This window comes from Marmota flaviventris, chromosome X (assembly GCF_047511675.1).
Source record: "Marmota flaviventris isolate mMarFla1 chromosome X, mMarFla1.hap1, whole genome shotgun sequence".
Classification (NCBI taxonomy): Eukaryota; Metazoa; Chordata; class Mammalia; order Rodentia; family Sciuridae; genus Marmota; species Marmota flaviventris.
Genome location: NC_092518.1, coordinates 117,639,128 through 117,783,306, shown reverse-complemented (window position 1 = coordinate 117,783,306; position 144,179 = coordinate 117,639,128). Strand labels below are relative to the sequence as shown.

The 144,179-nt window shown below is 41.1% G+C and overlaps 3 protein-coding genes and 1 long non-coding RNA gene across 9 annotated transcripts; 2 read left to right on the top strand and 2 right to left on the bottom strand.

Moving 5' to 3' along the window:
• The first annotated feature begins 35,998 nt into the window (after nt 1–35,998).
• Nucleotides 35,999–48,627, top strand: LOC139703339 (cancer/testis antigen 55-like). Its single transcript, XM_071606661.1, has 5 exons — nt 35,999–36,077; nt 38,430–38,614; nt 43,966–44,110; nt 47,527–47,639; nt 48,375–48,627. Exons 1-5 carry the CDS (start codon nt 35,999–36,001, stop codon nt 48,567–48,569), a joined length of 717 nt encoding a protein of 238 aa, XP_071462762.1. The 3' UTR covers nt 48,570–48,627.
• A 7,260-nt stretch (nt 48,628–55,887) lies between these two features.
• On the bottom strand, nt 55,888–59,564 carry LOC114096659 (small integral membrane protein 10-like protein 2A). 5 transcript variants are annotated; one of them, XM_027940215.3, is made up of 5 exons: nt 58,857–59,564; nt 58,470–58,581; nt 58,069–58,220; nt 57,795–57,956; nt 55,888–56,074 (listed from the first exon to the last, which is right to left on the bottom strand). In XM_027940215.3, exon 1 carries the CDS (start codon nt 59,419–59,421, stop codon nt 59,185–59,187), a length of 237 nt encoding a protein of 78 aa, XP_027796016.1. In that variant the 5' UTR covers nt 59,422–59,564; the 3' UTR covers nt 55,888–56,074; nt 57,795–57,956; nt 58,069–58,220; nt 58,470–58,581; nt 58,857–59,184. The 5 variants fall into 5 exon arrangements, 3 of the variants coding, with proteins under 3 accessions (XP_027796016.1, XP_027796015.1, XP_027796014.1); XM_027940214.3 differs by having other exon boundaries at nt 55,888–56,062; XM_027940213.3 differs by having other exon boundaries at nt 55,888–57,956.
• A 9,296-nt stretch (nt 59,565–68,860) lies between these two features.
• LOC139703226 (uncharacterized) lies at nt 68,861–70,470 on the top strand. Its single transcript, XR_011705600.1, has 2 exons — nt 68,861–69,381; nt 69,725–70,470. It is a non-coding gene; the product is annotated as an uncharacterized lncRNA (long non-coding RNA).
• A 12,387-nt stretch (nt 70,471–82,857) lies between these two features.
• Nucleotides 82,858–100,764, bottom strand: Znf449 (zinc finger protein 449). Of its 2 annotated transcripts, XM_071606200.1 has the most exons (6): nt 100,733–100,754; nt 99,727–99,770; nt 97,850–98,293; nt 95,991–96,192; nt 86,277–86,390; nt 82,858–85,915 (listed from the first exon to the last, which is right to left on the bottom strand). In XM_071606200.1, the coding sequence occupies exons 3-6, from the start codon at nt 98,201–98,203 to the stop codon at nt 85,032–85,034; spliced, it is 1,554 nt and encodes a 517-aa protein (XP_071462301.1). In that variant the 5' UTR covers nt 98,204–98,293; nt 99,727–99,770; nt 100,733–100,754; the 3' UTR covers nt 82,858–85,031. The 2 variants fall into 2 exon arrangements, with proteins under 2 accessions (XP_071462301.1, XP_027795969.1); XM_027940168.2 differs by lacking the exon at nt 99,727–99,770 and having other exon boundaries at nt 100,733–100,764.
• Nucleotides 100,765–144,179: the final 43,415 nt, after the last annotated feature.

Below are 144,179 nucleotides of genomic sequence, written 5' to 3'. Positions count from 1 at the left end.
GCATGAAATGGGTTTTAGTTGATACTTTCCATTTAGTCTAAAAGTAGGTCACCAAAAGGAGTTACCTGCCACTCTAATATAATGAAACAAAACTAAACACCACTCACAATGAGTGTTTGAACTACATTTATAACCCAATGTGTGGCATGAAGTTTTGATCCTTGTTTTGAAGGGCTCCTACCAAGTTAAAATGATTTTCAGCAAAATAAAAAAATTCTGCCGTGGACATGGTATTGAAAAGGACTTCTAGGTTCACTTCCTAAAGTGTCTTTTTCTAGAGAGCATGTAATTGGCTACAGATGGATCCATCTTGATTTATTGCCTAGTGACAGCCAAAGGAAGTCACTCTATGGTGAACCACAAGTCTGTTTGCCATTATAGGTTCACAAAATTGGCCTTGTAGCAATGTTTAGTGACAGTAATACAGTGCTCATTTAATCTCCAAATGGTTTCCTTGAAGACATCCTATATTCTGAACCTATGGTTTGCTGTGGGGTGCCCTAGGACCAATGGCAAGATTTGGGGAGAAAAGATCCAGTATCTCCAAGGAAACCTCTTAGTTACTTACATCACTCTCTAGAAATGTAGATTCTTCAGAAACTCTGAGGGAAGTGTTTATTCTGTATACCCCTCAAGATTTCCCAACTGTGTTAGGAGTCTGGAGTCAATTAGAGCCTACACTCTCATCAACTCTTATCCTTCAGGCTTTGGGATTCTATTATTCTCCATATAACTTGAATTCGTTTCCTAGGGCTACTGTAACAAAGAACCGCAAGCTGGAGGTCTTAAAACGGCAGAAATTTATTGTCTCACCATTCTGGAGACTAGAAGTCTGAAATTAAAGTGTAGCAGAGTTGTACTCCCTCTAACACCTGTAGGGGAATCCATGTCTCTCTTCTAGCTTTTGGTGTTTAATGCAATCTTGTCTTCACTTGGCATTTTCCCTGTGTGTCTTCACATTGTCTTCCTTTTGTGTGTGTCTGTCCCAGGTTTTTCTTTTTCTTTTCTTTTTTTTTTTTTTTAAGGACATTTAAAGTCATATTGGATTAGAGCTCATACTAATGACCTCGTTTTAATTGGGCTACCTTTGTAAAGACTATTTCCAAGTAATGTCACATTCTGAGATCCTAAGCATTAGGGCTTTAATATATACTTTTTGGGGTATGTGCACAATCCAATCTATAATATACCTGTTTTTGGTTTTGCTTTGACATTTTAGTAAGCTGTAGTTCCCTGACCCTTCCATGTTATCCTAGTCACTTAATCCTGTTCTGTCTTCAATTCCTTCCCAATCTGGACTAGACCTGTGGCACAGCATTCAACAACTCCATCCCCCTTAGATTTATACTTTTATTCCACTTTATAGAATAATCCAATCCCATGTCAATCCAGCTGTACTGTCTTACTCTATAACTGTTGAGTACTGCAAGATGAAATCCTGCCACCATGTGGATAGGTGTTAGACATTACGAATTCATGGTCTCTGACCCCAATCCATTCTATGATGTTGACCAGGGTCCTCCAGAGAAGCAGAATCAATAGGGTGTGTGGAGAGAAAGAATGTTGGGGGGAGGGAAAAATTTAAGGAATTGGCTCAAGAGATTATGGGGGCTGGAAACTTAAAATTCTTCAGGCTGAAGACTCTGGGAAGAACTGAAACAAACTGACACATAAAATTAGCCATCACATTCTCTTTGGCTCCACAAGAACTATTTGAAATTTTTTCCTGTCTTTTTAACCCCCAGTCATAGTAAAAAAAAAAAATTTAAAGTTGCTTCCTAGTCTGTAGGGAAAATAGACATTTTTCGGCAGGAAGTCCCATATCTTTTGACCTTCATGCCATTAAAATACCACCCACATCTGCAGGCATCCATGCCTCCCTCCTTCCTGTCATGGAGGAAGAACATTTGCTTCTTCTGAGCTAGTTTTTTCTAGCTGGACTCATTGAGTTTTGATTGTCACTGCAAGGAATGAATGTGGCATTCTCTTCTTAAATATTTGTTGCCTGACTGAATGAATCCCTTCTTGACCCCTTTCTTTTATTTTCCTCCCTTTCCCTCTGTTTTTGTTTTGTTTTGGTTTTGGTTCTGGGGTTTGAACTTGGGGATTTGTGCATGTGAGGCAAGCACTCTACCAACTGAGCTACATCCCCAGACCCCCTTTCCCTTTGTTTTCAATTGCTCTTCACCCCTTAATGTTGAATGTTTCTTATCAGTGTTTTTTGTTGTTGTTGAGTTTTTTTTTTTGGTACCAGAGATTGGACCCAGGGCTGGTTAACCACTGAGTCACATCCCCAGTCCTTTTTATTTTGAGACAGGGTCTTCGAACCTCCTGCCTCAGCCTCTAGAGTCACTGCAATTACAGGTTTGTGCCCTCGCCCAGCTCATCAGCAATTTTTAAAAGCTCATCTTTCCCATCTAAACAACAGCATAAGACAAGGTTGAGTGGATATCGGTGATATCCAATTGAGTTGGAATATGGCAAAATCTAGTTATGGCTTCAAAATGGCTTGTAAAGTGTTTTTAAATAAACTGTGCCTATTAAGTCTAGGGCCTTACATAATTTTGTAGAGAATTGAGATAGAGGTGTTGCTTTGCTTGTTCCTTGTGGCATTCAGAAAGATTTTATAAGAAAGACACAAGTATTGGTGAAGCTGACACATCTTAAGGAGGGGGAAATAAAAATATAGTCTCTACAAATAGAGGCACTGCAGCCTACACTTCAAGATGGCTGAGTCAGACAACTGTGCAAGGGTGACAAATTCCAAGTATCTGCCCCAAGATGAAAGTAAGACCAGTGAAGTTGGATCTAAGATAAGCCAGAGGCTGAACCTCCCAACATCTCTTGAGCACCAGGGAAAGATACCAATTATCCCTATGGCATCTCTCCATCCCAGGCCATTATTTTGAATTATTCCAAAGCAAAAACCAAGGAAGCCATTAAGCCCAGGGCCAGGAGAATGGCGTTAGCAACAAATACTAATGCTAACAGACAGACCCACTTAATTTTAAATCTAATTTTTGGTAACTCTTTACTGTAATTATCAGTCTATAGATTTGACCAGAAGCAATGCGATCTCCAGTCCTCTAAGCTGATAAAGGAATTGTCCTGGAGGAATTTCTGATCTTAGCAATGAAGACCTGTGAGTTCTTCCCCAACTTTGCACTTTGCATACTACCAAGAAGTGGGCTGCTAGACCCAGAAGGGCTCTGTTTTCTGGTGTTCTCATCAGATGTGGACATGAAGAAAATTGACAAGGCAGATCTTCCCCAAGAGCAGAAACCATGGACCATGGGCAGCAGAAAGGTCACTCCTCTGAAACACACTCCCCAAATGAGAATGTCTGGGTCAGATGGTACAAGCTATTTCATGAGTCATTTTGGGGGGTGCAGGGGGTAACAGGGATTGAACCCAGGAAGATTTTTACCACTAAGCCACATCCCCAACCCTTTTTAAATTTTTTTTTGTTTTGAGACAGGGTCTTGCTAAGTTTCATAGGACCTTGCTAAGTTGTTGAAGCTGGCGTTGAACTTGCAATCCTCCTGCCTCAGCCTCCTGAGTCACTGGGATTACAGGCATGTACCACTGCACCCAGCTTATGAGTCTTAATAAATATTTAAAAACTGCTTCCCAAATGGGCTAGACCTATTGACATTCCTACCACTGATATAGATTATTCCTGTATATTTTATTAAATACTTCTGCAGTTTAAAGCTCCACAATGTATCTTTCAGATTTGAAGGTATAGGTGACCCTCTGTGGTGATCTTCTATATAGATTGACTTAATAATGCAACCTTGGGCCTTGTGTGTGCTGGGCAAGTGCTCTACAACACTATAGCCCTCCTCCCAAAGTTTTTTGATCCATGTTATAAAGCTATACCTCAAAGTAGATCATCTCCCAGTTTTCCGCTAATCAATTCTATTGCTTCCACCAGAGGGATTAATACATTTTGTTCTCATTTTCCTGGCTACAACCCTGAACATCATTCCACTTCATCTCTTTTCGCCCTAGCATTTCATTCAAATATGAACATCCTGAGATGACAACCAAGACATTTAAATGTACTGTACTATAGTGTGAGGCATTTCAGAATCTCGATTAACATTGTGTTTTATACTTAGAAATTGCTGAGAGTAGTCATTAAGTGTCCTGTATACACACACATACACACACACACAAATAAGTTTGTGTGGTAATGCATAAAGTATGTTAGCTCAACTTAGTCATTCCACCATGTATATATTTCATAACATGCACACACCATAAATATATATAATTTTTATTTTAAAATAAATGGCACCTTATGTGTCTAAAATGAGCTCCTAATTCAGGATTTTCTGAGTTTTAGAAACATAAATATAAGCTTGAGACCTGAACTCTAAATGCTACATCCTTATGCTTCTCATTAGTCTGAACCTCACAGTCTACACTGAAGGAAATGAGATCCTAAAAGGTTAAGGATTTTCCACAAGTACACATAGATAGCCAAGAGCTGAGACTAAAACCAAGACTTGGGGATTCATGATACCATTCAGTTCTCCCTATATATTATGAGGCTGCTTTGTTCAAGCCTGTTCTACTTTAGGCTGGGCAGATTATCTCTTGGTCTAACTTGACTGGGCTCCAGTGACAATTTCCCTGAATCTAAATAGAAACCAGATCTATGGTGGCTCCTAACATGACAGTTGCTCATTACCTGGTCCTTACATCCAGAAACATTCATTCAGCTTCCTTCTTTATCCCCCATATCTTAAGACTAAAGTGGATCTTCTTTTCTTTTTTTTTTTTTTTTTTTTGTGGTATTGGGTGTTGAACTCAGGGGCACTTAACCACAGAACCACATCCACAGTCCTTTATATTTTTTTATTATGAAACAGGGTCTCACCGAGTTGCTTAGGGCCCTGCTACATTGCTGAGGCTGGTTTTAAACTTGGAATCTCCTGCCTCAGCTTCCTGAGCCGCTGGAATTACAAGCAGGCACTATGTGCCTGGCCTGACTACAGTTACTCTCAAAACTAGGACAGATCCTTCTCCTCCCTGAATCAGGTCAGGAACTTGGAAACACCCTTTCTGTTTTATCCTGTCTTCCTTCCCCCAGCTGCCCCTTGCTACTTTCATTCTCTGCCTGGGTATAGGAACAAAGAAACTGCAGTTCAAGGGATGAGTCCAGATTCAAGGCCTTGGAGAATCCAGAGATTAAGGTGAAGGAGTGTCTTTTACCAGCCCGTTACTTCCTGGTCTCAATCTGGGCAACCCTTGGCTACCTTAAACTGATGAAAGCAGTGGACACTCCCAAATTCACATTCCCACAAAATTAAACCTACAGTTTTAGGGTCTTCAGAGACTGAGTCCTAGCCATGATCAACTGATGATTTTGGGGGGGGTTGATCAGTGGTTACTTCTTGGCTTTAAAACAAATACTTTCCAATAATTTTTGGGGCAATTTGATGCTGCAGGTTACTTCCTTTTCTCAAACAAACCATGGGTAATTTGTGACATCTGGAGTGGGAGAAGGGGGATTTTTTTTTCCATGGCAGGTTTATTCCTAGGTTCGTTCATAATTTCTGGGCTTCCTGAGTAACTGGGAATGTTATAGTAGGCAGCTGCCTAAAATATTCCTGCTAATATACTCATGGGCACATGGCATATTTTTTTACAGTTAGTTTCAGGCTTCATATTTAGCTATTTGGGAACAAAAAGCTATTTATGATGGCTTATAGTTAGCTTTTAAGTGTATAGCTGAATTAATTTGCAGTTATTTTACCAATGTTAGCAGGGCAAGCTTGCTAAACAAAGCTCTACTCTATAGTCTCTCCACTTAGTATGGTTGAGTCCCAGAAAAGCATCATGGTAAGAGAATTTATGGTTGAAGAATATGAAGTATCGCCCCAAAACTCCTGTTTTATATAAGGGATGTTCAGAGGTAAAATGATTGGACTGTGAGAGTTATAACCTAGTGAGTCAAGCCTAATTTGAATGGATTGACCGGATGGTAATTGCTGGAAGGTGGGGCATGGCTGGAGGAGATGGGTCACTGGAGATACACCCCAAAAGTGTTCATCTTCCCTGTGGACTGTGTCCTTTTCCCTCGCCCTCCCCTTCCTCCATGACTGCCATAAGGGAAGTGACTTTAAGGGAAGTGACTTTCTTCTACTTGGCCCTTGAGCCCAGAGCAATGGAGTTAGCTAACTATGGACAGAGACCTCTGAAACTGGGAGCCCCAAATAAACTTTTCCTCCTCTAAGTTGTTCTTGTTGGGTATTTTGTTCACAGTGACACAAAAGCTGACTAAAACAGAAGGTCTGCCTAAAAGCCCTAGAATATTGTTTGGAATGGGAACATTTATTTGAGAACAGGCATTTAAATTCTAGTCAAGCTGAGCATGATGGCACATGCCTGTAATCCCAGTGACTCAAGAGGCTGAGGCAGGAGGATTACAAATTCAAGGCCAGCTTCAGTATCTTAGTGGGACTCTGTCTCAAAATAAAAAAATAAAAAGGCTAGGGATGTAGCTCAGTGGTAAAATGCCCCTGGGTTCAATCCCCAGTAGCAAAGCAAAATGCCCTAGAAGGGTTATACTTCCCTGTGGCCCCTTTGCCTTTCTTGGGTGAGAAGTTTTCCTCCTCCATGCACTTTAACCTTGACACTGTACCTCACCTTGGGCCCAGACCACTGGACTTAGACATCTATGGACTGAAGCTTCTGAAACTGTGAGCCAAAATAAACCTTCCTTCATTTAAGTCTTCTTAGGTTTATATCACTATGACCAAAATGCTTGACTAAAACAGATTGCTACCAAGAGTGTGCTCATTACCATGATTAACCTGACCATGTAGTTTGGAAGCCTGTAGAAATGATTTGTGAGATGAATTTGGAAAAGTTTGCACATGAAAGCTGCAAAAACTTTAAAAGATGAATAGACCTTAATGGGAAATGCTGGTGGGAGCTCAAAAGATCAGACTCCCTATAAAAATGCACACTATGTTCATGATGTTTCAGAGGGAAATGAGGATTCTTTGGGGGAATTTGACTGGAGGCCATTCATGTTATCTGGCAAAGAATATTTTTATACCTTTATTCATTTTTATATGGTGCTGAGGATCAAACCCAGTGCCTCATATGTGCTAGGCAAGAGCTCTGCCACTGAGCCACAGCCCCAGCCCTGCAAAGAATATTTTGCTCATGTTCTCAGTTTTTGTACAAGACTAAATTTAAAAGTTATTGACTAATTAATCTGGTGAAAGAAATTTTAAGGCAGCACAGCATTTAAGCAGTGATATGGAGATAGCTGGCATCTTTTAGTCTACCATAAGAATTAGGAGCATAAAGCAGAACTGAAGTAGTTTAAAAACTTGTACTTTGGCCAGAGAAGAAGCACATGTAAAATTGGATCCAAGGAAGGTGTGCTTGTTAAAGAGATTATATTCAAACTCAACAAGTCTAGGTTACATATATCCATATTTAATAGCTATATCACATTTTACTGCTTTTTAACTATTTTCTGGTTTTGGAGATTTTTCTGTAAAGTTTCACAAAATTTCCATAGCTTTCGTATATATAGATCCTCACTACTTACCACAATAGTGTGATATTTGTATGTATATAGCATGAATTATTACCTCATTTCTCATTGGCATAAATATTTTCCAATATTTTGGTAGTACATGTAATAATCTTTGTTTAAAACATTTTTCACATTTAAAACTTTGCAATAAAGTGTTTAATGGGTTTTAACAAAAGAGATTATATTCACTAAAAAGATGCAAAGTACTTCCCATGGAAACATAGAAAAGATGGCCTAGAGCTTCTTGGGAATTTGCAAGACCAAACCCACTGCAGGATCAATGGTGTAGAAGAGAATATTTGCTTGAAGAGATCACAGGAGCACTCCACTTGCCCAGGGAGGCCACCCAAACATTCAGAGGCTGCTGCAACTGTGCTCTCAGGGTGCAGCTACTGCATGAACTGGCAGCAGACCTTGGCATCATCCACATTCATCTGGTTCTTCAGGAATGCAGAATTCTGGAGTTAGGAGATCATGGAGGCTTCTATCAATATTTGAAGGAAATGCCTAGAAAGCGTAGGCAGAGTGTAGCAGGTTTGTAGTCCCTCTAAGTAGCCCTGAAAAGGTAAGGAGCGAAGCTGTAAGAAGGACACCAAAGTTACAGTGGAAACCTCTAGGGAAAGATGCGAGTAATAATATGGGCTGGCTGCTGGATGCAGAGAGACCCAGGCTAAAAGAGAGCCCTTGTGCGCTGTAACCGGTAAGGCCAAAGGGGCGGGGCTGTTCAAACCCTTTGGAAATCATATCTCACCACCATTTGCTCAGGTTCTGGAGGTGGAGCTACAGAAAATGTTTGCCCTTCTAGGTTTAGTTCTTCCTTTGGCTTCTTTCTATCCCTCTCTTACTCTGTTTTGGAATGAGCCATTGTTTTTTGAATATATACAACTTGCTTTGATTTTTTTCATGGGGGCTTACAATCAAGAGTTTGACTTGAGACTCACAGGACGACTTGGACTTTTAGGGCAATGCTGAAACTGTTAAAACTATTATGGACTAAAAGAATAATGCATTGTGAGATGGACATGAACTTTTAGGGGCCAGGGGTGCAATTTTTTGATTTTTGACATAAGCTGTCCCCCAAAAGCCCCTGTATTAGTCAGGGATGTTCAGAGGTTAAATGATTGGATTGCGAGAGCTGTAACCTAATCAGTACACCCTGGTTTGAATGGACAAACTAGGTGGTAACTGCAGGCAGGTAGGGTATGGCTGGAGGAGGTAGGTCAGTGGGGATATGCCCTAGAAGGGGAACACTTCCCTGTTTCTCTCTGCTTCCTGACCCCATCATGAGCTGAGTAGCTGCTTCTCTGCTGGGCCTTTCTGTCATGATTCTCTGCCTTGTTCTGAGTCCAGAACAATGAAGAGAGCTGTCTATGGACTGATGCCACTTAAACTTTGAGCCCAAAATAAACTCTCCCATCTCTAAGATCCTCTTGGCACATATTTTGGTCACAGTGATGCAAAGCTGATTTTAGAAATGAACTTAGAATGTTACAGGTAATGTGGAACCAGGAATCAAAGATCAAACTATGAGTCTATAAAAGCTCTTAGAAATTGTTTTTTTTTTTTCATTCACCAAAAAGAAATGTTAAAGATTGCACATCAAATAAGAGAAACATCAATACTTCATACTCTTTATACTTGTAGATGGACAGCATGCCTTTATTTGTTTAGTTTTTTATGCAATGCTAAAGATCAAATCCAGTGCCTCGCACATGCTAGTCAAGCACTCTGCCACTGAGCTACAGCCCCAGCCCAATACTTTATATATTTTTAAGAAATAGTCCTTAACAGTTCTGTACAATCTCCATCTGCCATCCCTTAGTCATTACAGCATTTTCAAGAAGTCTTTCCTTCTGTTTTATCTTTATTGATAAAGATATTATTTATCTTAAAAGAAATATTATTGGATGGGGATATGCTCAGTGGTAGAGTGCTTGCCTAGCATGCATGAGGCCCTGGGTTTGATCCCCAGCACTGCAAATAACCATTAATAACACTCTCATAACTTAATTCCATATAAGTGTTATAAAGTAAAAAGCAAAAGTTTCAAATCTATTAATGGAAGGACACTTGGGCCTTTCACTTTTTAAATGTTTTTTTTTTTTTTTTTTAGTTGGATACCTTCATTTTATTCATTCATTTACATGTGGCTGAGGATTGAACCCAGCACTTCACACTTGCCAGGCAAGTGCTCTACCACTGAGCCACAACCCCAGCCCCTGGGCCTTTCACTTTTTGACTTTTTAATTTTTTTTTAAATATATGACAGTAAAATGCACTACAATTCATATTACAAATATAGAGCACAAATTTTCATATCTCTGATTGTATACAAAGTCAAGGGAGCTTCATTTTCCAGAACAATGGTTTTCACAGTTATTGTGATTTTTGAGGTTGCTGAACGATAAAGCTCCCACGAAGCTGGGGAGAATACTACAACTTAAAAAGCTGTCAACCCTGCTGTCCTTAGTTTCAGCAACTGTTTATAAAAATAAAAGCTTCTCAACTAGCTAAAAGCTTTTGCTTTTAATTTCCATAGTTCTTTAAAAGTTGACTTTAACAATTTGTGCCAGTAGTTTCATTGCTTTTAAGGAGAACCAGGTTTATAAAAAATCTCACCCTGCCATGCCATACTGCCCACCACCATCCAAGCCTCTTATATTTCTTATTTTTTTTGTATGTGGTGCTGGGGATTGAACTCGGGGTGTTGTGCATGTGAGGCAAGCACTCTACAAACTGAGCTATATCCCCAGCCCCCTTTTATATATACATTTAAAATATGTTCTATGTAGACTTCTGCCAATTGATGGTCTGTCTGCCGTGCAAGAGAAGGGAGACATTATGAAACAGACATGAGGGAGCCATAATTTTGGAGTTAGAATGACCCAGATGTGAATCCTTGTCTTCACCATTCACTCAAGTTGTGATCATGGGCAGATAAACAATCTTTTCTCATTTTTAAAATAGTAGTGATAATAATCACCTCATCTTGTCTTTGTGAAGATCAAAGGATATCATGGATGTTAGCATAATTGCAGTCATCTTCCTTCTCCCCCACTCCCACTTTATGAATACTCTTCTTATTCTCAAGAAATAGAAAGTAGCCCAAGATAAAACCTACTGGCCTGGAAACATGCCCATCTCTCCCTGTTCTCTCACTGAGAGATAGGAGAAAACTTACCAGTCCCTGGAATGGGGACATACTGGTTTTCCTGTTCTTTCCTTGATGATAAAGGGACACACTGGTTTTCCTGTTTCCCCTCTGAGAGATAGGAAAACTGCCTGTATCTGTACGTAAGAAACAAACTTTCCTTCCACAAGATCAGGGGATGCTTACTATATCAGTCAAGACTAAACCCACGCCTAGCACATGGCCATGATTCTAGCCTATAAAAGGTAACATTCAAGGGGGAGTTGCTGCTGCTCTCCCTCTCTTTGTGCAGAGTAGCCTTATCAGGCTCCTGACAATAAACCCACTTCTTATCCCAGGTATGTGTGTGTGATTAGTTCTGTGCCATTTTTCTTTCAATTGATAGGAAGCTTCTGGTACAGGGTCTGGCAGATAGCAAATGTTCATTGAATACTTTATCTCTTAGTTGTTTGTGCCCACCATCTTTGGGGACTAAGTTTTAATGCATCAGTACACCTTACATGTCAGTGTCAGCTTTATGACTAAAACTGTAATACTACTTTCATGGGAATTTAGAATATTACATATAACCTTTGCTTCTTAAACTATGTACCCAGAAATTGATGTACTTTTTCTTTTAAAAAAAAAAAATTGGTACCGGGCATTGAACCCAAGGGTGCTTAACCACCGAGCCACATCCCCAGCCCTTTTTATTTATTTATTTTATTTTGAGACGAGATCTCACTAAGTTGCTTAAACCTTCACCAAGTTGTTGAGGCTGGCTTCAAACCTGTGATCCTCCTGCCTTGGCCTCCTGCGTCACTGGGATTACAGGGGTGCACTACTACACCCAGCAGTGTACTTTTTTCTTGACGATTGAGATTCTGCCACATGATTATTTATGCTATCACTAGCACTTAATTATACTAATGCAATATATAATAATTCCTACTAATTATTATTTTTATGTCATTGACTTCAATGTATTATGCTTTTATGGTTATGTATGTGATCATCATGGTTCATTCTTTTGCTATGTGGTTCTAATAACTTTTCTGCTTCTTATTGTAGTTTAATTACTTTAGCACCTGTTAGCAGATTTATAGCAGATGGAAGCGTTTTGTTTGTTTGTTTTGTTTTTCGCAGTTGTTCTGGGAAGTCTGTGGTTTGCAGTTCTCCATATTCTTTTCTTGCCCCGCTGACTTGCATTAATGACTTGCTCACTTTGTGAGATCCTTGGGTGGAAGAGGGGGAGAAGTGGCACAAAGGCAACAAATAGATTTCAAAGGGCTCCAGAATGCAAACTTTATCATAAAAAAGGGATTTTTTGCTGAAGAGTGTTGGAAAAGGGAATGGTGTGGTTATATTTGTTCTCCATAGATCATCTTATCTGGGATGATAATGAATTTAGCATCGGTGGGGGTAAGGGTGAAAACCTGAAAACAGAGACAGTGAAAGAAACCTTGGAGTGACTTAAGGGGAAAATAATTTGTATCTAAACAAAGGCAAGGTCACTGGAGTTACAGATCAGGGATGGATTTCTTCTTTTTGTTCTTTTTAGATGTACATGACAGTAGAATGTATTTTGACATATCATACATACATGGAGTATAACTTCCAATTCTTGTGGTTGTCCATGATGTGGAGTTACACTGGTGGTGTATTCATATATGAACACAGGAAAGTTATGTCCAATTCATTCCACTCTTTCCTATTCCCACCCCCTCCCTTCCCTTCATTCCCCTTTGTCTCATTCAATGAACTTCTATTCCCATATCGCATTGTGTGTTAGTATCCGCACATCAGAAAGAACATTGGGCCTTTGGTTTGGGGGGATTGGCTTATTTCACTTAGCATGATAATTTCAAGTTCCATCCTTTTACCAGCAAATGCCATAATTTCATTCTTCTCTATGACTAGGTAATATTCCATTGTGTATATATACCACATTTTCTTTATCCATTCATCTGTTGAAGGGCACCTAGGTAGTTTAGCTATTGTGAGTTGAGCTGCTATAAATATTGATGTGGCTGCATCACTGTATTCTGATTTTTAAGTCCTTTGGGTATATACCAAGGAGAGGGATAGCTGGGTCAAATGGTGGTTCCATTCCAAGTTTTCTGAGGTATCTCCATGCTGCTTTGCAGGGGTGGGTTTCTGAAACCATAGAAAGTACAGTCTTACTAACTAGATACGTGTTTCAGGAAGACTGATTCAGGCATACCTGCTGACTTTCTAGGAAGATTATAGGGACAACATTCACAATGAGAAAATCAAGGAAGGAGAGGGAGTTGATTATTATTTTTTTAAAGAAAAGACAAGTTCAACCTGCAACATTTTGTTTGTTTTTGGTACTGGAGATTTAACCTAGGGCACTTAGCCAATGAAGTACATCCTTAATTCTTTTATTTATTTTGAGACAGAATCTTGCTAAGTCACCTAGGGCCTCACTAAGTTACTAAGGCTGGCCTTGAACTCTTGATCCTCCTGCCTCAGCCTCCTGAGTCAATGGGATTACAGGCATGCACCACCATGCCTGGCCTCAACTTGCAACATTTTAAGTCCAAAGATTTGGGGATGCCATAGTCAATTAGGTATAGGATCAGGACATGCCTGTTTGCCATGTCTAATGCCTGGCCTTCAGCTTTTCAGAATTGTGAACACATTTTTAAGAACCAAGACATGAGCCAAACCTACCAGAAACTGATCTACAAACAAGACTGCCAATCAACTTTGAATGAGACCTATAAAGGGCAGATGCAGCTTCCAATAAGGAATAGAAAGCAGAAAGTATTCTTAAAGGAAAGAAGCCTCAGGACAAATCAATTCTAACTAGTGGGGATACAAAGTCCTTAGAAGCACTAGGTGAGTCACAGTTGATTAATGTCTTTTTCTAGGAAATAAAATGTTTAGACTTCATTGGGGAAAGTTTCTATTTTTTTTCTGTACATAGACCATACTTTCTTGTTTCTTTGCTGTTGTTGAAAACTGGACATTTAAAATTACAATGTGATAACTCTGGAAATCAGATTCTCCCATTCCCCAGGGTTGTTGCTGCTTTTTGTGGGTTTCAGATTTTTTTGTTGTTAGCTTTTGGAAACTAGTTTTGTAAAGACAATATTCTTGGCTGTGTCCATTTACTGGATCTTTGTACTCTTAGCTTCATGGTGGTGGCTCACTAATAACTGGACAGATTTCCTTACATGCTTGGAGACAAAAATGCTCCCCTCATCTTGCAGATTGCATCTCCAGGCAGGCTATGATGTTTTTTACTCTGTACTGTCTGCTTGTGTAGGGCACAAAGATCAACTAAATGAAAACCTAGTGTTTCCTCGGGTCTTCTCTGAGCATCCATCCATCCCTGGGTACATGGCTTTCTAGAGTCTTTGACATATTGAGGAGCTTTACAAAGCCCTTATTTCCCATGCATCTCCTTCTGCAACATCTGACTTCCCAGGGTTTGGGTCCATCAACTGTTTGCTCTCTGGTACCCCTTACTCCGGGCACCTTTGGCCAGTATATTTGCCTTTAAATTCATTCAGCAATTGCTGCTCGGGAGACTTCTGAAGCCCTGCAGATGTTCCAAGACAGGCAAAACAGAAGCAGGCCTCTGAGTTGATTCCTTAGGGGGCCACATGGGGTTTTATTACCTACAGGTCAATGATACATGTATTTGATTCTGCAACTGGGCATGGCTTTAAATAAGCTATTTAACTCTAGGTTCAAGAATAGCAGCAGTTGGGAATTGGAGCACCAGGGATAGGAAATGAAGAATCCCAAGCCTGGATTGATGCAAACATTTTATGCTCTTCAAAGAATTCCTCTCCCCCATGCCCACATGATGTTGATGGAAGGTCACAAAATAACAGGGATCATCAAGGACAGCCTCATGGAGGGAAGACCCTTGAGTTCACACTTTTTTTTTTGTACCAGGGATTGAACCCAGGGGCTTTTAACCACTGAGCCATATCCACAGCCTAGTTCAGTCTTAAAACATGCTAAAGAGGGCTAAGGATGGAAGGATGTGGCTCAGTTGGTAGAGTGCTTGCCTAACATGCACAAGGCCCCAGGTTCAATCCATATCAATGCATAATCAATTTAAAAAATGCTGAATAGTTTTCTATTTGAGCCTGAGTAAGTTGAAGCCAGATGTGCGAAGTCCGTCCTACTATGTAGAAGGAACACCCAGTGGAACTTGGAAGTCTGAAACATCTTATATGCTCTGTAAAAGGAAAGTAGTTTAGCTGAAGCATTTTTCATGCACTCTCATGTCAAATCATCACAACTTGCCTAGCAAACAGGTAGCATAATCCCCACTTTACTGATGGGGAAAATACACAATGAGTTAATCAGATGGCCAAGGGATACTCACAGGAGATATTAGACATTTATAGTCACTACTACCCACTGTCCAACACCATAAATCACAGACTTTATTCTATCTTGACTTCCATGGTGAGACATACAGTTAGCCCATCCTGTGTGGAGTTCATCATTCTCACAGCCAAACTTCCTCATTTACAGAACCTTCTGTGGCCCTTTTCTGATACCTCTATTCATAGTAGCTTTTTAAGGGCTAAAAGGTGGTTTTCCCAGTGACTACCTATGACCCATTTGTCTACCTTCCTTACCTCAGTAATCAGCAAAAAAGTACCTCCCTTGGCCCCTGAGTTTTCCCTAAATGTTTTACTCATGGGATAAAACTTAGCCATCTCCACTACTGCAAGCCTCTCATACTGTAGCCCTTCCTTCTCCCAACCTAATTCTGATACAGTGATATTCTCTATTACTTCAGAATCCTGATATTGTCTACATTTCTAAAGAACTATTCTGCTTTGGAAGGTTCCTAAGCAAGTCAGATGTGCTTATCTCCATTCCATTTGCCAAAACCTACTCTTGTGACATCTACAACATATTATATAAAGCTTTCTTTTCTTCTACCTTCCAGTGGTTCAACAATTCAAAAAGCATGGGGCACAGTGGCACATGCCTGTAATCCCAGTAACTCAGGAGGCTGAGAGAGGAGGATCGTGAGTTCAAAGCCAGCCTCAATAACGGTAAGGCGCTAAGCAACTCAGTGAGACCCTGTCTCTAATAAAATATAAAATTGGGCTGGGGATGTGGCTCAGTGGTTGAATGCCCTGAGTTCAACCCCTGGTACACCCCTAAAAAAAATTTTAAGAGCTAGTAGATTGCTGCTAGTTTCCATTTTCTCAAACATACATTTGATTTCCTTTAAGTGGTCAACTACAACTAAGGTGATGCTACCACTTGTAGTTTGCCTAGACACAATCCCTAATCCTCCCTTGTACCCCTAGCATATCTCTTCTAGAAAATTCCCTAGTTCAATTGCCTTTCAGAGTATATCAATTAGGACTCACCAGAGAAGCAGAATCAATAAGATATATCTATCTACTCATAAATTATTATATGGAACTGGCAATCGTGAAGCCTGGTTTCCCAATTACCAGTCCCATGTATATATGTTTCAAGTGCATATGGCTGGCAATCAGGATCATAGCATGCTAGAATTAATAGGCATGGACTGAAGCTGAAGTCACAGGTGGAATTACTTCTGTCTCTTACGGAAACATCAGCCCTGCATTTTAAATTTTTAAAAATATTTTTATTAACATGTATTAATTATGCATTTTTTGGCAGTTCTGGGAAATGAACCCAGGACCTCATACAAGAGAGGTAAGTGCTCTCAAAAGTCAACTCAAAATGGATCAAGGAGCTAGGAATCAGACCAGAGACTCTGCGTCTAATAGAAGATAAAGTTGGCCCTAATTTTCATCATGTGGGGGCAGGCCCCAAATTTCTTAATAAGACTCCTATAGCACAAGAGTTAAAACCAAGAATCAACAAATGGGACAAATTCAAACTAAAAAGTTTTTGCTCAGCAAGAGAAATTATATGTGAGGTGAATAGGGAACCTACATCCTGGGAACAAATTTTTACCCCTCAAACATCAGATAGAGCTCTAATCTCTAGAGTATACAAAGAACTCAAAAAGTTACACAACAAAAAAGCAAATAACCCAATCAACAAATGGGCCAAGAACTTGAAACTTCTCAGAAGAAGATATACAATCAATCAACAAATACATGAAAAAATGCTCACCATCTCTAGCAATCAGAGAAATGCAAATTAAAACTACTCTAAGATACCATCTCACTTCAATAAGAATAGCAGCCATTATGAAGTCAAACAACAATAAGTGCTGGTGAGGATGCAGGGGCGGGGGAAGGTACACTCATACATTGCTGGTGGGACTGCAAATTGGTGCAGCCAATATGGAAAGCAGTATGGAGATTCCTTGGAAAGCTGGGAATGGAACCACCATTTGACCCAGCTATTCCCCTTCTCGGACTATACCCAAAAGACCTAAAAGGAACATACTACAGGGACACAGCCACATCAATGTTTATAGCAGCAAAATTCACAATAGCTAGAATGTGGAACCAACCTAGATGCCCTTCAGTAGATAAATGGATAAAAAATGTGGCATATATATACACAATGGAATATTACTCAGCAATAAAAGACAATAAAATCATGGCATCTGCAGGTAAATGGATGGCATTAGAGCAGATTATGCTAAGTGAAGTCAGCCAATCCCTAAAAAACAAATGCTGAATGTCTTCTCTGATATAAGGGGGGTGACTCAAAATGGGATAGGGAGGAAGAACATGAGAAGAAGACTACCACTAAATAGGGAAGAGAGGTGGGAGGGAAAAAGAGGGAGAAGGGGAGTTGCACAGAAGATGGAAGGAAAACCTCATCGTTATACAGAATACATATATGATGTTGTGATGAGAAAAAGAAAAAAAAGTGTGTCACATTAGATTGGATAGAGAGAAAGGATAGGAGAGGAGGGGAGGAGTAGGGAGGATAGGAAGGGCAGCAGAATAGAATAGACAATATGATTGTATGTACATTCCATGTATGTATTATATGTCAAAATACATTCTGCTGTCATGTATGACTAAAAAAAATATATGGTTAAAAAAAAAGAGAGGTAAGTGCTCTGCCAGCAAGCTATATCCCCAGTCCTTTTAAATTTATTTTGAAAAGTCTTGTTAGGTTCCTGAGGTTGGCATCCAACTTGTGGTGTCCTCCTAACTTGGTTTCCTGAGTAGCTGGAAGTACAAATGTATGAAACCATGCCTGGTTAATAATACATATTAATGAGTCTTTGTGTGATATTTTCACACATGCATATAATATGCGCTGATCAAATCCAACCCCCCTTTACCCAGTCTCCCCCTTCCTACCATTCTCAATCTTTATTAATCACTATTCTACATTCAGGTCAACATTTTTTAGTTTACACATATGGGAGAAAACATCTGGCACTTTTAGTTTCTAGCTTATTTCATTTAACACAATGTTCTCCAGTTTCATCTATTGTGTTGCAAGTGACAGGATTTCATTCTTCTTTATGGTTGAAAGACACTCCTTTGTGTATATATACCACATTTCCTTTATATATTCATCTGTTGATGGGCACTTAGGCTGATTCTATGTATCAACTATTGTGAATGGTGTTGTGATAAACATGGGCATGCAGGTATTTCTTTGGTAGCTTATTTCATTCGCTTTGTGTACAGATTCAGAAGTGTCAGCCCTGCTTTTGAGACCTTCAACAGATTGAATCAGATCAACCCAGATTAACCAAGATAATCTCCCTTACCTAGAGTCAATTGATTAATTTATTTACAAATTCCCTTTATAGTAACACCTAAATTAGTGTTTGATTAAATATCTGGAAACTGTAGCCTAGTCAAACTGACACATCAGAAAACCAACTGTAAATAACATGAGTCAAATTCCCAGAGATTTGTCCCAGGTTTGTGGGACCAAGCAGAAGTTCTTAATTGATCCATGTAGTCTTCTATGGACTTCCATTCCAGCTCAAAGAAAGGTCTATTTTTTTTCTTCAGAATTCAGTATTTCTATGTCCTAACTTGCAGACTGGCTCCTGAAAATTCCTTTCCTGATGTTTCTCAAGAGATGATGTAGTCACACCTCAGGCAAATCATTCAAAGCTGGGTAGTGTCCTTTAAGTATCTATACCTATATAGAGATTGGTTTATCTACCTAGATATAAATTTTTGAAAATCAAAAGACTCCATGTACTTATTTAGTGCTATTTGAAATTACAAAATAAGTATTAGGAAAAACAAACCAATTCACTAATCCAAGTCAAGGGAATTGCCCTTTATATTAGTTTTCTATGGGTTTTGTAACAAACTATCATAAACTTGGTGGCTCAAAAAAACACAAATTTATTATCTTTCAGTTCTGTAACAAAGTCTGATGCAAGTCTTACTGGGCTGAAATCAATGTGTTGACTGAGCCTTGTTCCTTTCTGAAGGCTGTTGAGAAGAATTCATGTTCTTTCCTTTCCCAGCTTCTACAGGCTTCTTGCATTCCTTGGTTCATTGCTCACTTCTATCAGCAAAGTTAGCAATGACCAGTGAAATTTTTTCTTACATAACTCTGGCATTGATTTTTCTACTTTTTTCGTCCACTTTTAAGGAAGCTTGTAATTTCATTAGACTTTCCCAGGTTATCAAAAATGATCTCCCTATTCTAAGGTAAGCTTATTAGCATAATTCCATCTCTAATCTTATTTCCTTCTTTCCTCAGAACATGACATTATTCACAGGTTCCAGAGACTAGGACATGGTTATCTTTGAAGGAGGTATTATTTTGCCTGGCATATCATTCTTGGCTGTGTTTTCCCCAAAAAAAGTGCTCCCCCAGAACTTTTGATATGTTCTCCTAGGAGCAACAAGCACATTCCCTGATTTCCTTTTCATATACATTCAGTGCATAAACAAGGCACCAGTCCAAGGGCTAAGTATTAATAGCAAAGTCATCTCAAACTTTCTTCTTCATGATGCCTCAAATGCCTTCAAATTTGTGAGATGTAAATATGTTTCTCAAGGCACCATTCTGGTAATTTAGCAGTTGAGCAAGCATGGAAAGAAACACGATGTTCTTAAAATACTTCAACCCAGTTAGGCTCCTAAAATGTAACCTGCATTCCTCAGGACACCAGCGTAGAGATAAAAATAGGGTCATTGTAATAATAAACTCAATGAAGTAATTTTCTATCTGAACTGCCACCCACTTTGATGCCCTAGATCCCCTCCTCAGTGCCCCCCTAAGTACTCTTTTATTTTTTGCAGTTCTGGGGCTGGAACTCGGGACCTCACACATGCTGGCATGTGCTCTACCACTGAGCCACATTCCTAGCCCCTCTAAGTGCTTTTGGTGTACCTCAAGGACTTCTCACATGTGCTTTCAAGAAGAGTTTTCCTCCTCAGCTTCGGTTCCCACACCCCATGGTCATCCATATCTCCTGGTGTTGACAACTACTGCTGCTACTGACACAGCTCCCCAGCTGCCAAGCTGTCCACCCCACAGTGGAGTGATAGAGCTGGCAAGTGACAGCCCGGGTGGTTTGGAATGCCTGGTGGCAAACACGGATGGCCCAAGATTGAGTGGAGCCCACCATACAGGTGCAGCTGGTCTAAGGCTTGGCAAGTCAGCATTAAGGGGAGCCAAGGCTTGCTGGCCTGTCAGCCTTTGGTGGCTCAGCCTGGGCACAGTATGGGCATCTGCTGCAGAAGCCTGCTCCAAGCAGCCCTGCAGCCCCATCCCATGACCACAGCCTCCCACTTCCTGACCTTCTAAGAGAAAATGGAAATGGGGTAGATCTGAGAGTTGGGACTCAAGAATTGACCTACAGCCGTTAGTACACCCTAATTAGCATAAATGTGGAGCAAAGGAGCTAGTAATTTTTCAAACCCTAATTAGCATAAGTTTGGAACAATAGCATTGAACCAAGTACTAAATAAACCCCTAGGCTAGCACACATAGATGGAGAAAACCTGCCGAGTCCCCTGTTGTGCTGCAAGAGTTCTGTTCCTGTTTTTATTTCTCAATAAATCCTACCCTTTTATTCGCTCATTCTGGTCTGTGGATTTCATTCTTTGAATCCGTGAAAAAAGAACCTAGAAAGAATGCCAAGTGCTATGGCACACACCTATAATCCCAGTGGCTTGGGAAGCTGATGCAGGAGGATCACGAGTTCAAAGTCAGCCTCAACAACTTAGGAAGGCCCTAAGCAACTCAGTGAGACCCTGTCTCTAAATAAAATACAAAAAAGGGCTGGGGATGTGGCTCAGTGGTTGAGTCCCCCTGAGTTCAATCCCAGTACCCCCCCCAAAAAAAAAAAAAAAAAACCTAGAAATTGAAGATGAGCTGCTGGGGTCTGCTGCAACACTGGAGAGCATAGCCTGCCATTTAGAGCTAGAACACTTGTCAGCTGCAGAGGTCTGTGCAAGGTGCAGGCCTTGCACAGACCTCACGTGCAAACAGAAGCAGAGAATCAAGTTTTATCTCAAAACTCCAGTTTCACTACTACCATCACTCAGTATTGAGAATACCAGAGATTGTGTAAAGGACACAGGCTACCACAACTACAGAGGTCACTAACACTGTCCCATTAGCTGAAGAATCAAATACCATTATCTAATTCTATTAATGATCTCACACTTATAAGTCCAAATGTAAAAGTATTTTAGGTTAGAAAGTTTTTGTTGTCTTTTTAAATTTCCTTGGGATTTCCTGTCTGGGACAGAAGGGGAGAGGTAGTGTTGGCAGGCATAGAAAAGTCATGGTGAGGAGTCTCAGTGATTGATTGAGTTACAAGGATACATAAACACTCAAAGATGGTGGAATGACAACCTGAACAATTCTGATATCCAGTTAAGATCAAGAACCTGAGATTTGGGCTTAGGGAAGCACCTGAATGTACAATGGATTCCAAAGTCATTTCAAGAAATGTAGCCATAAAAAGGTGGTAATACAGTATTTACTAGGATGGAAAAGAACACTAAAGTGTTGGGATTCAAAGATTCAGTTCTGCTTTTGCTTAAGTCCTTCCATGCCTAAAATAACAGTGTCCCTTCCTAGATTCCTTAGTACCAGACTTCAATAGCAATGCTCTTCCACAAACTACCTGTGGTAAAAAGTCAGGATTTTAATTTTTCAAACCAGTCTGAACAATAGTTTTTGCAAACAACTTCAAAAATGAATTACTAGACTCATACTAAGATGGACACTAAAAAATGGAAAATAACCAGTGTTGGCAAGGATGTAGAAATATTGGAACATTTATGCACTGTTTCTGGGATTGAAAAATAGGGCAAGCACTATGGAAAACATTATGGAAGTTCCTCAAAAACTTAAAAATAGAATTATCATATGATCCAGCAATCCCACTTCTGGATATATATCCAAAATAATTGAAAGCAGGATGTCTCAGTTCATTTGGCTGCTGTATCAAATACTCGAAATGGAGTAATTTTATAAGAAATAGAAATTTATTTCTCACAGTTGTTGAGGTTGGGAACTCCAAGATCAACAATGTGCCAATATTTGGTGTCTGATTGAAGCCTGAGGTCAACAAATGCTGAGTCATTGGGTGACAGAAGGTATGGAAGGGGGGAACCCACTCTCTTGAATCCTTTGTATAAAGTCTGTATGCCCATGTGGGTTCCACCTTAATCATTTAATCACATCTTACAGGTCCCATCTCTTAAACTCTCATTTTGGGGATTAAGTTTGAACATACGAATTCGGGGGGATACATTTTACCATGGAACAAGACCCCCAATAGATATTTGTAGTCCCATGTTCATAGCAGCACTATTCACAATTGCCACACATAAAAGAATAATGCACACAATTGTGTACAGCATATAATATTTGATAAATAATTATATTACTCTATTTTAAGTTTCAGTCATGTAGCATATGACTGTACATGCAAAGGAATAATATGCAGCCTTGAAATGACAATAAATTCTCTCATGTCCTTCCACAAGACATGAAAGGAACCTACATCTACATGGACAGATGAATGGATAAACAAAATGTGGTATATACAGTCATGTGTCACTTAACAACGTGGATATGTTCTGATAAATACATTTTTAGGTGATCTTATTGTGGGAACATCATATGGTTTACTTACACAAACCTATATAATATAGATCAATCACTCAATGTGACCTCTTGATGCAATCAAGATACATAGTAAATGTGAGATGTATGAGGCTTCTGCCAGTGTGATATGGCATGTTTTACAATAAACCTTTCTTCATAAATAGGAGTATACTCTAAAGTATTGATGAAAACATAGTATAGTAAATACATTAAATGGTAACATTTATTATCATTATCAAGTATTATATATTGTCCACAATTGCATGTGCTATGCTTTTGTCTGACTGGATGCACAGTAGGTGTGTTTACACCAACATTACCATAGATGTGAGTAATGTGCTATTATGTCATGACACAGCTATAATGTCACTAGGCAATAGGAACTTTTCAGACCCATTATAATCTTATGGAACCACCATTGTATACACAGTTCATCATTGACCAAAATGTCATTTATGCAGTCCATGACTACATGCAATGGAATGCTACACAGCTTTAAAAGGGAAGGAAAAATAAATAAAAATAAAATGAAGGAAATATTGTCATATGCTACAACATTTATAAACCTTCAGGACATTAATCTAAGTAAAATAAATCATTCTCAAAAGATAAAGCTATATGAGTCTATTTGCATGAGGTGTTTAGTTAAATTCATAGAAACAGAAAGTAGAATGGTAGAATTATTGTTTAGATCTAGAAATGTCCCTGAAAAGCTCATAGTTTGAAAGCATGACTTCTAATGCAGGAAGGTTCAGACTTAAGGCTTTAAGGCAATAATGAGTGCTATAACCTCTTCAGTGGATTAATTCAGTTGATGAATGAATAATTTGAATAGAGTACTGGGTGATTACTATAAGCAGATGTGGCATGGCTGGAGGAAGTAGGTAACTAGGGGGTGCTCCTAGGATTGTATTTTGTCTCTGGCTCTCAGTTCTCTCCCTCTCCCCCCACCTCCTTCCTAGTGGCCATGAGATGAGCAACTTTCTTCCACCATGCCCTTCTGCTATAATGTTCTGCCTCACCTTAGGTCCAGAGTAATGGAGTCAGCCAACCAGTGATTGAGACCTCTGAAACTGAGAGATCAAAATGAACTTTTTCTCCAAGTTGTTCTTGTCACGTATTTTCTTCAAAGTGACAAAAAGCTCAATAACACAGGTAGTTACCATGGGCTTGGGGAAAAGGAGAGTTGTTTAATGAGCATAAAGTTTCAGATTTTCAAGTTGAAAAAGTTTTGGAGATCTGTTTCACAATGTGAATATACTTAACACTACTGATTTGTACAATTAAGATGATAAATGTCTTTTTTAACTACAAAAAACTTTTAAAATATTATATCTCTATTTGAAGAAATTGTAAACCTGCTAGTATGAATAAGCAGGTTCACAGAATAAGGCAAAATATTTGTAAAATGTATATCTGAGAAGGGTCTAGTATCCAGAATAAGTAAAGGACTGAAAAACAACTTATTAAAAGATGGGTGAACAACTTGAATAGACATTTCTCCGAAGAAGATATGTAAATAGCCAACAGCATCTGAAAATATGATTAATGTCATTAGTTATTAAGGAAATGTGAATCAAAAAGAAAAGGAAATATCATATCACATTCACTGGGTTTAACAAAAAAAAAGGAAAATAACAAGCATTGTAGAACATCTGGAAAAAATTAGAACACTCATTGGTGGAAGTATAAAATTTTGAAGCTGCTGTGGAAAACTGGTATTTCTTCAGTCATGTATAGAATTACCATATGGTCCAGCATTTCCACTCATTAGCATAGACCCAGAAAAATTAGATATTGGCATCAGATATATGTGCATTTTTACATACATAATACATAGCAATACTGTTTACCTCAGACAAAAGGTGGAAACAATTCTAATGTCTATAAACAAATTAACAGATACCTAAATAAATATTGTATCCATTCAATGGAATATTATTCTGTCATGAAAAGGAATCGAATACTGACACATGTTATGATGTGGATAATCCTTGAGAATATAATCCTAAGTGAAAAAATCCAGACACTACATACTACAGATTTCATGCTTCCATTTTAATGAAATATCCAGAACAGGCAAATTCATAGAGAAGAAAAACAGATAATTGGTTGTCAGGGATAGAAAGGGGGAAGTGAAATGATTGCTTAATGGATACAGAGTGATGAAAATATTTCTGGAACTAGTGATGTTTGTACCACATTGTGAATGTACTTTGTGCCATTGCATGACACTTTAAAATAGTTAAAATGGACTGGGCACAGTAGCACACACCTGTAATCCCAGTGCCTTGGGAGGCTGAGACAGGAGGATTGCTAGTTCAAAGCCAGCCTCAGCAACTTGGTGAAGTCCTAAGCAACTTAGTGAGACCTGTCTCTAAATAAAATACAAAATAGGGCTGGAGATGAGGCTCAGTGGTCAAGTGCCCCTGAGTTCAACCCCAGTAACCCCCCTCCTCCAAATAGTAAAGTGGTAAATTTTAAATTATATACGTGTAGACTGCCACAATAACAAGAAGACCCCAGGGCTTTCCACTCCTGTAAAGAACAAATGTCTTTCTGGGGCTGGGGTTGTGGCTCAGTGGTAAAGTGCTTGCGTAGCATGTGTGAGGTGCTGGGTTTGATCCTCAGTACCACAAAAAAAAAAATAAATAAATAAATAAAACGAAGGTATTTTGTCCATCTACAACTAAAAATATTTTTTTAAAAAGAGAACAAATGTCTTTCTGAATATTTTCTTTAAGAGATGACTGGGATGTTAAAGTGGTGGTGTAGAGGTGTATATACCCATAGATGCTTATAATTGAATATTTCTGAAGACAGAGGATCCATGCTTGCTCACTCTAGTTAATGCTAGTCAGAGTCATCGTTAAGAGAAGGAGAAGCTCGGAGAGACTTGCCCCCACTAATCTAGAAGAAAGGACACAGCCCTGCTGTAAATACCTATGGGAGACATGTGGCCCAAAACTGTGGGTGGCCTCTAGGAACTGAGAGTGAACCCTGGCTGACAGCTAGCAAGAAAACAGGGACTTCACTCCTAAAACCACAAGGAAATGAATTCTGTCAACAATCAGTGAGTTTAGAAGAAGACCTTGATGTTGGTTTCCAGAATATACAAATAACTGAAAAAGCTTAACAACAACAACAAGAACAAAACCAATCAATAAATGGGCAAAGGAAATGAACAGACACTTCTCAAAAGAAGAAATATGATCAGTCAACAAATACATTAAAAAACTTCAACATCTCTAGCAAACATAGAAATGCAAATTAAAACTATACAGAGTCCTCATCTCACTCCAGTCAGAATGGCAATCATCAAGAATACAAGCAACAATAAATGTTGGCGAGGATGTGGGGGAAAGGGTACACTCCTACATTGTTGGTGGGACTGCAAATTGGTGCAACCACTCTGGAAAGCAGTATGGAGAGTCTTCAAAAAACTAGGAATGGAACCACCATTTGACCCAGCTATCCCACTCCTTGGTATATCACCCAAAGGATTTAAAATCAGCATACTACAGTGATGTTTATAGCAGCTCAATTCACAATAGCTAAACTGTGGAACCAACCTAAATGCCCTTCAACAGATGAATGGATAAAGAAAATGTGGTATGTATACACAATGGAATCTCAGCCATAAAAAGAATGGTTTTATCACATTTGTCAGTAAATGAATGGATCTGGGATTATCAGGCTAAGTAAAAAAAGCCAATCCTCAAAAAACCAAAGGTCAGATGTTCTTTCTGATATGTGAAGCTAACCTAAAACAAGGGGGGCAGGTTTCAGGGAGAATATAAATTCATTGGATTAGACAAAGGGGAATGAAGGGAAGGGAAAGGGATGTGAATAGGAAAGACAGTGGAATGAATCAGACATAACTTTCCTGTGTTCACATATGAATAATGGACCAGTGTAACTCTACTTCATGTACAACCACAAGAATGGGCAGTTATACTCCATGTATTTATGATATGTCAAAATATACTCTACTGTCATGTATATCTAAAAGAACAAATAAAAACTTTAAAAAATGAAGAGGACCTTGAGCCACAGATAAAAATTGTAGTATGGCAAATAATTTGATTTCAGCCAGGTTTAGGCCCAGAACAAAGGGCTGAACTAACTTGTTCCCAACTCCCGACACTTGTCCTTCTTGGCATGCCCCTTTCCCTACAAAGGCCCCAGTTCAGAACTGATTCCCATAACCCAAGACTTTGCAATAATAAAGTCAGTTTTCACAACTTTTTTTTTTAGGATCTGTAGGAATCAAAAGAAGTCATTCATTCCTGGTAGTTTTGGGGAAGTGGCCATTGGTGAGGAACTAATTTTTTCCAGAATATAACATACTCCTCAATTTTACTCTAGGATACTAGTGGCTCCACATAATGTACAGAACTTGGAGAAATTACTCTTGTTAAGAAATCATTGTTCCTCAGCCTCACCTAGGGACTGTAAAGATTTCATCAGCCACATCTATGTTATTCTAATAAATTCAAACAGAAATCAAGGGACACAAACAACTCTATGCAGCCTATGTCCCAAATCACACTCTACTTTCTGTGTTGAAACCTCATAGGAACACCTGAAATTCTAGTTTATGGGAAGGACCAAGGAGCAGGAAAAATAGATATCAGTCTCCACATTGTTCATCCGAGTCCTTACCAGAAACTGGAATCCCAGCCTTGAACTCCAACCAGCCTTGGAACTTCCTAATGTCATATGCCTATCCTTGTAGACCTTTCCCCATTAGGCTTTCAGACTCATCAAAAGCAAGAACTAGGATGAGGGATATGTTGGGGCTAGGGGGAAAGTAGTGAGGACAAAGTATGGCCCTAGTTCTGGAGAATCTTGGTGTTAGTAAGTGATTAAGTCTGAATATTATATCTCCCCAAAATTTATATCCTGATACTCCAATCCCCAATGGCATGTTATTATTTGGTGGGGACTTTGGCAGGTAATTGTATCATGAGGGTGAACCCTCATTAATGAGATTATTTGCCTTATTATAAGAGTTTCTCTCTCCCCCTCCCTCCCTCCCCACCTCAGACAGCAAAAAGGCAGCCATCCAGGAGCCAGAAGGAGGATCTGACACAAGACTAACTATACTGGCACTATGTTCTGGTATTTGAAGCTCCCAAAAATATGAGAAGTAAGTGTTTGTTGATAAGCCATCCAGTCTCTGGTAGTTTGTTATAGCAGCCAGAGCTGACTAAGACAACAAAGAAATTGTCCTACATTTTAGCTACAGGAACAAGAGACAGGGGCCTGTTATTGGTACCAAGCAGGCATAAAGTCAAGGCTAGGTCCCAGAAACAAAGCATGAGTCTGAACTTTAGGATCAGAGGGGAATCTGCCATGGGGTACAATTGACAAGAATAATGCACAAAGCCTTGAATTGAAAGTCAAGGAACCTGGTTACTAACTTTGGTGCTCCTGCTCAATAGTTGTATGGCTTTATGCACATCATTGTTAGCCTTAATCAATCTATTAGGCCATGTTCTGTTACTAGTAACATGATATCACAAGCTGGGTAAATTAAAAAGCAAAGAAGTTCATTTTGGTTCACGGTTTTGATCCAAGGTTGAGGGGTCACATCTTGTAATGGCCTTCATGTTTGCAGAGTCCTGAGGTGGTGCAGGGCAATATATGGCAAGAGATGGGAAGCATACATATGTGTTTGTTCTGGTCTCTCCCTCTTACAAAGCCACTAAGTATTCAATCATGGGGGCCCTCAGCCTGATGACCTTATCTAATCCCAAGAACCTCCCAAAGGCCATACTTTGTAATGATCAGATTAAGTTTTTGCTCTCTCAACACCTCACAATGCAGATAAACATGAGTTTTCCGAGAGGACAAACTGCATTCCAGTGACAATAAGTTTCAGACTTCAGAGTCCCCTGCTACCACAGAGCTGAACATCTCATACTCTAATGTGCACTTCAATCACTGGGGGATCTTATAAAATGCAGGTCCTGATTCAATAGGTCTGAGGTGGGGACCTCAGTGCCTGCATTTCCTATAAGCTGCCATGTGATACTGTTGCTTTTAGTAGCAAGCAAGCATTACAAAACCACTGGAGTGACTTGGGGCTCCCTCTGCTGTTAGCAGTGGAAAACTAGAAGACAGGAGTCCAGTCACCAACCCCTCCCTAGCTTCAGAAGGAGCAGCTTGCCTCTGTTGTATCAATTAGTGTTCCACCTAAAATTTTATTTGAAAAATAGAAAGTTATTTTGTGGAGATGTAACTCTAGCATGCATGAGGCTCTGGGTTTCATCCTCAGCCCTGAGAGAGCACTTTTGTTTCTTGTTTTTGTTTTGTTTAAAAGAGCTTGAAAACCACTGGATTACAGTTCTTTATGTGTGTGAGGGTTTCTTTTAAACTTTTCTTTTTGGTACTGGGGATCGAACCCAGGAGTGCTTAACCACTGAGTCACGTCTCCAGATGTTTTTTTTTTTTTAATTTTTTTGTAGTTGTAGATGGAAAGCATGCCTTTATTTTATTTGTTTATTTTTTTATGTGGTGCTAAGGATTGAACCCAGTGCCTCACACATCCTAGGCAAGTGCTCTACCACTGAGCCCCAGCCCCAGCCCATCCTGCAGATCTTTTAATTTTTTATTTTGAGACAGGATCTCACTAAGTTGCTTAGGGTCTGGCTACTTTGCTGAGGCTGTCCTTGAACTTGTGATTCTCCTTTGTCAGCCCCCTGAGTCAGGATTACAAGTACACCACTATGCCTGGATAACCTTGTTTATTACAGAAACTTTCAAATATATGCCATATTCAAAAGGAAAACATAACAAACTTACATGTGCCCACTACCCAGCATTAACAAGTACCACCACTTTGTAAATATTTCATATTCAACTAATAAGAACTCAAAGAAACAAAGCATGGAGATTATCTTTGGGTGTTAAAATGCTGGGACTCAGAATTCTTCCCACTAAAAACCAGCCTGGCTCCAGAACCTCACTGGCTGGCCTGAACATACAAATGGGGAATAAATGGGCCCAATTAGTGGAGTTGTCAGGAAACAGTGACAGGAAGGAAACAGCACAAAGCATTCCAAGGCCTGCTTCTCCCTGGCTGGGTGAAAGGCCAAGTCACAGAAAGGAATGGAGGGGGGCAGGAGTGGGGCTGAGCTCTTCTCCTTAAGTTTTTCTCCAAGAGGACTTGTAAGGAGGCCCGGCTCTGAGGCTTGCTCTGGTGGTTGCAGGAATCCAAAGGTTCAGGCAAAGAAGGACACAGCAGAGCTGTGAACCAGCAGAGGCTGACTGGAGACATTAGGGAGGCTGCTTGTTAACTTAATCTACAGTTCAGTCATCAAGAGACTGTATAGCTCTTTGCCAAAAGCAAAAAAAAAAAAAAAAATGTTGGTGGATAGAATTTCCCCTATTTCACATTTCTTTATGTTTTGGCAACTTCAGGGTCTACATCTTAGTGTAGCAGGTGAGATAGGAGAAGGTACAGACAAGGGGACCCAGTGTTAATTGTTCCCAAGAACAAGAGCACTGAGGTGGCCCTTTTGCTTTGCCTATGACCACAGCAGCTTCCCTTTCTGCAGCCCTTCCCCAAGGGCCAGCGCTTTTACATGCACAGCCTCATTTAATCTCACAGCAGCCTGCAGGAGGCTGGCAGACATTCTGATTGCTTCAGTCATGAGTTCGAGGCTCAGAGAGGTTGGGCGATGCTCCCATGCTCCCTTATTGAGTGGCAGAGCTGCTAAGGCTTGTGCTCTTGAGCACCGCCACAGTGCTGCCCTTTCCACATCCCCCACCCTCTGCGTGAATAGCTGCAAATAAAGCGAGTGACTAGCAAAGACCAGCACTCATTCACTGACTGCCTCCATGTGTCCTGACACATGCACTGCACTGGGCTCAATAATGTCGCCCCCCCCCCCCACCTGGAACCTGAGGATATCACCTATTAGAAATAAAGTCTTTGTAAACATAAGGAGTTAAGTTAAAATGAGCTCAGGCTGGATCCGGGTGAGCCCTAAATCCAATATGACTGATGACCTTTTAAGAATAGCAGTAACAGACACACAGGGAGAAGTCCTTGTGACAATGGGAGCAGAACTTTGCAGGCCAACACCAGAAACCCCAGTAGGCAAGGCCTCCAGGAGGTGCTCATCTCCTGACACCTCCATTCAGACCTTCGGCTTCCAGTACTCAGTTTCCATTGTTAAGTCACCTGGTTTGCAGTGACTTATTACCACAGCCCGAACAATCTAACCCAGGCACCGAACTAAGCCTTTATTTGTCTGCATAGAACCTGTGAATGGGTAGTCATTTGGGGATGAAGGAAGTGAAAGCCAGAGAATGTGAGACACCTGACCAAAGGCACCCAGCTCATGCCATGAAGAGCCAGGATTCAAACCCAGCTGCTTTCCTCCTGCAAAGCCTGCTCGACCTGCGCCGCGCCTGGTTCAACACCTGGGTTGACCTCTCCCCATATTTACGGGTGCTCTGAAAAGACCCTGGGGGCTGGCCAGGGGTGTTCTGCTCCCCAGCTGTATTTCAAAGCACTGTTGGAGCGTGTGGAGAAATCAAAACCAAAAGCACCCAACCACCTCCCACGGTATTTGCTTAAGGTCTTGCACATCGGGCTCATTTTGAAAACCTCTGTGTCTCACCCTCATGGTTTATTCATTTACAGAAAGATCACTTTGTCTGAGCTGTTGCTCCTTATTCCTGCCCATGTCAGTCCTGCGCCAACGAAAGTACCGCCATCTATTGGTGAGTCCCTTGAACTTCACTTGAAAGCCCTTGGGAGGGTGTGGCTAGGGCTTCAGGGAGACAGCGGGTCACCTGGTCGGTCACTGCTGCACCACAGGATTTGATAGGGCAGGAGAGGAAAGGCCACAAGGCCTTGGGGCACAGGAAAGGAGAGCCTCAGCTTTGACCATTTTGCTGCAATTCCCAGGGTGGTCTGCAAGTTTATTAAATTGGACATCAGGGAAAATCGAACCCAGGGAGAAACTGCAGGCATCCTCAGGTGGCGCGAGCGTGCGCGAGCAAGCGATCTGCTGTCAGTTTGAACCGCCACAGAAAGGGAGGAAGTAGGAAAGGGAAGAGGGATGAGTCTGAGGCTTGAAGCATGGTCAGGAGCTGTGCTCGGGGCTCCCGCCGCTGCACCGCTGCACCGCTGCACCCGGATGCCACACAGGGAGCCAGGCACAGAAGGAGCAGAGACAAACCCGGTCCTGCGGAGCAGGAGCTGCACCCCCAGCCAGCCTTTGAGCTCCTGGGCCGCTCTCTGCCCTTTGCTCTCGCAAGAGCAAAAGCCTGGCGTGGAGGGAAGTAGGAAAAGTAGCGCGGGAGTCGCCACACAGCGCTGGGGTCACATCTGCAGAGAGATTGGTTTCACAAGTGCTCAGATCTGCTGGGGTCACCTGGAAAGGCCTTTGGGAAATCCCCTGGGCACACTTTTGGAATCCCAAAGGAATGACTTTCCAGAGTGCCGGTGAACCCACTGGGGTCCTTATTGCATGCACCCTGATGTTTCTTTTTGATACCATGATTTGAAAAGAAAAGAAACCTTTGGGTACTGGTCTCTGGAACTGGGAGACCATGTTGCAGCTCCCCTGGTCTGGTGGTAAGGTCCTTCTGATTCACCTTGCCCCCGTAATAGCCACACAACCCTTACCACAGACTACTTCCTTGGGGACAACGGGGGCATTCCTGTTCTCTGAACCCTCTCAAAACCTCTGGCACCTGCTCCTCACCCCCATGTGCCCTGTGAGCGCCTCTAAGTGGCTCACTGGGCAATCTGTGCTCAAGGCCTACCATAGGGTCACTTGTGGAAATGGACCAGGGGGTAGGTCATGAGACCACTTTCAGAGTGTCTTGAGGCAGTCCTGGGTCATGGATCCCTTCTGACTTTGAGGAACACTGGGTGCTTGTGACATGAATTGGTATTTGTGTATGTGGATGGAGAAGTCCTGCTAGCTGGTTGGGAGTAGATTTGCTGTGTGACTGTTCCTATTGTCACCCTCATGGGACTTACCACAACAACTAATTAACCAGCCCAAGGCTCAAAGCTTTCTTCTGAGTTCTGGAAGTGCATGATATTGAGGTGCTGGTGTTTCCACATGCGGATTTGGAGGAATGTGGATACACAGCTATTCTTCCACTGCAGTTTGAACCTAGAAATGTGATCTAGGTGGGATTTGTTACAAATGCCCAATAGTAATACGGACAGTTCCTACCCTTCATAAATGACCTCTGTTATGGTTTATATCTACAAATGCTCCCCCCAAAATGCTCATGCTTAAAAGCATGATCCCCATTGCAGGAAAGTTCAGAGGTGGGTCTTTAATCAATGATGAGAGCTATAACCTCATTGGTGGATTATTCCATTTGATGAATTAATAATTTGAATGGACTATTGGGTGATAACTGTAGGCAGGTGGGACATGGCTGGAGGAAATAGATCATTGGAGGTGTGCTCTTAGGAATTATATATCTTCTCTCTGACTCCTAGCATGCACATTCATTCTCTCTCTCTCTCTCTCTCTCTCTATATATATATATATATATATATATATATATGTGTGTGTGTGTGTGTGTGTGTGTGTGTGTATGTGTGTGTATGTGTGTGTGTCCTGGCTTTAGCCAGGCACCTATTTGGAGGAGCTCTCTAGACAGAGGGAACACCCTGTGGACAGATTGTGAGGTAAGACTGTACCTGATGTGTTCATGGAAAAGCTGTGTTTGGTGTGGAAGAAATCAGAGCTAGAATACTGGGAAATGTGAAGAGAGTGGTCACAGAGCCAGGCTGTGTAGCTAAGAACTTATAGTTCTCAGCTTTTCCTGTGCATGATGTGTGAAGTCCCTGAGGGTTTGAAGGATGGATACACACACACACACACACACACACACACACACATACTTCCTCTACCGCAATGTTCTTCCTCACCTCAGGCCGAGAGCAATGGAGTGGGCCCTCCCATAAACTGAACCTCTAAAACCATGAGCACAAGATAAACATTTCCTCTAAGTTTTCAGGTATTTCATCACCAACTTTTTGTCACTGTGACCAAAATACCTAACACAGAAATTGGTACCAAGAAGTTAGGTGATTGCTGTGACTTAACTGGCCATGTGGTTCAGAAGCCTTTGGAGTTGATTTTTCATGAACTTTGAAAAGTTTAGAGATGCAAGCTGGAAAAGCTTTAGAATGTTGTAAGCTAACCGGGCGATTCTAGTGGGAGCTCAGAAGACTAGGATATTAATAGGAATGTAGACAGTAAAGACTGGGCACAAGAGATTTCAGAGAATGAGGACGCTACTGGAAATTGAACCAGAGGCCATTTGTGTTATATCTTGGCAAAGAGCTTGTCTACGTTTTGCCCATGTCTTGAGAGTTTCTGTGAGGCTGAATTTAAAGATAATGGACCAATTAATCTGGTGGAGGAAATTTCAAGGCAGTCACAATATTCAAAAAGAGAAATGTGATAACAAAGGAAACAGAGAAGAGAAGCTGTCCATTTCCTATATATTTCCCCTGCTTGTAGGTATGGTGAAGTCTAACATTTTGTCCCTGCGTACTGTTGCCAAGGAACACATGGATAAATAAAATGTCCAAACTTTCTCCATTGAATCCTCCAAGTTCTTTCTTTAGGATTGAATAACAATAACTTTTACCTTGCGGCCCTGAGATTGAACACATCCAGTACCTTCCTAATAGCTTATTGTTCCATTCTTTGGCCCCCTAGAGCCCATTCACAACCAAGAAGCCAGAGCGATTTCCCCAAGGCTCCAAACCCTTCAGGGACTTCACACATCAGGCACAGGAAAAGCTGAGAACTATAAGTTCTTAGCTACACAGCCTGGCTCTGTGACCACTCTCTTCACATTTCCCAGTATTCTAGCTCTGATTTCCTCCACACCAAACACAGCTTTTCCATGAACATATCAGGTACAGTCTTACCTCACAATCTGTCCACAGGGTGTTCTCTCTGTCTAGAGAGCTCCTCCAAATAGGTGCCTGGCTAAAGCCAGGACCTCTTTCAATGTGTTGCTTACCTGTTGCTTTATAATGATGCCTATCCTAGCTAGTCTCTTCTAAAATTCAATCCAACCCTTCTCTCCAGCCCTTCTGGAATGCTCTCACCCTGCTATATTTTCTCATTGCATTTATTACCTTTCAACATATCAAGTATTTTACTATTTTTGTTTTGTTTTGTTTGTTTGGGTTTTTGTGTGGGTGTGGTACTGGAGATTGAACCCAGAGGTGCTTTACCACTGAGATACATCTCCAGCCCTTTTTATTTTGAGATAAGGCTTCACTAAGTTGCTGAGGCTGACCTCAAAACTTGTGATCCTCTTTCCTCAACCTCCTGAATGGCTGAGGTTACAGGCAAGAACAGGCCTGTAACACCAAGACCAGTTACTATCTCTTTCATTTTTTTCTCCTTTATCTTCCTGTTGTGAGAAATTACCAACACAGGGCCAAGATAATTTGCCCATTTTTTGATGGTTAATTCCAAGTGCTCAGAACAGTGCCTGGCTCATGGTCAGTACTCAACAAATACTAAGTGAAAAAATAAATCTAATACATATGGTTAAGTAACTGGCATCATTGGATGAGCAATGAATAAGTGGTGGTAATGATCATCAAAGAATTCCATGATAAAGCACTAGCAGATTCATTAAGGGAGTTCTAACATAGAAGGCAGGCACAAAGCATCCCTAAAATGGTTTATATACCCACTGGCCTTCAAAGGATCCCTGGTGAAGAGTAATTAATGATCACCAATCCTTATACTAAGCATCATTCTGGATTTTTTGTTTGAACAGCATGGGGGCAAGTTTCTGCCGCACCTCTCAAGCCAGACCTCTGGTCCTTGCAGGGAACCCCATGGAACATATCTCCTTTACCCTGGGCACACTCCTGGGACATTCCTAATGACCCCACAGCTTGGATGGGTGGAGCTATGATTTCCCCCACCCCCCACTTTTTATTGGTCATAGACACACACATGATCACCAGCTACATCCCCATTGGCTGGAAGGTGAAAAGAGGCGGCCCTGCATGAGCCCTCTCAGGATAAAGAGGCTGAGGCATACCTGAGAGCTTCGGTAGGGGCGCCATATCCCTGGCCCTCCCAGCCATCCTAACGGTTTGGCGATCCCTCCTCACAGAGTCTGAGGGAAAGAAACAGGGGTCCCTGAGGAGTCGCTGTGTGATCATAGGGCGTGTCCAGAGAGAAGGCCTGGTATTTGGTCTGTGCGGTGAGGGCGGCAGCCAGGCCTCTGGTGACAGCACCATGCTCAGAATTCTGAGAAGGTTTATGGCCTTCTTTCAGAGGAGGGAAAACCCTAACAGACATCTGGGGCTCCCACAAGGTAGTTATCTGAATCCCCTTGTTCACTATGTGAGAAGTCTCCTCAGAGGAGACTTCTCACCCCTGATAGGGAACCATGGGGACTCATGGGACCAGCACGCTAGGGATGTGCGTAACCTTATGTGTGGGGGGGTGGAGAGATTGTCACTAAGTCCCCAAGAAATAGGCCAACATCGACTAATGCCTCCTGTTGATCCAAAGTGGGAAGGTGTTTGGATCAACACTGAGAAGTGACGGAAAAGAGTGTCCAGCTCCACCATCCCCGTGTTTTCCTTGGTGTAAAGCCATTTTACACTTTTGGGGATGTGAACCACCCTGATTTGAGGGCGAATTTGGTTTCCTGTCCACACCATAAACTTGAAACCAAGTTAGTCACACGTGTGAAAGCAGGAGCCGCATTTAACTTGTTTACTTTGTATCCTAAGCTCCTGCCCCAGCTCTGGCACCAAGTGGGCATTCGGGGAGAGGGGGGGTGTGACGGGGGAACGGGGAAGCACTGATTGAGGTGTGGCATGTGGTGGGTGCGAGTCCAATCAAACATGGGAAGGTTCGCTGTATGGATGGCATCCGTGCTCTGAATTACATTGATTCTAGTTTGTGTCCAGCACTTATCTGGCTTTAAGGGCTGCATGTCATTAATACCTACAAACCCCCATGAGAGAAGTCTTAGTACTGCCGTGTCCATCTATGGATCAGTTAGGGATGCGAACAGGAAAGCAAGGGCACACAGTTACTGTGCAGTCCCCCAGAATTCACACCCCACACGCAGATCCAGCAGTATCTCTCATCCTGTGCTCCACCCTGAGGGTGTTTCCCCATGAACAAATTCAGTGTCTTAGGAGGGTGGTGGAAGAGACTCCCTGGGAAGGGCCCTGTCTTCCTGGCCTGGGATCTTCTGAGGCTTCTTTGCCAGTAGAGTGTGAACCCCCAGGACAGGTGGGTGGGTCACAGCAAATCTTGCTAGAGAAGGTAATTTCTCTATGCTTAGATGACGTCACTTACCATGGCATCCATTATTACCTCTACTTTGTTTTGGGGGGATGGGGGCGGCAGACAGGTACTGGGGATTAAACCCAGAGGCACTCGACCACTGAGCCACATTCCCAGCCCTATTTTGTATTTTATTTAGAGACAGGGTCTCACTGAGTTGCTTAGCCCCTCGATAAGTTTCTGAGGCTGGCTTTGAATTTGCAATCCTACTGCTTTAGCCTCCCATGCCTGGCGGCTTATTACCTCTACTTTTATCAACAGGGATCCATAGAAGACTCTAACAAGTTTTCCATGTGCCTGAGTGACAGTTGTCTTCTTTGTCCTTCATTTTTATTCTGGGATATGATGTGATACATTTAATCTGGTTTCTTTTCCAGTTTGCCAAATTTTCTTGGCTTTTATTTTCATAATCTAGTATAATCCAAAAGTTCCCAGCCTTTCTTTCTATCCACCCAAGTCATTAGGTCAGTAGCTTTGGCGTTGTGATTCAGAGCTCCAGTGCTGCAGGCAAATTGTCCCAGGTCAGATCCCAAAATACCATTTACCAGCTAGGCGTGTTTAGAAAAAACAAACCCCCCTGGTGATTCAGTTGCACTTTTCAACTAGACTTAATCCCTGATATCTTTTATTGCTCTGGTGAGATGTTTAAAGATCCCCATATGTTGCTTCTCATTATGGATATGAAAATGATAAAGTTATATAATAATACATCATTATAAAGTTATATAATAAAGTTATATACTAATATATAATACAATTGTATATTAATGTTAATTAAATCATATATTAATAAAGTTAAACCATATAATAATATACAATAAAGTTATATAATAATGGTCAATTAAGGCTCTCTATGTACAGATATGATGACAACAACAACATTTGCACTCTAACATGTGCAAGATACTCAAGGTTCTAAGCAGTGACATGCATGTGCAACAGAAATTAGGTAAACATTGTGATTGTTCTTGTTTGACTGACAAATCAAGATCAGAGAGATTAAGAAATGTGCTCAGAGCTACAAAGTTGGTCAGTGTAGGAGCTATGGTTAAAAACCAGGCAATCTTCATCTGGACAGTACAATCCTAATGATGGCCCTCCACTGCCTGTGGTAGGAGGCCACTGTCACTATGCTGTACAGAGAAATAAGGCAGCCAGGATTTGAACTTTGCCCTCTGCCTCCAGACACTTGCACAAGTCACCATTATGCTCTAGGACTGTGTCATCAGTATCTCAAAACTCAGCCATTTAATTTCTAGAAGTAGACCATCATCCACTGTATCTTCCTCTGGTAGGACTCTTTTGTAATGTGTGTTTGCTTTTGAAATTAATTAATAGAATCTGTTGCTTACCTATCCCATAGGTGACACCAAATTGAAAACTGTGCAGGGAGTTGTGACAAGTTTATGTGACGATTATGGCTTGATTGATGAGTCCATCTACTTCAGTACTAATATAGTGACTGAAAACGTGCCTCTGAAAATTGGACAGAAAGTTACTGCAGTTGTGGAAGAAGATAAAACATTTGTTGAATTGAAAGCAACCAAAGTAAGATTTTCATGAGTTTGGGAATGGTCTCTTTTCTAGTGGGCTTTTTTTTGAAGGGGGGGCACTAGGGATTGAACCCAGGGGCACTTAACCACTGAAACAGATTCCCAGTCCTTTGTATTTTTTATTTTGAGACAGGGTCTTGCTAAGTTATTTACAGCCACACTAAATTGCCAAGGCTACCTTTGAACTTGTGATTCTCCTGCCTCAACCTCCCAAGCCCCTGGGATTATAGGCATGCACCAGCCACCACATCCGGCTTCTAGTGGATTTTCAATCTTGCTTTTTTTGGTGCCAGGAATTGAATCCAGAGGTGCTTAATCACGGAGCCACATCCCCGTCCCTTTTATATTTTATTTTGAGACACGGTCATGCTAAATTGCTTAGAGCCTCACTAAATTGCTGAGGCTGGCCTCAAACCTGCTATCCTCCTGCCTCAGCCTTCTGAGTCACTGGCATGTGCCACTACACCTGGCACTTTCTTGTTTTAATCCCAACTCTGTAATGTGACCTTTACAGTGGATGTATAGTGGAATTTGAAGTCTCACTTCCCTGAAGCTGTACGTTCTTTTGTAATGGGTGTTCTAATATTTGTAGTGATTTCTGTTTTTTGTTTTTTATTTGTTTGAGACAGGGTCTGGTTATTAAGCCACCCTGCTGATTCTGCCATATCTCCTTTGGCACTTCTTATATTTTAAATTTTTGAGACAAGGTCTCACTCTGTTTCCCAGATTGATCTTGAACTCCTGGGCTCAGGCTATACTCTTGCCATAGTTTCCATAGTTTCACATTTTCTGGGGCTATGACTCAGTGGCACAGTGCTTGTCTAGTATGCACAAAGTTCTGGCTTTGATTCCCAGAATGAAAAAAAAAAGGTAAAAGTAAACAAACAAAAACCCCCAACCAAAGCCATCCCCCCAAAATCATTTTCTATAGTATGAATTCATATAAGTAGAATTGCTGTCTCAAATGACAAATAACTTTTAAACATAGCTTTAATGAGGAATAATTTACATACCATAAATTCTCCCATTTTAAGAGTACAATTCAATGACTTATTTGTAGATTTACAGAGGCATGTAACTATCACCACAGTTCAGATATTTAACATTTTGATTCATATTATCATATCATCTTTTTGCTTCATTGTACTAATTGACACTGTCACCAGCAGGCTATAAGATGACCTGTTTGTCAGTACTGGCAAAGATGAGAATATAATCAACCTGAAGTCTTTGCCATTCTTAGAAGTGAAATGCAGTCTCATAATTTTATTTAGAATTTCTCTAAGCCTTAATGAGACTACGGCAACTTTTATTTTCTCAGAACTATTTTTATATTAGTGACATGATAGATATTTATGTCAAAAAAATTAAAGTACATTATGAAAATTTGGATTCAAAGGTTTTGCAATTACTTTCACAGTACCATCTTTTGACTTCTAAAATGTTCATTTTTTAAATATATTTATTTTTGTATGTTGACAGACCTTTATTTTATTCACTTATATGTGGTGCTGAGAATCAAACCCAGTGCCTCACACATGATAGGCAAGTGCTCTACCAATGAGCCCCAGCCCCAGCCCTAGAGTGTTCATTTTTAATACCTTTTTTTAAATTTTTTATTTTTATTTTTATGTGGTGCTGAGGATTGAACCCAGGGCCTCGCACATTCTAGGTGAGCGTTCTACTGCTGAGCCACAACCCCAGCCACTAGAGTGCTCATTTTCTATGTACCATTATGATCTCCATATTCTCTATGAGGCTTTTGAGTTCAGTAAAAATTCTTAGAAAAGCATACTGCAATTCATAATTCACCAAATAGTCTCTTAGTCTCTCCTGTGATTTTTATCTATTTACATGCAGACATTCAGCAAGCCTGGCTTGATTTGTGTGTGCAAACTGAAAGAAGGATTCATATCTTGTTTTGCTAATTGCTACCCAGTTGTACCTTATGATAAATTGGATAGTCCACTTTGACCCTTGTGTTAACTTTTTGTTGCTGTGGCCAAAATACCTAAATATAATTCAGAGGAGGAAAAGTTTCAGAGGCTAAGTCCATGGTCAGTTGATTCCCTTGCTGATTCTGAGGTGAAGCAGAACGCCATGGCAGAGGGGAATGGTGGGAGAAAGCTTCTCAGCTTATGGCAGCCAGGAAACAGAATGAGAGAGAAGAAGATATCATGGACAGATATAGTCCAGGCCATGCTCCCAGTGACCTACTTCCTCCAGCCACACCCACCTGTCTATAGTTATCACCCAGTCAGTTCATTCAAACTAGGATGGACTTGTTAAGTTACAACTCTCACAATCTATTCATTTCACCTCTGAACATTGCTACACTGACTAACACATGAGCATTTGGGGGACATTTTTTAGATCTAAACTATAACATTCTGCCCCGGCCCCCAAAAGCTCATGTCCATCTCATAATGCAAAATGCATTTAGTCCATCTCCAAGAGTCCCCAGAGCCTTAATAATTCCACATTGCTCAAAAGTCTAGATTTAGTCTCCTCCAAGACTCAAGGCAAACACTTAGCTGTGAGCCCTTGTAAAAATCAAAAGCAAGTCAGATACACCCAATAAACAGTGACACAGAAATTCTCCCATTCCAAAAGAGAGGAATAGGGAATAGAAAGAAGGGATGACACCAAAATAAGATTTAAACCCAGCTGGGCAAACAAGTCCTATAGCTCCACATATGGCATTTATCATCCAGGGCACATGACAGCATGTAATTGCCAAAGGGCTTGTGCAACCCTGTCCCTATGGTCTTGTCAGTTGCACCCCACATGATCTTCTCTTGACCTGGCTCTGCTTGCTTCCTGTAGCTTTCCTCAGCAGACATTTCACTTTCTTGGTCTCTCTTAATTCCTGAGGTCTCCTTTCCAATTTTGGATTCATTCTACAACTCTTTCATATTCACAAGCATTTGAATCTGTCTGCACTCCTTATTGAGCTAAAGAAACAGAATTTGGATAGCGAGAGTTTACATGAAACTTGGAGGAAAATTTAATGTGTGGTATGACTGTGAGCTAGTGTGGAATCAGGGTACAGAGTGATGAGAAGATGTAGCGAATTATCCTTTAGGGTACTAACAAGATGGCAGTAGATAGACAGAGAGGGACCTGGTGCTTTATTCCTCAATGAAAATGAATCTGGGCCAAAAGATCATGAGATTGGTATGGGAAACTAGAAAGATACCAATTAACTTGGCTGTTTTAAAAGCACAAAAAATAACTTACAACTTAATGGTTTGTTTCCATTAGAAACCTCTGAACAAGAAATTCTACTGATTATAGTTTATTGTCAGAAATAAATCAGGCTAGTGGCAATGTATTAGGATACAAGTTAAATGTCCAATGTGGAATTAGATCCATAAATTATAGTCCACCCACTCTTTGAGATGCCTTATTTTCTTTACAATAACCTCATGTTCTATAAAAATGTTTGCAATCAGGTTGGGCATGGTGGTGCATGCTTGTAATCCCAGTGACCTGGGAGGCTAAAGAAGGAGGATTTCCATTTCAAGGCCAGCCTGGGAAATTTAGCTGAACTCTGTCTCAAAGTAGAAAATAATAAGGACCAAAGCTTGGTGATAAAGTACCCCTGAATTCAATCCCAAGGACCCCCCCCAAAATTGTTTGTGATCATTATGTGTTATTTTAACACTATATACAATGCTAATTTTTTATTTTAAAGTGGGACATATATACATTTGTGTAGAAAAAATCTGGAGCTAGGGTAAATACTAAAATGTGGCCGGTAGTTTTCTTTAAGCAATGGAATTACATACTAGGGGCAATCACTTACTGCATTGTGCTTCTCTGTTTTTTTTTTTTTTTCTACTTTTTTTTCTGTAATGGGCATGAATTATTTCTTTAATTTTAAAAAATTAATATAAAAACTCTTACACTCACAATAAGCAAAAATAGTTGCATGCTTTTCTGTCATAGACAAAGTAAGACCTAATTTGATATGGTTGTATTATAACCATTTCTCATTTGAAGTTACTTTTCCAACTGTATTTTATACTTCTTAAGAACTGGATCTTGAATATTATAATTTTCCTCTATATTTCCCTAACTTGTGTTTGTTTTGCCTCCATCTCCCTGACCCGCTCCCACCCCCATCCCCATTTGCCAGGTATACTCTCTATTTTTTTCTCAACCACACTCAAATCTGACTTCCTCCAAGTAGAGGAAGTATCCTAGTCTGAATTTTTCTCCCTCCTGGAAATTCCTGAAAGCAATTTTTGGACTTATTTTATATCCTATATCACAACTTCCTTAGAACTTGTCCCCACCTCCATTAAATTGTGAATTCCTAGAGGGCAAGGATAATATATATATTCACAATTTAATGGAGGTGGGGACAAGTTCTAAGGAAGTTGTGATATAGGATATAAAATATATATATAAATATATATATATATATATATATATATATATATATATATATTGGTACCAAGGATTGAACTCAGGGGCACTTGGCCACTGACCCACATCCCCCGCCCTATTTTGCATTGTATTTAGAGACAGGGTCTCACTGAGTTGCTTAGCACCTCACCATTTCTGAGGCTGGCTTTGAACTTGTGATCCTCCCATCTCAGCCTCCCCAGCCACTGGGATTACAGGCATGTGCAACCGTGCCCAGCAAGAATAGTATTTTTTATCTTTGAATTTAACACTATTGATGCATTAAACTGGGGTGAGCAATTAAAATCTGGGAGTATATTGATCAATACATGAAGCATGGCATTATTTTTATCATCTCATGTCTATGATCTGGTTGTCATGTGAACATATTCACTAGTATTGAACAATAGATGTTTAATATATTTCTTGAGCTGGGTGTGGTGGTGTACACTTATAATCCTAGCTACTGGGGAAGGAAAGGCAGGAGGATTGAAAGTTCTAGGTCAGACTGGGAAATTTATCAAGACTTGGCTCAAAATTAAAAATATAAATGGTTGGAAATGTAACTCAGCAATAAAGCATCCCTGGGTTCAGTCCCTAGCACTGCAAAATAAATAAATAAATAAATAAATAATTTTTAAAATTTTCTTTATTTATTTTGGTACCCCAGATTGAACACAGCAGCACTTGACCACACCTAAACCACATCCTCAGCCCTATTTTGTATTTTATTTAAAGACAACTCTCACTGAGTCGCTTAGGCTGGCTTTGAACTTGCAATCCTCCTGCCTCAGCTTCCTGAGCCACTAAGATTACAGGCGTGTGCCACCTTGCCCAGCAATAAAATATTTCTTGAATGACAATGTTTTAAGCATAAAATTCCCCTTTTAAAATTTCTGTCATACTTTAAGTAATTGTTTCCTTATCTTATAGGTGGATGTCATCCCTGATAATTTTGATGTCACTAAACCACTGGACTCTAGAATCAGAGTTTTAGTTGGTTATGTTACCTGTATAAAGAAAGATACTGTCTATATTGATAAAAAAATTTACTTCTCTATAGACATTGTTTCTGAAGGTATGATTTACATTTTTAAAACATGTAGTGCTATATATTTTGAGAGGACCTGGAACTATTTCTGCAGTATACTTGGCTCTAATCAGTGACTCTTTAATATTTGAGATGGAATTTTGGAATTGAAAATAATATACAATATAAGGATATAAGCAGGTCATATTTCTAAAAAGCCATACTATCATTTATTACATGTTCATTAGTTGAATGCAATCAGTAATGTCTGGATAATTTTTCATTCATTAATTATTTAATTATTTTCATTAATTAATTATCTAACTTCTATATAAAGACACTATTTTTAAAATATTCAAGTGCTTCAAAATAAGGTTGGAGACAAAACTATACCTTTCTCTGTGTGTGTGTGTGTGTGTGTCCACTGTTGAATTCTATTAGTAATTAGCAGATGTTCTGAGATTTTGTTTATACCCAGAGTTATACTTTGGTTCATGTGCTTTCAGTTTAATGCAGTTGTCATGTAGCTTGGGTGTGAAAGGGGATATTAGTTTAGCCCCACCAGGCAGCTTGCTATTTTGATTTATGTGGTTGTAAAACCAAGACTCTTACCTGAATTTTGTTATGAAATGTTCTGTCTGCTTTGTTTAGAAGGGACTATGTGGAGGCAAATGTGGAGTCAGAAAATTTGTTAGTAGCAAGTTGTGATAATCCTGACAAGAGATGTTGGAGACTTGGACGAGGTTGTAGAAGCAGAGGCTCTAAGGATCAATTTGATTCTGGGTTTATTTTGAAATTAGAGATGAAATATTGACTAATGAATTTGGACCTCTGGGTGAAGAAAATGGGAGTCAAAGTTAATTCCAATATTTTTTAAAATGTGTCCCTTTCTAGCTTTATTGAGGTGTGATTGATGAAATTTGTGTATATTTAGGATATGCAATCTGATATTGTATACCCTAGGGTATAGAGCTCAATCTTTTTATATATGTATACATTGTAAATGATTTCCACAATCAAGTTAATTAACATACCCATGGCCTCACAGAATTACCTCGTGTGTGTGTGTGTGTGTGTGTGTGTGCACATGTATGTAAGTGTGTGGTGAGAATACCTGATCTATTCTTTTAGCCAAGTTCAAGTATATAATACATTATTAACTATAGTCACCATGGTGCTCATTAGGTCTCCAGGGTTTATAACTGGTAGTTTCTATTCTTTGACCTTTTTCTCTCTTTCCCTATCCACCACTGCCCAGTTTCTAGTAACTACTGTTCTGCAGGCTGTCAGGGTCCCTAGAGGAAATCTCTGGAGTCCTGTGCAGGGCAGGCCACTGGAAACAACAGTGGCTTCCACCACGTGGCAGATACTGATGGCTGTACCCTTTTTCTTTGTTCCTAACCATCTTCAGACTTCTCAACTGGCAGTTTCCCAGCATTCTCTGTGGATGGGGTGAATGAAGCTGGAGCAGGTCATTGAGGCAGTGCCCTTTAATGCTGTGTAAGCTGGCTGTTCACCCCTCTCTTCTTTCCCTTCTAGGGGAACTCATGAGGAAAGAATTCCCTCTTCATGGTGAGGAGTGTCTGCATGAGACATGGGGTGATTCAGGAAAATGAAGTTATTCTTCTTGCCTTTTTGGTGCAATTCATTCTCTCTCTCTCTCTCTCTCTCTCTCTCTCTCTCTCTCTCTCTCGGTTGGTTTGTTCTTTTAGGCACTGGGGATTAAACTCATGTGTGCTTAACCACTGAGCCACATCTCCAGCCCTTTTTTTAATATATATATATTTTATTCAGAGGCAGCATCTCACTGAGTTGCTTAGTGCCTTGCTAAATTGCTGAGGCTGAATTTGAACCTGCAATCCTTCTGCCTCAGCCTCCTGAGCCTCTGGGATTATAGGCATGTGCCACCATGCCTGGTTATTGTGTAGTTTTTAAAGTGGATTGCCGAACTCTTTTATTTATTTATTTTTTCTGTGCTTTTGTTTTGTTTTGTCAGGATCGAGGACTGAACTTGGGGCCTTGCATGTGCTAGGCAAGCATTGTGCCACTGAGCTAAATCCTTCACCCAACCCAACCGATCTCTTTTAGAGCTATTTTTATGATGGATAGTTGTCCAATTGTTGTTTGTAGGAGGAAAGAAGGCTTGAATCTTCTCCTCTGGTATTTTGCCGATGTCACTCTATTCCTACGAGTAACTTCAAAGTTTTTTTATTTGAGCAATAGGGTGGATGGAGTTGCCAATTTAAGATGTGCAGGACTGAAAGGAGCAAAATTGGGTGCATAAGAAGAACAGCAATAACTCAGTTTAAACATGCTACACTTGGGGCGGGATGTGGCTCAAGCGGTAGCGCGCTTGCCTGGCATGCGTGCGGCCTGGGTTCGATCCTCAACACCACATACAAAGATGTTGTGTCCGCCGATATCTAAAAAATAAATATTAAAATTCTTTAAAAAAAACAAAAACAAAAAAAAAACATGCTACACTTACATAAGCATGTGGATAATTGAATCTGAGGTTGGTTAGATCTGAAGGTATATATATTTTGAAGTTATCATTCCATGGGTATTATATAAAGGCACAATAAAGAAATGAATACAGATGAGAGAGAGAGAGAGAGAGAGAGAGAGAGAGAGAGAGAGAGAGAGAGAGAGAAATGGTTCAAGACCTGTTTTGTGTCATTCCATATTTCTGGGGTCACAGGATAAAGAAATGTTTAATCTTGTTGCTATTGCCAGTTTACTGGAGTCATTGAGCCAATTGATTCTTTCACCTGCAATATTTGATATTTCCATTTACTCCAGGCACCTTTGTTATCCTGTGACTTACTTTTTACTTACTGTAAAATTCTGTTTGAAACTATATGTTTATAACCATAAATATTTAAGATAAATATTTAAGAGTTCATTAGCTGACCAAAACACCTGAGGAAATTAATTCATGCTTTCAATCACAATATTTCCTAGTGCTTCTGCTACCCCTAATAGCAATCAACATTTACTTGGTGGTTACCACATGCCAGATATTATTCTGTGTGTTTTACCAATAGTGACTAATTGTCACAACATTTCTATGTCATATGAACTATGATTGTCCTTCTCGCTTTTAGATAAAGAAGCTGAGGCATAGGAAGATTAAGGACCTTTACTAAGGCTGCAAAGTGTCAGTTACAAAACTGGTAATGCAGGGATCAAGTTCAGACATATGTTTTACTTACACACTTGACTGTCTCTCTTGAAGGGGCATTAAATGTGACCAACTATGTAATAAATTCTGTGCTATTCTTAAAGAATAGTTGATTCTTTCCTCCATTTGACTTTGTTAAATCAGTAGAGGAAACTCAATGGCTAAAGGATTAAACATTTACTTTCTGACAGAAAGATTTACAAGATATCTATTTAAATCTGTGCAAAATGGACTTTACATCTATTGAGAACTTATGAATTTTTCTCCATGGCTGTTTTAGGTTTTGTGCCTTATAAGGGTGACTGGTTAGAAGTTGAATATTCCACACAGCCAGGCACCTCGAACATCAAGGCACACTCTGTGAAGCCAATGAACTGTAAGCATGTGGATGAGGTAATTTTTGTCCATGTTGCATTTGTTATTAGTTTCCACCAATCTTCCCTTCAATGAGAATTTTCATGGCCAGAAATCTATTGGGTGCACTGGGAAATCTGAAAATATGAGAAAATATATTCTTTAACAAAAAATGAGCCTATTTCCTTATGGAAATCTCAGGATTTCCAAAAGGAAATGATTTGAAAACAATGTAGAACACATATAATTAAGTTCTAAGTTATATAGTTGATTAGGTATTAGATTAGGTATTAGAATGTTCTGAGAACAACAGAAAGAATAACTTTTGTCTGTGTGAAAGAAAAGCATTGGGAAAGGATGAATGGAGTTGGCTGTGGTATTTATCAGTCAAAACTAGGTATGATTTGGGGAGTGGAGATTAAAAATGAGAAGGAAATTTTGTTTGAACAAAGGTACAGATAAAATTCTTGCTCAATCCCTTTCACTCTCTAAACCTTAGTTATAGAGAATAATGATCATGGTGAGCAATATTTAGAACAGAATTTCTCACTGTATACCTAAGTACCATCTCCAGAAATTTGGCTTTAATTGGTGTGAGGTGAGATTTGGGCACAGGTGTGTTTTCAAAGCATACCTGGTGTTGCCAGTGTGCCACCAAGATGAAAATCATTTATGGGGTTGGAGTGACTAGCAGGTTAGACCAAGAGTGATAGTGTACTGTGCCTGTTACAGTATAATAAACTCTACATAAATATTTCCATCATTTCCATACAGGTTTGCATTACTAGCCTGCAGGAAAGACATGGGATGATAGATTATACTATCTTTTTCACCTTGGATTCTCTGAAACTTCCTGATGGATATGTACCTCAACCATATGATGTTGTCAATGTGGTAATAGTGGAGAGTGTTCAGTTGTGCTGTGTTTGGAGAGCAGTTTCTATGACTCCAGTGCAAAGGTCATCATAACAAAACATTTTATTCTCTGCTCATCTTTTATTCTATGGCAGGAAATTGTCAGGTTTAATTGAAAAACTTAGTAAGCATAAACAATATTTGAAGTTTGATTCTTAGATAAATCCAATTAAGATACTGGCTCAGCTGGTCTCAGGTCACACACCTGTAATCCCAGTGACTCAGGAAGTTGTGGCAGGAGGATTATAAGTTCAAAGCCAGCCTCAGCAAATTTGCAAGGCCCTAAGCAATTTAGCAAGACCCTGTCTCAACATTTTGAAAGATATTTCAAAAAGGGCTTGGGATGTTACTCACTAGTTAAGTACCCCTATGTTAAATCCCTAGTCCCAAAAACAAAAACAAAAACATGATGGTTCATTCTCTTGGGACCAGTTCATTTTAGGGGAGGGCCTTAATTCAAAAGTATTTGAAACTGGCCTGTAAGAAAGAAATAAAACTCAATTAAATTTAAATTCTTTGTTTTCCACAGGCAAGAGTGGATTGTGTGATGGTAGAGACCTGGTATGGCCCTGAAGTAACTAACCTTCAGAGACAAAGTATTTAATTCCAGAGACAGCAGGGCCACCATGTTAATGGGCAGGATTTAAAGTTATAGATTGAAAAATAAATAAATAAATGAATAAAAATAAATAAAAGGGCATGGTGGCACATGCCTATACTCCCAGTGATTCAGGAGGCTGACTCAGGAGGATTATAAATTCAGGGCCAGCCTCAGCAATTTAGCGAAGCCCTTAGCAACTTAGTAAGACCCTGTATCAAAATTAGAAAAATAGAAAGGGCTGGGGATGTGGCTCAGTGACCAAGCCCCTCCCCCTCCGCTGGGATCAATGCCCAGTACCAAATAAACAAATAAATAATTAAAATTATAGATTGCTTTCAATTTTAAGTTCCCCTAGGCTATATGTTCAGTATCCATTATTCTGTAGCATTTTCATATCCTAACACCTACTCAATTTGTTATATTTATTGTTTACCTATATCCCTTCCCCACATTAGAATGTAAACTCCTCAATGGTAGGCATTTTTTTTTGGGGGGGTTATTCTTTCCATTAATATATCACCAAGCATTTAGAATAGGGTCCAGTAGATACTAATGGCAGATTACATGTTAATAAATGCAATAAAAGAATTATCTGAGCAGGACTAATGCTTACTTGTGGCTAACCCATCATTTGTTTTCTAGGAATAAAATTGTTAAGCAACTCATTAAGACCTCAGTTGATTTCTTACAGAATCATTCCCCCAGATTCGATGAATAAAATCTCAAAGTGGGTAAAGATCTTTGTTTAAAAGGTGCAGTCCAGCTCCATACATGAATCAGAGAGTGAAATTATAGCCCCATAAAGGAAGAGGAATTTGGTTATTGTGGGTATGATGGTACTAAAAATCCCACAAGTATCCTTCATGAAAAGTTCTCATTCCTTCCTCAAACAACACATTTAACTGTTCTCTGGAAAGAGCTACTTCAAAGCTTTCAGCATCACAGAGAAGTGGCTGTGAGCTCAGCCCCAGTCCTGGGATTCCTAATTCCACTGTAACTCCCTGGCCCCTGGAATAAACAGGGTTTGCTTCTGGGTTTGTTTTACAGGTCTAGTGGGACCTCCCAGCCATCCAGTGGTTACTTCTCCATTTGAAGGGAGTGGGGTAGGGTAGTCAGGAATAGCTTGTGGAGGCTGTGTTTCCACTCACTGGTTCACTCCACAAATTCTTGTTGATCCCATTTTACATGCCAGACACTGGAGTGAAGCCAACAGGGCCAAATCCCAGGCCCTAATGGAACTTGGCTTCTGTCACTGCCCCCTGGGCTTCCTGACCCATGGAGCAGGAACTCCCAGGAGAGAAGGCCAGCTGGAGCTGTGGCAGCTGTAGTTCCCTGGGAAAGTCATCATTCCAAAGCAGCTTTATACCACTGGGAATCACACAGAAGTCACTGTTTGATGTGAGAGATGTGTGGGCCATGGATTCTGCCACCTCTCATTTGATTCTCCATTTTGACCAACATGGAAGCATGTTCCCTGAGAGCAACAGTGGATTTGGTCAGCCCAGTCAGGTTGTGAATCAGTCACAGCCCTGATTCCAGATTCCTCTCTGGACAGAGGGAATCACTCAGTCCCTGGGGAGCATCAGTTGTCGGGGTGGATATGTTCCCTTCACCTTTGTAAATGGCACAGCCCAGAATGCACTTGCTTTCATAGGCAGGCCCAGCACATCTGCCCTTTAAACCTTTTACCTCAGAATATGTTAATTTTAAGGCTGTTTGCCATAATTTGGGAGGCAAGTCCCCGATCATCTCACACTTGTCAGTGTGTCACACTGGTGTCCCTAAATGGATGTCTTTATGGTTCTAGGATTGGGGAGCATGAAGTTCATAGGCTTTGTTAGAAAATTTTCTGTAGACAGGAAAGAAATGTTAAGCAAATACAGGGCCTGCCACAACAAGATCATGTGGCTCCAGTGTTCGGGAGAGCTCTGCCATGCTTTAGATGTTGTATGTACCCCAAAGGTTCATATGTTGAAAGCTTGGTCCCCATAAAATGGTATTAGTAGATAGTGGGCCCTTTAATAGGTGTGGCCTGAGGAGAGGTAACTGGGTCAGGACCACCCTCATGAAGGGATTAATGCTGATCTCAAGGAGTGGGTTAGGTCTCACAGGAGAGGATTAGTTCCCTTGGAGTGGGTTGCTATAACAGAGTGAGCCAGCTCATTCTGGGTCTCTGTGTCCCTTTACAAAATTCTCTCTGTTTCACATGTTCATGTGCCATGTGATACCATGAGCTCTTTCAAAAAGTTGATTCCAGCACCAGGCTCTTGGAGCTACAGGACTATAAGGAAAACTGCAAGGTCTCAAATCCTCACTCCACCACAGCTGTGACCTTGGGCAGGCTATTAGCCTCTCTGAGCCCCAGTTACCCCATCTTCATAAAGAGAGATAATATGAATTTGTTTTGGGACCCTTGTGAGTATTGCATTAGTCTATGTAATGTGCTTAGAGCGCTGCCTGACACAAAGTAAGCTCCCCAAAAATATTGTTATTTTTTTCTCCTTTACCTTCTTTCCTTCATCATCAATACATATTGAGGTTTTTAAGCCCATTAACAACTATGTACTTGCTATTGTTTCTTGATATCCACATCTTCTTGCTAACACACACTCTTTGGTAATTCTTTGAGCAAGATTTGATAAATACCCCTGACATTAAGTATGTTGATATTCAGGCCTAGTGCAACTGTCTGCACATGAGGCCAACAGATGGGCATTTAAAAAAAAAAAGATTTGATAAATAGTACATTTCTACATCTCCTGTGTGTCAGAATGTATTGATTCTAAATTCATGCATAAATTCTAAGCCAACAGAAGTTTTCTCTCAACATTTTGAAGACATTGCTTGGGACACATGTGGTGAATTGAGATTCAATACATGTCCCAATCTCCTAATGTACCTTGCTCTACTGCATAGTCAGAAAAGTAAAAATCTGTATGTGCTGGCTTGCCCAGGATGTGAATTAGATCCCACCAGTTAGGTGCACTTGAGTGAGACTCCTGGTGGGCCAATAAGTGGCCATCTTCCTGCTTTGTCAACTCTTGTGGTGGTGAGTCTGATCATACAGCCTATGTATTTGTTTTCTGCAGTGTCCTTTGTCTAGTTACTGACTTTATGAGTGTCAAAAAGTTGGTAGTAGGGCTGGGGATATAACTCAGTTGGTAGAATGCTTGCCTCATGTGCACAAAACGCTGGATTCAACCCCCAGCACACACACCCCCCCCCCACACACACACAAATGTTTACTGTGGTGGTGGCAGCAGCATTCTGATCTCTGCCTCTCAGCTATAGCTCAGGGGTGTGTTCTTGAAGTCAATAGCTCCAAGGCAAGCTTCCTGATTTCCTAGCACCCTGACTGGGGACTGGTGTTTTTGTCCTTGGGGGACCAGTTCTGTTGTGGTGTCCAGGGCTGTTTTGGACTCTTTCAGCCCTTGAAATAAGTTTGCAAGCACCTGGTCCCTGGTTGAATTGAAGTTTGGTTTAGGATGGCTACTGACTGTGGCTTCTGTGCTGCCTCTGACTCCTCACTGATACATTGTCTTATGGCACTGGGGGTTGGGGATGATATTCAGTGTCAATATGGCTGTTATGCTTTTTTTTGTTTTATAATAATAATAATGTGTTTCTCCTCTCTAGTAGCTTTTAGGCTCTTCCCTTTGCCTTAAATATGCTTCAGTTTCACAGAAATGGGCCTAGGAGAATATTTTGAGTGCATCTGTATTTTATTCAACTCTCAGCATGGGTATTTTCTCATGGAAAATCCAGACCCTGCACCAAGCACAGGGCAGACCTGAGGATTAAGAGTCTTAATGGTGGCTGTTTCAACCCATTGTTTGGGCAGGGGATTTACTTTCAAGACACCCCAGGTGGGCAGGTCAAGAAATCCTGGTTCCCATTCAAGGCAGACAGCACTTTTCACCTGGCAGGGCCACACCAAGTACCTAGTTCTGGCTCCTACCTACAGAGTGAGCTTTCCTAGCTTCTCAGACCTGTTCTGCCTCCAAGGGCTGTGTAGCTCCAGGCCCCACCTGCTGCCTACATTCCTGCCACTTCTGATCCTTAAGATTTCTGCTTTCACTTTTGAGATTGGCCATATTTTTTAAATACTAGCAAAAGAGGGAGGGGAGGAATGGGTGAGGGTTTTATACAGACTGAGTTCAAGCTCAGTCCTGATGCAAAGTCATTTCCCATCACACAATGATGAAAGGCAAATCTCATTTCCTTTAAAAAACAAGTGACGCCCCAGAGCTGCAAAGAGAAGCACAGATGGCCAAAGGCTTATGGAAGTATCTCATCCTGATCAGGTATTCCAAGGAATGCACGGCAAAATGTCCAAATAAACTATTTTAACATATGAAATTGAGAGATTTACAAATCTGATGTGAATCCTACGAACAGGTAATCCTAGGCATAAATTGGAGATGATAGGAAAGGACTAGTTTCAGGAAAGTGATGGGTCCAATTCCACATTATATTGGTCTTAGAGAGAAATGCACCCAACTTGAAGCAAAGAAAGACAGTAACAAATGAAGAAAAAAATCTGTTGTGATGCAGAATTGTCACCCTTCTCTCAAATAACTCATTCCTGACTAAAGTGAGTAACTTGGAACCCCGATGCTGGAGGTATCAAAATCCCCAAACTGCTGGGTACAGTGCCACATGCCTATAATTCCAGCAGCTCAGGAGGCTGAGGCAGGAGGATCACAAGTTCAAAGTCGGCCTCAGCAAAAGTGAGGTGCTAAGCAACTCAGTGAGACCCTGTCTCTAAATAAAATACAAAGTAGGGCTGGAGATGTGACTCAGTGGTCAAGTGCCCCTGAGTTCAATCCCTGTTACCCAAACTAAGAAAGAAAAATGCCCCAAACAGTGCATGTCTTTTGGCCCACTTCCAGGAATCTATAAAAAGGAATTGATCATGACTATCCTTAATGACATATGTCAATGCATGAACCACAACTACACACACACACACACACACACACACACACACACACACTCCCCACACAAGAAAGAGAAACAATCAAGAAATGTTGGCAAATGCACGATGATATCTTCGTTCCACACAGGGACTACTAGGCAGCTTTGGAAAAATAAGCAGGGAGCACCAAGATGGGAGAGGCTCCGACCAGAGCCTGGGTTCTCGTGAGGTGATAAGGGGGATCACCCATGCTACAGAGGAAGGAGACAGGCTCAGTCTGCAGCTGCAAAAAACACCCACGCCACCCTGAGCCCAGCTCTTTTGCTTAGTTCCAAGTGGCCCCTGGTACATTGTGCACACCTCTATGACTTCAGTAAGGACTGTACCCAGCCATGAGCAGGATCCAAAGCAGGATGTCCTCCCAGCACACCTGTGCTCAGGCAGCACAGTTCATCCCAAACCCAGCAGCTTCCCTTGGGTGGGGGGGAGTGGAATGGGCCCTGCACATTTTTCTTCAGGCCCTTGCTCTCTCTGCCTCCTGGAACTGTCTGCTTCCTGCTCTCTTCCTCTCTCCTGCCTCAGTTGCTTAATTTTCAACAAGTCTCTGGAAATGGGAAAAGGGGAGAAGGCAGGTGGTCTACATGGGCAGTGGCCCCAGCTGCTCCCAGTAGGCAGCTCCATTTTGAGATGACCCCCAGGCCTGCTCCCCCAAAGCCCAGGTTCTCTGTGTCCTGAACCCCACCCCAAAAAGGCAGGATCACCTTCCCCTTTGCTATCCCACCACCCTTTCTGCCCGATTCCCTGTCCCTCTGTAGGGAAAGGGAGCTCAGGAAAAAAGCCTCTGCTGAGGGATCTATTCAGAACAGGCTCCCACCCTGGATTTCTCTCAGGTGGGAGGAGGGTTGGGTGGGTATGGGATACGCTGAGGCTAGGAACGCAGAGTACCTAGCAGAGTGCATGGCACACAGCACTCTCCCCTGACATCAGTTCCTGTCTCTTGCCCCGTCCTCACAGCAACAAGGCTGCTCCAGGCTAGACTCTATCAAGCTTTTGCTGAGGCTGGCTTTGAACTCACAATCCTCCTGCCTCCGCCACACAAGTTGCTGGGATTACAGGCATGTGCCACTGCACCCAGCCATGAGGAGCTCCTGATGATGGGCAGAGTGCAAACAGGGTCCCAAAGTCCACAGTGTGCTCTCCTGAGCAAAACCTTCTGACCCAGGATGCCTCCCTCCTGGGGCCCTGTCTCCAGCCTCCTGCACTCCCCACAGCCTTCTCCTGCCTTGCCCACCCCCACCCCAATTCCTAGCTTCTCTGGGGGAGCTTCTGGGAATGGGGCTCTCCGGACAGAGATTAGGTCTATGGTGGGGGCAGGGAAGCAGGCATCCAGGTGCAGGCTTCCTGGGTAGTTGATCTTCTCCAAGTGTCCCCAGCAAGCTGCTTGCAGAAATGCAGTGAGGTCCTTCCCCTGCTGCTGAGGGGGTCTCTGGGCCACACAATGCAACCTACAGATGGTCTGCCTGCTTCTCTTTACCCTAGTGGTTCAGCTGCATTAAGCACTTTGAACCCCCAGCTCTATAATGGAAGACTCATTTCAGGTCCTTTGAACAAAGGTTGTGAATGGGACCAGCCACCCTCTCCTGGGCCAGGCTCTGCTGCCACTCGCTCCTCGGGGAGGAGGGCGGTGGTCCTGCCAAGTCTGGTCCTGGAGCAGCTTCTGATGAAGCAGCAGGTCCTGACACAGCCTGGACCTGGCCCTCTGAGGCTTCCCCAGCCCCTGACCCTAGGAACTTCCTCCCCACCTGCCCTTGGCAAATGCACCAAACCCAGCAAAAAGAGGACTCCAGTCAGTATTGTAGTGTTCTGAACTCAAGGACTTTCTTTTTAACATAGGGGGACAACAACATGTGACAATATCAGAAACAAGAACATATCCCTGACCAGACTGTGCTGGCCAGCGCAGAGATCATCACACAGAAATGTAAGGTCATCCAGGCTGGGTCTCTGAATATGTAGAAGCTCCGCCACCTGGAACACAGACTGCAAATAAATAAAGTGCATGGAGACCCCATCACGCAGCAAGGGCCCTTGAGGGAGAGAAAGCGGGCAAGAGGGGAGGCAGGAAAGCAGAAGCTCACTCATGGGTCAAGGCCCCAACAGTGGAGGAACACAAGGCTGGGTGGGGCCTGGGGCCAATCCCTTTTGGCAGAGGCGGCAAAAGACCAAGCCAGGGTGCTGGGCAGGGTTGGGTTTCCCTGGAGTGGAGGTCTGAGGGTGGCCCTGAGGCGCCACTTACTTTTCTCCCTATAGAAAAGGGCTCCTAGGCCCCAAGTGGAGCCCTTTGCAGAGAGGGCTGGGCAGCCAGAGCAGCTCCTCATACTCAACAGCTCCATCCCTTCCATCACACCCCCACAAGCTTGCTGGCAAACTCACACACACATGCGTACTCAAACATGCACACACACTCAGTGAGGAGTGAGGGGCCATCCTCCTTCCTTCCTGGCTGACTGAGGAAGAGGCTGGAGCTGGGGATCCTGTCACCCAGAGGGTGGGACCAGGATTTGAAAGGGCCAAAACTGGGTAGCTGACCCAAGGAGGCCCCTTGGCTCCTGCTTTCTTCTTCTACCCTGTGTCTCTTGTCCCATAGAGGTGGCCCAGAGACCTGTGGATGAGGTCAGAGGCTGACAGGTCTCCAGAAGTGGTCCTGAGTAGACAAGATGAGAAGGGTCAGCAGGATGAAGGGCTCCAGAGGGACTTGGCACAAGGAAGGAAGCTACCAGGCCTAGACTTTGGGAAACCACAGGGACACATGGCAGCCGTGTTAAAGCCTCCATCCTTGGGGTGGAGCAAACTGAGATCTTCATTGGAGACCCCAGATCCAGTGAGGAGCTGAGAAGGGCAGCAGTAGGAGGCTGGGCCACTCTGTCCCTGGGACTGGCCAGGCTTCTGCAGGTTTTGGTCCCAGGAACTCAGTACATGGGACTTGAGCTACCAGTGCCAGAGGAGCTGAGGGAATAGGCATGGGTGGTGAGGACTCCTCTTGGGTAGCTTCTGGCTATTTTGGGATCCCAAATAGCAGCATGCCTGGGATCTCCAGAGTCAATCCCAGGTCATCTGGATGAGATTCTCCTGTGTGATCCTGGGGATGGGAGCCTGAGTTTGGGGACAGAGAGATGGGGTCCTCTCATGAGCCCAATCCTATTTCATCCCACCCTCCTGGGAATATAGTGCCCTGAGCATCCAGAGACGTACCTTCCTCCCCACTCCATCACCAACCTGAGAGGTTTGTGCCACACAGCTGCTGAGGAGCTGTCAAGCTTAGGTGCTGTGGGAAGGCGAGGCTCTGTGCTGAGGACATGGCACCCCAGAGGGTTCAGAGACCCATCTCTCTTGTGCCCCATCTCAGCTCACTGTTTTGTCTTCCCTGGGACCTTCCATACCACTCCAAGGAAAGCCATATCCCAGATTTCCTATCCCTGGATCCCTCTCCTCCTAGGTGCCTCAGAGCTCTATACTCCTTCCCTGTTCCACAGGCTGCCAGATCTTAAGGAAGTCTGTGGAGGGAGTGGGAGATTGCAGGTCCAACAGCAGACTCAGCTCCACCCTCCCACCTGTGTGACAAGGGCAAATCCCAGCCCCTTCCCTGGAGCCCCATGAGTGGGGAGAATATATCTCCCTCACAGTGTTGCTAGGAGATCTCTGTTCCCAAGGAAACATGACCCTCCTTCCCATGCCAAGGCCCAATCCCTGGGCCACCCACCCTTCAAGGCCTCTACCAATACTGGGCCTCTACTAGGAAGGCCCTTCCCCTCCTCCTGGGCATTTCACTCAGTTGCTCCCAGGTGGCTGCAGGAACAGAGGCACTTCCAGGAAGGGATCAGGCTCTTCACAAACCAGAGAAGGCACCTATAAAGACCAATGCCTGAAAAAGAAAAAGATGGAGACCTCAGATTTGCCTGGCCACAGACAAAGGGCCTTGTTTCCTGTGTAGCTTTCTCTGCAACCCCCCTTCTCCTTCTGCCCTCCCCACCTACCCAGACTGAGAGCTGCTGCCTGCTCAGGGAGATCCTTCCATTTTCCCAAATTCCCTGGGTGGATTTCCTGGGTTAGAGGATGGGCTTCTGTGGCTCTGATAGGGCAGTGGCTGGCCCTGCAGGGAGTCTGAGCTGTTGGTCACAGAGCAAGCCTGTGGGGGAAGGGGAGAAGCAGGATCATCTCTTCCCTACTCCTCCAGGTCTGCAAATGAGAATGACCCCAGATGGGATTAGGGGAGCAAGAGGGATTTCAGCAGAGGGTACAGACCAGTCCTTTGGCCCCAAATATAGGGAAAGAGGCAGATTTGCAAATGGCTGTGTGGAGATGAAGAGAGGCCCAGCATCCTGAGATCTGAAAAGGGGACAGACCTGGGGCTTGGCTATAAGGCAACCATCCTTACCATGAATCTCCTAAGATGGGTGAAGAAGGGTGGGCACATCTTTTGTGCTCCAGGGACTTCCTGGGACCTTACTGACACATTCCCCAGCATTCGGGTGACACCACCCCAGTCTCTGTAAAAGGAGAGGGGATCCGCGCTGTATGGGAGGGGGCTTCTTATCTGTCCCGTGGTGATATCCCGACTCTCTGAGAAGCTCAGGCTGCCCCTAAAGGCCTTGAGGAATCACAACAGGGGAGCAGATGCGCCTTGCCTTTCCCCAGCTTGCCTTGGCATCTTTTCGGGCTGTTTTGTTTGGGTGTCCTCTCTATTGCCCCAAACCTCTAGGGTTCCCCGACATCTATGTGGCTCAGCAACCGAACCCCACCCCCATCCCACCCTTTCTCTTACCTTTTTGCTCAGACTTGGCAAATGAATTCGCTGCAGTAAAATTCCTTCTTTCCGATTTCCCAGTTTTGGCCAGTGTGAGGCAACAGGTCAGCTGGACTCGTAATTTTCTCGAGCCCAATGCAAAGGACACATTGCGTGAGTTTTCTTGCAGGTGTTGACGGGGTCCAGGGTCGGGTAGCGGTCCCCCAGACGAGGGTGTCTACAGTAGCAGGGACCCAGGCCACTCTGCACCCCAAAGCGTCCGGTGGCCCCGCTGTCCTTCACAAGGTGTCCAGGCTCGGCGCTGGTGGGCAGGCGACTCTGACCCGGCCACCACCGCTGCTGGCGCTCACTCAATCCGCACCTGCAGGCGGACGTTGAGTATCACCGAGGCCACCACGTAGAAGTAGGGGAAGTTCGTGCGCAGCCGCCAGGCCAGGTCGAAGAAGGTGATCAGAGTGCGGGTGAGCCCCTTGCAGAAGGCGCTGTAGGAGCCGCGCACCGCGGCGGAGCGCGACAGCCGCACCACCAGGCCCGACAGAGCCGCCGCAGCCGCCGCCGCGGACAGAGCTGCCGACGCTGCCATGGGCCAGGGCCGCCGCAGGCCCCGCTGACCCGCTGACCTACAGGAGCGCGGACCCACGGCGAGGCCGATAAGAGGTGTGGAGCGCCCCTAACCTGTCCGAGCCCTGCCCTCCAGATCTCCCCGCCCACACCCGGCTCAGGCCATCCTGCAGCCTCCGCCTCCGGCCCCCCTCCCGCCCGAGGGACCCGCTGGTCGCACAGTCCCGCCCCTTCCCGCGGCAGCCTCCACGTAGCTCCGCCCACACAGTGGTCCCGCCCACATCCACGAACTACAGAGGGGCCCCTACTCACGAGGCCCCGCCCACAAGGTCGCGCCTCACCGGCACAGCCCCGCCCATGGGACCCGCCCCACCTCTACCGCGTAGCCTCCTCAAGTCCCTAAGAGCCAAGGCCCAGGCCTGAAAGGACCGGAAGGCCCTGCTGCCAGGATTTGCTCTTGCAGAATCCTCTAGAGTGTAGTGGGAGTGCAGGAATGGCGGGAGTCCATACAGAAGCTCATCCAGAAGGCCCTGTGCATTCACAGCACCAGCCTTCTCCCACAGTGTCCCCAGAAAACCTGGCCAGACAACCCACTGTACCTTTCTTTCTTTTGCATTTCTCTTTCTTTAATACACATTGTGCAGAACTGTACCAGCAAGTGCCACCAAACAGACGAGAGCGTTTTTCTGATTTTTGTCTATTCACTGGTCCTGTATACTTCGTTATTGGGGAATCTTTTTCTTGTCCCTTTCTCAGCACTCATCTAAGCACCCTGCCATGGGCCAGGGCCTCCGCAGGCCCCGCTGACCTGCTGACCTACAGGAGCGGGGACCCATGGGGTGGCCCACTGTTGGCCCTGGTTCCTGCACAAGGTTGGTTTTCATCTGTCCTGGGTTATGGCATTTTCTTGCTGGTGTGCTTAAAAGCCCTTTCCTGGTTTCATCTAATCTTTACATAAGCTAAAGCAAACCCATTGCAAATTCGAGGATGTTTTTACAGAGTAGTTAGTGAAATGAGGAAATGCTTATGTTTCCTTAGGTTTAAGACTTTAAAAGCACTCACTATGACCCCATTCCAATTTTACAAAACTGCCCTGAGTATCTATACTCTCTCAAAATGCCTGTTCCCTGTCACAGTTGAACATTTCTATTGCATCCTATACAACTGTTTAGGGAACCCAAAAGATTCACATACACTTGGGCAATTGCCTACCTACATGTTCAAATTGGGCGGGGGGAGAGAAAGGCAGCTCCAGGGCCACCAGGTTTTTGTGTAACATGATTTTTTTTGTGTGAAAATTGTTCAACACATTGTTCATCTCTGGGTAAGGGCGGTAGGAGGGAAGACTAGACTTTTTAGTCTCTCTCTCTCTCTCCATATATATGTATATATATATATGTGTGTGTGTGTGTATATATATATATATATATATATATATATATATATATATATATATATACACACATGCCGCAGCCCGGCTGGCTGGGCAAAATAACCAGGGGGGGGGGGTGACGAACAATTTGTGTAGATTGATACAGCAGGAGTGGAAGCCATTTATTGTAGGACAGGAGCGGTATTTATACATTCCACACAGCTTATCTTAATTAGCATAAACTAGATACATCAGTCAACCAATAAGGAATCTCCACACTTAATGGCTCGCTGGCATTACTTCACAAACCACTCCCTCTGGCAAAATGCCAGGCGCCATCCAGACTTGTTTACAGACTCTAACATTGACTGCGACATATACACACACACACATACACACACACACACAATGTGTCTATACATATTATTTAATACAATGAAACATGTTATGAAAGAAAACAATCACATAAATACAGACTTAAGCCACATAGAAACCTTTTTATTCCAGCCTGGATTGAGCACCATTCATTTGCAAAGCCTGTTTCCTCCAGTCATTTCTGAAATTCACCTTGTCCTTTCTTGTTTATTTTTAATATTTAATTTTAAAATAATTATAAACTCACAGGAAATTTCCCAAGTAGTATAATAAAGATGTTGTGCCTTTCATCCAAAGGTGACAATTTCTGTAGATGTCGCAGTATATCAAATCCAGGAACTTGACATTGGTTTATTCCTACTATCTAGAATACAGGTATAATTCTACTGTTGCCATTTTTTAACCTGCATTGATGTCATGTATGTGTGATATTAGTTCTAGCAATGTTATATCATTTGAAAATTTGTGGAACTATCACTACAATGAAATTACACAAATGTTCCATCACCCAGTTTGGGCTACCTGTTGGCCCTCACACTCAGCCACCCTGTGCATATTTTGTTATATATATGCCTATTTCATTCTCTTTGCAGTGACTATGCATGGTATTGTGTTTTTAATATATGTTAAACATTTGGTTTCCACAAGTTCTTGCTTGAATGTGTATTTCTTACTCTACCCCCCAAATAATGTCTCTTAACTGAGATAGCCCACATTCTCCCTTGAATATGTATCTGCTTTCTTTCTTTTTTTTTTTTTGGTACCTGGAATCGATCTCAGGGGCACTCTACCACTGAGCCATATCCCCAGCCCTATTTTGTATTTTATTTAGAGACAGGGTCTCACTGAATTGCTTAGCACCTCACTTTTGCTGAGGCTGGCTTTGAACTCATGATCCTCCTGCCTCAGCCTCCCAAGCCACTGGGATTACAGGCGTGCACCACCACTCCTGGCCTGTATCTTCTTTCCTAAATAAATGTTAGCATCTCTGATGCATGCCAAAATTCTTATTCATTACGTACCACAAGGACTCCACTTGTTCTAAATAGAGGTCCCCCTCTCTGGGAACTGCTCCCATGACAATATTATGTGAAATGGACCTTGTGCTATACCTGATGTCAATAGTCTAGTATGCTTCAGTTAAATGTTTCCTGGAACTACAACAGTGATTCACTATATGCTCTGCCACTGCAAGTGATTTTTTAAATGGACATGTTTATTTCTCTTCCTCTTTCCCTGCTCCTCCCTAATTTATCCCCCTCTCTAATCTCAGGGGAAACAGGATTACCTTTCTTCCTGTCCCTGAGTACAAACCCACTGTGGGAATGAAATAATCCAGACTTTGGGGATGGCATCAGAAGATCTCAGAAATGACTGTCTCCCAAATTAAAAGTGAATTACAACTCCAGACAGAGAACACATGGAATGTAGCCTTTGAATCACCTCTTTAAAAGTCCCCTGTTTCTGCTGATGGGCAGAATCACAGCCTTTGGTACAGGAGACCCCTGTCTTTCTCCTTTGCTAGCAAAGCAATAAACCTTTTTTTTCCTTTTTCTCCTTATTAGATTGGCATCAGGGACAGGGACTAAGCTTCTAGCAACAGAACCTTTCTCACACGGTCTGTTCTTCACAGTTATTTTATTATGAATTAACATATTTTGGAAGGAAATTTCTGGGAGAACCAAATTGAGGAAGTAGACTAGATATTTATTAAGGTAAAAAAAATTGTACATACACACACACACACAAACATGTATATCCATATATATGCATACAGATATATGTATGTATTTTGCCTTTCTGGTTTTCTTTAATCATGTTTAAGTTGTAGAATAACATAAAGAATCCATTATACTATTGATCTGCTCTTCACAAAGTTTACAATGTACTGGCCTAATGAACAAACATTTTATGATTTTTGCTGTGTTTAGGTTTTAATTGCTTCAGAAAATTAAGTCTTAAGAGTGTTAGGATTTATTTATACCTTTAATTGTTCTAAAGGCTCTTTTTGATTTATAAGGCTAGCTAAATGAACTACTTTTATAATGACATAGGTTTTGTTTGCTTGTTTTGTGGCACTGGGGATTGAACCCAGGGGCACTGTACCACTGAGCTACATCCCTAGTCCTTTATAGTGTCTTTAAATTTTGATATAGGGTCAGACTAAGTAGCCTAGGCCTTACCCTGAACTTGGAATCCTTTTTCCTCAGCCTCCAGAGAAGTTAAGATTACAGGCATGTACCACCCTGCCTGACTCAAATGTTTTATTAAAACAAACTAAAAAGTTCTAGAACTTTGATAGTTCTGATATAATGCTTGATGTCTTAGCATGCTACAAAGGTTACTAAATTGTTATTAAGCTCTCTATATAGTAGTAATATCTTGCATATTTTTAGTAATCATTTAGATGTCATGAGCCATGTCCCTGTAGTTAGCAAGTGGCAATATTGATTTATTTATCTTCCATCTTATGAAAATTTCTAAATTAAAGATTTAATATGACATAAGTCTGACTTTTAAAGTTTTCTTAATTATGCTGTTGGTAATGCGACTTGGTTTGCAAAATATATTTAAGATATAATATATATATATATATGTGTGTGTCCTTAATTGGTAAATAGACAATTCTTATAGTCTATATTCAAAATTTTTACCATTCTGTGGAGGGTACCTAAAAATTCTAAGTTTTTAAAAAATTTTATTTATTATTTATTTTTTGTGGTGCTGGGGATCAAACCCAGGGCCTTGTGCATGCAAGTCTGAAGTACTCTACCAACTGATCTATATCCCCAGCCCTAATGTTGTTTTAAAATGTAATTCTTGGGCTGGGGATGTGGCTCAAGCGGTAGCGTGCCCGCCTGGCATGCGTGCGGCCCGGGTTCGATTCTCAGCACCACATACAAACAAAGATGTTATGTCCGCCGAAAACTAAAAAATAAATATTAAAAAAAATTCTAAAAAAAAATAAATAAAATGTAATTCTTGAAATAAGTTTTCAAATCAAAAGGTCAATAACCTTGACTTGTGTTAGAATGACTAGCTAAGGGACACACCTTAATGCAAATCTTTTTTTCTTTTTTTTTAATTTTTTTTTAATTTGTAGATGGACACAATACTTTTTTTTTTTTTTTTATGTGGTGCTGAGGATCAAACTCAGGGCCTCACACATGCTAGACAAGTGCTTTACCACTGAACCACAACCCCAGCCCCCAGTGCAAATCTTTAATAGAACTAATGTTACATATAAGTTGATTTGGTGGGGTTTTTTTGTTTTGTTTTGAGGTACTTTCATAAAAGAGATGTCTCCAGAGAATTCCTTGAGGAGTTTCCAGAAAACTCCTCTGTGTTTCTCCTTTGCTAGCAAAGCAATAAAACTTCTTTGTCCTTTTTCTCTTGTTATTGGATTGGCATCAGGGACAAGGGCTGAGCTTTTGGTAACAAAAGCAATAGAACTAAAGAGATTCTGTTTATTAGTTCAGTTTAATTCAGGGCTAGCAGGGTTCTTGGCATATGTGATGGAAAAGAATTTAGCACAAGTTAGAAAAAGGGATAGACTGAAGTTTATTTAGGAAGGTAGATATGCATTCAAGGAAGAATGTGGGCTATCTAGAGAATGAGAAGGTCTGCCTTCGGCTGGGGGTGCAGTAATTATAGAAGGGCTCCATCAAGGGCCAGACTGGTGGTGAATCCAGGGTGGAACCACACAATTTTAGGTCAATTTTCCCTGCACTTGTGTATTTCCCTTCATACTTCAAGGACATGGGCCAAGATTGGCAAGGGCTTGTGGGTATTTTCTGTAAGATTCAGCATTTCTCTCTTTATTCTAAATCCCTATCTCAATACTGGGGACTAAACCCAGGTAGGGCCTTGCACTTACTAGGCAAACACTCTACCACTGAGTCATATCCCCAGCCCTGAAAGTTGGTTTTCCTTAAGATAAATGTGTAACAGCAGCCCGCTTTATGCTTGAACATATCTCTTGCTGCTCTATCAATGCAATTTATTTTTTAAATGAACATGCTTCTTTCTCTACTCCTCCATAATCTCTTCCCCTCCCTAATCTCAGTAGAAACAGGATTACCTTTCTTCTCCATCCTAGGCAGAGTTATTTCTCCTTGAGCGCACACCCGCCACAGAAACCAAGTAATTCAGATTTAGGGGATGGTACCGGAAGATCTCAGAAATGACTACCTCCCAAATAAACAAGTGAATTACAACTCAGACAGAGGACACATGGAATGTAGCTTTTGAATCACCTCTTTAAAAATCCCATGTTCTGTTCCCCCTTGCCGCAGTCTGGCTGGGCACACAATCACGAGCCACCACACAGCTTGTAGATTCAAACAGCAACTCTTTATTCCCGAACTCACACCAGCCGTCTACAATCACGTTCTGGGGAAATCCACGTTCTCTGCCCAAAATCACTCCCACTGGGCTTCTGTCTCCCAAAAAATACTGTCTGAATCCCGTGAGAACTCAAGGGGAACTCAGGCAGCAGGATACGCCCTATTCCCAGCAGGAATAATCTTAAACCTGGAACGCCCTAAACCGGAACGCCCTAAACCCGATTATCCTAAACCGGGAACACCCTAAACCTGGAACCGCCCTGGTCCTTGAGCAAGGTCACCTACATGCAATGTCACTGCAAAATGTCCTATTTCCACGAGTCCTTCCACTAAGCAACATGGGGTACGCTGGCAAGGAAATTGTCATACCTACTTGGCTAATGGCTCCCAGCACCCCCTGATGGGCAGAATCAAAGCCTCTGGACAAGAATCCCCTGTGTTTCTCCTTTCCTAGCAAAGCAATAAAACTTCTTTCTCCTTTTGCTCTTGTTATTGGATTGGCATCAGGGACAAGGACCAAACTTTTGGTAACAAAAGCAATAGGACTAAAGAGATTCTGTTTATTAGTTCAAGTTGGCTCAATTTGCTTTGCTGCTGCTTTTTTTTTTTTTTTTTTTTTTTTTTGGCAGTTACAGTATTTATTGAACCCAAGGCCTTGCACATGCTAGGCAAGCAGTTTTACACTGAGTTCCTCTCCCATCCTTTTTTGTTATTTTCAGCTGGTGATGCTGAACATGGGAGCTTTGACTTGCTGACTGTAGAAACAAACAAACAAAAAAAACAAAAAAACATCCAGGTGAGAGAACATACAGATAGGCTTTTGTGAGGGCTTCTCCTAAGACCAGGGGGAGGTGGCACTGATCTTGAGTGTCAGGTTGGCCCCTGAACAAAGGGAGTGTGTGTTTTATTCATGTGAAAACACTGTTTCCAAGGTGGAAAAGGAGTAAGGTTTAGGAATGTTAATTGGCTTTAGGTACAATTTTAAAGGTGTATGGAGGGAGAGGGTTCCTAAAAGGGCATTTAACTCTGGGGAAGGTATGGTCAGCTTGTCATCCTGGCACCAGATGTTAGTTTTTCTTATTGATGCTGTATTCTGTATAAACATCTCTGACTTGTGCAGAGGATGAGATGCTGTAAACTGTTCAGAGAACACATAGGTGGGGAATGGAAGAGACCCAATTATGGCAAGTGACAAGTTAAGGGCCCTGGGGATTTGCCATTTTAATGTCTACTCAACCGTTTTTACCCTTTATATTGTTTGTCCTGTTACTGAAAGCTTTGTCCTCGTCTGCAATGCCAATGCAGTAAAGACAAGGTTTTGAGAAAAAGGAAAAAGAAGTTTTATTGCTTTGCTAGCAAAGAAGAAATGGGATTTCTGTCCCAAAGTCTGTGATTCTCCCCATTAAGGAGAGCAGAGATTTTTCAAAGAGGTGATTCAGAGAAATGAGATTAGGGAGGAGAGATTAGGAAGGAGAAGGTCAGGAAAGAGAAGGTTGGGAAAAAGAAAAAAAAATGTCAGTTTTAGAGCAACAAAATATATAGTCAAAGCATAAAGTGAACCACTGTTGCACTCTTGAGAGTCAAGGCAAGAACATCCTGGTCCTTAAGATGCATCTGGTTTCTGAAGCTGATAAGGTTTTTTAAAGGGGGGTTAATCATATATCAAGCTTTTAATACCTAACAACCATGAGTTAAGAATAGCAGAGAAATAAAACTTGTACTATCTTCTTTCTTTCTTTCTTTCTTTTTGGTACTATAGATTGAACTCAGGAGGGCTTTACCTCTGAGCTATGTCCCCAACATCCCCAGTCCTTTTTATTTTATTTATTTATTTGTTGGTTTGTTTTGAGACAGGCTCCTGCTAAATTGCTGAGGCTGGTCTCAAACTGTTTGATCCTCCTGCCTCAGCCTCCTGACTCACTGGGATTACAAGCATGTGACACCACACCCAGTTTGTACTATCTTTTAATGGCAGTCAAGTCATGAGTAAGGGATACATTAAAGCTCAGGGATGCATTTGCCCTTTGTCCCTTTGGTAGTCTCTGTCTCACCAGGGCCTCATTAAATTGCTCAGGCTGGCTAGCCACGAAATTTGGATCCTTCCTCCTCAGCCTCCCAATCACTGGGATTACACATGTTCACCACAATCCCCAGATGTTTTGCCCTTTTGAGTGTTTTGTATTTTTCTTGCCTGTGAAAATTCTTAACAATGGACTTCTAGGTAACCCTAGTCTAAGGACTACTCTTTCTAAACCTCTTTCCTTACATTTGATTTTTAAAAATTATCTTTTTAAAATAATGTTTTTAGTCCTTGTAGATGGATAGTATGCCTTATTTTATTTACTTATTTTTATGTGGTACTGAGAATCAAACACAGTGCCTCACACATGCTAGGCAAGTGCTTTACCATTGAGCCACAGCCCCAGCCCCAAAAGGGGGTCTTTTTGAGATAGCAATTTAAGAATACAGAAAAAGAAACTGAGCCTCATAAGTGTCCACAGATCACTGGAGTGCAGGAAGTGCCCATGAACCTTTGAAATGCAAAACAAGCATTCCTAAGTAACCCGCCCCCACTTTTGGTCTGTATCCTTGACCCAAGCCCTTGTCCCATGCTTCTGCCTACAAAGTGTAACAAGCTGCAGGCAATATGCAAATGCAGGGAAAACTGGCTGGGAAATTGTGTAACTCTGCCCTGATTTCACCTTCAGTTCAGCCTCTATCTACTTTCCCTTTATAAATATTAACACAACACACTGGAGGATTGCTGTCTTTTCCTCTGGAGATGGCCACATTCTCACTCCAATGTGTACTTCTTACTCCCCAAAAGTCTCTCTTGATTTAGCCCACATTCTCTCTTGAATGAGCATCTGCTTTCCTAAAGTAATCTGTGTGTGTGTCTCTGAAAGGTATCTGCTGAAATTATTTTCCATCACTTATGCTGTTATGCTCGAATTCGGGACCCCTAAAAGACCACCAGAGACCAAGATCGATGTAAACAGCAAAGAGGTGTTTATTGCGAGCTAGCTCGGTCCTTCATGTGCGCACACACACAGCAACTGGTGATGCTGAGAGGCCCCGAGCCCAGGGTTTGTAGCAGTTTTATACATTCTTTGGAGAAGGCAGGGACCCCCACATACATCATAGCATCTCTTAGCAAATCATCACACACCCGGGAAAATCATAAAACAACTCTAAAACATGATTAGCACATTCACTGGCAGGAACAAGTTGGGTAAGGGTGATTGGTCAGTACAAAAGGGGTATTCATTTGAACTGATTGGTTTAAGCCAAAAGGGGTGTTCATGCTGAACTACATGGTTTCCCATCATGTTATCAACCACCATAAACTACTGGGAGGGTGACAGGAGTAAAACATCAAGAATGAAGGGTCAGCATGGATCAGCAGAGAAACTTGTTTGGACTTGTTTGGACTTTGCAGTAACTCAGTGACTTTTTAGTGCTGGTCACAAGATGACCAGAGAGTGTGTCTATGTTAGATAAGTGGATGATGTAACCTTTTTGAGTGTGGATGATGTAACCTTCTAAGTTGTGGTCATAGGATGATAAAGTAGTCAGGCAGTATGCTTATGTTAGATAAGTTAGGTATGAACAACTTGTAAAGTATATAAGCGCGGGGGAAACTCCATGTAATTGCTCACAACTAACTCTCGTCGCCTGAGAGTAAGATCGTACAGTTGTGTGCCAGCCACCTCGTGTATTGCTTTGTGTGGTGTGCGAATAAACCAGCATTTCAAAAGGCAATCGAGTTCGTGCTTGGTGTTCGCGTACGTCGCGGTCCGGGGTCCAGTGCAGATATCCGGAAGGGAACTCCTGGTAACCAGACAAGGCTGAGAAGCTGCTCGTGACAGTGGGTCATCTGGCATCCCAGGTATTTCCCTGTCTCATGCTGATTGGTGGCTGCTAGGGGGTTACTATGGGTCTCCACCTAGCCTGACTGAGTCAGGGACACCTGGCGCAGCAGATCTCTCCTGTTATTTGTAGACAAACAACTTATCAGGGTGGGAATGTGCCTAGGAGTGCTCTGTGGGTCTTTCCAAGGACAAAGGTCATGTCCCTTCCTTGGACAGGCTTTGCTCTGAGGTAGAGGCTGGTTTTTCAATGCCAAAGATCCTACTTATCCCAAATTGAGGTCCTCCTTCATGGAAACTCCTTTGGTTAACATTTTGACACTAAGTAACTCATGCCTGACTGTCACTTCCTCTCTGACATAGGATCAATCAGATCAAAGAACAGGACAGAGCTCCTGCAATATGGGACTGAACCACTTGGATGAATAATCAGCAATGTCTTTGGAGGAATCATTTAGAGAGATGGGAGAGGTTTGTATGGGGTCACTTATCAAACCTCACCAAAATCGAACAGGGCCAGGTTATAGAGAGAAAGTGCTTTTTGTTTTTAGTACCAGGGATTGAACTCAGGGATGCTTAAACACTGATCCACACCCTCAACCCTTTTTCATATTTTATATAGAGACAGGCTTTTGCTAAGTTGCTTAGGGCCTTGCTAAATTGCTGAGGCTGGCTTTGAACTCTCAATCCTCCTGCCTCAGCCTACCAAACCACTGGGATTAGAGGTGCACACCACCATGCCCAGATCTTTTTTTTCCTTATCTTTTCTAACTATAATTATTAGTGTGTATTAATTGTACAAAACAGTGGATTTCATTGTGACAATTTCATACATGCATATAATGTAATTGGATGGTATCTATTGTCTATTTCTATAATTTTGCCATTTTGATAATGTTTTACAAATGGAAACACATTATAACTTTTTATAATTGACTTTTTTCTCCCAATTATTGGAAGTGTCAAATGGCAATGTTTTATATCTTTTTGTTGCTAGGTAATATTCCTCAGTTTGCTTATACAACACTTTGTTAAATGTTCACCTGTGAGTATATCAGGGTTGTTTCTAGTTTGGAGCTATCAGGAATAAAAACTGCTATAAATATTCATTTACAGGTTATTATGTGAACATAAATTTCCATTTCTCTAGGATAAATACCTAAGAGTGAGACTGCTGGGTCAAAACGTAGGTGCATGTTTAGTTTTATAAGACTAAAGCAAGAATAAAGCACAGGCAGTTTGTGTCCATAGGTGTTTGGGTGGGATCCGGAAGATGAAAGCTGATTTGGGTCTGGGAAGGTACAGACTGTCTCTGAGGGATTGAAATGCTAACACCTACAGGGAACAGTGGCTCAAGCAACTCAGTGAGACCCTGTCTCCAAATAAAATACAAAATAGGGCTGGGGATGTGGATCAGTGGTCGAGTGCCCCTGAGTTCAATCCTTGGTACCAAAAAAAAAAAACCAAAAAACAAAAAACAAAAAACTAAAAACCTCAAGAGCCCTTCCCTCCTCCTCCTCCACCTATTGCCAAGGTTACTGCTAAGAGGGAACTGTTCCTCCCAAAAGGCTGTTGTTAGTGAAGCACCTCCTGGGTGGCCTTTCCCCTGTCCATTTGCTTCTCATCTTTTGGCTCATCTCCTGGCCACCAGTCAAGTACACAGGATGGGGAGAGGAGAGAAGCAAGATAAGGGAAAGGAGGGTATGAGAACAAAGACAATCTAAAATGTGTAAAAGGGGCAGAACACTCCCACTTCTTTGGATACCAATTCTGGGTCCCCTTCTTCCTCCCAGAAGTCTGTTTCTATTCTTTAAATAAAAACTTGCTCTTGTCATTTGCCTCGGTGTTTCTTGGGTGTTCAGTCTTCACATCTGTGGAAATAGAACTTGGTTGTCACTAATAACAAGACTGGCAATCTGTTTTTGAGAATGGCAATAACATTTTACATTCCCATCAGCAATTTATGAGTATATCCATTTTCTCTGTATCTTAGTCCGCTTCTCGGAACTATAATGATTACCTAATATAATAAACTTATAAAGACATTTTTTTAATTTCAGTACTACAATGTATACCTGATATGATCAACATATTAAAACTTTTATTTTGTCTCATAGTTTTGTGTTATGACCAATTGACTGGGTTGTTTTGGGCCTGTGGAAGCACATGATGGCGGAAATACAAGGCAGAACAAAACCATTCACCTTATGGCCAGGAAGTGAAAGAGAGCAACAAGGAGGGCACTGAACTCCCGCAGTCCCCTTCAAAGGCATGCCCCCAATGACTTTCCCCTAGATCTCTCACTAGGCCCCATGTGTTAAAGGTTCCAGCTTCTAATAGTGCTATAGGCTGAGGGACCAAACCTTTAATACATGGACCTTTAGGGGACACTTAGCTAAAACATAGCACCCAGCTTCTTTGCCAGCATTTGGTATTAGCACTGTTTTTTTTTTTTATTTTTATTTTAGTGATATTGATATCTCATTATATTTTTATTTTGGTACCAGGGATTGGACCTAGGAGCACTCGACCACTGAGCCACATCCCCAGCCCATTTTATTTTATTTTTTTAAACATTTTTTTTAGAGAGAGAGACAGAGAGAGAGAGAGAGAATTTTAATATTTATTTTTTAGTTATCACGGACACAACATCTTTGTTTGTATGTGGTGCTGAGGATCGAACCCGGGCCGCACGCATGCCAGGCGAGCGTGCTACTGCTTGAGCCACATCCCCAGCTCCTGTATATTTTATTTACAGAGTCTCACTAAATTGTTTAGGGCTTTACTAAATCACTGAGGCTGGCTTTGAAATCGTATCCTCCTACCTCAGCCTCCCAAGCCATAGAGATTATATGTGTAACCCCAGCTAGTTATATTAAATATAACAGAGTTTATTTGAGCAAAGAATTATTTATGAATTAAGCAGTGCTCAAACCCAGACAGTTCTCCCCAGCTGTGTGAGCAGTAACACTTTATAGGCTGACCATGGAAGCAAAGTAGAGAGATGATCCTATTGGCTATAACAAGGTGTTACCTTATTTGGGTATGGTCAGACAGGAAGTTCCTAGTTGTATAAACCAATCAGCTGGTTGGTCATTTGTGATTGGCTGAGGGTTGTTTTGTTTTAAGTCATTTACAATAAATGTTTCAAGTTAAAATCTGGTTTGCTTATAGAAGAGCTCTGGTTATAGAGACAACCTTGGGTCAATAGCCTCCTGTTTACTTAACTTTACCACATTTTTCAGTGTTTTCCTATTATTGAGGGAACAATCCAATAAAATGCAACCATATAGAGTGTACATTTTAATGGCTTCTGTTAAATTTATATATCTGTGTAGTCACCACTACAGTCAAGTTATTGAATATTTTCATCACAACAAAGTTTTCTGTGTCCCTCCCAGTCAACGCCTTCCTTCCACACCCAGGCCCAGGCCACCCCTGATTTATTTTCTGTCACTGTAGTAAGATTTGGTTTTCTTGGGGTTCACATAAGTGGAATCATATGAATTCATTTCTGCCTGGCCTCTTTGGCTAAGCATAACATTTCTGAAATTAATCTATATACTATTGCACATATGAATATTTACTTCATTGTCTACTGATAAATAGTATTCTATTGTCCAGATATACCACAAATTGTTTACACATTCTATTGTTGTGGTGGGTAGCCTTTAAGATGGCCCCAGTGATCAACACGTCTTGGTATTCACTCCCTTGGGCAATTCCCAGCATTGAGTGTAAACTGAACTAAATGACTTAGTACCAACTAATATGAGACATTTAATAGCACACTTGGTATTGTGAATCTTTTTATGTTTAGCCACCTTAATGGGTATTTTGTGGTAACTCATTGTGATTTTCGTTCATATTTCCCTTATGACTGCTGCTGAATATCTTCTTATATGCTTGTTTGCCAGTCAACATGTATTTTCTTAAGGCTGGGCATGTGGTAACACACACACACAATCATACACACACACAGTGTCCATTTAAATCTTTTACTCCTTTAAAAGTCAAGTTTTGGCTGGGTTGAAACTCAGCAGTAGAGCGCTCACCTAGCACATGTGATGCACTTGGTCCCATCCTCAGCACCACATAAAAATAAAATAAAAGTATGTGTCCACCTACAAGTAATAATATTTTTAAAAATCAGCTTTTCTGTCTATTATTATAAGAGGCCCTTACATATTTTATGTACAAAGCACTTGTTGGATATACGTTTTGCAAATACCCAGTCTGTAGCTTGCCTTTTAATTATGGTGATGTTATATTTCAGAGTAGACCTTTTTAACTTTGATAAAGTTTAAATTAGCAGTATATTTTCATTTTTTGGTTCTTTTTAGATATACATGCCAGTGGAGTGTATTTTAACATATTATACATACGTGGAGTATAACTTTCAATCTTGTGGTTGTACATGATGTGGAGTGACAGTGGTCATGTATTCATATATGAACATAGGAAAGTTATGTCAGATTCATTCCACTGTCTTTCCTATTCCCATGGCCCTCTTTTCCCTTCATTCCCCTTTGTGTAATCCAGTGAACTATCTTCCCTCCCTCCCCCTTATTGTGTGTTACCATCTACATATCAGAGAGAACATTCAGCCTTTGGTTGTTTGGGGACTGGCTTATTTCACTTACCATGACAGTTTCCAGTTCCATCCATTTACTGGCAAATCCTATAATTTCATTCTTTCTTTATGGCTGAGTAAAATTCAGTATTTATTTTTTACTAGGGATTGAACCTAGGGACACTTTACCACTGAGCCACATTCCTGGCCCAGCCGTTTTTTTTTTTTTTAATTTCTTATTTTGAGACAGGATCTTCCTAAATTGCCAAGGCTGTCTTCTCACTTGTGATTCTCCTGATTCAATCTCCCCAGTTGCTGTGACTACAGGTGAGCACCACTGTGCCCAGCTATCAGTGTTTTCTTTTTGGTTCATGGGTTTTTTGTTTGTTTGTTTTGGTGGCTGGGATTGAACTCAGGGGCACTCAACTGCTGAGCCACATCCCCAGTCCTATTTTATATTTTATTTAGAGACAGGGTCTCACTGTGTTGCTTAGGGCCTTGCCATTGCTAAGGCTGGCTTTGAACTCACTGTCCTTCTGCCTCAGCCTCCCAAGTTTCTGGGATTACAGGTGTGCACCACCACAACCAGTTGGTTCATGTTTTTTGATTCTGTGTAAGATACCTATGCCTGTCCCAAAGTTACCAAAATCTCCTATGTTTTATCATAGAAATATTATGGCTTTAGTTTTATAGTTTGGCCTGTTTTGCTGTGGTTTTAGCATTCTCTAGAAAGTTTGTGTTGAAATTTGGTTGCTATTATAAGAGTATTGAAAGGTGACACCTTTAAGATGTAATTGTGTCACAGAGGGTCACCCTTGTAAATGTATTAATGCCATTATCATGGGAGTGGGCTCTTGATATTGGCCTGATTCCTCTTTCTATCTTGTACATGCTTTCTTGTCCTTTTTGTCATATCATGGCACAGCACAAAGGCCCCCAGTAGATGCCAATGTTATATTCTTGGACTTCCCAGCCTCCAGAACTATGTGTCAAATAACCTTCTATTGTTCATAAATTATGCAGCCTGTGATATTCTGTAATAGCTGAAGAAAAATGCACTAAGATACATACCTATTTCAAGATAATTTTTGTGAGACAAGCACGGTGGTACACCCCTATAATTCCAGTGATTCAGAAGCCTGAGGCAGGAGGATCATAAGTTTGAGGCCAATCTTAGCAACTTAGTGAGACCCTGTCTTTAAAATAGAAATAGAAAAGGACTGGGGATGTGGCTCAGTGGTTAAGCACCCTTGGGTTAATTCCCCAGTACTAAAAAATAAAATAAAATAAGATAAAAATAAAAAGATAAAATAATAAAAATAAAAGAGAAAAAATAATAATAAAAGAAAAATGATAGCAGGAGGAAAGTAAAAAATAAGAGAAGGGAAACAAGGAAAAAGGAAGAAAGAAAATATGATTATTTAAAAGAGGAAAAAAACAGAGAAGAAAACAAATAAACAAAACAGTAACAACAAAAAAGTATTAATAAAAAAATAAAAATTTCTTGTCTGTCAAAGTGCTCAAATGATTGGGCAAGAGTGGATATTTGCAGCTTATGCTGATCAAAGTTTTGCTCTGTGTCTTCTTGAGCTGTACAACCCTTGGACATTCTTTCTTTTTAAAATTTTTTTAGTTGTTGTTTTATAGTTAAGGAAACATCCCAGGTTTTCATAAATCGACTTCCAGACCACTCAGTATAATCCAATCAAGCCTTTATTGAAGCACACCAGTGGTGACTGACTGGCAATGTTCCCTGATCAGCTACCACCCCTGTGCTTCAATAAAGGCTTGATTCGATTATATGTGAGTGGTCTGGAAATCAATTTATGAAACCCCGGGGCAATGCTTTAATTATAACCTTTGATGGACCTTTTATTTTATCTGTTTATTTATATGTGGTGCTGAGAATCAAACCTAGTGCCACACACATGCTAGGCAAGCACTCTATCACTGAGACAACAACCCCAGCCCACCCTTGGACATTCTGTGGATCATCTTTTCACTTTTTTTATCAGTACTTTGGGATACAAAAATGTGTGTGTGTGTGTGTGTGTGTGTGTTTTATATGTGTGTGTGTCTGTGTGTGTGTTTATATGTGTGTGTGTCTATGTGTGTGTGTGTTAACAATGACTAAACTCAGGGGAGTTCTATCACTAAACTATATCCCCAGATCTTTTTATTTTTTGAGACAAGGCTTTACTAAGTTGCTCAGGCTGGCCTCAGACTTTAGATCCTCCTGCCTCAGCCTCCCGAGTCACTGGGATTTCAGGTCTGTACCACCACACACAGTAAAACTTTTAAATTTTGATAAATTTCCAGTATCTATTCAGATTTTCGATTTCTTCCCTTTCTTATTTAAACTTTCAGTTCTGGATTTTGCACCTAGGGGGCGCTCCACCACTTATCTACATCTCCAGACCTTTTTATTTTTTTGTTTGAACTGGACTAAGCTGCTAAGGCTGGCCTCCAACTTGTGATTCTCCAGCTTCAGCCTTTTGAGTCACTGGGAGTACAGGTGGACACCACCAGCCTTTCTTCCTCTTAAATACATGTTTTTATAACTTTAAATTTCCCTCTAACAACTGCTTTAGAAACTTTCCATAGACTAGACCACCTACCTTGGTTCCAGAAGCCCAAGTTCCTATCCCTTTAAGTTGTACATAAGAATCAACTATCATGCCCCTCTTTGAGTCTAATACTCCTATTTCTGTGTTCTTTTTCATTTTATCCGTCTATTTTCAGTTTATTTCACAGACTGAAATTATCAAACTTTCAGAGGGAAAAGGTAAATTTAAAACTTTCAGGCTGGAGGTGTAGCTCAGTGGTAGAACATTTCCCTATCATGCATGAGGTCCTGCATCCACTCCTTAGCACCACCCCAAAACAAAATAAAACAAATTCCCTACAGTTTTGGTGACCCAGATGGGATGATAAAAATCATTGCTCATTTCAGAGGCTATGGCTGGGGACCCTGTACCCTGACTAAACTGGTCTGTGCAATTAGCAACAATGGTTATTTTACCAAGAATGTGCTTGGAATATCATATCTTCAGTTTTGACCAGACTACTTTAAAGAACTGATGATTGACTTTATGAAGCCAATAGTAGCCCTTGGAGAAACAGGCATTAGTGGTGTCTGTTATCTAGAATCAAGACCCTATGGGGCTGGGGATGTGGCTCAAGCGGTAGCGCGCTCGCCTGGCATGCGTGCGGCCCGGCTTCGATCCTCAGCACCACATACAAACAAAGATGTTGTGTCCGCCGAAAACTAAAAAAATAAATATTAAAAAAAAAAAGACCCTAGTAGCCTCGTCTACCCAGAAAAATGGAACCAGAAACTCCCCTCACCTGGAAAGTGAGTTCAAACAGAACAAAAAGCGGAGACGGAGTAAAAGTTTGTACAGCCTAGTGCCTGAGAACTCTGGTCTAGATGCCTATAACTGGCTATATCTGGAGATCAAAGGAAGAGGCAGGAAGGAAAGTGGAGACAAGGAAAAGGGAGAATAAGAAGAGATAGCCAGCCTTAGGCCACTTGCCCTCAACTCTACCTTGGCCTGTCTCCTCCAGAGAGACCTCCCAGAATACTTCCCACCACTTGGGTAATCTGCTATGTCCTCCCTCCCTACTGTCTTTCTCCCTTGGGTTGTTAACTTGGGAGGAAACACTGGTTCCCATGTCTCTGTCCTTAGACTCACATCCAGTCAAGGGTGAGCATAATAGAATATGTCAAACACACAGGAGTCTCCTAAGGGTGAAGGGGAGAGACTTGAGGAGGTCCTCCCAGGACTGAGAGGGGAAGGTGATTCTTCCAAGAGAAGAAGTGTGACCTCTAGTGTAGATAACACTCTCCTCAGATCTGGTTTGAACCAAGGGGCCCATGCAAGGAGTTAGTTACATGCCACTCCATGGGGATCACACCTAGAAACCACCCCTTCCCCACCTGATTAGACAGGCAGGTGCCAGGGGGTGGGGTGATAAAGTGGAGGCCTCAGAACTGGCCACAAATCCTTAGATATGACCCCTGTTTGCAACAGGATCCCCATGAGGTGGAGTCAGCCAGGGAGCTTAGCATACCAGTGTGAACCCTCTTCACACCCTGCTGTGGTCCCTTTGCGTGACTTTCCTGCATTTCTTGTCCTTGAAGTTCCCAAACCACCAGTGACCCTGAGTTTCTGACTGCCAGTGTCAGGCCTTGTGTAATTTGACACACTGGAGCATCCTCAGTCTCACTCTAGCTTCTCAGGACTCATCTTCTCCAGGTGTAAGAGCCAGAGACCTAGGTTGGAAACCCTTGGAAGGTGCAACTCAAGTAACCAGTCCCCTTGGAGCCTGAGGACACCAACACCTCCAATTGTGAACCACCCAGCTGCTGAGCCCTCAGTGCCCTGGGTAAGGCAAACAACAGAACCTGTCCCTGATATGCAGTGAAGAGATGGAGATGCCCTGGATCCCAGAACCACAGAGGGCAGAGTAGGCATGGAAACCACTCTCTTTTTTGGTCTCTGGGAAGTATGTCTCATGGATTACAAAATCTCAACTGCTGGCTTGGGATGATCCCTTTGGCCTCCATATGGCTGGGCCCCAGGAAAAGAGATACACGTAGCAATTGGAAGAATTTGTATGTAAGTACCAGTTTCCTTTGAAGTGGGGAAAAAAAAGCCCCCAATGGGGAGGGTGGATAAAATCCCATAAGTTTTAGTACATTCAGTTTTCATTTTTGTTTATCTTTGAGTATTTTCTTTTTAAAAATTTACTTATTTATTCTAATTTGTAAAATTTATTTACAAATTTTATTACAGCAGAATGAATTTCAACTCATAGTACACATAGAGAGCACAATTTTTCATGTCTGTGGTTGTACACAAAGTAGAGTCACACCATTCGTGTCTTCATGCATGTACTTAGGGTAATGATGACCATTTCATTCCACAGTCTTTCCTAACCCCTGCCACTTCCCTATCTTTGAGTATTTCTATAAATATTTTTGTACCAGGGATTGAACCCAAACACTGAACCATGTCCCTAGCCCTTTTTTATATTTTATTTTGAGACAGGGTTGTTTAGGGCCTCACTACTAAGTTGGGCCTCATACTAAGTTGCTTAGGGCCTTACTAAGTTGCTGAGGTTGGCTTTCAACTTGTGATTCTGTGCTCTATATGTGTATTATGAATTGAAATTGTGCTCTATATGTGTACTATAAATAGAAATGCATTATGCTATCCTGTATAACAAATTAGAATAAATAATTTTTTTAAAAAAGACAAAATACTCAAAGAGAAACAAAAATGAAACCGCCTCAGGCTCTCAGGGCACTGGGATTACAGGTATGAGCCACCATGCCTAGCTATCATTGAGTATTTTCTTATTGATTTTTGTAATATATTTTTGAGGCAATAATTATTCAATAATTATATACATTTAATTTCTATGTAGATGTCAATTTTCTAAATTTCTTTCTCTTACTGACTTCTTATTTCATTCCATTGGAGTCAGCAAACATACTTTATATGATTTCATTTCTTCAAATTTATTGAGGCTTGTTTCATGGCTTAGCATATGATCTATTCTGGAAAATATTTCATGTGCATTTGAGAGGAATGTGCTTTCTTACTGTTGTTGAGTGGTATGCTGTTTCAGTTTTCTATTTACTTGTTGATCTTTTGCCTAGTTGTTCTATTCATAATTGAAAGAGGAATACTGAAGTCTCCAACTGCTGTTATTGAGTTGTCCATTTCTCACTTCAATTCTGTCAGTTTGGCTTCATGTATTTTAGGGCTGTATTGTTAGTTGTAGAGACATACACACACTACCTTTTGACAAAAACAGGGGCAAATAATTTGCACACCTGACTTAAACCTGTCACAACAGGTAAAGAAATTAAACTTGGAGACATTGCCAAGGTCTATTTTTTTGTAATCATAGAACTTCTCAGTGTGAATTATACTATTCTCAGCTTGAAAGTGAAGGACTTGGAGAATTGAAGTAAGCATTAAAAATCTCCATCTCTCTTCCCTTGGTGTGTCTGTGGGGAGATTGGAAAGCACCATCTAAGAAACATCTTAGAACGGGGACTCCACTTTTCCCAAGATGAACTGTTTCCCTGCACTCTAGGACAAGGTGTGGGACTGCTACTTCTTCACCTGTTTTTCCTCTACTATATTACTTTTTAAAAAGGGCAACCTAACTGGGGAGATGTGGCTAAAAAATTATTATAGAGTGGTGGCACACACCTGTAATCCCAGTGGCTCTGGAGGCTGAGGCAGGAGGATTGAAGTTCAAACCCAGCCTCAGCAACTTAGTGAGGCCCTAAGCAACTCAGCAAGATCCTTTCTTTAAATAAAATATTAAAAAGGGCTGGGGATGTGGCTCAGTGCTTAAGTGTTCCTGGGTTCAATCCCTGGTGCAAAAAAGAAAGAGAGAAAAGAATTATTATAGAATATATTTCAAAGTAGGGGCAAATACGCCTCTCCCATGGCCAAGAGGGTATGGTCTGATCTTTAGAGAAGACCTCAAATTTTTTATTTTTGAAGTCATTTGCAATAATTAATACATTCATATTCTTGTACTAGGTGATAAAGATGTTTACTAAGTGTAAATATTTGAAATATACGAAAAATTGTATATTTTACTATCTTAGGATCCTTAGAAAATGTGAACTTAGGTCTTTCTAGATCACAGAGAAATCATGTTTGACAATGCAGCTGGAAAAACTTGATAAGGGCTAATTTGTACATTACTCAGGGGAGAAGAGAATTTACCCACCCTCCTCAATCTCAGTGGTTGAAGTCCCAGAATCTGGGGTAAGCAAACTGATTATTAATAACAAGAAGAGACTAAGAGATGAATTTTCTTCCCATCCCATTGCACACCTGCTGTCTGCACTGCACAGGAGCTGGGGCTAGGCCCAGCCTTAAGGGTGAGCTCTGGTAATTTTGGAGAAGATTCTGCCCATGTCAGAGGCTGGAACAGAGAGAGGGTTGAGGACCAAGGCTCACACAGTTTCCTGGAGGTGCAAGAGACTGTCCTTTCAGAAGGCCTGGGGACCTCAGGTGTAGGGGGCAAAGAACAACGACTCTCCTCCGCCACCTAGTGGTGAGTCTCTTGGGCACCCACTCCCATGTATGTTCCTATTGTCCTGGATTAACCTCCTTGGCACACTGTGAAACAACCCCTGCTGATTCACGAGGTCCAGTTACAGAAGTTTCAAGGTGCTCCCTTCAAGGTTCTCTCTGCCTTCAGGAGGACAAAGTTATGGACTCCTTAGGAGAATGTTCTTGGCCTGGTTTGAAGAAGCTAGGTCTCTCCTAGGTCCTTTAGCCTCCTGTGTTTACTGGTAGCCTCAATACTCAGGCAGCTATTATCAATTGCCATAGAACATCCATGGAACATGCCACAAAAGAAGACTCCTTGCTGGGCATAGTGGTGCATGCCTGTAATTGCAGCAACCTGGAAGGCTGAAGCATGAGGATCACAAGTTCAAAGCCAACCTCAGCAACTTAGGAAGACCTTGTCTCAAAATAAAATATAAAACCAGCTGGGAATGTGGCTCAGTGGTTAAGCATCTCTGGGCAATCCCTGGTACCTACCCACCAAAATTTTTTTGAAAAAAAAAATTCTATTCAAGGGAAAAGAGAGTATAAAAGTACAGGGACACAGACAAGGGAGTTTCCCAATCTCCATGTTGCTGCTCCTTCACAAAAATAATCCTAAAGATATTAAAGTAATTGAGAAGCCAAAGACTGTATTCCAAATTTGTATCCACAAATAGAATTCTTATTTTGTAGAGTCTTTAGGATACTTGACATATTTTAAAACATATGTCTTTAAAAAAATTATATGAGCCAGGTGCTATGGCACACACTTGTAATACCAGGCAGGAGGATTGCAAGTTCAAGGTCAGTTTCAGCAATTTAGGGACACCCTGGGTCCAATCTCCAGGTTCAAAACCAAAAACAACAACAAAATGAAAGAAGAAATGGAATGAAATATGTTTTCTAGTCATAATACAGTCAAACCAAAAAGCAAAAGGAAAATGACAACACTGTATAGCTCTTGGGTTAAAGGAAATTATAATAAAAATTGAAACAACTTTGAAATCATCAATCAAAACATTCTATTTGAAGCTGGGTAAGGTGGTGCCACAAGCCTGTAATCCCAGTGACTTGGGAGGCTGAGGCAGGAGGATTGCAAGTTCAAGGCCAGGCTTGGCAAATTGGAAAGACCCCATCTAAAAATAAAAATAGCTGAGGACATAGCTCAGTGTAGCATGCCCCTGGGTTCAATCCCCAATATCAAAATAAAAAATCTTTAAAAATGATGGAATATGACCAAAGCCACACTTAAGAAGAAAATACATAGAGTGAAATGCTTTTATTATTAAACAACAAAGAATGCAAATACAATATGCTGGATATTTATTAAAAGCTTATACTCTTAAGACTTGAACAAAATATAATGCCTTTAATCTTTATAGTACTTACGAAGTGGGTACTGATTTTTGTCCTTCATAACAGTTAGGAGGTAGGTACTGTATGTGCCCTAATTAAGCACATCTAACTGTGTAATCTGCTTCCAAGAACTATTTCACAAGCTTCTCAATTCAATGCCACAAATACTAATGCTTACTGTAAACAGGGCACTGTAACAAAGAAATGTTCAAAGGTGTTCTCTACCCTGTAAAAATCAAGTAATTTGTGTTTCTGATATATATGAGGGGTAAGAGGCATATCATACTATGATTGCAACTAAGCCTACCAGCTAAAATTGACTGTATTAAATGCTAAAAATAATGCGTAATTATAGCACTTTGTGAACAGAAAAATGAATCCAGCTTGGGATGGATTCATAGTGGTGCTTGTTTCCACTATTCAGAGAAGCAGCTCTAGGTTGTTCAAACAATTACTTGATGCAAGAGAAGCAGGGAGAGCATATATGTTTCCACTTTATTAAAATAGTGTATAAATACAGAGCAGTTGGGCACATCCATTCTAAGGCACTGTTCTGGTTTGAATGCAATTCCACAAGAGAGAAAAAAGAAGCCATTACATTCTGCATTTTTCATCTCTACATTCATACTCCTCCCATGTTACATGTTTATTGCTACTGGGATCTCAATTTAACCCCAGACTTATAGCAGCATCATACAGGGACCTGGATGTTAAGAATTAAAGACACATCCCGGCTCTGGCACTTAATATGATTTGGCACTTAATTATAGACTCTCTTGCATTGTTGTCCATTTGTTTCTCAACACTTGTTTAATTACAGATATTATAAACTCTTTATGAGCCTGATCCATGAATTATATTTCTTTACTAGCTCCATTAAGCCTAGAACAGGACTAGTTAGGCACATAGTAGATACCCCCCAAATACTTATATATCACTTCCAAGAATTTCAATGCAATAGAAGAGATACACTTTCCCTAGTTCTAGTTTAAGGAAAGGATGACTGGATATCTTCATAAAGGGACAATGCTTGAATGTCCTATTTCTTGTATCTGATAACAAGGAATTAGGCTCAATGAATATTTTCATATAGTAACAGCTTTAATTGATAAGACTTCTTCCCTCGCTATGAGAATTGGAGTTGTTACCATGATTATATGAAAATGTTTATATAAGTAATAACTGTGTGTGTATGTGTAATTATAAGATTATAAGTAAAATTCAAGGAGGTTGAGAATCACTGGGCAATTCACAATTAATCTGAATGAGTGACCCTCAATTCCTTAATTTGATGTGTGTATGGGTCTGTATGTATATGCTACTGTGGTGTGTGTGTGTGTGTGTGTGTGTGTGTGCGTGTGTGTGTAATTATGAGTAAAATTCAAAGAGGTTTAGAATCACTGGGCAATTATCTGAATTAGTGATCCCCACCTCCTTAAAATGATGTGCTGTATGTTTTGTATATTATACAAAAGATGTATATCTTTGAAGAAATTTCCATAATACCCTTGAAATAAATGGAGATTACTAACTTGGGATCAACAGGACTACACTGATAGCTATAGAAATAGTTATTTAAGGCAGTGTGTTCCAAGGGATATTTGCAAAATACTAGTTCAAAAGTTATTACTAGGTGTATATGAAAAAAGGTTCTGGGGTCAATAAGTTTAGAAAACGTTAAGCCCAAAGAGGTGCTTTATCTTCCTTTAGTAGAGGACCTCTCTGAGATTTTCATATGCTGATATGCATTATGAATCTAGGAAGGATAAACAGCAGGAAGCAGTTTCCAAACTTACTTGCAACATATCTTGCAGAATTAAGTGTGCCATGACACATATGGAGACACTGAATTTTAAAAATGGGTAAAATTTCAAAAGCACTGAAAGACACATAAGTGAATATCAAAGGAGAGCGAAAAATCCATTAATATTGGTTCTCTAGTCAAATGAAAGAAAATTCATTCTACTTGTACAACTTCAACTGTCAAGTTAATTCTTCCAGATCTATAGCTTAATTACCAAATCAATAATCCTCTCTAAGCACCATCACCACAGACTTCCAACTAAGCAAACCAGTAAACTTGGCAAATTCAAAAGTAAAGGTTACAATCTTGATTTTCTTAAACATAGAAATTTCAATAGAAGTAACCCTATTTTTATGAGGCAAATAATATTCCCCTTCATCCTTGTGTTCCTTACACTTTTTATTGTTTGACAAAATCCATTGTCTCCTTTCTTGCACCTGGGGCATATCTAAAGCTCTGAGCTTATGTAGTCAACTTTAATAATTACACAGCAGAATAAGTATTCTATTATAGATATGTCATCTACACATGGTTATCCATTATATTGACTCTACCCCTAAAAGGATAATCATCCTTTATATGCTTACACTTATGATATGGTTGCCCCGGCAGAACACAAAGTTTTCCATTGTAATAAAAAAAGACAGAATAATCAAATCTAGGATAGCTGCAAGAATAGGTGGATACTCTAGAACTTATATGCCTTGGAAGATGGATTTAAAAAATAGCCTCCCCGCCAAAAAAAAAAAAAAAATGCTGTTCTTGTAAGTTCAAAGAGCTTCTTCCAAATTATGACTTTTTTGAGCTAATATTAATCTCTACAGGACCTATTTCTCTTAACAATTCTTAAAGAAGTCCTCTAAAGTGAGTAACTTGGTGCATAATAAGACCTGCTCTCTGTCTGAAGCTTTTAGAACAATGACTACACTTGTATGGCTTCTCCCCTGTATGAATTCTTAAATGAATAACGAGGCTTGGTCTCTGTCTAAAGCTTTTTCCACAATAATTACATTTAAAAGGTCTCTCTTCAGTATGCGTTCTCTGGTGCAAAGTAAGTGCTGTCAGTCGACTAAAACTCTTCCCACAGCTATGACATCTATGAGGTTTTTCACCTGTGTGAGTTTTTAGATGTCTTTTGAGACTTGATCCATGACAGAAACTTTTTCCACACTCCAGGCATTTATATGTTTCTTCTTCAGAATGTGTTCTCTGGTGCCCGATAAGGTGTGACCGCCGAGTGAACCGCTTCTTACATACAGTACATTCATAAGGTCTCTCTCCTGTATGAAGCCGTTGGTGCCTATAAAGGTCTGAACTACGGAGGAATCTTTTGCCACATTCAGGACATTTGTGAGGTTCCTCTCCCGAATGAATTCGCTGGTGTCCAGTAAGTTGTGACTTCCGAGCAAAACATTTTCCACACTGAGGACATCGGTGAGGTTTCTCTCCTGGACTCTTTTTCTTCTGAGGCCTAGGGTTGAGAGGTTCTTCTAGGTTGGAACTCTCGGGTGTCTCTCCTAGAGTGGGGTTCTGATGTTCTACAAGTTTTGCTAAATCTGTCTGTAAATCCTCTGGGGGTGGTTCCCACTGATTTTCTAACTGTACATAGTCTTTTTGCAAAATGGGACCATGTAGAGCATTCCCCTCTAATGTTACAACAAATGGATACATATTCTCCATTTTTTTCTGTTTTGAAGCATCTTCTTCATTTTCTAACCCAATTTCAAAACCTAAGAGAAGAAATGGAATATTGCCAATGTTATCGTGTTCCAAGAGAGGGAAAAAAAACTGAAGGAAAATAAAGAGTTGGGCTGGGGATGTGGCTCAAGCGGTAGGGTGCTCGCCTGGCATGCATGCGGCCCGGGTTCTATCCTCAGCCCCACATACAAACAAGGATGTTGTGTCCGCTGAGAACTAAAAAATAAATATTACAAAATTCTCTCTCTCTCCTCTCTCTCTTTAAAAAAAGAGTCATATTAAACCATTAACAGAAATATAGAAATTCCTAAATAGAATTCCTAGCTCTTTACCCCAATTAAGTTGAAATTTTCTTTCCCTTCTTCCCTAGTACATTAATGAACATTTACTTACCTATCTTAGAATCAAGTAATTGTTTCATTTCTTTGGAATCCTGTAATTCTTTCACCCATGGCTCTTCTCTATGCTCCAGTGGGAAGGTCACATCAAGCTTTGGTAATGGATATCCTGGTCAAAGAAAAGAAGGAAAGCATGATAGTTTGATTCATCATTGGTTGTTCCAAAATTTGGGCTGATTTCTTGGACACAGGGCCTCTTGATATCTACTTCCTCCTCAGTTAAGACTACTTCATCTGGAGTCACAGGAAGTTTTTTTAAAATTTTTTATGATAAGAACAAAAGAAAAATGGAAACATTCTTTTGTGCTCACTTCAAGGAGGTTCTCTAATCTATGGGAGGTGAATGAACCATCTGTGTGCTGACATCAGTGCACTAAATTACTTCTATGTCTATTTTTTGGTGGAGGAGCAGTAACCAGGAATTGAATCCAGGGGCACTTTACCACTGAGCTACATCCCCGAGCCTTTTTTTTTTTTTTTTCTGAGATTTTATATGTGTCTCCCAGAGGTCCATATGTTAAAGGTTTGGTCCCCAGCTAGATGCTGTTGGGAGGTGGTGGAAATTAAAGGTGCAGGACCCAGTGGGAAATTTTAAGTTATTGGGAGGTGTGCCCTTGAGAGGAATTGTGGAACCCTGGTCTCTTCCTCTTTCTTTTTTATTCCTGGCCATGAAGAGAACAGTTGTTCCACCATGTATTCTGCACCATATGTGCTGCCTGGCCATAGGCCCAAAAGCTTTGATCATGCTGAAATCTCCAAAAAGTTGATTATCTCAGGTATTTGTTACAGTAATGGAAAGCCAACAAATACAGCTTTTATATTTTTCAACTCTAAAATTTCCATTTGATTTTTCTAATTTCTATCTCTTTATTGCTATTCTCTATGAGATATAATATTGTCATCATAACTTTCTTTACTTAATTGTGGTTTTCTCAAGTTCTTAGAATACAGTCATAATGGTTACTTTGAAGTGTTTTTCTGTTAAATATGATCTCTAGTCACTCTCATAAATGGACTCTGTTGCCTGATTTCCCCTGCCCCAATAGTTTTGTATCAACATGCATGTCTCATAAATTTGTGTTGGTATTGGACATTTTATATAATATATTGCAGCAAATCTATACCATTCCCCAAGGTCTTTCATTGTTATTTGCTTATTTATTATCAAATGACTGGGTAATTTTAGTGAAGTCTATCCCCCTGCAATACTAAGTATTATTAAGCAATATTAACCTGACATCACTCTTCCTGGAGCACATCCTTAGCTATGCACAGTCTCTCTGGAATGATAGATATCAGGGCAGCAAAATATATTACAAGAAAAAATGATCTCAAACATTGAAAAACATTAATGTGCATATCCAGGAAGGAACACACTGATGATTCTATGTGATTTCAAGAAATTCATAAGGGTTTCTTGAAAAAAAATTCACATCCCAAGAAAAATTTCAAGTATTACAAAACAAGAAATCTGTGTCACTGGAGGGCATGCAGCAAATAGGCACAAGATACAAACATTATGTCTATCACACACAAAGCCATCCAGGCTCTTCAGGTCATATGGAGGCCTCTACTTGTTTGGTAGCAGAATGAATTTCACATAGAAAAAAAACACAAGGAAATAGATCCACAGATGAAATAAAGATCTAAAATTTACACAAAAGGATAAAACCTTAAAAGACAGGAAGAGAAAAATGATTCATCAGTTACACGAGGGGGTTAAAAGTTGAGTTCTCATCAGAAAACAACAGAGGCTAGAAGGCAGTGAGGTTGACATATTCAAAGTACTCAGAGAAAAAAAAAATGTATGCTGGGCATGGTGGTGCATTTATATAATCCCAGCAATATGGGAGGATGAGGCAGGAGGTCACAAGTTCAAGGCCAGCCTCAGAACTTTCCTGAGGCATTAATTAACTTAGTGAGAGTCTGTCTCTAAAAAAAGCTAGGGATGAAGCTCAGTGGCAAATGATCCCTGGGTTCAATCCACAGTACCATAAAAACAGGCAATCAAGAATCTTACAACTAGCAAAGCTATCTTTCAAAAATGAATATGCAAGGGCTGGGGATATAGTTCAGTAGTAGAGTGCTTGCCTGGCATGCGTGAAGCCCTGGATTTGATCCCCAGCACTATAAAATGCAATAAAGATATTCCTGAGAAACAAAACAGAGAATTCAATTCTAGCAGACTTATCAAAAAATATATATATCATATATATTGTAAATTATATTATGTTTTATGTAATATATATCATATAATCTATAGACAGAGAGTTGAAAAAAATACTAAGGAAGTTCCTCATCTGGGCAAGTGACCACAGAAGCCAAATGAAAAAAATAGTACAAATAAAGGTAAGTATGTAATGAGAAAAATTATAAATAAATAAAAAATTCTGCTTCTTTCTTTAAAAATATTTTTTAAAATAAGTGCTATAATATATAGAAATGTAATGTATTTGTCAATAATAGCACAAGTGAGGTGGGTGAGAGCAAAGTTGTATTGGTCTGGATGATTCCAATTGATTACTAAAATCCACAGGAACAAATGAAAAAAAAAAAAAAAAGAAGAAAGAAAGAAGCCAGGCGCAGTGGCACATGCCTACAATCACAGCAACTGGGGAAGCTGAGGCAGGAGGATCTCAATATCAACGCCAGCCTTGGCAATTTAGAGAGACCCTCAGTGACTTAGTGAGATCCTGTTTCAAATTAAAAAAAAAATAAAAAGGTTGGGGATGTAACTTACTAGTAAGGGGCCCCTGGGTTCAATCCCCAGTGCCACAAAAAAAAAAAAAAAAAAATAGATTGAAAGCAAGGATGGAAAAATACATATCCTGTAAATAACATCCACAAGATGACTAAACAGATATTAAAACAAGAAATGCTACTAAAGAGGATCATTTTATGATAAAATGATCAATCAGAAAGAGAAAACAGTTATAAACACATATGCAGTTAATTACAAAGTACCAAAATACATGAAGCAAAAAAATGAAAGAAATAGAAGAATACACAATTCAATAACTCCTGTATTAATGGATAGAAAATCTGATTAACTATAGAAGACAAAGAAAATATCATAAGTTAAACATGGCAAACAAGCATAGAACACTCCACCCAATAATAGCAGAATATACATTCTTCATAAGTGCAAACAGAAAATTCTCCAGGACACATAAGATGCTATACCATAAAAACATGTTCAGAGAAAACTCAAATTACTATAATCAGAAATGAAAGAGGTAACACTACCACTAACCTTACAAAAGAATTATAAAGGACTACTATAAACAAATGTATGAAAATAAATCAGATAATAAATAAGGGCATGTGCCACCACACCTGGCTATAATCAATGGATTTTTATAAAGGTGCTAAGAAAATTCAATAGAGAAAGAGTTGTCTCCTCAATAAATGGTGCTAGGACAACTGGATATCCATGTGCAAAAGAATGATATTGGTTCACCGTTTAAAATATTTATTTTAAATAGATGAATGTAAGATATAAATACATAAGAGAAGGAGTGTAAGTTAAAATCTTCATGACCTTGATTTAGACAACAGTTCTACAAATATGACATTGAATGTACAAGCAAAAAGGGCTGGGTTGTGGCTCAGTGGTAGAGTTGCTCGCCTAGCACATGCAAGGCCCTGGGTTCAATCCTCAGCACCACATAAAAATAGATAAAATGAAGGTATTGTGTCCAACTACAATTAAAAAATAAATATTAGAAAAAAGAGGGCTGGGGCTGTAGCTCATTTGGTAGAGTGCCCGCCTCGCACGTGTGAGACACTGGGTTTGATTCTCAGCACCACATAAAAATCAATAAAGATATTTTTAAAAAAGAAAGTATAAGGAAAAACAGAAAAAAAAAACTGCAATTCTTCAAATACTTAAAAAAAAAAAAAAGCAGAGGAGGGCTGGGGATATAGCTCAGTAGCAGAGCCCTTGCCTTGCATGTGCAAGGTCCTGGGTTCAATCCTCAGCACCATCTCCCCTTAACTAAAAAAAAAAGAAAGAAAGAAGAGGAGGAAAGACTTTCTAACTCATGCTATGAGGCCCTTATTGCTGTGACAAAAAAAAAAAAAAAAGGACAAGAAAAGGACCAGTATCTCTTCTGAATATGGGGGTAAAGATCTTCAACAAAATGTTAGTGAAATGAATCTAGCAATACATAATAAGAATTATACACCAGGTATTTATCCCAGGAATGCAAAGATGATTTATCATTAAAAATTAAGATAATATAACATTACAATAGAATATCAAATAAAAAATCACATGTTCATTTCAATACCTACAGAAAAAAATAATCAAGCAAAATTTATACTGCTTCCTGATTTTTTAAAAAACTCAAACAACAAATAGAAGGCAATTTCCTCATCTATGAAAGATCCATAGCTAAAATCATAAGTAATTGTGAAAAATTAAATTTCTCCTGCAAGCAGGAAAAAAGGCAAAGATGTGAACTCTCACCATTTCTATTCAACATTGTACTAAGGTTCTGACAAGGGCAACTAGGCAAAAAACAAAAAACAAAAACAAAAACAAAACAGATTTAGATTGAATCTCAGGAAGTAAAACTGTTTCTTTTCACAGATGACATGGTTCTGTACATAGAAAGTTCTAAAGAATTTACTAAGAAATAATAAGCAAGTTCGGTAATTTGTAGGATACAACATCAATATAGAAAAATCAATTGTAATTCTATATACTTTCAACAAACAATCCAAAAATAAAATTAAGAAAACAATTCCACCGACAATAACATTAACAAGAATAAAATATTTAGGAAAAAATTTAATACAAATCTTATACTTTATAAACTATAGCTGGGTGTGGTGACACACATGCCTGTAATCCTAGCATCTTGGAAGGGTAAGACAGGAGGATTACAAATTCAAGGCTAGCCTGGGCTATTTAGTGAGACCCTCATCAATTTAGCAAGATAAAACATAAAATGGGCTGAAGATGTAGTTCATTGGGCAAAGTGCCCCTGGGTTAAATCCCCAGTACCAAAAACAAAAACAAAACCTATAAAACATTGTTGAAAGCTATCAGAGAAAATCTGAATAAATAGAAAAGCATCTTAGGCTCATGCATCACAAAATCTAATATTGTTAACATTGGTAATATTCTTCAAATTGATCCACATCTAATACAATCCCTAAAAGCATCCTAATTGACTTCTGTGTAGAAACTGGTGAAATTACAACAAATCCAGAATATCTTGAAAAATAAGAACAAAGTTCAATTCTTGCATTTTCAGATTTCAAAATTTACCACAAAGCAATAATAATCAGGACAGTCTGGTACATCCATGAGAATAGACATATGAATCAGTAGGATAGAAATAATGCATCTAGCAATAAGCCCATATACCTCCAATCAATTGATTTTTAACAATAGTTTCAAAGACATTCAATGCAGTAAGAATAGCCTTTTCAACAAATAATGCTGAGACACCTTGCTATCCACATGCAGATAAAGTATCCGTTGGACCCCTACCTCACACCCTATAAAATTAGTTGAAAATGGTAAGAGTCTTAAATATAAGAAAACATGATCATTTTAAAACATGCTCCCAGATTCTTTGATATTCTTCCATTCCAGAGGTAGGATTTTTCCTTTCCTTCACTTAACACTTAATTGTGGGGTGCGGCTGGTAGGTTTAACTTAGTGCCTCCCTTCTTTTTTTTGACACAATATCTTCATTCTATTTATTTGTTTGTTTGTTTACTTATTTATTTATTTATATGTAGTGCTGAGGATCAAACCCAGTGTTTCACACATGCAAGGCAAGCGCTCTACCGCTGAGCCACAAAGCCACAACCCCAGCCCTTAGTGACTCCCTTCTAATAAAGAGAATGTGGTAGAAAAGCTGGTGTGTGACTAGGTTACCAAAGATGCTAAGGCATGCCCCTTGTTTTCTCTTGGATCATCTACTGGGGGGGGGGGGGGCGGGGAAGCCTGTTGTCCTGTCATGCTGATGCTCAGGTAGCCTCTGAAGAAGCTCTCTTAGCAAGGAATTGAAGCTGCCTGACAGGCCCTGCTGACACTTGATTAAAATTATAAAGACACTCTGAGCCAGAAACATCCAATAAACAACTCCCAAAGTCCTGACTCTCAGAAACTGTGATAAATGCTTTTTCCTTACGTTGCTAAAATTGGGGGGCAGAATAATTTATTTTGAAACAAAAGCTAAATAATACAAAGAAGGAAAAAGCAACTACAGGTTAACTAAAAAGGTGATCACTGAAGAATGCTCTTCAAGTCCTATACTCAGGGAAAGACTTTATCAAGCTCCATTAGCAAAATCTGTCATAAAGGTTCCAATACACTGTGAAATATTATTACTATAGTTTGGGGTTAGATATTACCTTACAGTTAACTATTTCATATAATAGGATAATCTGGAAAGATTTAAGTGACAAGAATGTTCTGATGCTTTCCAGATAGTATGGGTTTCATGTTTAAATTTTCATCTCTCATAACCTTCATCACCAAAAGGATGTGATCTTTGACATCTCACATGTATTCCAAACGAAAATTTATTGATTGAAACAAAAACCCAAAGTTTTGGGGCTGGGTTTGTGGCTCAGCGGTATAGCACTCTCCTAGCACATGCAGGATGCTTGGCTCGATCCTCAGCACCACATAAAAATTAAAAATAAAGTTAAAAAAACCCCAAAGGTTTGATAATTGAAAATATGTTCCAATTTTGGTGTAATAATTTTGAATTCCACATTCTCTAAAGATAGAGTTGGCATGATACCCTTCATGCTTTTAGGACCAGTGCCTCCTTGCCTCTTTTCTTTCTGACTACAGACATTCTAATAGCATTACCCACCTGTAGGATTTAGAGTGTCTGGCTTCTATTTAATGATGGATTTTTTTTTTGTTTATGTCTTCCTTAGATCACTCTGCATTTTTCCTTTAAGTTCTTTTTTTATTTTGCAATGAACGTGTGTGTGCTTTCAGTTATAAAAAAATATCATTAAATGACCAAAATACTTGTGTGCACACACACATTTCATATAATCAAACCATCCTAATATTTTGCTGACAGAGAATATATTGCAAACTTTAACATAAACTCGATTGATTTCTTCCATTACTTTTAAATTCATTCTTCACTTAGCCAGTATCTTGTGCTTTTCACTCCATCTCCAATAGGATCTGCTTCATGCAATACATCAAGATGTTTAAATATTTAAGTAACCTTTAAATAATGGAGGAAGAAGTCTTACATCATTTTGCAAAGTATATTATATACTTTAAACAGGGAAAACAGGATACTTCCCCTCTTCCAAATTTGTATTTCTTACTTGATTAACTAACTATACCTATCTTTTGTTAAGCACACTGAATTTTCATGTGCTTTACACCATGATGAATACTGCTGCTCTGTGATCTTTGAACCTGTAATATTGATAAAAGAAGCAAATTAACATGTAGAATCAGAATGTATATATCAAAAGAGCTATAATTTGATAGGACTAATGAAACTCTACTATTTGTGGCAAGCACACATACATAAACACAGATTTTTAAAATAATTATTTAGCAGACTTTTAAATGAAGGTAACATAAAGACTGGAATATAAATGATGACATCATATAGTTCTGCAATGACCACAATAAGAAAATGTATTTCAGGGTTTTCCTCTCCTGGTCAGCATTATTTAAAAAATATGTGTCTGGTGCAGTGGTGAATGCCTGTAATCCCAGTGGTTTAGGAGGCACAGGCAGGAGGATTGCAAGTTCAAAGCCAGCCCCAGCAGCTAACAAGGCCTTAAGCAACTTAAAATCCCTGTTTCAAATTAAAAAAAAAAAACTAAACTAAAAGGCCTGGGAATGTGCCTCAGTGGTTAAGTGCCCCTGGGTTCAATCGCTGGTACCAAAAGAAAAAGCAAATGAAATCCACAAGCACCCTAGATCCATATGTTCAAATCTAAACTCACCTTGACCCACCAAATTTGATCCTTATCTGTGTTCTCCATGTCAGTAAATAACATTACAATCTGGATGCCATCCTTCATACCTTCTGGTTCATCACTGACACCCCACCAAGTCCTATATTTCATACCTGCTAAATATCTTTTGAATTACCCCTTTTCACTCCATCATCACCAATACACCCATGGTTCAGAAAACTTCTCTCCCACCTGGAGGATTTCAACAACCTCACAAAGGTGTCCCCATTTCCACTGGATCTCACTAGTACTGTAGCCAGAGTGATCTCCTAAAATGTAAGTCTGCCTATATCACTCTGATGATATTTGAGAACTTTCAAACATTCCCCACAGCCTTGATATTAAATCTTTTGGGGGACACCAGTGATTGAACAGAGGGGTGTTTAACCACTGAGCAAAATTCCCAGCACTTTTTTATTTTCTATTTTGAGACAGGATCTCACTAAATTGCTTAGGGCATCACTACGTTGCTGAGACTGCCTCAAACTTGCACTCCTCCTGCCTCAGCCTCTGAGATTACAGGCTGGGATTACAGGCCTATACCACGATGCCCAGCTTGATATTAAATTTTGATTCCTAAAATACAAGAAAAAGTTTTTCATGACTCAGGACACTGCTTCTTTCTCCAGCTTCTTCAATTTCTATCCCTGCTTCTCTACTTCTGCCGACCCCTCAGAGTGTAGCAGCAGGTCTTCTCTCTGCCCCGGGGCCTCTGCACTTGCAGCCCTTCTGCAAAGGCTCCCCCTCCTCACTCCCACCAGTCAATGGCTGACTCCAATCCATCCTAGAGCTACTACCCCAGATCCCCCTCCTCCAGAGGTCTTCCCTCTCAGCCTAATGATGGCAAGGGCCCCTGCTGTGTGCTCTGCCAGCATCCTAAGCCCTCCAACACACGTTCCCATCACATATCCAACATATCTGGACTGTCCACCAGAAGTGGGTGCCGGGACAGCTGGGGCTGATTTCCTGCCTCGTGGACTGTCTAGTCACAGGGTCCAGCAAGATGCCTGGCTCTTCACGGTGCTCAGAACGTTGACTGTGGGAATAAATGTGGAGAAGTGGAAGGGGACACAGTTGCTAAGCACTGGCCGTGTGCTAGTGATGGGGGCATCCCACATTTCTGTTTTGCAACATGGACCGTTCTCCACCTATTTTCATCTGCAGGGCTCTTTGGTGCTCTCAGGACTACACAGTGTCTTGGTGTGCCAACATGGTGACGCTGAGCTGCTGGGGAAAGGGAGAGGACTCCCACCACACTTGGGCCCAAGCTTCAGTGGGGGAGGGGAGGGCTGGGACAGGGCATGGGTAGCGATGTAAGGAAATGGCAAAGGGAAGGGAAACAGGAACACCCAGGCATCCAGTCCCGCTGCCTTTCTCCACCTGGCCTTTTCTCCTGCTAGCACGCACCCATTTGTGTCCAGGGCTGTGGTTCTCAAAGGGTGGTGTGTGCAGCACTTTGCTCAGAGACCTTGTTAAACCTGTACCCCAGGTGGTGCTGGGGCTGAGTGACTGCTTACTCATGAGAAGGGTGGTTACTTTCACCTGTTCCCCATGCCGCTGTACCCAAAATGCATTTTCCCCTGCTGTTCCCAGAGAGACATCTCCTCTTCCTCCCACTCCTTTCCATCCAAGAGGTCCATTTCCACTGGGGAATCCATGTTTCCCAGCAACCCCAACCTTTGAGAGCTCTTGTGCGCTCGGTCAGACACAAAAGAGCAGAAAGAAAACCTCGCCTTACCAGGATCCAGAAAGGGCTGGCATTCCCCAGCAGCACCATAGTTCAGCTCCGGAGGCCCTGCCTGTGGGATCCAGGCCCCTGTCACGGGAGCCTCCTGGACAGGTCCCATTCCCTGAAGTGCAGATGTCTCTAGGTGCATGTTTGGCATGGGTACTGTTCCTACAGGAGCCAGTTCTTCCAAGAGCATGTCATGCATATCGACCTGGGGGAAATGCCAAAACCCATCAGTTTAGAGTTATCCATAAGAAGTGAAGTTAGTTTAACCTCATTCTAAAGCAAAGTATTGCTGACTAGCAGTCAAATGAGAGCCACATGTGTAGTTTGAAATTTTCCAGTGGTCATAGGACACAATGTAAAAAAGGAACCAGGGAGTCCTCAATCTTAATAGCCAGTCAGATTTAACGTGACATATGCAAACCACCAGGATTGCAGCATGTAATCAATCCAAACAATTACCAAGTACTACCTCCTCTCCCCATCACAGCTTCTGCATGGGCTATGCAGTTTACACCCACAGCAGATCTCAACCAGCACTGGCCACATTTCAAGTGCTCAAGAGCCATACATGGCTCATGGCTCTTGTGCTGGGCAGGGGCAGTCTAGAGCACCTGAAGACAAAATCTTGTATGGTAAACAAAACTAAGAAGACAGAAGGGAAGGGAAACCACTACCGCATTCTAGGCTGGGGAAGCAGAAACCTTTAGAAGCTTCCTGTTCAGACTTCTTTGTGCCCTGAAGCCAACAGCTCCTGCAAGCCCTGCCCCACAGGGGACCCAGCACCCCAACACCCTGCTGGAAAAACATCTTCCCCTCAGCCCTGTGCTCCCAAAACACAGGCATCATGTGATACTTCTGAACCCAGGGCAGTTCCACTGCCCCTGTGGAGTATCCAACATATGCTGGCTGTTGCTGTCTACTGGGATTTAGTGGACCTGAGATGGGAGCATTGCTCACAAAGCAAGAGTTGTTTCAGGTCCCTACCAACTGTGCATTTCCCCCTCAAACATTCATATAGTTGAAGAGCATCTCCCAGCATCAATATCATGTTGAAAAGATACAATTTTTCCATATTTTAGGATGACTTGGATTTCCTACGAATGCACTACTGTGCAAATCAAAGGAAGATTACATTACTTGTTCCAATTTACAAAGACTTGGGGAAATCATCTGACAAGCAGCCACAGTGCATAGTACTTGAGCTGTATTAGTCTGAATACTGGCTGTTGCACTATAACAATTCTAAGAAGAGAGATAGGCATCTGACAATTTCATGATATCTTCTTGTAAAGTCAAGCAAACATATTTCTACAGATATATGTATTAGTAAATAATATACTATGTTCATTTTCCTTTATATGCTTTCTAGATTCTACTGTCTTCAGGGTCAACAAGCTATTTTTGTAAAGAGCTGGATAGTAAATATTTTAGGCTTTTCGACTATGTTTACTTTCTTATTTCTTCTTCTTCCTCTTAAAAAAAAAAAAACACTTTAAAAATGTAAAAGTCATTATTAGCTCACAATGTACACAGAAACAGGCCAAGGTCAGATTTGACCTGCAGGTCATGGAACAATACATAAAAGCATTTGGTTGTTACAGATAGGTACTTTGTTATGTGTAAGTTTCATTTATGGATAATAAAGAGATATTATAAAATATGTGTTACAGAAAGGGGTAGGGTCGGGCCAGTTTGAGAACCACTGACTTGATAACTCTTTCTAGCAAAAAGAAAAAACAAAAAGACATCTGAGAGAAGTGTCAAGGCTAGAGAATGGTACACAGACAAAATGTCTGGTCTAGATCCAGCTGCCTCAGTACTTCTTTTGATCTAACAACAAAGACCCCATACTCTTTTCTCACCTGCTGCTCTGGTATCTCAAGTTCTCTCTGTAAATCTTCTATCAGTGACACAACTCTTTCTCTATTCTCTGGGCAATGTTCCCTCACCCAGGTCTCTATCTCCGTGGGCAGGATAGTTAGGAATTGCTCCAACACCAGCAGCTCCAGTATTTGCTCCTTAGACCGCATCTTTGGCTTCAGCCACTGACAGCAAAGCTCCCAGAGTTTGTTGAAAGCTTCATGAGGCCCTGCTGCCTCTGTGTACTGGAACTGCCTGAAGCGCTGGCGGAACACTTCACAGTCAGTGTCATACTCTTGCAGCACAGAGCCCTGATTCAAGGAGGCCTGGATTGCACAACCCAGGGCCACAGCCATTGCCTCTTTCAGAAGATTAGAGTTTATCTGGGACCTGAGGTCTCGGATTTCAGTTTGTTCTGTGTAATAATCAGGGGAAAACACCTATAGCTGAAGACAGGGAAAAAAATGAGAAAAGAGAAACAGCAATGGTTACAAGAGGACATACTCACTGTCTTTATTTATCTTTATCAAAGACCTACATGATCACTTTGTTATCTTTCTAGTGGTTTTGAGAATCTGAGGACTTGCAGCCTGAAAAAAATACATACATATCCACTTCTGAGAACATTTAAAAAGTTTCTAGAATCTCAGTTTATTCATATACCCTCTAGAGTTGTTCTGTCTAATATGGTAGCCAATAGTCCCATGTGACACTTTAGGTTTAATTAAAATTTTAGTTTCTTAGTCACAGTAACAAAAACTTCAAGTGCTCAATAAATATCACTGCCAAAAATTCTATTGAACAGCTCTGCTCTTGAATTCTACCATCCCAAGGCTAAGAACTCTAGCTTTAAATATGCCCCTAAAGATCTGTTGGCATTTAACCCTATTCCTTGTCTAATCCAAGTATCATGTGTTTCTGAATATATGGAGGTCTCCAAGGAAATGTGGGAGGAATATTAACAATATTTCTGAGTCATGCCTGCCTGTAATCCCAGTGACTTGTGAGGCTAGGGCAGGAGGATTGAATGTCTGAATCTAGCCTCAGCAACTTAACCAGAACTGGTCTCAAAATAAAAAATAAAAAGGGATGGGGATATAGCTCAGCTCTAGAGAATCCCTGGGTTAAAATTCCCAGTACAGAAAAAAAACCAAAACAATACTTTTGAATAACTTTCACCATCAGGGTTTAAGTACCACTTAATAGCCTTTGATCAAAGTGAAGTTAGGCAAAATCACACTTTTCAAGGGCAGCAAATCATTGACCCCTCATTCTTCTCCATTCAAGGTATGTACAGTTCAGCCTATATCACTAAGATCCTCATCTTTCAGTAATATTCCAAGTGGCTCCCCTTTGTGAAAAATACACTGCTATATGACAGCTCAACAGGAATTTGCTCTTCACTTATAATGAAGGACATTTACCAAGTTCATGCTATATGCCAGATACTGTTCTAAGCATCCTGCATGTATTAATTCAGTTAACCCTCACTCAATCTTAGGCGTTCCCTATTAGTATTATCCCAGGAATGCAGATTAGGGAACAGAGGTTTGAGGCTTAGGGGAAATTAAATTAAATTGTCCAAAGTCACATGGTAAGTGCCAAGAGAAAATGTCCATGATGTTAAACCCATAGTCTTCTGCTTTTAAGAAGTCTAAAAAAAAACATCAGAGTGGGGCTAGGGTTGTGGCTCAGTGGTAGAGCACTTGCCTAGCATGTGTGAGGCACTAGCTTTCTCAGCAATTCGTATAAGCAAATAAAATAAAGGGTGATCAACAACAACAACAACAACAAAAAAAAACATCAAAGTACTCTTAGCATAACTCTGAGGTCACCGAGGTGGTCACCCACATGTCTCCACAGGTTTCAGGATCTGTACCTGCCCATGTACTATGGGTCCTCTGCATTTGCTGAGCCAGCTCTCTGGAGGGAATTCAAGAAAAAGAACACTCAGGACTTTTTTCCCATTCCATTAATCAGAATTGAAACTCTGTTCCTATTATCACCCTTTATCATGATGGTGGCAGATGGACTTAGAAGTAATAACCTACTAGCTGTGTGACCCTGACACTCAATGCCTCTGTGTACAATACATGCATAATCATAGCATTAACTTTATAAAATATCCCACCCGGATCCAACTGCAAGGAAAGCGAAAAGCAGCATGCCTGACACAAGGAAAGGGCTCAATAAGTTTATTGCTGGTCACGACTCCTTCCTAGGAAGCTTCTACCTTCCAGAGCCTAGGCATCTAACCGTTGCTGGAGGGCATCCAGGAACTGCGATTTTTTTGGCTGTGGACCTACCAGTTAATCCGCTCCAGCCTCACAGCTGGCCAGCCCTCCCCTCACTGACCCAAAACCTTCCACCACGTCTACCAGGGAAGTGACCCTCCGGGTTTCCTTGTTTCCTTCCATCTGTCCTTCCCAGTTAAAAGTTAACTGCACTGGGGGCTGTTTTTTCCTCCCAAATCTCCCTGTCGTGAACCCGCCTTCACACGGCCTATGAGTAAACCGATGTGAGAAAAGGGGGCACTTGAGGAACGGCACGAGTGACATGTCCCTGAAAAGTCTAAAAGCTGGTTTAAAATCGGATGCTGGTGTCACGGGCGCGGTCTCCGAGCGCTCCTGGGCGACGAGGTCCCGCCGCCCAGAGGGGCACTCCCAGCCTGTGAGGAATCCCAGGAAGGCCTGGCCGGGTCGCAGGGAGCGGCGGCGGGGTCCCTGGTCCGACAGGGGCCCGCCGCCCCTCGCTGCTCCAGCGGCTGCCGCCCGAGGCACATCTGAAATTTGCCAGTTCGCTTAGCCCAGGCAGGCGAAGGGAACCCCGCTACCCGCGCCCGCGCCCCAGGGACGACCACGCCCTCTGGCCGCTCCGGGACTCACCGCCTCAGCGCCCAAGGCTCTCCCAAGCTCACCGGCAACTGCCCAGGACGCAGGCGCGGAGCCGCGCTGTGGACTACATTTCCCGGTAGGCCTCACGTCGCCCGCCGCGCTCCGTGCCCAGAAGGATGCTGACGTGGGAGGAGCTGGGACTCTCCCGGGCTTCCTAGCTTCAAGCTGCTTTGGAATTGCTCCCATTTCCGGTCTAATCGCTTCTTGGTCCCTGGGGGTTGGGCGAGGCGAGCTCGGGGGTTGTGACAAAGTGAGGGCTTTTCAACCAACAACCTTAGAGTAACCTAACCAGAGCGGGTCTGGAATATCTCTTTAATCTGTCATGGCCTGCTAAGTGAGTCTCAAAACTGTGTGTGGAAGGATTTTTTTTTTTTTTTTTTTTTTTTAGAAAAGCTAGTTAAAAATACAGATTTCTCGGCCCAACCTGATATTAACGCATTGGGTCTTATATGAACTTAAGGATTCGCATTTTAATAAGCTTTCTTGGGGATTCCGACTCTGGCCATCTGCCCGCTAGTCACAGGGACCTTGGGTTTGCTTCCTAGTTTCCTTATCTTGAAGACTTGAGCTTCCAGAGATCAACCCCGCCCATTCCTCTCCACCTTCAGCCACCACCAGAGAGGTCTCTTGGGTCTTAGAATTCACCCACTGGCACTGCCTCGGATGTCTTCGATTTGTCCCTCGCTGGTCCCATCTCTGGAAGCAAAATTTTCCTTTTCATTGATCTGAAGCAGGTTGTCGTGAGGCCTGGTCCAATGGCTACTACATACAGTGGTTTTAATTGGAAAACAGTCTTTCATGTTAGTCCCAAGCTGGCACTGTTGGTATATGAATGCCAAACTTTAGTGCTAGAACTTACTTCCTGGGACCCACGACATAGACCTAGTGGGTCCACAACGGAGAGGAGAAAGCCACCTGTTCTTGTGCCTCCAAGAGGCCCTGGTGGATAACGGACTTGGGTGGCGGTGGAAGCCCTGGGTTCGATCTTCAGCACCACATAAAAATAATTAAATAAAATAATGTTATTGTGTCAAATACGACTAAAAATATTTATAAAAAATTTAAAAGCTGGGATGGAGCTCAATTGTAAAGCACACCTGGGTTAAATTCCCAGTAACCACCCCCCTCCCCAATTAAAAAAAAATTGAAGGGAGTTTGGGAAGCTGAGGGACTAGGTGATTGGGAGGTATTTTTGGTTTGCTTTTTTTCTTCCCCCTAAATTAGAAATCAAACTCCTGGGCATGGGGGCACTAGTACTAAGCTGCATCACCAACCTTTATTATTTATTCATTTATTGGTACTGGAGATTTAACCCAGGGGGCAATCAATCACTGAGCCACATCCCCAGCCCCTTTTAAATTTATTATTATTATTTTGTATTAGGGATTGAACCCTGGGCTCTTCACCACTGAATCACATCACCATGCCTTTTTATTTTATTTTTTATTTTGAGACAGGATCTTGCTAAATTGCTGAGGCTCGCCTTGAACTTTTGATTGGGAGGCTGCCTCAGCCTCTCAATCTGGTGGGATTACAGGCCATATTTATCTAATTAATTATTTATTTTTGAGACAGGGTCTCACTAAGTTGCCCAGGCTTGCCTCAAACTTACCATCTTCCAGACTTAGCCTCCAAAGTTGCTGGAATTGTAGGCATGCACCACTACACCCAACTAATTGGGAGGTTTTTTTTTTTTTTTTTTTTTTCTACCAGGGATTGAACCCAGGGGTACTTAAACATTGAGCCACATCCCCAGCCCTTTTTATCTTTTATTTTGAGACAGGACCCTGCTAAATTACTGAGGCTGGCTTTGAACTTGCAATCTTCCTGCCTCAGCCTCTAAGGCCACTGGGATTACAGGTTATGTGGCACTGCACCCAGCTAATTGGGAGGTTTTCACCTGCTTTGTGGTTGGCCCTGAAGTTTGGGGCATTTAGCTGTCTTAGTTCCAGATTCAGATTTTCTTGATTGCACTGAGTAGACCATACACTGGCAAGTGACCTTATATATTTCAGTCTGGAACATTTGTCCTCCAGATGCCCCACTTTCAGCTCCAGGGCAGTGAATAGTGTTGTATTGCTTTTGTTTTCCACAGGGAGGCAGTGCTGCTTTCAAAGCAGTTCAGCTGTGGAATTAGATCAAAAGGTGGTTTGAAATCCTGGCTCTGCTGAGGTACTAGCTATGTTACTTTGGATAATTCACTATTTCTCCCTGGACCCTACTTTCCCCATTGGTAAAATGACCGCGGTAAAAGCTTCTGGGGTTGTTTTGAGGATTTAAGGAATTACCAATTTTTTGCCAAGTACTAGGGATTCAATCCAGAGGCTCTTTAACACTGAGCTACAACCCCAGCCCCTTTTATTTTTAATTTTAATACAGTCTCACTAAGTTGCTGAGGCTGGCCTGGAACTCATGATCTTCCAGACTCAGCCTCCTGAGCTGCAGGGATAACAGGTGTGCAACACTGTGCCTGCCAGAGGGTGCATTTTGATCACTGCTGGCACCTAGCTAGTGCTTAAACTATCAGCTGTCATGTCAAGGTCTCCTCTGCAGAAATGAGTCCTAACTAATCTTGAATGTGGAAAAGTAGTTTGCACTGAAGCTTGGAGGTCATTGTCCCCAGGGCACTGAAGTTAGTTTATCAGGCCATGAGAACAGGAGTACCTAGAAAAGGTTGGGGAGGGAAGGGGAAGTGAGTCCACCAGAAGACCTAGGAGGGGAAGATGTGTGCTAACATGGGCCCTTCCCACACCTTCCATATGCAATCACATAGACACATTTTTACCCATGGACATGGAATCATAAAAACTTTAAAAGTTTCAATCATCTCTCTCTCTTAATGAGTCTAAAGAGATAGACTGGATTTTGTGAAAAGTTTGCATCAGATTCCTATAATGACCTTCCTTTCTATTGGGCCCTGTGGTGGTGATAAGTGATAACAGGTTGGTACTGAGATCACAAATTATGGGCTGGGAATGGAAGTGCTTTTGTAAAAGCCTTTGCCTTAGAAAAATGCAAACATCACTGAGTTTCCAACTAGAGCTGATGGATACTGAGGGAAACCCTACAGTACAGAGTAGTTGCTTCTTTTCTTTTTGGTGCTGAGGAACCCAGGGGTGCTTTACTACTGAGCGACATGCCCAGGCCTTTCAATATTTTATTCTGAGAAGGGTCTTGCTATGTTGCTTAGGGCCTTGCTAAATTTCTAAGGCTGCCTTTGAACTTGCAATCCTCCTGCCTCAGCCTCCCAAGTCACTGGGATTACAGAGTGTGCCCACACTGTATTAATTTCTATATCCTCCAAATAGAACTTAATATCAGAGTAATAACTTCCTTTATTGTTCTTTTTCAAGATTGTTTTTAAGTATTTTAGGGCCTGTGCCTTTCCCTTTAGGAAAAACTTATCTTGTTTCCAAACAAGATTGGCATGTGGATCAGTGAAGTGAGAGCACCAGATTTTCCCTGAATGTGGGTAGGCACTGTGGATGGTGCAGAGAGAATAAAGAGTGAAACATTCTTACTCTCTTGCTCTTTCTTCTGGAGTGAGCATCTTTTATTCTGGTTCTACCCTTGTACATTAGACTTTAGGTTCTTTAGCCTTTGGACTCTGAGACTTGCATCAGTGACCCTTTGGAGGGCTGTTGGGCCTTCTGCCTTGGACTAGGGGCTGAGTCATGGGCTTTTCTCATTCTTAAGCTTTTGGCTTTCTGGACTGAGCTGCTATTGGCTTCCCTGGCTCTCTAGTATACAGTTGGTCATTGTGGAACTTTTCAGTCTCTGTGATCATATATATGATGTGTGTGTGTATATACATATATATATATACACACACACACACATATATGTGTGTGTGTGTGTATATATGCCTATATATATCATATATATATATCCTCTAGATATGGTATACCATATATATTTGATATATCCTATATGTATACAAATATATATATTTGTGTATATATATATATATATATATATATATATATACATATGTACTCTATTCTATAGACATATATTCTATATGTTTTCTATATATATTCTACTCTATATGTAGATAGAAATATATGTGTATATACAATATATTTTCTATCTATATACACAATAGAATGTGTGTGTATGTATGTGTGTGTGTGTGTGTGTGTGTGTATACATACATATATATATATAAATATATATGCTGGGAGCCATTAGCCAAGTAGGTATGACAATTTCCTTGCCAGCGTACCCCATGTTGCAGTGACATTGAATGTAGGTGACCTTGCTCAAGGACCAAGGTGGATTAGGGTGTTCCCGGTTTAGGTTCCAGGTTTAAGGTTTAAGATTATTCCTGCTGGGAATAGGGCGTATCCTGCTGCCTGAGTTCCCCTTGAGTTCTCACGGGATTCAGACAGTATATTTTGGGAGACAGAAGCCCAGTGGGTGTGGATTTGGGCAGAGGATGTGGATTTCCCCAGAACGTGATTGTAGACGGCTGGTGTGAGTTCGAGAATAAAGAGTTGCTGTTTGAATCTACAAGCTGTGTGGTGGCTCGTCATTTTGTGCCCAGCCAGACTGCGGCATTTGTGCCCAGCCAGACTGTGGCATTTGGTGGCCCGTACGGGGAACATCTAAAGCTTGGAGGTAAGTGAAATTGCTCGCCCCTGAGGAAGAGTGAAAGAATGGGTGACCAATTCAAAAAACACTGTGTTATTGTTTTGATTTATCTTGTTTTTGTTTCAAGCTGCCTATCCCTAGAAATTTCTCAGGCAAATTGGAAAAAATGGTTGACTAAAGGTTTGAAGTTTGTCGGCCCTGAGGAAGAGAAAATTGATACAACGATTTTTTATTCCGTTTTTGTTTCATTCAGTTTCGGCTTTGTTTTGTGTTATCTTATTGGGTTGCGTTATCTTTATAGTAGATTAGAAATTAGTAAAAAACAAACCGAAAAGATGTTAAGTAAATTGTTAGAGGTTCAGACCATGGAGAAAGACATTTTAGATCAAGCAAAAGAGAAGGTCTCTCGAGCTAGTCAGACAGAGGAAGAAAATTTAAAGGAAAAGAGGTTGTTAGGAAAAAGGCCACAACAGGAGGCTGTTACTAACTCCGTTTTATCACAAGAGGGCGTAATTCAACCAACAGCTCCACCGATGGAGACAGCTGAGTGGCCCTCAAACCCCGTAGTTGATAAATGGGATCCTGAGACAGGACCTCAAAGATTAGCATGCCCTGTACTTGAACAGGCAGGAGGGCAGCGAATTCACCGTGCTTTAGATTTTAAAACAGTGAAGCAGTTAAAGGAGGCTGTAACAACCTATGGTCCCCAAGCTCCCTTCACGGTAAGCATGGTTGAGTCCATTACTAACTTGGACATGACGCCAGCAGATTGGGCTAGCATGTGTAAATCTGTACTAAATGGAGGACAATATTTGTTATGGAAGGTTGCCAATGAGGAATTTTGCGCGGAGACAGCTAGGCGAAATGCAGCAGCCGGTTACCCTCAAAGAAATCTAGATATGTTGTTAGGAAAAGGACCTTATGAGGGTCAACGGCAACAAATTGAATATGATCCTGCTATATATGCACAAATTGCTGCAGACGCAGTTAGGGCATGGAAGACTTTACAAGGACATGGAGATTTACAAGGTCAGCTATCTAAGGTAATACAGAGAGCTAATGAACCTTACGCTGACTTTGTAGATAGGCTAATTCAAACGGCTGCCAAAATTTTTGGGGATACAGAACAAGCAATGCCATTAATAAAACAACTGGCTTATGACCAAGCAAATCGTTGCTGCAGAGAGGTTATTAGACCATGGAGACATGAAGATTTAAACACATATATTAAATTATGTAGAGATATTAATGAACAAGGGCAAGTCTTGGCAGCTGCAGGACAACAGGCTTTAGATGCCAGGCCAAAAACATGCTATGATTGTGAACAAACAGGACATTTTAAAAGGAATTGCCCCATAGGAGGAGGGTTTAACAAAAGTAGGTATCAAAGGAATAGAATACCGGGTATTTGCCCACGATGCCGTAGAGGGAGACATTGGGCTAATGAATGCCGTTCTCAAACCACCATAGAGGGTACTCCCTTATCAAAAAATGGACAAAGACCAGGTATTTATCCACGATATCGTGGAGAAAGGCATCAGGCTCCATTGCCAAAAAACGGACAGGGGGGCCCAATGCTCCGGGGCCCACAACCACAAATCTACGGGGCAGTGGAGGAACCCAGCAACACCATCAGGCTAGTGCCCAGGACACATTGTCCATTAAATCCCTCATCAGACAAACCCGAGGGAGCGCAGGGTTGGACATCTGCGCCTCTGCCAGAGCAGTATTAACTCCAGAGATGGGGGTTCAAATCATTCCCACAGGAGTAAAAGGACCTCTTCCCCAAGGAACAGTAGGCTTATTATTGGGACGTAGTTCATCTACATTAAAAGGACTTATGATAAGTCCTGGGGTAATTGATCCCAATTATGTAGGTGAAATAAAAATTATAGCTAGTTCTCCAAGAGGTATATCAGTAATTTCACCTGGAGATAGAATAGCACAGTTGTTAATAATACCCAGCCTACATAATAAATTTCCTAGTCATAGTGTAGAAAGAGGTTCCAGGGGATTAGGCTCCACAGGTGTAGATTGGGCTATGTTGTCTTTAAATTTAGATTCTCGCCCAATGCTAAAACTAAATATTCAAGGTCATGAGTTTAATGGGATACTGGACACAGGAGCTGACCTTAGCATCATATCTCGTCAAGAATGGCCAAAACATTGGCCATTACAACAAGCCACTCAAACGCTTCGAGGCCTAGGAGTGGCGACTAATCCCCATAGAAGTTCTATGATATTAGATTGGAAGGATCCTGAAGGATGTGAAGGAACTATACAGCCATATGTATTGGATCATCTTCCTATAAATTTATGGGGACGAGATGTCCTAGATCAATTAGGTTTGACGTTAACAAATAACATCAATCCTAATGCGCCCACTACTAGGGCTAGACAAGGCTTTAGGAAAGAAAAAAGATTAGGAAAACAAGGGCAAGGTATAGCAGCACCAATACAAATAGATCAAGGAACAGACAGACATGGGTTGGATTTTCAGAAAGGGCCACTGAGACAATCAAAATTACTTGGAAATCAGAAAGACCAGTGTGGGTTCCTCAGTGGCCCCTGACTAAAGAAAAGATACAAGTAGCCCATGATCTGGTCAAACAACAATTAGCAGAAGGACATATACAACCTTCCATATCTCCCCATAATACTCCCATTTTTGTCATCAAAAAGAAATCTGGTAAATGGAGATTATTGCAAGATTTAAGAGCCATTAATAATGAGATGGTTATTATGGGACCTGCTCAATCAGGGATTCCTCAATTGTCTGCTTTGCCAAAAACTTGGCATGTTTTAGCTATAGATATTAAAGATTGTTTTTTTTTTCAATTCCAATTCATCCCGAGGATAGTCCACGTTTTGCATTTACTATCCCTGCATTAAATCATGAAGGTCCTGATCAGAGATATGAATGGAAAGTACTCCCTCAAGGGATGGCTAACAGTCCAACTATGTGTCAAATATATGTTAACAAAGCAATCCAGCCACTTAGAAATCAAAATCCTGAACTACAAATATTTCACTATATGGATGATGTATTATTGGCACATAAAGATAAAAACATATTGCTGGAATGTTATGCCACACTTACAAACTTATTAAAAAATTATAATCTAGAGATAGCAATAGATAAAGTACAATTAAATTTTCCAATTAATTATTTAGGAGTTCTATTATCCTCAACCATGGTCCGTCCACCAAAAATTCAAATACGAGTAGATCAACTCAAATCACTTAACGACTTTCAAAAGTTATTGGGAGACATAAATTGGATAAGGCCTTATCTAGGTATACCAACAGGAGAGTTGGGACCTTTATTTGATATTCTAAAAGGTCCATCAGATCCAAATTCACCCCGCATGTTAACTCCTAAAGCAAGAAAGGCATTAAAAATTATTGAAACATATATGGAAAACATACATTTGGATAGAATTGATATAAGTTTGCCTTTATTATTTATTGTACTACCAACAAAAAATATTCCTACAGGAGTATTTTGGCAAGAAGGTCCATTATTGTGGATACATTTATCTTATTCTCCTAACACTATTCTTACTAGGTATCCTGAGGCTGTAGGACAATTAATACTCAAAGGAATAAAAGCAGCGAAGGGAGTGTTTGGAATTTCTCCCAATAAAATTATTACTCCATATACTATGGATCAAATTGATGAGTTAGCTAATGAGTTAAATACTTGGGCAATAATCATGTGTAAATCTAATGTTTCATTTGATAATCATTTACCATCTAATCCTTTGTTGTCTTTTTGGTCTAAGCATCCTGTAGTTTTTCCTAAAATGACAAGAAAAACACCTATCATGAATGCTCCAAATATATTCACTGATGGGTCAAATAATGGTACAGCAGCAGTAGTTACCCCAGATCGAACTTTTACATTTTTAGTACTGAAACAATCAGCTCAAAAGGTAAAGCATAATGAAGTTTTACAAGCTTTTTTGATGTTTAAAGATTCTGTATTTAATTTATTTTCTGATAGTCAGTATGTAGTTAATGCTATAGTATCTCTTGAAGATGCTGGTAGGATTTCCCCTTCTTCTACTGTTTTCTCTTTGTTTTCCACTATACAAAGTCTAATCTGGGACAGAAAAGATCCATTCTTCATAGGACATATTAGGGCACATACAGGATTGCCTGGAGCCCTTAGTTTAGGCAATGATTTAGCAGATAAAACTACACATGACATACATATTTTCTCTACATTTGAAGAAGCTACAAATTTTCATAAAAGGTTTCATGTTAATGCTAATACTTTACAAAAGCATTTTAAAATAACTAAGGAACAAGCCAGACATATAATAAAACAATGTCAAAATTGTGTGACATTTTTACCACAAGTTAATCTTGGAGTCAATCCTAGAGGACTGATACCTAACCATATTTGGCAGATGGACGTCTCACACTTGCCAGAATTTGGAAAATTAAAATATTTACACGTTACACTTGATACTTCTTCCAGATTTTTGATGGGCTCCCTTCATGCCGGAGAAAAAACTAAAGATGTTATAGCTCATTGCTTACAAAATTTTGCCACTGTGGGCGTTCCTAAACAGTTAAAAACCGATAATGGTCCTGGCTATACCTCTACCTCTTTTAAACAATTTTGCTCATCATTTGGTATTACTCATATAACAGGAATCCCATACAATCCACAGGGACAAGGCATAGTTGAAAGAGCTCATCAAACTATTAAAACATACTTATTAAAGCAAAAAGAGGGAATTGGAAGGGGGTATATATCCCCCAAAGATAAACTTAAAATAACGCTTTTTACTCTAAACTTTTTAAATTTGGATTCATCAGGACTTAGTGCTGCAGAAAGGCATATGTATCCAAAAAATGTACATAAGCCTAAAGTACTTTGGAAAGATATTCTAACAGGACAATGGAAAGGTCCTGACCCAGTGATTGTCTGGAGTCGGGGCTCTGTTTGTGTTTTTCCACAGGGAGAACAGCAGCCGATTTGGATTCCAGAGAGACTAACTAAAACAATTTCTACAGATCGAAAAGAAGATGATTTGACTCAAATCCATAACAGCTGATATCCAGAACTCCAGCCTGGCCATTCTTACATCTGTGATAGTGATTAACCAGGGTGCTTTTTTCAATATCTATTTTATTATTGCATTTTTCCACATCATAAGGTTCTATTTTTATTTTTTGAGCTCATACAAACCTAGGTTAATGTTTTTCTGATCAGTTTTATTTTTTAACTGTGAAGTTTTTAAACATTGCAATGGAGATTTCACCTAGGTAAAGCTACAAGGCCTTTACTATTTTCTTGTGTGTTGTACGTTTGTGTGCGCATTTGTGTTTTGTGTTGTATGTCTGTATGTGCGTATGTCCATATTTCTTATATGAGGAGCGCTCATGAAAAAATGGATCCGAATTATTATTTTTTTTATTCACGTGATTTAAATGGTTTAATTTAAATTAGGTAAACAGCTGTTAAGGATTGTTTTTAAAGGTGGTTAACAGATCTGTTTGTTTACTTTCACCTTTCCTTTTCATTATATTTAATAATTCTTTTCAGGATAATGTCTCTTTAGCATCATTGCCAGAATTCCTATCTTCATCCCAGTGCCGGTGAAGACAAAGATACAACCAGACTACAGCTTCTATGATAGCTATCACAGTAAACTGTATAAACTGATGCATCAATGAATATAACTCAACAAGTAATGCTCAATCAAGGAGTTAACTTACTTTGGGAGGAAACGGATTTTGGGAGGAAATGGACATATTGATAGATTCCTCCACTTTGAACTGCTTGCAGAACTTGCCTGGACTATGTAACTATCGTTTGGTGCAGCGAATTGTGGTAATGCTGGCATATCTTTGCTGATGGTGTCACTAGTGATGCAATTTTTATTTCCTTGCCAGCGCACCCCATGTTAATTGTGGTAGTGCTGACATATCTTTGCTGATGGTGTCACCAGTGATGCAATTTTTCCTAAGGAGCCGTCAATTGGCTTGGTGTCGTGGCATTTCTGTATCCTCTTCCCTTCTGCTAGTGATGGTCTAAAATTTGGGGGCCAATGGCTTATGCTGGACCGGTAGTCAGTGACGGGTATGATCCAATTGCAGTGGTATCAACCTAAGACAGGAGGCTGACGCCTAAAGGTCAGTTTTCCGATGACGGGTAAGAACCATATGTTGAATTGGACAACCTACCAGGCACGGTCCTTAAGCCACATTGCTTGTTGTTTAATTAATCAGAAGGGGGGAGATGCTGGGAGCCATTAGCCAAGTAGGTATGACAATTTCCTTGCCAGCGTACCCCATGTTGCAGTGACATTGAATGTAGGTGACCTTGCTCAAGGACCAAGGCGGATTAGGGTGTTCCCGGTTTAGGTTCCAGGTTTAAGGTTTAAGATTATTCCTGCTGGGAATAGGGCGTATCCTGCTGCCTGAGTTCCCCTTGAGTTCTCACGGGATTCAGACAGTATATTTTGGGAGACAGAAGCCCAGTGGGTGTGGATTTGGGCAGAGAACGTGGTTTTGGGCAGAGGACGTGGATTTCCCCAGAACGTGATTGTAGACGGCTGGTGTGAGTTCGGGAATAAAGAGTTGCTGTTTGAATCTACAAGCTGTGTGGTGGCTCGTGATTTTGTGCCCAGCCAGACTGCGGCATTTGTGCCCAGCCAGACTGCAGCATATATATATATATAAAATTGGTTCTGTTTCTCTGGAGCATTCTAAATAATACACTGGCTTGTCATCATCTATTTGTATCAACATTTGCTACTTCATCTCATAAAGTATGGGAATTTTACTCCTAGTTAGGTCCCTCTGTGCTCTATACTTTTAAATATTATTGTCTTGGCTATCAGCTGTTATAATTCTTCATTCAGTCATTACATATGATTTAGAAAGCTCACGAGGGGGGTGGTCCCACTATATGTGCCCATATATCTGCTCTTTCAGTTATTTATTCTTCCTTCCTGATGCTCCACAATTTCTTCTTTTATCTTTCCTTTCAGATGGAGCAACTTCATTTAGCTGTTTTTTAAGGTAGTTCTGTTATTGATACATGATTTAGTTTTCCTTTATGTAATATGTCTTTTCTTCCTCCTTATTATGTAAGGATAGTTTTTCCAGATATAAATTTATGGTTGACAATTCTTTACTTTCAGTGCTTGATAACATGCCATGTCACTTTCTTATGGATTCAATGGTTTCAGATGAGTCCTCCAATTTCATTTGAATTGGTATTTCCTATACTTCATATGTCCTTTTTTCTCTGGCTACTTTCAAGATTTTCCTTTGTCTTAAAATTTTGAAAGTTTACTGTTAATATGTCTTGCATCAGTTTCATGGTGTTCATCTTATGTGACATTCTTTCAGCTTCTTGATTCTGTGGATTTATCTTTCAACAAATATGAAAAGTCTTCTCCATTATTTTTTTGAATCCCCTTTTAGTCCCACTCTTTTTCTTCTCCTCTTAGTCTCTAATGGTATGAATATGAGATGTTTGTTATTAGATGTTTGTTATCATCCCACAGGTCCCAAGGCTCTATTATTTATTTATCTTGTCTATTTTCTCTGTTTTTCAGATTAGGTCAATTCTATTGATATGTCCTCAAGTTCTTTGCTCTGTCCTCTGTCATCTCCACTTTTTGAGTACATCCTGCAAGGGTTTTCCCCCCTTGTTCCTAGATTTTATAGTTCTTTAAATTCTCATTTGGATCTTTTTAACTTCTATTCATTTTTTGATATTTTCTCTTATTTCAAAAGAATTTATCATTTCTTTTTTGAGTTATTTCTTTTTGTACCAGGGATTGAACCCAGAGGCACTTAACCACTGAGCCACATACCCAGCCCCCCCTTTTAAAGTATTTTGTTTACAAAGGATCTCACTGAGTTGTTTAGGGCCTCACTAAGTTGCTGAGGATGGCTTGAACCCATGATCTTCCTGCGTCAGCCTCCCAAGCTGCTGGGATTGAATAATCTTTGACAGCTGCTTTAAAATCCTTGTCAGATAATTCTGACCTGGTTCATCTTGGTGTTAGGATCAGTTGATTGCCTTTTATCATTAAAAATGTGATTTTCTTGGTTCTTAGTATGAGAGATGATTTTTTATAATATTCTAAATATTTGAAGTATTATGATAAACTGCATCCTTTTTAAATTTTTAATTTTAGCAGTCAATCACCCATTTAAGATTGAAATGCAAGTCCTTGCCTACTTTTGTGGGCTGAGATTTTAACAACAGTCTTGTTTTCAGAGATTATGTTTTGCTATGTTGTTATTCTTGGTTTAGCACATTTTTGCTGCCAATGCTGCTTTACAGGGTAAAAGGTGTTTCCGCAGGCCTGACTACTTTGCAGCTCTAAGTAGAAGAAAAGATTTTGGCTGACTTCTGAAAGAAGAATGTTCGCAATGTTGTTAGTTTCTAGAGGCAGAATTCCCTCTATCAGATGGGGAAAATTCCCCAAACCTGATATTTGTAACCTGATTCATCTTGCTGTACATCCCAGCAACAAGATTTCTGTGGCTGGGGGAGGTCAGTGTCAGACCTAATGGTAAGCTCTCCATTGCCAGAGCTAGCAGTTACAAAGCATCTCTGTAAGTGGAAGGGAACCTCAGACTTGCAGCCAAAGTCATTGTGTGTGTGTGTGTGTGTGGTTAAATAATATAATTCCAACAACTCAAAAGTCCTAAGTCTGCTATAAAAAAGTTGTTGCAAAGTCCTTTTCTATGTAGTTTTTTTTAAGAGAGAGAGAATTTTTTAATATTTATTTTTCAGTTTTCGGTGGACACAACATCTTTATTTTTATGTGGTGCTGAGGATCAAACCCAGCGCCCCGTGCATGTAGGCGAGTGTATTACCTCTTGAGCCACATCCCCAGCCCCTTTTCTATGTAGTTTGAAGGCTACTTGAATGATTGGAAGCTTGAGATACTAGAGTCCAGCAAGAAAATCTGCTGGGCTGGCAGTATAACTCAATGGTAACATATTTGCCTGGTATGTGCAAGGCCCCAGGATGGATCACTAGCATAAAATAGAGAGATAAAGAAAAGTCTTCTAGTCTGCTGGTATTCTTTTGCTCTGACCCCTCATCCTATTATTTGGAATATTTTGATGCCTCAGTTTCCTTTAGGCCTAAGCAATAGAGATTGGGTCTTGGACCAGGCATGGTGGTGCAGTCCTGTAATCCCAGCAGCTTGGAAGGTTGAGGCAGGAGTATTGCAAGTTCAAAGCCAACCTCAGCAATTTAGCAATGCCCTAAGCAACTTATTGAGGCCTTATCTCGAAATAAAAAATAAAAAGGGCTGGGAATGTGGCTCAGTGGTTAAATGCCCCTGGGTTCAATCCCTGGTACCAAAAAAACAAACTACAAAAAAGACATTGGGGAATAGATACTATGTTGTAATGATCCATGGGATGTCAGGAATTAGGAATATTCTTCTCATCTTGATCTCTGTCATCTTTTGCATTACCTGCTCCCTGCATTCCTCTTTTTCCTCCTGAGGGAATTGTAGAAAACAAGGGGATGACAGAGCCTCCAGGTGATGTGGAAATTCTTATCATCCTCCCAGTGCCTTCTTCCTCCTCAAAGTGTTCCTCTTAAGGGGCCTTTTTCTGCTGCTTTTTCAACCACACAGCTCTGACTCCTTCTGAATTTGTCTTCTCCACTCATTACTTATAGGCCTGCTACCCTTCTCCCCCTGCAATATGTTCTCAGCAACCCCATTCGTTTTTGCCCCTTTATCCCATGTTCTTTGTAAAACTGTTCTTGATGATTCTGGTGCTGAAGGAAAATTTTGAGCACTTAGGAAAGGTTACTGTGTCCATCTCCCAAGAGGAGTGGGCATCATGATTTAGCAAGAGGACCCTCCTCAGGGCCAGGGGTACAAGAGATTCATGGGAAAGTGGATTCAATGGTAAGATCCTTTTTTTCCATGATAAAGACTCACCATTTCTGGCCAGGATCCTCTCCCTTACTCAGTCACTTCCCTGACAAAGTTCTGATTTGGGCCACTAAGTTTCCATACAGGGTTTTTCTTGATGTAATGTTTCCTTGACTAGGATCAATCGAATAGCTGCCAGAGCTTAGGGAAGGGAGGCTGAACCTAGTAGACTTCTTAGGGCAGAACAAATAGAATCCAGTGACAACCTGCCCCCCCACTGCCCCCCACACATTCACAGTCTCTGGGGACTGTGCCTGCTTTAAGGTTTACTTATTCTCTGAATTTGTTTATACTTTTTATTCTCCATTAGTATCTTTAGGCCCTTCCTCAAAGATGAAATTTTCAGGGGCATTGCTTTCAATATTTCACTTTTTCAGCTGTCACAGACCTTAAAACTTCAGGAGGGAAGTATGCTCAGAGACTGTCGTCAAGCATTACTTTTCCTTTTGGAAATTTAGAAACAATATTTCCAAAATAGGGGGATAACTTAAATAAATTAACATAGATCAATTTGGTGAACTATTAGAGATTTAAAATGACACCTATAAAATATTACCAAAAATGAATCATTGGACTGTGGCAAAAATAGGTGTTCACTATCTAATTTATTTCCAACTTTTCTATATGAAGGAAAATCCTCATGAGAAAAAGTTGGGGAAAACAACATAAAAGAAGACATACATATGATACAATTATTATGTGGAAGCACACATGGGAAGAAATAATACTTCAATTCGTTTTCATACATCAAGTACAAAAAGTGACTTGCAACTATAAAACCACTTGCACTAATTATGAATTTGTTTCCTTTCACTGGAGTCATCTCCACGTTCTCTATTATATCACTTTTCAACTGCTGTGGTGCCCATATTTGAACACAATTTCTCTTTCAGTGAGGACCAAATATGGACAGAAGTTCAGAGCAAAACTTCTTAGGGTTGGGCTTGTGTTTAAGTTTGTGTTTGCTAGAAATTGAGTGAGGATTTCATTCTTTTTTTTTTTTTTTTAGCCTGGCACATCAATAAGATTTTTGACCTTTTAACCTCATTTTTCTCTTAACCAAAAATCTTTCAGATAAGGATTGGATATGAGTACTGATTTCTGTCCGCTAGGAAGGAAGGACTCTTTTTGACTATCCATGGAGAAGCTAAGAAGAGATAAGAAACATGAAAGATTGAGAATCCCAGAATGGCACCTGGTCCCATATCCTAACTAGAGCTCCATGGGGGAGATCTGCCTTCATCACCCCACCCCAACAGGAGGAGGCAACAAGGAGTCAGAAATGACAGCCTGGCATTTAGGAAAGAGAAGTCCTGAGGTAGCACGCTTCAATTCCCTGTGACTTATTTGGAGCATGGATGAATTTCCAGCTGCAGGCCCCAGATACTCCATAGAGATGCTGAGAGGATTGGTCAACAATACAAGGCCTGGGACTTGGAAGAGAAAGGCCTGAGGTGTGTGACTCTTCTAATTTTAAGCCACAATAGCAAGTGCAGACACCAGCATGAGATGTTAGTGTAAGCCAAGGGCCATGAAGATTAGTTTTATCTATCAAGTATGCAGTGAGAAATGGTAAACATCCAAAGACCAGAGGAATTGAGAGAGCCAGGGTGCGGGCCCATGCTCCTTGCTGCAGTCACTGGTGGCCAGATAATTTCTTGGAGAGAATGATGAGGAGAAAATGGACTGCAAGTGAGAAAAGGAGAGCAAGGAGGAAGAAGTAAAGATTGAGTAGAGAGGGGGAAGAGGAGGAAAAGAAGGAGAAAATCAAGGGGAGGAAATGAGAGGAAGGAGGGAATGAGGAGGGGAAGGATGAAGAGGAAAGTGAGGGAAGAGGAAGGAGAAGGAGCAGAAGAGAATACATGAAGGGACAGAACTGCCTTGAGAAGGACATTGGACTTTGAATCTTTACAATTGAAATAAAAAACAAAATAAATAATCAACTATCCCAAAGAGATGAGGTTTTATGATTGAGTCACCTTAAAATGGCAAGGCTTGGTAATTTCTTCCATCCATAGAATTGGGGGTTCATAAGCAGATTGTAATCAGTTATAGAGATATAAAGAATGTTGCATTTGACCAGCTGAGTTATTACTTGAAATCAATCTGCCAGATGGCAACAAAATTTCCAAGTGCTGTCAAAATTAAATAAAGTTTAGAAACTGATGAAACTATAGTGTTGGAAGCTAGTGTAGCAGTTAGCTACCACTGGGCAGGAGGGAAGGAAGAGTACATAGAGAGAGAGAGCAGGAGATTTCTGGGAGTTATGGCAATGTTCTCTCTCTTGACATTGTCAAGAGCTGGGCTTCTAGGCATCAGAGTAGCTACTAGACAAGTCAGAGTGAAAGTAACAGTGAAGCCTTTAATCATTCACTGTAATACTATAAGCAAGAGGTTGAAACCAGAGAAAGTATCAACTCCTTCCTGTTTCATTTTTCCCCATGAAATAGCATCAGCTCAAGGTTTAGGTGGGTAGTGGGTCAGCAGGAACATGAAGTTATACTACCAAGGGAGCCCTTAATAAAAGACTCCTACAGTTTTGTAGACCCAGGAATAAGAAGAGGGGATGGCCTAGGAACAGAAAAATACTAAGCCAAGTGGAGAAAGGCACCTTCTCCACTTGGAAGAAGATCCTTCAAGATCCTCCCCCCTACCCACCTAAGAAGAAGGTTTAGGCAAAGATACCTGGAGAAAACTGGCTGAAGCCCCCCAATAAATGGGCTTGGAATAGGCTACAGCTGGGAATCTAGGTATAGGTAAGAAGATGCCTGGCCACAGTGAGGTTTGAGCCCTTACCTGCAACTCCTTTTGGAGATTGCAATACACCAGCTATGCACTAATTCTGGTCTGCTGTGGAGTGGGCAGCTTCCTCACTACCAGCCATGAGGCCTGCCTGAACTATCACAGATAGGTTTATTGGTTAGAAGTCAGACTTCTCAGACATAGTTAGAAATTGTATTCCAGTTTCCTCTGAGCACTTTCCTGCATGCAATATACTACTATCTTTGACCACTCAGGCTATTATAATAAAATATTTTAGACTGGGTGATTTATAAACAATGGAAATTTATCATGCACAGTTCTTGAGGTAGGGAAGTCCAAGATCAAGGTGCAAGCAGATCTGGGGTCTAGTGATGACTTACTCTTCTTTGTAGATGGAGTCCTATGGCTGTATTCTCACATAACAGAAGGGGTAGGGAGCTCACTTGAACTTCTTTAATTTAAAATATTTATTCTTCAGTTGTAGGTGGACACAATACCTTTATTTTAATTTTATATGGTGCTGAGGATAGAACCTAATGCCTCACACATGCTAGGCAAGCACTCTACCTCTGAGCCACAACCCCAGACCCTTGAGCCTCTTTTTTAAAGGCACTAATTCTATTCAGAAGGTTAGAACCCTCATGATTTAATCACATAAGATTCACCTCTTAATACTATGACATTGAGGATTAGGTTCCAACATATGAATTGGGCTGGGGGCAGGTAACAACATTCAGACCATTGTAACCATGATAGCAAAAAGTTTTGTTTCCTAAACAAACAAACAAAAACACAAGGATGTATTTAAGAATGCAAGTTTAACAAGACAGAGTGGTGCATGCCTGTAATCCCAGCAATTCAGGAGGCTGAGACAGGAGGGTCACAAGTTCAAGGCCAGCCTCAGCAATTTAGCAAGGCCCTGAGCAATATAGTGAGACCCTGTCTCAAAATGTAAAATAGAAAGTTCTGGGGATATAGCTCAGTGGTAATGTGCCCCAGTTCAATCCCTCCAAAGAAAAAATACAAGCTTAGAGCCAGGAGGGTTAGCACACACCTGTAATCCTAGCAACCCAAAAGGTTGAAGCAGGAGGATTGCAACTTTGAGGCCAGCCTCGGCAATTCAGCAATGCCGAGTCTGAAAATAAAAATTAAGAAAAGGGATGAGGATATAGCTCAATGGCAGAGTGCCCTGGGGTTCAACTCTCATTAACACACACACAAAGAGCGGAGGAGGGATTCAGTGATTGCAAGAAAATCCAGGATACTGATAACCTTTGAAAGGAAGGAAGAATAATGTGATTAAGAGGGACTAGATGTGGAGTTTCAAAGTTGTTGGCAAGTTGTATTTCTTTATTTGGATGGTAGTTTCAGGTTTTATTTGTGATAAATCATTGAGCTATGTGTATACTGGGGGTCCTGTTTTATACACACATGCATACACATACATATGTATATATTACAGTTATATATGAATGTGTATATGTGTGTGTGCTCAGGACTTGTAGGTAGAGTTGTCTTTGTGTACCTTGCTGGTGCAGGTAAATCACAGACTCAGCACTCAGTACATAATTCTCTTAGGAAGGGAGTAAACAACTTCAACATTTCCTTGGAACTGCCTGAGAAGTTCATTCTTGTAGTTCTGAAGTAGGGAGGGTGCCCTGGAGGGTAAATTAGCCAGAGGGACAGTAGCAGAATCAGAGGATGACCTCAAAAAGGAATTAGGTAAGTCTTGGTAGTGGAACTGGAGCAGACCAGAGAAGAGGCATCCAGAAGGAACTCCATAGGGAGCACTAAACAGGCAAGTTAATGCTCTCCTTCGCACGTAGGTCTGAAACCTTCACAGACATAACAAGGTCCTATAAGACCTTTGAGGGCTGGGGCTGCAGCTCAGCGGCAGAGCACTTGCCTAGCATGCATGAGGCACAGGGTTTGATCCTCAGCACGACATAAAAAATAAACAAATAAAGTAAAGGCATTCTGTCTATCTACAACTACAAAAAAATATAAAAAAGAACTTTGAAGTGCCTACTTCTCCCAACCTACTTCCTCTCAAACTCCAACCTCAACCCATCACTGCCCCAACCATTCTGACCTCCTGTCTCTTCAACACCATACAGTCTTTTACTCAGATATGTTGTTTTCTCAGACTGGAAAATAAAAACAAGGATACATACAGAGATTGGGGGTGAAGGGGTTTGTTGACTTGCTATGGGATCACAAAAGAGGCTAAAAGTTAAAAGGATTTGGAAGGTATATCAGTACCAAGAGGGCCAAGAGTAGAGCACAGGGAATGTGAAGAGCTCTATTCTGAGTCCCTAGTCTTCTCTGGGCCACATACTGCTTCATAACTGTTGTCTTGGGGGGTAAATATGAGATTAAATTGAAGGAATTTCAAGCAATGTTAAGATGTTAAGAACTAGTGGCATTAGTGTACATGTACAAGTATAAATACACATAACACATGGCAGTGTATGCATGTACATGACACGCAGGTCTGTCTTCCAGTTGATTGTCTCTGATTGTCATTTCCCAGAACACAAGCCCCTCCACACAAATCATGGAGTCCCTTTCTTCTTTTTCTTCCAAGCTGACACTAATGTGGAGTGGAGCAAGGGGGAGTAGGTAGCCATTGAAAGAAAGAAAGAAGAGGGGGGTCCACCCTTCCTCATTTCATTTTTATTTTTGTTCCTGTTACCCTCCCTACCCCAAGAAGGCCAAGAGGTAGTGAGCATTGTGTCCTCTTCTAGAGGCTTTTGGAGAGATGGGAGGGATTGGAGGTACCCCTGGATATTTGGCATTGGTTCCCCAGGCACTATGTTAGGTAATAGCTAGCCATGAGCCATGAAATGCATGGCAATGTCACAGGCTTACTTTAAGTTACTCTTAAAGTTTTCTTTAAGTTATTGCCAAGGCAGATGAGTAAATAACTTGTAGCAGATAACCTAAGGACAAACACTGAACATAGTCCTTGAGGACAAACAAAAGTAAAAGAAAGGATGGGGGTGCCTCAAGAAGGAAGAATTTATGGGACTAATTCTTGACAGGACCTATAAAGGTCAAGATAAAAGTAGAAGTTATGATGCCAAGTGTCTCCTACTATCTCAGAAGCAGGTGTTCTTTAGTGATAGGGTAGAGGAAGGTAAACCCTGATCAGCTACTGACCCAAATGCCCACATCAATATGGGATTGACTTGTAGATGAAGCCCTCCTAAATAGGATGGCTACCATGACAGTTCCAGAGAGGACCAACTAGATGAAGAGAGGACTAATATAACTGGTGGAGTTCACTGGGATACTGCCTACCATTCCTGCTTCTTTCTTTTTTTATTTTTTTTTTACTTGTAGATGGATATAATACCTTTATTTTATTTATTTATTTTTAATTTTAATAGCTATATATGGACAGAATGCCTTTATTTTATTTGTTTATTTTTGTGTGGTGCTGAGGATTGAAACCAGTGCCTCACTCATGCTAGGCAAGCACTCTACTTCTGAACTACAACCCCAGACCCTCCTGCTTCATGTCTAATGTTCAAAGGAAAACTGATGCAATTCCATCACATCTAAAGATTGATATCCTTTAGGAATGAAAACCTCAGTCAACTCAGATAAAGAGCCACCTGAAATTTGAAATTTTGGCAGAATCAGTGTGGTTTGACCTGTCTCTTTTCCGTTCCATGAAGCTGTATTGGGAAATTTCTCATCAGGCTTAAGGTTTCAATTTAAGAACCTTGCATAATTTTTATTTTTAAAGAAGTGACCTTGTGGGCTGAGGTTGTGGGTCAGCAGTAGAGCACTCACCTAGCACGTGTGAGGCACTGGGTTCAATCCTCAGCACCACATATAAATAAATAAAATAAAGGTATTTTGTCCAACTACAACTAAAAAATAAATATTTTTAAAAAGTGACCTTGTTACTGAATCCAAATTTAGAAGCTCATCCTATGGAAAGCCAATGTCCAAGTGACACTTGTTGGAGATTGATCTTATTCAGTGGCTAAAGAATGAAGACATGGGAACCCATGCTCACAAATCAAATTCTCAACCCCAAGGGCTTTAGGGGTCATAGATAAAGGCTAGAAATACCCTGGGAGAGGAATAGGTTAACAAAGGGAAGACATATTCATGTCTTTTCTGGATATAAATGGAGATCTTCCAGGAGCTCAGGTACAATTTCCTTTCACTTCTTTTGAAAGGTTGCAGATAGACATGAACCATAGGAACATGAAGTTAAGGGGATAATTCCATAGACTGAGCCTACATGCTGCCTCACTCCACATGTTTAATACTCTCATGGTTTGATGTTTCTGGTCGTGGTGAATATAGGTGTTTTTAGCTGTAAACTCAGGGGAAACAGAGACTTGGCAAGTCTAGATCAAGTTAATCCCATATTATAATTTGGGTCAAAACATTTGTCAAATGACCAACAATCTACTTTAAAGCTGAGTACAATCTGACCAAAGGTTAAGGCAACAAAGGTGACAGAAACAATATGAAGACAGAGATGCCAAGTATTTGCATCTTATTCCAGTAATACATGGAACATCTGTAAGCAAAAGTGAAGAGTCAGTGTTTTCAGCAAAACTGACCTTCAGGTCCCTAAAAAGTAAGCTAGACAAATATTACCATCATAACCCATATGTCAGTGTTATCACACTATACCGAAACAAATGGGAGACTAATGTATTGCTCATTCATGTGACCTCCAAAATTAGTAAATTTTAAGCAAACAGAGTGATACTAGAGATGGGAGTTTTGATTCAGTACCCGTAGAAATGGAATCTGAGTTACTCGAGTGAATGTGAATATACAGACAAAGCATTAATCAAGAAAAGGAAGAGGAGAAGGGGCTTCACCTCCAGGTGAAGTGGACAGTCCTGACTGAGAGTATAGACAAAAATGTCCCCTAACAAAGAATAGCCCAGACTTTTATTATGTGTCAGGGGCAGGAAGGGTCTGATATTTGTGTGGTAATTACTTCAAGGAATCTCTTGGCAAGGCCCCATATCTGGTGTTTTATGGTAGATTTGGTTAAGAATAGGAGGTTAAAAGCCAGGCAGAGTGGCCCAGGCCTATTATCCCAGAAGCTCAGGAAGCTGAGGCACGAGGATCACAAGTTCCAAGTCAGCCTCAGAAAGGTAGCAAGGCCCTAAGCAACTTACTGAGATCCAGTTTCTAAAGAAAAAATAAAAAGATCTGGGGATATGGCTCAGTGGGTAAGCACCCCTGTGTTTGATCCCACTATAAAAAAAATAATAATAGGAGGGTAGGAGTTGCATTCCATACATTATAAGAGTTGGAGAGTAGGAATGTGATGGCAAAACACATTTTGTTGTAACATGAAATTATAAGAATGCTACAGTGAGAAACCAATGCCTGGGAAAGGGTGAGTTTTCCTCCCCTTCTGTCAGTATTTATTCAGGAAACCTATTAACCATAGGTCTCCACGTTTTGGATTGTAAATAACTATCCCTAGGAGTCTGACTACACCCTTTTTGAAGTGTAAACACCCCTTTGCCAAGGCTTCACAAGGGTACAGATTTATCAGAGGCCAGTGAGAAGAGCCAGTTTCTCTCATGACTTTCTACTTCTCTAAATACTCTTCCTGCTAGAAACCCTGCACACTGCCTTCTGTCACACAGACTAGAAATTTTATGGCACTAAATAGCCTATAAATGTTGTGCAAAACTGTGGATGGGGACTCAGAACTTGGAGTTTCATCTTCTCTGGGCCTGCTGATGTAAAAATAAAGTGAGTTCTCTCATTCTCCAAGCTGCTTCCCAGCCATTCTGCTTCCTGCAACAGGAAAAGGCTTTTGGCAGGCCCAAGAGTTCATCTACCATTTTTTCTCTGTCTGGTCCCTATTTCATTCCCTCCTGAGAGATGTCATTCTCCTTATTCTTAAGGGGAAAGGGCCAGAGATCACCTGCCTGTTGTAGCTGCTTCAGGCAGACATTGAATGTTGATAATATCTGTCCATGGGGATTATAAAATCTCTCATTGCCCGATCTAAAGTTGAAAAGATTAGCAACTCAGGCTTTTATTTTGGGATGGGTCAAAAATCATAGCACACATCATCTTGACTTGGAACTGGTGAAGTCTGGAAGACAGAAATCCTATAAGTGTACTAAATAGGCAGAAGATATGAGTGGGATATTTTACCAAAGAAAATAGGTTGGTGACAAACACATTAAAATTTTTTAACATCACAAATCATTAATAAAATGTAGTTAAAAGTACTGCATAGTTATTAACAGGGTAAAATTTAAAAAGATAGATTATAAAAAATGTTGAAATCGTGTGGAGGAACTGGAATTTTCAAATACTCTGTTGAATAAGCAAACAATCACTTTGGCTTACAGTTTGGCAAGTTTTAGTTATTTAAACACGCATTTATCTTTGGTCTCAGGCATTGCACTTTGAGTCATTAAAAAATTAAACTTACACACACACACACACAAACATGTGTACACAAAATTGTGCACCTATCCTTTCTTTTCTTTTTTTTTTTCTTTTAGTGGGGGTACTAGAGATTCAACACAGGAGTGCTTTCACCACTGAGCAACATCCCTAGCCCTTTTTGTTCATTTTGAAACAGAGTCTCATTAAGTTGCCATCCTCCTGCCTCAGCCTCTGGACTCGCTGGAATTATAGGCAAGTACCACCATGCCTGGCAATTGTGCATGTTTGTAGGAGCTTTATTTTCAACATGCCTAAACCAGTAGTAATCTAGATGAAATCAGAGTTTTGAGATGAAACTAGATTCTCTGTTTCACTGATTTCTTTTTAGGTTCTTGTATCATAAATTTAAACAATAAAAGCCATGGAAAATAATGAAAGGGAAGAGTAAACAGAATAGAATTTATGTAAGTGAGAAGAGAAAGTAAGAAAAAGGAAGGGGAGAGGAGGGGAATATAAGGGAAGGGGAGGGGAGGGGAGGGGAGGGAAGGGAAGGGACAGGACTCCCACACACAGAAGGGTACCTGATGGCAGGAAAATCCATTTTGTTGTGCTATCCTAGGGGCTTATATAGTTTTGGGGGAGGACAAGCATTTATCAAAATCTCTTAAATAGGCATTGAAAAATTACCAGAGTCATTGTCTGTGTCCTTTGGCCTTTAGTTTTAATTATTTCTGTTACTCCCCTCTGCGTTCATTCCCACCTTCCACGCCCCCCCCCCCCTTAGCTCTGGGACCAAGAAGTTGGTGGGAATGTTCCTACAGGTGAAACTTTAGTTTTTTTTTATTTGAAAAAGGTCTTGATGGGCCCATTAAAGTTTCTATTGGTTAGTCTGATATTGTCTGCATTTGAACAAGACCTTAATTAGGGCCCATTGAACCGATTGCCCAACCATTATCTATTCTTACTCATAAACAAATGGATAAATAAATGACACATCCATAGAAAACATACTGTTTAGGGGCTGGGGTTGTGGCTCAGTGGTGGAGCACCACATGAAATAAATAAGTAAAACAAAGGTATTGTGTCCGTGTTCAACTAAAAAAAAAAAAATTTAAGAGAAAACGTACTGTTTAGCCCTAAGGCAAATGAACAATTTGTGAGCACCACCGGCATGACCCGCATAGATGCTTAGGAATTTTTAAAACTAAAGGACCCAAATAAGGGCAATGAGTTCAGGTCTTCTTGGAGAGAAGTTTGAGGAGGAAAGCATTTGCTTCTCTGATATTATGGTAACTACTGTGTATCCTGCCTTTTTTATAAAGTTGCTTCCATTTGTGAGCCTTACTGCCTCAGGGCTATCAAAAGATACATATTTTAGGTCTTCCTGGCTGGAAGAAATTTGTTAATGATCTCTCTATATATTGATGTTTTAGAAGGGCTGGTGTTGGGAGTAAGGGCCCTGCAATGTGATGTCAAGAGTATCTAAAGGGAAGGCCTGATATTTTCTTAGATTTCTCCATTAGTCTTTGACAACCCCTAACTTTTAATAGTATCTGGACTTGGGGGTGGGTGTCTGAACTTCCTTATGTGATCGCAACTTGGAGGCCCCATTAACTAGTAAAGCAGTTTGCAGCCACTGCCCTTAAGCAGCTTGGCCACCCCTAGGCCACTGGGTCTGTTTGCAGAAATAAGCCACTAATCTCGGAATCCATCTCAATTTTTGAATTAAGACCTTAAAGCTAAATCTAGCCTTTCATGAGTGACTTCTATCCACATAATAGAACATTTGCCTTTAGTTATAATTCCCTCCTGGTGTTCAGGACAGAGTAGAGAGCCCCAGCATTGGCTAAAAATAAGCATTTTCCCTCACTGTTAAGGTCAGCCAAAGTTCCCAGAGGTTATTTTTGAGGGCCTAGGGAAGAGTCTCTTGACTCTTTAGTTTTTGCTCTATCAGTTGTGTCACTTGTCAGGATGGGTCAGGTTTTGGACCATGTGGCTTCCCTATAAAGTTTTAGGACATTTCTGTCTCCAGGGACCAACCCTCCAATTCACAGAATGCACACTGGTTGGCTCCTGGTCTCTCTAGGATCCTTCTGATTCCCCTGATCTGTGGGTGACTTAACCAGAGTTGTAGGTCCCTTTTGAGGGGTCCCATAGTGGCCTGGGTCCTGGTTGATCCTGGAGGGCAAGGGCCAAAATATTGGCCATCCTAAGTGTCAGTTGTTGAACACCCAGAAAGTCAGTTCTACCGGTCTTGAAGTTGAAGTAGTGAAACTAGATTTTCAGCCTTTGCTCCTGTAGTGTTGCAGACGCTAGCCACCTGCCAGTGATTTCTTTCTGGGCTCTTGTCTGGAAAATTTGAAGAATGAAATCCATAGACAAGGAATAATGAGTATAAAAGAGTAGGATTTATTCAAGTGGGAAGGAAAGAGACAGAGCTCTTGCAGGGCAAGAGGGTACCCAATAGGAGTTGCCACTTAAGTGTACTAGTCTAGGGGCTTACACAGCTACTGGGTAGCTTGGGCATCCATCAATATCTATGCTAATCAGGTATTGGAAAAATACCAAGGCTATTGTTCAATTTCCATGCTAATCAGGTATTGGAAAACTGTCAAAGCTATTGGTCAAAATCTAAGTTAAACTGGTAATGGAAAAGCATCAAGGCTATCAGTTTGGCCTGCAGCATTCTTCCTGGTTGGCCCTTGAGCATGTAACCTTCACTCAGGTATGTCATGCCTCCCTTTTCCCACTGCCCTTGGAAAAGGAGTTGGCTGTAATGTTTGGGATTTATATACAGTTTAATTTCATGGAGTAGCCTGTTCATTTAAAGAAGCCTCTTTTGATGGGACCCATTTCCTTGACTGTCTGCCTGTTTTACTATCTGTCTGTCCTATCATATTAAGCAGTGGGTTTTTAATTTTTTAAAATTTTAATTTGTTATATATGACAACAGAATGCATTACAATTCATATTATACTTATAGAGCACAATTTCGCATATCTCTGGTTGTACACAAAGCAGAGTCACATCCTTCGTGTCTTCATACATGTACTTAGGGTATTGATGTTCACCTCATTCCACCATCTTTCCTACCCCCATGCCCCCTCCCTTCCTCTCCCTGCCCTTTTCCCCTTTGCCCTATCTTGAGTTCATTTAATCCTCCCTCCCCCACCTCCCTGGAAACATATTATGAATCAGCCTCCTTAAATTAGAGAAATCATTTGGCATTTGGGTTTTGGGGATTGGCTAATTTCACTTAGCATTATATTCTCCAACTCCATCCATTTACCTGAAAATGCCATGATTTTATTCTCTTTTAATGCTGAATAATATCCCATTGTGTATATATACCACATTTTCTTTATCCATTCATCTACTGAAGGGCATCTAGGTTGGTTCCACAGTTTAGCTATTCTGAATTGTGCTGCTATAAACATTGATGTGGCTGTGTCCCTGTAGTATGCTGTTTTTAAGTACTTTGGCTATAAACCGAGGAGTGGGATAGCTAGGTCAAATGGTGGTTCCAGTCGCAGTTTTCCAAGGATTCTCCATACTCCTTTCCATATTGGCGGCACCAATTTGCAGTAGTGGGTTTTAATTTTAACTTTTGTAGTTGTATTCACAGTTTTCATAAAATGGGGTCAGTATAAATATTGAGAGTCAATGTCATATCCTGTCCATCCTAAAGGGTGATGGCTATCATCTCAAAATATTACTCAGGTTATTCTATTAGAAGTTGTACCTCTGCAAAATGTTAACAGGCAATAGTTACAAAGTTTTACAAGGAAATACAAAATCAACAAAGAGTAAAACAAATCTACTTTGTATAATTGTTCTAAACTGAGAAGCATAATTCCTACAGTAATATGAATCTTTAGCAAATGTATTTAAAGAAAAGTCGATTTCTTTAAGAGATAAGTATAGTTTTGTCAGAAAGCTGTATCTAAGAGTACCTGAGACTGCTTTAATTAAGTTAATTTTTCTGGTGCTGAGGGTGGAACTCAGGGCCTCAAGCATGCTAGACAAGTACACCAGCACTGAGACACATCCCCAGCCCCTGAGGCTCCATTTTAGGAATCAGATTGTAAATGTTTTAGAGGAAAATCAAAACTGTGAGTGACAAAAATATACAACAGTTCTGGTTCAAATTTTGAGGAAATTTTAGCAATTGACTAAATAATTTAGCTATTTTTATTATATCAAGCAAATTAGAATATTGATTGTGGCTGATAGAATAACATCACGACCATCAACCTCTCCTTTATCTTTCCAGAAATATATTCTTTTTATTGTAAAAAAAACCCCACAATTTTCTATATATAACTTATCAGTAATAGATTATCTTTATCCAATCACAAAATGAAATGATATAAGTAAACCCCACTCTAATTTATATTTTAAGAGTAATGAGGGCTGGGTTGTGGCTTAAATACTGGATTGAATCCTCAGCACCACATAAAAATAAATAAATAAAATAAAGGTATTGTATTCAACTACAACTAAAAAAAATAATTTAAAAAATAAAGTAGGTTGAATGTGGTGCAATGCAGTGACTCAGGAAGCTGAGGCAAGAAGATTGCAAGTTCAAAGCCAGCCTCAGTGACTTCATAAAATTCTAATTTAGTGACAGACTATCTCAAATTTAAAAAAAAAATAAAACGGACTGGGGATGTAGCTCAGTGGTAAACAGCCTCTGGGTTCAATTCTAGGAGGCCACTAACATAAACTTGAAGACTCTTATCGCTATAGTTTTAGTTTAGATCACATCAGCTTGGTGAAGTGTTTCCCTAAGCTTTGTATTTTAGAAGGCTTGCACACTTCACAACATAAATATATAACATTCAAAGAAGGCAGTAATAATTAGCATTATTAATCATCAATAGAAGTCCTTTATATAGGTTAACTAAGCTTTTACTTTTTTCCACAATTTAATTGCTTTTATTTTTTAAATATATGACAACAGAATGCATCACAATTCTTATTACACATATAGAACACAATTTTTCATATCTCTGTATATAAAGTATGTTCACACCAATTCATGTCTTCATACATGTACTTTGGATAATGATGTCTATCACATTCCACCATCATTGCTAACCCCCTGCCCCTCCCTTCCCCTCCCAATCCTCTGCACTATCTAGAGTTTTTCTATTCCTCCCATGTTCCCTCTCCCTATGCAACTATGAGTCAGTCACCTTATATCAGAAAAAACATTCACCATTTTTTTTTGTATTGGCTAACTTCACTTAGCATTATCTTCTCCAACTGCATCCATTTACCTGCAAATGACATGATTTTATTCTCTTTCATTGCTGAGTAATATTCCATTAGCTTTTACTTTTGAAGCGAAATTTAGAATTTATAGCTCAGTAGATTAACAGTAATTATATGGCTTTGTCTTTAACAGGTATACATAGCTTAATGGCACCAAGAAAATTGGAAGAATAGTTCTAGATCTCTTATAAATTTAGGAAACACTGCTAATAATCACAATAGATCTGTTACCAAATCTAAAAGTACATATGTACACACACATACACTCATTTAGTCAAATCAAATAGAGGCAGAACACTAAAACTTTTATTGGCAATTTTATATGCTTAAAGTCCATAGACAATGTATATTGTATAAAAGAGAGCACTTTATCAGTTACCTTTTTATGTATTAAATCTACATATCTTTAACTCTACTAACTTTTATATAAAACTTAGATAAAACTCAAACACATAACAAGTTGGACCTCAGGAAAAACTCAAATACACAACATATTTAGCCTTTGGATGTATGCATATCTCCAGTTGCAGATATATACAGGTATTCAATTATATCAGAATAACCTAAAGTAATAGTTATTTGTTTAATCAGAGGAATAAGGGGATTATTTGAAAGGCTTCACTATTGGTTATCAGGGATTGAGCCCAGGGGTGCTTAACTACTGAGTCACATCCCTAGCCCTTTATATATTTTTATTTAGAGACAGGGTCTTGCTAAGTTGCTTAGGGCCTCCCAACATTGGTGAGGCTTGCTTTGAACCTGTGATCCACTGTCTCAGCCTCCCAAACTGCTGGGATTACAGACATGTACCATTGTGCCCAGCTTAAAAGACTTTAAAACAAATACTTAAACCTCAATTTGTCCAAGATTAGTTTCCCTAAGTAATAAAAGCCCACCAGTCAGGGGAAAAATGAAATTATCTTGATAAAGTATAAAATCTCTGTTCTTTAATTCAGCTCCCTGCAAATAGAAAGAGTAGAAAAATGCCTCAATAAATCTTGTCTTTTTAAACATAGAGAACCAGATTATAGCCTCATATCACTGTACAAATTTTGGTTCTAGAAAATTCCTCAAATAACTTTAAAATTCCAGCCAACTCAGTCATATAAATCTCCCTCCATAAAATGTGTCCTTCACATACCCTCTGCGAACTGCCTACTCAGTACAACTTGTTTACATTTCTAGCTTCCTGTCACACCTTTCCTCTTCCCTTACTGGGACAATCCAGTTTTTTGTTTTTTTTTTTTTAAATTTAGGGCAAAAACCTTACTTTACAGTAAAGCACCCCATGCTGACACCACAAGACAGACCAACCAACAGCATTCTCTTTTCTTTTAACCTTCCTTACAAACTATATCCTCATATCTCCAATTTACTTTTATATGTTTATTTACTGATTTTCTTTTCCTCAATTAAAAAATTGAATATAGATAAGTCACTGGATTGGTGCTTTTCTGGTGCCCACCCAGTACATCACAGAGCCTTTCATAAAACTCTGAAGGAGCTCCACTGGTTTCTGGAATGCCACGGCAGGTTTAGTCATGTTGATGGGCTTCCTCTCACCCGACCGGACTCCTCAGAGGAGGATGGTTTGGTACTGCTCCCGGTGATTGTGTCCCTCTTCAGAGTTGTGGTCCCAGGCCAGGTCCTCCTCTGAGGCTGCCCTTCGTGCCCAGGCCTCAGCATCTACCTCTTGTGCAGGGGCCTGTTCTTGGAGCCCCTTCTGGGCTTTGGTCAGAATGTGTCCTCTCTCCTCAGTATTGAAGAGGGTGAGGAGGAGGGGACAGCAGTCTCCACAGGTCCATCGATGGGTTTGGAAGGTTGACTCCAGGTGATCTCTGAGTGCTTGGGGCTTTTCTGAGTATGGAGGGGTTTGGTGCTTCCAATTCAGGAGGTCAGTGATGTTGAAGGGCTAATAGTAGAAAATGGAGCGCCCTTCTTGAATGGTGCCATCTGCATTGAACTGTGGGGGCCCAAGGGTCTCATGAAGGAGCAGCTAGAGGGATCGTGGCTGCTGAGTGGATCTGAGTCATCTCCCCACGAGTTCTGGCCTAGAGTTTTCTGGTGAGGGGGGTTGTGGCCACCAAGAGAGATGGTGGATGAGGTGGCCCCAAAGACAGATAGTGACATGATATTAGACAGTGAATTTAGTTGACTGGGAGCTGGTGATGGAGTGGTGGGTCTATAGTTGGCAGAGGCAGTGGCTCCTCTTTGGAGTCCCCTTGATGGATGGCCTTGGTGGGCTTTGGAGTCGCCATGTTTCTGGCTAACAAAACCCTACACTGGCCCTTGGAGCTGATGCAGAACTGCACCCATGGGGCAGAGTCCAGGCAATCTGGAGCCAGGAATCTATGTGAGGAAACTGATCTGGATGGCCTGGAGTTTTGGTGACAATGTGGTGAACTGCCTTGATGGTGGGGACATGGAGGGTTCCTTCCAGAGGCCAGTCACCACCAAAAGCAGGCCATTCAAGCTCACAGAGAGTGTGGAGTCAGCCTTTGGCAGCTTAATCCAATATTTATAGGCTATTTAGTGCCATAAAATTTCTAGTCTGTGTGACAGAAGGCAGTGTGCAGGGTTTCTAGCAGGAAGAGTATTTAGAGAAGTAGAAAGTCATGAGAGAATCTGGCTCTTCTCACTGGCCTCTGATAAATCTCTACCCTTGTGACTGAAGCCTTGGCAAAGGGGTGTTTACACTTCAAAAAGGGTGTAGTCAGACTCCTAGGGATAGTTATTTACAATCCAAAACGTGGAGACCTATGGTTAATTAGGTTTCCTGAATAAATACTGACAGAAGGGGAGGAAAACTCACCCTTTCCCAGGCATTGGTTTCTCACTGTAGCATTCTTATAATTTCATGTTACAACCTGGTCTGGTTTTGCCATCATATTCCTCACTTTGATGTCCTTTTAACCCTTTTAAGGGACATCACCTCTGTCCACATCCTCCCATTTAAGCTGCTGGTAACCCTGGAGGACCATTTGGAATTTTATGGCCTTTAGATGGAAGGAGACAAAATGGGTCAGCATGTTAAGAATGCAGGGGCTAAACAAGAGTGCCAGGAGGAGCATGAGGAGGGGTCTGGCCAGTGGGAGGTGTCATTTGAAATATGGGGAGAGGCTGATCCAGGTTTCAAGACTATCTTTGTTACCCAGGGTATTGGCTATCTCTCTTGGTCTTTTTTTAAATTAATTTTTTATTTATATATGATAGTGGAATGCATTACAATTCTTATTGTACTTATAGAGTACAATTTTTCATACCTCTGGTTGTATACAAAGTATACTCACACCAATTCGTGTCTTCATACCTGTACTTTGGATAATAATGTCCATCACATTCCACCATCATTTCTAACCCTATGTCCCCTTCCTTCCACTCCTACCCCTCTGCCCTATCTAGAGTTCGTCTATTCCCACCATGCTCCCCCTCCCTACCCCACTATGAATCAGCCTCCTTATATCAGAGAAAACATTCAATATTTGTTTTTTGTTTTTTGGGGGGATTGGCTAATTTCACTTAGCATTATCTTCTCTAGCTCTATCCATTTACATGCAAATGCCATGATTTTATTCTCTTTTATTGCTGAGTAATATTCCATTGTGTATATATGCCACATTTAAACATATCAATTTCAAGTGACAAAATAGAACATGCCATCAGAAGTCTACCAACCAAGAAAAGCCCAGGATCAGATGGATACACAGTTGTGTTCCACAAGACCTTTAAAGAAGAACTAATATCAATACTCTTCAATTTACTTCGGGAAATAGAAAAAGAAGGAGCACTTCCAAACTCATTTTATGAGGCCAATATCACTCTGATTCCAAAACCAGGCAAAGACACATCAAAGAAAAAAAACTTCAGACCAATACCTCTAATGAACAAAGATGCAAAAATTCTCAATAAAATTCTGGCAAATTGAATACAAAAACATATCAAAAAGATTGTGCACCACGATCAAGTGGGATTCATCCCAGGGATGCAAGGTTGGTTCAACATACAGAAATCAATAAATTAATTCATCACATCATTAGATTTAAAGATAAGAATCATATGATCATCTCAATAGATGCAGAAATAAGCATTTGACAAAATACAGCACCCCTTTATGTTCAAAACACTAGAAAAAAATAGGGATAACAGGAACACATTTCAACATTAGAAAAGCTATCTATCTATGCCAACATCATTCTTTTTAAAAAAAAATTTTTTGTAATCGTAGATAGACACAATGTCTTTATTTTATTTGTTTATTTTTATGTGTGCTAAGGATCGAACCCAGTGCCTCACACATGCTAGGCAAGTGCTCTTCCACTGAACTACAGCCCCAGCCCATCATTCTAAATGGAGAAAAATTGAAAGCATTCCCTCTAAAAACTGGAACAAGACAGGGATGCCCTCTTTCACCACTTCTATTTAACATAGTTCTTGAAACACTGGCCAGAGCAATTAGACAGATGAAAGAAATTAAAGGGATACACATAAGAAAAGTAGATCTCTTGGTCTTTTTACCCTATTCATTATTAACCCAGATTTGTTTGTATAAAAATAGCATTCTTCTCCTAGGGCTACACATATTCCATTTTCTCTCTTGTGGCAGATCTAACCCCCTGTGGATTTGAAGTACCATGACTGCACAGAGAGTCTATTTCTTTGTTGGAATTCAGTTATTTGTTCAGTGATTACATCAAGCCCTCGGCAATACAAGGGGAAAAACAGTTATACTGAAGATACAGAGTGTCCTAATGTCATTGCTCCCACCCCCACTCCAACAATGATCCTGAGTTGCACTAGGACATCTGTTAGCCCAAAATCTCTCTTAAATCTACTTTCTGGTATACTGGTATATCAAATGGATGGGAAAGAGGCACATAGGGAGAGAACGAATCCAATACACTAATGTACAAGTACCTGTTCAGTTTGTGAGAAGGCAGGCATAGACATTATTTCCACAGAATAAGAACACGCTCAACTGAGGGGCCAGACAGCCCTGTGTTGAAAGTTTGGCTATTGGGGCTATCTTTGGTAGTACTGACCCATCACTAACTTGGTACCCCAATCTCCAGAATACCTGAAAACTGTAAGACAGAAATGCTGTGTGTGGGGGTTGGATATATGGGGCAGTAAATTTTATATGGGGCTCTTCTGTCAATATTTGTAAGAAAGGGGGGTGGAGAAATATATATATATATATATATATATATATATATATATATATATATATATATATATATATATAATTTGGGTCCCATTTGGACTTACAAGAAGTTGGCAATCCTGTTGGTTAAATCAGGGTCCTGTTATCCTCACTAAGGGAGCCCAAATATCACTTGGCAGGCATCCTTCACAGAATTGGGATGTGGAATTTGTGACTACATATTGGGGCTCAGGAAAACTGGTCTCTAACAGATTTTGGATCCCCTAATTTCCCCCTTCTGGACTAGGGTGCCCCATGGCTATTCATTTTCCACCTGGTGTTTTCCATCCCCCAGGGTTTCTGTTTGAGGAGTCCCCTAGAACCGGCCTGGTATGGTCCATGTTACTTGGCACTGGTAGCCACTTAAGTGTGTTATAGGAGTGCCTTCCCTCTGGGTTAGGTTTCTCTGGATGCACCCAGGATGCAGAGTTTAGGGTGCATACTTTTTCTAATTTTACGCAGGGATTCTCACATAACAGCTGTTGGTAGTAGACCATTTGGGTTCTGGTCAGCCATTGGTGCCCCTTGCAATCCATGAAGTCAGTGGGACTTTTATATTTTGACATTCTATCCCAGGGTCAGCTTGTCAGCATCCCAAACTAAGAACACAGTGGCTGCCAGAGCTCTTAGGCACAGGGACCACCCTGTCACCACTGAGTTCAGTTGTTTTGATAAATAAGCCACTAGCCACTGCCAGGAGCCAAACTCTTAGGTGAAGACCCCAAGTCAGTCCTATTTTTTCTCTACAACACAGAGGTTGAATGCCCTTGTTATGTCAGGCAGTCAAAGACAGGGTGCCAAGGTTAATTTAATCTTAATCTCCTGAAAAGCGTGTTCCTGTTGGGTTCCCCAGTAGGGGGTCATTTTCCAACCCCTTGGTGGCCTCATACAGTGGTTTAGCCACCACTGAATACCCAGGAAACCAGATCCAACATAAGCCAGCCACTCCCAAGAACTCCTGTTTTTTTTTTTTTTTTGTTTGTTTGTTTGTTTGTTTTATTCAGGTCCTAAGGACCTATGGCTCAGTGTAATGTGAAACCCAAGATATTTTACGTTTCTGGCAGATTTGGTCCTTTCCCCAGGAGACTCTGTAACCAGCCTCTGAAAGGAGAGTTAGTACGGCTTCATTCTTGTTCTGCAGGCCTCTCAATCTGGGATGTCCAAGAGGAGGTCATCTGTGTATTGTAGCAGACACAATTCAGGAAGGCAGTTAGATCCCTGCCTAGTGCCTCCCTGAATAGGGTGGGAGAGTTCTTAAAGCCCTGGGGAGTCAGCTGAGTCTTTGCAGTCTCTGGGTCCTCGCATTGAAATGCAAAGAGGAGTTGACTCATGTGGGTAATCAGAAACATCCTTCAGGTTCAGGCTTGTAAACCATTTGGCTCGGGGCAGAATCAAGCCCAAGAGTGTGTAGGAGTTAGGGACCACTGGGTGAAAAGTGACTACTGCCTTCTTAACTGCTCCGAGATCTTGTGCCGGTAGTAATCTTTGCTGTTTGGCTTTTGCACCAGCCAAGAGAAAGTATTTATTGCAGAGGCACTGGCACTCAATCAGGACCACGAGTCTCTCAGTGTCTGGAGGGGCTTCCTTATCCCAATGTGTGCTTTCCTCCCAAGGAGGTATAATCTCAGTCTGATGGTTTCTGCTCCCAGATTGAGTTAAACAAATAATGGGGGTGAATTATTGACTAATCCAGCCAGGTTGTTTTCTGCCCAGTCTAAGGGATATTCTTGAAGCAAGGAGGAAGGATTTTCAATGGCAGTTGGGTTTGGAGCATAGTCTCCATTCAACTGCTTTGGGTAACGTAACTGCCATAACTATAGTGGGTTCTTTTCCTAGGGCCAGGCAAGTAGGAGCATAAAGGGTGAAGGTGTTCTGTGCTCCCAGTTTTAAGAGGCGATCCCATCCAAGGAGGGTAACCAGTCATTCTGGCAAGTACAGAAACTCATGCAATACAGGATGTTCCCAGAGCTTACAGGTGTGGGATTTGCAGAAAGTTCTGGCTGCCTGTGAGGCAGTTGCACCTATTATAGTAAACTCTTCACCAGTGAATGGGGCAATGGGTCATATGACCATAGAATTCTCAGCAACTGTGTCTGTTGTAGGGGACAAATGAGGCAGGACACCAAAGACAGCAGGAAGCAGTTTTATTTGGCTGTAGCCAGGTTCAGAGGGTAAGGCTTTTCCCAAAATCAATTAATTTCCCTGAGTCTTGAGTTCAGGCAGTTTCAGAACTTTATACCCAGCATGTAAGAGGAGGGGCTCAGAAGTTCACAGTCTGCAGAAGTTCACATAAAAGTAGCTTTTTCTTTCAGTATTCTAGGCAAGTTAACCCTTCAATGATAGCACCAGAGAAGGGGAGAGCTTCTTCTCCCCTTTCTTTCCTCCCACTGCCAGCTGTTACCATGGGGCCCAATTAATAACCTCTTCTCTTCTCTTTGAAATGTAAACATCTTTGTGAAGCTCTGGCCCAATGCCAGAGGCTTCCTTAAAGAATCTTTCTTATCACAGTTTGCATTTACAAACACACTTCCCGCTTTAAAAAATTGTTTTTCAAGTTATTATATATATTGTTACGTATATAGAGAGCCCATAAATGTTTGTGAAAAACTAGTAAAGGGGTGTTCAGCACCTGGAATGCTGATCTCTTTCAGGCCTGTGGCCAAATTTAACCATTGTTAGATAGAGCAACAGGAAATAGGAAGCTTAAATACATTGAAGTCTTTTGTAGAGATTTTTTTTTTTTTTTTTTTTTTTTTTTTTGCTGATAGTCCTAAAATCAATTATAGTGAAGATTTCTGGAGAAGCTTGCTTAAGATTTTCTGTGGAGGAGGGGTGAACGTCTTTGGGTGGTCCCCAACTGTCATTTCAACTGTGAGTTCCCAGGGGCCAAGAATCAAAGAGCCTGGCCTTCCCTATTCTGAGTCCATCCCAGCCAGGACAATAAGACTGCTGGTGCTGGGCTCCACTTGTTATTGGCCTTCCCGGATCAGCAGTGGGTTTTTCTGAGTGGGTTTTGCCTTTAAAGGTTTGGGCATTCATTTTTCCAATGGCCTACATCCTTGTGGTAGGCACATTGGTCCTTCTGCAGTGGGGGAGGGGGGACTTCCAGGCATCAGGTTCTCATGAGGTGGTCCAGGTCATCTGGGGGTCCAGATATATGAGTGCTGCCACAAAGAAGAACACTTTTTGTTTCATGCCTCTGTCTGCCTCTGTCTGTGTAGGGGCCAAACTCTTGGGTGAGGACCCCAAGGGCAGTTCCATTTTTCTCTGCCACAAATAGGTTGAATGCCATTGTTATGTTGGGCCACCCAAGAGTGGGCACCGAGGCTAATTGCATTTTAATCTCCTGGAAAGCATGTTCCTCATGGTTCCCCAACATAGGGGGTTGCTTTCCTGCTTGGAGGAGGATGGTTTGGTACTGCTCCGGGTGGTTGTCCCTCTTCAGAGTTGTGGTCCCAGGCCAGGTCCTCCTCTGAGGCTGCCCTTCGTGCCCAGGCCTCAGCATCTACCTCTTGTGCAGGGGCCTGTTCTTGGAGCCCCTTCTGGGCTTTGGTCAGAATGTGTCCTCTCTCCTCAGTATTGAAGAGGGTGAGGAGGAGGGGACAGCAGTCTCCACAGGTCCATCGATGGGTTTGGAAGGTTGACTCCAGGTGATCTCTGGGTGCTTGGGGCTTTTCTGAGTATGGAGGGGTTTGGTGCTTCCAATTCAGGAGGTCAGTGGTGTTGAAGGGCTGATAGTAGAAAATGGAGCGCCCTTCTTGAATGGTGCCATCTGCATTGACCTGTGGGGGCCCAAGGGTCTCATGAAGGAGCAGCTAGAGGGATCATGGCTGCTGAGAGGACCTGAGTCATCTCCCCACGAGTTCTGGCCTAGAGTCTTCTGGTGAGGGGGGTTGTGGCCACCAAGAGAGATGGTGGATGAGGTGGCCCCAAAGACAGATAGTGACATGATATTAGACAGTGAATTTAGTTGACTGGGAGCTGGTGATGGAGTGGTGGGTCTATAGTTGGCAGAGGCAGTGGCTCCTCTTTGGAGTCCCTTGATGGATGGCCTTGGTGGGCTTTGGAGTCGCCATGTTTCTGGCTAACAAAACCCTACACTGGCCCTTGGAGCTGATGCAGAACTGCACCCATGGGGCAGAGTCCAGGCAATCTGGAGCCAGGAATCTATGTGAGGAAACTGATCTGGGTGGCCTGGAGTTTTGGTGACAATGTGGTGAACTGCCTTGATGGTGGGGACATGGAGGGTTCTTCCAGAGGCCAGTCACCATCAAAAGCAGGCCATTCAAGCTCACAGAGAGTGTGGAGTCAGCCATTGGCAGCTTAATCCTGAATTCCTCAGAGTAGCCTTTTAAAAATTTTAATCATACTACAGTCCAGGACTGGAGGTTTTTACTGTGTTCTTCCCATGTCCCACCCTGTGCTGATACCACAAGATAGACAAAGGGTGGGGGGTGTCAGGCAAGACACCCACCTGGCTGTGTCCCCAAAAAGAGCTTAGGTGCTTCTTGGCTGAAGGTGTAGTCAGATAAACCCTGGCTGGCCCTGTTCAGAGGCCTTATTATAGGACATGAATTGCCATTATGCCATATGAAGTTACCACAGAACTGTAGGTTAGGACTCACTCAGACTTCATAGCATAAAGCTGTGGAGCCACAAATAGTTTCACATTCACTCACACAAACAGTAGAGAGTTTAAAACATCCCCTCCTTTTGAGGTTCCCTACACTCCCTTATGGGCGGCCATGGGAGGCGATCAATCTCCCCTTCCATCCTTATGGACAGTCCTGGCTATGGTCTTGGGTCCTGGCCTTACCTTATCTGGAAGACTATGCAGGTGTTTATCCAACTCTCCAGGGACTCCGGGCACTCCCTTCTGGAGGCACAGGCCCTCTAGGCTCAGGAGATCCTGGAATTGTCAGGTGGCGCTGTCCTGTCTGCTTCAAGGGGCAACCCGTAGTGGTGCCATACAAATTACCATACAAATATCCACACAAATTATTATAGAAATATCAGTGTGGACAGCTTGCCACACTGGTGGCCCAAAGATGGCACAGTTGTCACTTCCCTATCAGGAGACCAAAATGTTGTGGTCAAGAAGCAGTAACTGGCACCCAGAGAGTGGGAGAATTCAAATTTTATTTTACATCAGCAGGCCCAGAGGAGATCAAACTTCAAATTCTGAGCCCCCATCCACAGTTCTCACAGCATTTACAGGCTATCTTGTGCCATAAATTTTCTAGTCTACATGATAGCAGGCCATGTCGGGGGTTTGTATCTGAAAGCATGTTTACAGAAGCAGACTGTGAGAAGGGGAAAACCTGGCTCTTCTCACAGACCTCTGATAAATCTCTAGCCTGTGTCTGAAGCCAGGAATAGTAGTGTTTACACTTCAAAGGGGAGTAGTCAGGCTCCTAGAGATAGTTATTTACAATCCAAAGGTAGGGTCCTATGGTTAATTAGTTTCCTCAGGAAAGGCTGACGGAAGGGAAGAGGGACTAACTGTTTCCCCAGGCACCAGTTTTTTTATGATAACATTCTTATTATTCCATTTTACAACCAGGCCTGGTTTTGCCATCACACATTAACAGACCAAAGAACACATTAAACCATTACATTAAATCAAAATGCACTTTCAGATACATGGAAAATAGATGGAAGCCAGAGTAGAAGATGAGGAAGGAGAGGGAAAAAAGAATAAATTACAATCAGGGCACTTGAATCCCATATTTGTTTTTGCCTTTCAGGTGACTTGAACCCCCTATTTAACATGACAAGCGACTTGACCCCTTTACAAGTAAACTCACCAACTACTTCTAAGGATCAGTCCTGTTTTCCTGTTGCTGGCATTCACAGTGATCAGCCCTAGTGAGAACCTCTCATATACCCAACTCATATGGATGTCCCTACTTGAATAGGAGCTGAAAGAGAAAGGAAGGAATGGAAAGAACTTCAAGGAGAAGGACCAGTTGACTGACTCACATGCAATTAGAGTTCAAAATTCTACCATGTCCCCAGGAAGGCATCAATCATCACCCCTCTGCCACTTGTATCTGTACAACTTGGGGCATTCCCCAGCCACCTCAGAAGGGGAGCCATGGCAAGTTGGAGGTGATACTGGTGAGGTGTCCAGTTGGGGCCCAGGTTCTTAGCATTCCAAACAATTGAGCAAGACACGCAGAAGTATCAGCAGAACATATATTTATTGAAAGTGAAATAACACTTTTTAGAGTGGGCCAAGGCCCTGATGTTTGGATGAATCTTGTCTTATATGCTGAGCTGTGTCTTGTTCTCCTCCCCATGGACTTGATTGAAGACCTTGCCCTATTTGTTCGCATTGGTTACTTAACTTTCACCTAATTAGAATACATAACTTGTGGCAGGAGTTGCCATGGTAATGAGACTTATAAACAGACATGACTCATCTCTCCATCTTGCACTCCAGCCAGCATTCTTCTTATACCCTGCCAACATCATCCGGAGGTCCCTAAACTTCTATGTCAGGTTGAGAGAGACATAGTAGGAAAAGTAGAACAGGGAGCTTTGCCTGCAGGGAGGAAAGGAAAATAAAAACACTAGTGGGGGGGTGCTGGGGTTGTAGCTCAGTGGTAGAGCACTTGCCTAGCACATGTGAGCCACTGGGTTGGATCCTCAGCACCACATATAAATAAATAAACAAAATAAAGGCATTCTACCCATCTACAACTACTAAAAAATTAAAATAAAAAAACCCACTAGTGGGCTGTAACATGGGAGGCTCCCACACATAGTGGCTACAGAGAAAAGATATGGGCAGACACATATTCACTGGGGGAACATCACATCTGGTGACCCAATCCAATAGGTTTCAGCCTGAGAATGTTGACTCAGTGCCCATAGAAAAGAAATCCAAGTTGAGTGAGTAGGAATATAAGGCAAAGCTTTCAATGGAAAAAGGAAAATGGGTGTTTTATCTTCAGGTGAAGGGGCCAACACAACTGAGAGCAGACAAAATTTCCCTCTAAAATAGTTTAATGTCCTGTCCTTTTATTAAGCATCTGGGGTGGGAAGGGTCTGGTATTTATATGATGATTCCTTCAGGGAATCTCTTGGCATAGCACCATACCTGGTGTTTTTGGTTGGTTTGATTAAGAACAGTACAGTAAGAAGTACTGTTCATACATTGTAAGACTGGGTGAATAGAAAAGACTTATCAGTTAAAATTTATGAATGAAAGCCTGAGAGTTCATCCCACATTTTGTCCCATCTGGTCCAAGAGCAAATGAAGCTAAAGGGTTTCTTTTGGTTTTCCTCCTTGTAACAACCTCACCCTCATGGCAATGTAGATGCTAACAGGGCTCCATGTGTTACCCTGTGCTGGGAAAAGCATCTTTTCATCTGGTCAAAGCAGCAAGTGAGTGCTATCTATGCAAACAGTGGTTGAATGTTTGAGTTTTCTATACAGTCAGATATATCCTATTTTTCTTCTTTCCACTGTTCTGTTCCTTAGGAAGCTGACATAAAGGCTACATTGCCTGGCCTTCCTTGCTCTCTCACACTAATCTGAATGAGAGGTAGCAGGCTGACATTAAGGAACAATGAGAGAGTGCAGGACACAGGGAGAAATATTGTGTCATTCAGCCTTGAGTCCCTGAACTTCATATGCACCAGGAATTTCTCTGTTAAGGTGACATAGCCTCATATCATTCCTCCTGAGAAAACTCCTCTTAGAAAAAGTCCAAGCAAATTTCTCTCTCTCTCTCTCTCTCTCTCTCTCTCTCTCTCTCTCTCTCTCTCTCTCCTTCCCTCCCTCCCTCCCTCTCCTCTCTACTTTGATGCTGGTTGTTCCTCTTTTAAATTTCTTATTTGTGATTTTGAGTTCAGGAGACACAAGTGCAGCCCTCTAAGGAGATGCTTAGAAGCCCCACCCCTCCAGAAACTTAGGAGTATCCAGGATTTTCCTTCAGGAAATTCAGCCCACCATCCCTGCTCTGTGATGAGGTCTTTTTTAGTTTCCAACTCATCTAGACTCCCAGTGTGAGTGCACACCATTCTGTGGAGAAGTGCTCAGAGATCCTACCCTTGTCTTGATCACCTTCTTCATGCATCCTCCATGGAAGGACAGGAAGTGAGGTGCCCAATAGTTGCTGCTAACTGCTCTGAGGTTCAGCTGAGAGCAGAAGTTCCACCAGAAGCTCCTGCTGCCCTGCTGTGCTAGTGTGGATCTATTTACATACCCAAGTGCTGCTCCATGGGTTTTATTACCATCTAGCACTCACCTCTGAGCTACTTGCTTTTTTCCCTCAGTGGGCTCATGCTATGATTACTCCCCCTTGCCACCTGATGCTCTCACCATGCTAAATCCTCTCTGCACTTGGATGGCCGTGGAGTGTAGGGGGCTATTTCCTCTTTGCCTCTCTGGTTTTGCTTCCCTCCTGTCCTTCAGCATCAGTGCTTCCTCCTCCCTCTCCCCAAAGCTGTGTTTTGCTGGCAGAGGGCAGTAGTGTCCTCCCCTACCCCCTGCTTCCTCTGTCCCCCATCCTCACCTGCACCTCTCAGGACACACTGGGGGATATTTCTGGCACTGCCAAAATCAGAGTGTGGATGGCAAGGGGTACAGAAACAGAAAAGAGGGTGGAAAGGACATTGAGAGGTTCAATCATTCTGCATAATAAAATCTGGAAGAGAACAGGATAAGCAGGGAGAGAGAGGAATAGCCCCTGCAACATAGGGAGAGGAGAAGGAGAGAAAGCAGGTGTTCACTTTATTCAAATGAATTTTCTTCTATTTGGCTGTGATCTGAACAAATTTATTTCACATGGCACAGGGGGGAAGAAGCACCTGGGGATTCCAGTTCTTTGGGAACAATGAGAAGAACAATTATCTTTACAAGGCTCTCGAGGTATAACATTTCCAACAGTCAATGCTCTGATTTTTCATATTAAATAGAACCAACAAAGACACAATGCTTTAGTTTGTAAATTATGCCCTCATGAGCATCATTATGAAAAAGTATTTGAAACCTCCTACCCAGCTCATGGCCTGCTATTAAACAATGTTTCTCACTGAGGCAAGCAGATTTTAGAGTGAAACAGAATGTATGGCCCTCTAAAATGGCTTGGGGGAAGAGTATTTGGTTCTGAGTGGCCAAACACCATAGAGCTATGCCTTCACATTTATTCTACAGATTAATAGTGGAAAAGATGTGATGTGGAGAGTGACCTCACCATCCCCTTGAGTTTGAAAATTCCTGTGTGGAATGTTAGAATGGATAATAGGATCT

Excerpts from the sequence above, each read along its gene's own strand:
- LOC139703339 (XM_071606661.1), top strand. The coding sequence starts at position 35,999 with ATGCTCAGAATTCTGAGAAGGTTTATGGCCTTCTTTCAGAGGAGGGAA. Across the intron at positions 38,615-43,965 it reads TTGAATTGAAAGCAACCAAA|GTGGATGTCATCCCTGATAA; the intron begins GTAAGATTTTCA and ends CTTATCTTATAG. Across the intron at positions 44,111-47,526 it reads TATAGACATTGTTTCTGAAG|GTTTTGTGCCTTATAAGGGT; the intron begins GTATGATTTACA and ends TGGCTGTTTTAG.
- LOC114096659 (XM_027940213.3), bottom strand. The coding sequence starts at position 59,421 with ATGGCAGCGTCGGCAGCTCTGTCCGCGGCGGCGGCTGCGGCGGCTCTG.
- Znf449 (XM_027940168.2), bottom strand. The coding sequence starts at position 98,203 with ATGGCTGTGGCCCTGGGTTGTGCAATCCAGGCCTCCTTGAATCAGGGC. Across the intron at positions 96,193-97,849 it reads TTGAGATACCAGAGCAGCAG|GTCGATATGCATGACATGCT; the intron begins GTGAGAAAAGAG and ends CATTTCCCCCAG. Across the intron at positions 86,391-95,990 it reads CCAGCCCTTTCTGGATCCTG|GATATCCATTACCAAAGCTT; the intron begins GTAAGGCGAGGT and ends TTCTTTGACCAG.